Here is a 144,179-nt window from a genome sequence, read left to right as displayed (position 1 = left end):
TGGCTGCCATTTGTTGCCAGGGAAAAATGCAGACCTGGTATTACCAGGCAGTCCTGTTTTTCAAGAGAAAGCTGAAATCTGGGCTGTATGTGGTGACATGTGCATGTAGTCCCAGGTACTTGGGAGTCTGAGACAGGAGAATTGCTTGAGCCGTGGAGGTCGAGGCTGAAGTGAGCTATGATCACACCACTACACTCTAGCCTGGACAACAAAGTGAGACTCTGTCAGAAAGGAAAGAGAAAGAAAGAAAGAAAGAGAGAGAGAGAGAGAGAGGGAAAGAGAAAGAAAGAAAGAAAGAAAAAGAGAGAGAGGGAGGGAGGGAGGACAGGAGGGAGGGAGGGAAAGAGAAAGAAAGAAAGAAAGAAAGAAAGAAAGAAAGAAAGAAAGAAAGAAAGAAAGAAAGAAAGAAAGAAAGAAAGAAAGAAAGAAAGAAAGAAAGAAAGAAAGAGAAAGAAAGAAAGAGGGAAAGAGGGAAAGAAGGAAAGAAAGGAAGGAAGGAAGGGGGGAGAGAGAGAGAGAGAGAAAGAAAGAAAGAAAGAAAGAAAGAAAGAAAGAAAGAAAGAAAGAAAGAAAGAAAGAAAGAAAGAAAGAAAGAAAGAAAGAAAGAAAGAAAGGGAAAGAAGGAAAGAAAGGAAGGAAGGAAGGAAAGAGAGAGAGAAAGAAAGAAAGAAAGAGAAAGAAAGGAAGGAAGGAAGGGAGGGAGGGAAAGAGGAAAGAAGAGAAGAAAGAGAAGGAAGGAAGGAAGAGAAAGAAAGAAAAGAAAAGGAAAGAAAGAAAGAGAGAGAGGAAGGAAGGAAGAGAAGAAAAGAAAGAAAGGAAGGAGGAAAGGAAGGAAGAAAGAGAGAAAGGAAAGAAAGAAAGGAAGGAAGGAAAGAAGGAAGGAGAAAAAGAAAGCTGAAATCTAAATTTGAGTGGAAAATCTCCTTTTCCTCTTCATGTTAACTAATTTGCTTTTTTTTTTTTTTTTTTTTCTTTTTGAGACGGAGTCTCGCTCTGTCGCCCAGGCTGGAGTGCAGTGGCGCGATCTCGGCTCACTGCAAGCTCCGCCTCCCGGGTTTGCGCCATTCTCCTACCTCAGCCTCCCGGGTAGCTGGGACTACAGGCACCCGCCACCGCGCCTGGCTAGTTTTTTGTATTTTTTAGTAGAGATGGGGTTTCAGCATGTTAGCCAGGGTGGTCTCGATCTCCTGACCTTGTGATCCGCTCGTCTCAGCCTCCCAAAGTGCTGGGATTACAGGCTTGAGCCACCGCGCCTGGCCTAATTTGCATATTTTTAAAACCCTGTCTGGGAGGAGAAAATGGGAAGTGACTGTATGATAAATACAGGATTTTCTTTTGGGGTGATGAAAATGTTTTGGAACTAAATAGGGGCTATGGTTGCACCACAATGTGAATGTACTAAATGCCATTGAATGGTACTCGTTAAAATTCTTAATTTTATGTTATGTGAATTTCACCTCAATTTAAAAGAAACAAAAACAAAAAATCCTGTCTGGGATCAAATAAAATGCATGTAGGCAGATGCATCTGTAATTCCAGCACCTTGGGAGGCCAAAGTGGGAGGATTGCTGGAGCCCAGAAGTTTGAGACCAGCCTGGGCAACATAAGGAGACTGCATCTCTACAGAAAATTCAAAAATAAGCCAGGCATGGTGGTGGGTATGTGTGGTCCCAGCAACTCCAGAGGTTGAGGTGGGAGAATTGCTTGAGCCTGGGGAATGGAGGCTGCAGTGAGCTATTATCATGCCACTACAGTCCAGTGTAAGACCCTGTCTCAAAAAAGAAAAAAAAAAAAAGATGCATCTATGGATCTATGGGCCACATGCCACCTGAGGGTTGTTGAATGGGATCCCTGGACCAAGCCTCCCAGCTCTGGCTCCATGAATGGACAACAGCCTGGGCACTCCAGTACAGCATCCCATGGGAGACAGGTACATAAATAATGCCATTTGTGGTCCCTAAAAGAGGGCATATGAGGTGTGTTTCATTCCCCTGAAAGCCATGCCAGAGATAGCCAGGGCCATCCTCCCTAAGTTGTCCTGCCAATTCCAACTAGCGCTGGTGGCTTGGCCTCACCCAGCCTCTGCCTCCAGCACTTGGCATTTCTCGCGCCTGGATGCACCACGCACTGAGGAGCAGGGTGAAAAAGATCATCTGTGAACAGAAGCTCTTTCCTGCAAACTGCTCTCCACAAGTCCTGTGTCCTTGCCCATTCCTCTCTCCCACCCCATGTCTTCTGGTCTCTGAGGTTCTATTAAATCCTTTAAGATCTTTAAATCCTGGAAGATGCTCAACTCTTGCCACACCATGCCCCAGCCCACCACTGCACCCTCATGGCCTTTGTCTGGACTGTCACTTCCACAAGGACAGGCGTTTTGTCTGCTTTGTTTGCTGCTGAGGGCCCCAGGGCCTACAGTAATACCTAGTTTACCCAGCTTGGTGAATCTCTGCTGCTGGATGAATGCTGTTCCCTCTTGAAGACTCAGATCCAGGTCTCTGCCTGCCTGGTTCATGACGAGCCCTCTTGTCATTCAGGCCTCAGGTCAATGTCACCTCCTCAGAGAGGCCTTCCTTGACCACCCTATCTAACCACTGCCTACCACCGCCCCTCCACCTCCACCACCAAGTCATTCTCTAGCCTAGAGATCAGCAAGTCAAATCCTGCCCACTGCTTGCTTTTTTGTTTGTTTTTGTGTTTTGAGACAGGGTCTCACTCTGTTGCCCAGGCTGCAGTTCAGTGGCACCATCATAGCTCACTGCAGCCTCGGATTCTTGTGCTTAAGCAATCCTCCCACCTCAGCCTCCCAAGTAGCCAGGATTGTAGGCACACACCACCACATCAGCTAACTTTTTTTTATCTTGGAGAGATGGGGTCTTGTAATGTGGCCCAAGTTGGTCTCAAACTCAAGATCACTGGGCTCAAGTGATTCCTCCTGCCTTAGCTTCCCAGTGTGCTGTACCAGTCTGTTTTTGTAAATAAAGTTTTATTTGAACACAGCCATGCCCATCCATTTGCAGATCATCTGTGGCTGCTTTTGTGCTACAATGACAGAGTTGAACAGTTGTGGCAGAGATCCTAGGGCTCATGAAACCAAAATATCTAACACCCAACCCTTTACAGAAAAAAATGCGCTGACTCTGCTCGGTCCATTATCCTTCTTTATTTTCATGGCATTTCTCACTGTTTGAAATTGTCTTGTCATTTGTTAACTTGCTACTTGGGCTGTCTGCTCTCACTACTTCATGAGGATGGGAATTTTTTTTTTTTTTTTTTTTTTTTTTTTGAGACAGAGTCTTGCTCTGTCACCCAGCCTGGAGGGCAATGGTGCGATCTCGGCTCACTGCAGCCTCCGCTTCCCAGGTTCTGCCTCAGCCTCCTAAGTAGCTGGGATTACAGGCACCCACCACCACACCCAGCTAATTTTTGTTTTTTTAGTAGAGATGGGGTTTCACCATGTTGGCCAGGCTGATCTCAAACTCCTGACCTCAGATGATTCACCGCCTCGGCCACCCAAAGTGCTGGGATTACAGGCGTGAGTCTCCATGCCCAGCCAGAGTGTAGGGATTTTAGTGTGCCTTGTTCACTTGCGGTTACCCTAGGCCCAGAACAGTGCCTGGCACACAGTATACATGCTAGTTACCCTCATTCCTGTCCACTCCCCCCTTGGAGCCATCCTCCACCCTGCCTATGTCCTGGACCAGGAGCTGACCCCCAAGGACTTCTACACCCTGGTTCCAGGCAGGTCCAGCCAATAGAAACTAGTACTCATAGAGGCCAGGAGGGCAAGAGGAGGAGGAGGTCCAGGTGCTCCCTTCCCACCCGCTTCCTGATCTGGGCTGTTTCATGGCAAAAACTGCGACAATGCACCTCCCTGACAACAGTGCCTGCCAGCAGCCCCTCCTCTAGAGCACTGGCTGTCACTGGGTTCCCCCAACACTCCCTTCACCCAACAGGTGGTAACTGCTCCTCACCACGCTAGCCCCCAGCTCAGTGCCTCAACATACGCTTCAGTTCCCTTGACCTCACCCACCTCGTGATAAACAGTCTTTTTATCAGATTCACCTCAATTGAGACGCAGTTAAACTGTGCCTTCTCTTTCCTGGTGGAACCCTGACTGACAGAGCAGATGCTCAATAAATATGGGTGGAAAAAAAAATGAATGAGCAGACAAATAAATGTGTGGCTACAGAGGAGAAATGGAGGATTAGGGGAAGGATTAGGGTTCAGTGTTAGGGACCGATAAGGGTTACAGTTAAGATAAAAGTTAGGAGTAAGGGTTAAGTTTATGGCAAAGCTTAGGACGAGGGGACAGGTAAGATTAGGATTAGGATATAGATAAGGGTTAGGATACAGGTTAAAGTGAGGGTAGGTGTTGGGATGGGGTTAGGGTTAGCGTAGGATTAAGGTAAAAACTAGAATTTGGATCTGTTTACAAAGCAGAGGGAGACTGTATGACACAGAAGTCCAGGTGAAGGATGGGCACAGTGGCTCACACCTGTAATCTCAACACTTTGGGAGGCCAAGGTAGGAGGATTGCTTGAGACCAGGAGTTCCAGACCAGCTGGGCAACATAGTGAGACACCCCTCCCCCCATCTCTACAAACAAGTTTTTAAAAATGAGCCAGGTATGGTGGTGCACGCCTATAGTCCCAGTTACATAGGAGGCTGAGGCAGGAGGATGACTTGAACCCAGGAGTCCCAGGGCACAGTGAGCCGAGATTGTACCCCTGCACTCCAGCCTGGGTGACAGAGCAAGAGCCCGTCTCTTGAAAAAAAGAAAAAAGAAAAAAAAAATCCAGGTGAGCTGCCCACAGCTGTCCCTGATGTAGCATTAAGACTCCTCCATCTGTCTCTGCTGCCTGTAGAATGGGAGGTGCCTGTCCGATGCAAAAAGCCCATTAATTACCCTGGCTGGAGGTCAGCTCCCACACCCACACTCACTCCACAGACAGTACATTTTAACCACCCGCCCAATGATGGCCCTTCACGAGGCACGGGCATCATGACTAAAGGACATCAGACCCCAGCCTTGAGCAAGGTCAGATGCAAGGAGTCCAGCTCTCCCCGTCCCCTTAAATGAAGGCACCAGGCTCTGTGGCTGTGAAAGGAAGACATTTCTCCCTTCAGATAAGCGATTTTATCTCATTTTATCTTAGAGACAAGGTCTTGCTTTGTCACCCAGGCTGGAGTGCAGTGGCACAATCATAGCTCATTGCAGCCTCAAACTTCTGGTCTAAGTGATCATCCCATCACAGGTGTGAAACATCACACCCAGCCAGAGAAGCAGTGTTTTTTTAAACTACTCAGTACTGTTGTTTAGCATATACTCAGGTGCTTCCATCTGGCTTCCTCCTGTGTCCAGTGCAGGCATGTTTGTAATGTATAGAATTCTAGATACCTTGGCCAGGCACAGTGGCTCACGTCTGTAATCCCAGCACTTTGGGAGGCTGAGGCAGGTGGATCACTTGAGGTCAGGAATTCGAGACCAGCCTGGCCAACATGGCAAAACCCCATCTCTACTAAAAATACAAAAATTAGCTGGGTATGGTGGCACATGCCTGTAATCGCAGCTACACGGGAGGCTGAGGCAGGAGAATCACTTGAACCCCAGAGGCTAAGGTTGCAGTGAGCCAAAAATCACACCACTGCACTCCAGTCTGGGCAACAGAGAAAGACTCCATCTCAAAAAAATAAAAAATAGGCCAGGCGTGGTGGCTCACACCTGTAATCCCAGCCCTTTAGGAGGTCGAGGTGGCCAGATCACCTGAGGTCAGGAGTTCAAGACTAGCCTGGCCAACATGGTGAAACCCTATCTCTACTTAAAATACAAAAAAATTAGCCAGGTGTGGTGGTGCACGCATGTAATCCCAGCTACTCAGGAGACTAAGGCAGGAGAATCGCTTGAATCTGGGAGGCAGAGGTTGCAGTGAGCCGAGATCGTACCATTGCACTCCAGCCTGGACAACAGAGTGAGACACTGTGTCAAATTAATTAATTAATTAATTTTAAAAATAGGCAAGAAGATCAATTGAACCCAGGAGTTTGAGGCTGCAGTGAGCCATGATCATTCCACGGCCCTCAGCCAGGATGACAGATTGAAACCCCTGTCTCTTAAAAAATTAAAATAAAATACCAATTAAGACTTAAAGTGGCCAAGGTGTGGAGATTTGTTGTAAGGGGGTGTCACTTCTGTCCTTGACCTGTTGAGAAAACAGTAAGGGTAAATAAAAGCCAGGCACAATTTAAGAGACAGCCTAGGCCAGGCACGGTGGCTCACATCTATAATCCCAACACTTTGGGAGGATGAGATGGGTGGATCACCTGAGGCCAGTAGTTTCAGACAAGCCTGGCCAACATGGTGAAACCTCGTCTCTAATAAAAATATAAAATTTACCTGGGCATGGTGGCGCATGCCTATAATCCCAGCTGCTCGGGAGGCTGAGGCAGAAGAATCGCTTGAACCCAGGAGGCAGAGGCTACAGTGTGCTGAGATTGCACCACTGCACTCCAGCCTGGGTGACAGAGGGAGACTCTGTCTCAATAAATAAATAAATATGGCCGGGCGCGGTGGCTCATGCCTGTAACCCCAGCACTTTGGGAGGCCAAGGCGGGTGGATCACGAGGTCAGGAGATCAAGACCATCCTGGCTAACAAGGTGTAGCCCCATCTCTACCACAAATACAAAAAATTAGCCGGGGGACGTGGCGGGCGCCTGTAGTCCCAGCTACTCGGAGGCTGAGGCAGGAGAATGGCGTGAACCCGGGAGGCGGAGCTTGCAGTGAGCCGAGATTGCGCCACCGCACTCCAGCCTGGGCGACAGAAAGACTCCATCTCAAAAAAAAAAAGGTTAGTATCTTCCAGAGAAAGGTGCCTCAAGCTTTGCCTCCTTAAATCCTTGCTATATCCCATAATGGGCCTCTTTTATTTTGCTGCCCAGTATGCACTCCCCCTCATCTGGTAACAGCACCCCTGTTTTCTTTAGGAGAATTCCCCTCCCCGACTTTTAGTCCATGAGGTGTAGGAAAGGCCAATCCACGCTCTCTTCCTAGGGGTCGTCACAGGACCCAGGCCTGATCAATGAGTGCATTCCTTCCTCCTGCCCATAGGGATTGGTTCAGGAGTAGACATGGGACCTGTGGTGATCCAATTCAAGCCAATCCCATAGTCTGTATAAGAAATATCAGGAAAGAGGGGCTCTCTTTTCATAGGCGCTACAGAGAAGGTATCTCTATCTCTACCCAGTAAGCCTGGAGATACTGGCAGCCATCTTGCCACCATGAGAAGAGAAATGGCCTCCACACAGCCAACACTGAGTCAAGAGATAAATTCCCTCCAACTTTATTGGAGACTTGGGATCCAGTCATACCTGAAACTGGACCACTCCCTAGTGAGCACACAACGCAAACTGTTATCTTAGTGGAAGAATAAAAGAGGTGTGTCTCTGGCAGAAGCACTGTAAGCATATGCAAAGGCCCTGAGGCAGAAGCATTTTTGTGAAACAGAAAGCAAGGCATTGTGGCTGGGTTCAAAAAGCAGCCACAGGCAAGAGAGGAAGAAAATGAGATCTGAGAGAATGGCAAGGGCCAGGCCATCCAGGGTAGGTCACAGTAAGGATTTAGATCTTTATTCTAAGGGCAATGGGAGAAGTTTCAAGGAGAGGGTTAATCGTCTGATTTGAGCAGGGGGGTTTGTTTTCTGGTTGTTTTTGTTTTGTTTTGTTTTTTTAAGACAGTGTTGCTCTGTCATCCAAGCTGGAGTGCAGTGGCACAATCTTGGCTCACTGCAACCTCTGTCTCCTTGGTTAAGCCATTCTCCTGCCTCAGCCTCCCAAATAGGCAGGACTACAGGCATGCACCACCACACCCAGCTAACTTTTGTATTTTTAGTAGAGACGGGGTTTCACCCCGTTGGCCAGGCTGGTCTCGAACTCCTGACCTCAGGTGATCCACCCGCCTCAGCCTCCCAAAGTGTTGGAATTACAGGTGTGAGCCACCGTGCCCAGCCTGATTTAAGTTTTTGCAAAGTTCACTGAGGTTGCTTCAAGGAGAATGCACCGGGGTGAGGAGGCGAGCAGAGTGGATGTTGTGGGGGACCATGTGGGGGACAATTATAATCATCAGGTGAGAGATATGGTGGTCTGTAACAGCATGTGTCTGAGCTGCTGCCCCTGGAAAGACTGTAGAGAGGAGGGGAAGCTGGCCATGTCCTGTACTTTGGCAGCTACGTGATGTGAAAACTAATGCAACTTCTCAAGAAAGATTTGCTGCACCCCGGCAGTCATCCGAATTACCGAATCATGAAGAGTTAACACAATCAATAAATCTACACTTGCTGGGCAAGAGTGCTGTTTTGCATACATACAGCCATGGAGCAAAAAGCCATCAGCTATTTCACTGGTTGCATGCAGTCGCCCTTAAGCTCTAACAACCTGGAAGCTGGGCCAACTGTGTCTGCCAGACAGAGCCTCTTACACCTGTTTTGTCTTTTCCTGCTTTCACTTGTCAATGATTTCTTCATCTGAATGATATTTCTCCTGAGTTACAAAGTGGCAGATGTTAATTATGAATGGAAAAGATTCCTTTACAGGGGAGAAATCTGACAATATCACTTTAACCAGGTAATCAAGGCTAACATCATTGATAATGGGACAAATGACATTATGTGCCTGGTGATGGAATGCACTAAGAACACAGCATCACCCATATCATATTTTTACCAGAAATATTTAACTCCAATGCAATCACCAGGAAGCAATCAAACAAATCCACACTGAGAGACTGTAAGAAATACCTGATCCATGCTCTTCAAGTACCCATGCCATGAAAGACAAAAAGAAGCAAGGGACTGTTCTGGATTCCAAGAGACTGAATAAAAGTGACTAATAAATGCCAGCATGATTCTTAATTGGGTCCTGGGCTTTTTTAGCTGTAAAATACATTACTGGGAAAACTCAAATACTGACTGTATCTCATGTGATAGTATTGTATCAATGTTAAATTTTCTAAATATGAACAATATATTGTTATGAAAAAGGATGTCTGTGTTCTTAGGAGATGCACATTGCAGTATGGAAGGGGTGAAATGCCATGATGTCTGCCCTTCGTACCCAGGAAAAAATAATAAGAGAGAGAGAGAGAGAGAGAGAGAGAGAGAGAGAGAGAGAGAGAGAGATAGACAGATAGGATAGATAGATAGATAGATAGATAGATAGATAGATAGATAGATAGATAGATACAGAGATACAGAGATACAGAGATACAGATATATAGATACAAAATAGATGATAGATACAGATAGATGAATACAGATAGATCAGATAGATAGATAGATAGATAGATAGATAGATAGACAGACAGACAGACAGACAGACAGACAGACAGACAGACAGACAGATAGATAGATAGATAGATAGATAGATAGATAGATAGATAGATAGATAGATAGATAGATAGATAGAACAGATAGTTGGATTGATAGCTAATGATGATAGATAGATGATCGATAGCACACATGTGGCACAATGTTAAAGATGGCCACATTAGGGTGATGGGTGTGGGTGTTCATCGAATCAGTATATTATTTTTGCAGCTCTTCTGCAGACTTGAAATTTTTCAAATTTAATACATTGTGGGAGGCTGGGCGTGATGGCACTCACCTATAGTTCCAGCTACTCGGGAGGCTGAAGCAAGAGCATTGCTTGAGATTAGGAATTAGAGACTGCAGTATGCTATGATCACACTTATAAATAGCCACTGCTCTCCAACCTGGGCAAGATTGCAAGACCTTGATTTAAAAAAAAAAAAGAAAAGAAAAACTCATAATTTTGTTCAGCACTCTCAGGCATGTGTGCAAACACACACACACACCCACCCACCCACCCACACACACACACACACACACACACACACAGGGATTGGTGTCCTACTGTCATTATGGCAAAGAATCATCTTCCTGGTGAAGAACATTGGCATAGCCATGAATCCTGGTTTGCCTGAGACAGCCCCAGTGTACACCTGTAATCTGACATGATTATTAATATTGCACCAAAAAAAAAAATGCTAGGTATGTCAGAGTTGTTGTCCAAAGTAGAAAGAAACATCACCTTCACCTTCTGAGATATCAGCGTACATTTACTCATTCATTCAACAAACTTGTTCTGACCACCTGGTGGTGAGTCAGAAACTGGGCATACCACACTGAGCAGGGTCAGCAAGGTTCTAGCCCTCAGGGAACTGATGGTCTAAAGCCAGGCTTGGCAAACCACAGCCCGGCCCACAGGCCAGTTCCAGCCCCACTGCTTGTTTTCATATGACCTGTGAATTAGGAGCCATTTTACATTTTTAGATAGTTGGAAAACATTAAAAGAAAAATTAGCTGGGCATGGTGGTGTGTGCCTGTAGTCCCAGCTACTCAGGAAATTAAGGTGGGAGGATCCCTTGAGCCCAGGAGGTCAAGGCTTGCAGTAAGCTATGATCTTCCCACTGCACTCCAGCCTGGGTGACAGAGTGAGACCCTCTCTCAAAAAAAAAAAAAAAAAAAAGGAAGGAAGGAAAAATGATATTTTGTGATTGTTTTTACGTGAAAATTAAATAAAATTTAAACTTCAATGTTCCTCAATAAAGTTTTATTGGAACACAGTCGTGCTCATTCATTTATGAATCATCTCTGGCTGCTTTTGCACCACAGCAGCAGAGTTGAACAGTCTCGACAGATATCATTGTATGACTCCCAAAAGCATCAAATATTTACTATCTGGACCTTTATAGGAAAAGTTTGCCAACCCTGGTCTAAAGTTGTATTTTCAGTATAGTTTCTAAGGTTTCTGGAAGTGAAGTAAGATCATGCATCTTACTTCACTAAGATGGTGCATAGCACTTAATAAATGCTCAACCAACAGATGGCAGCTAATGGCCTTGTGTTAGTCTGTTCCCACAGTGCTATAAAGACATACCTTAGAGTGGGTGATTTATAAAGAAAAGAAGTATAATTGACTCACACGGGTGGGAAGGCCTCAGGAAACTTACAATCATGGCAGCAGGTGAAGGAGAAGCAAGGCACGTCTTACATGGCAGCAGGTGAGACAGCGAAGGGGGAGTGCCACACTTTAAACCATAAGATCTCATGAGAACTCACTCACTATGGCAAGAACAGCAAGGGGGAAATCCACCCCCATGATCCAATCACCCCCCACCGCCAGGCCCTTCCTCTGACACCTGGGGATTACAAATTTAGATTATGAGATTTGGGTGGAGCGCAGAGCCAAACCATATCAGGCCTCAATTTACACATCTGTAAAATGAAGATAACCATAGCACTACCCAGTGTGGTTGTTTTGTGGATTTAGTAAGAGAATGCATGTCAGGCACCTTAGCACAGTGCCTGTATATATAAGGGGACTTCAAAAAATCCATGTATATTGAAGTAAAAGATAAAAATATAAAACATAAATTTTATTTCTCAATGTAAGCTCCATCAAGATCATGACTTTTTTTTTTTTTTTTTTTTTTGAGACAGGGTGTCACTCTGTCACCCAGTCTGGAGTGCAGTGCCATGATCATGGCTCACTGCAGCCTCAATCTCCTAGGTTCAAACAATCCTCTCACCTTAGCCCCTAGAATAGCTGGTATTACAGTAACGTGCCACCATGCCTGTCTACTTAAAAAAAAAAAATTGTAGGGACAGAGTCTTACTATGTTGCCCAAGCTGGTCTTGAACTCCTGACTTCAGGTGATCTTTCTGCCTCAGCCTCCCAAAGTGTTGGGATTATAGGCATGAGCCACTGTGCCCAGCAAATATCATGACGCTTTTGTAAGTCATGATACCAGCCATTTAGTCCATCCCTGAAGAACTGAGCATCCTGGGAATTGAACCATGTCAATGCAGTCTTTTTTACATTATTAACTGAAGAAAAATGGGCCCTTTGAAGATTTTTTTAAGATTAAGAAACAAAAAGAAGTCAGAAGGTGCAAAATCAGAACTGTAAAGTGGACGCCTGATAATTTCCCATCAAAACTCTCACAAAATCGTCCCTGTTTGATGAGAGGAATGAGCAGGAGTGTTGTTGTCATAGTGGAGGAGGACTTTCTGGTGAAGGTTTCCCAGGTGTTTTTCTGGTTAAAGCTTTAGCTAGCTCTCTCAAAACACTCTCATAATCAGCAGATGTTATCATTCTTTGGCCCTCCAGAAAGTCAACAAGCAAAATGCCTGGAGCATACCAGAAAACTGTTGCCATGACCTTGCTCTTGACCGGTCTGCTTTTGCTTTGCCTGAACCACTTCTACCTCTTGGTAACCATGGCTTCGCCTGGGCTTAGTTTTCAGGATCATAATAGTAAAGCCATGTTCCATCTCATGTTACAGTTCTTCGAATAAATGTTCAGGATCTTGATCTCACTTGTTTAAATTTCCATTGAAAACTCTGCTTTTGTCTGCGGCTGATCTGGGTGCAATAATTTTACACTCATCGAGTGGCATTGCTCAACTGTAATTTTTCACTCAGAATGGTGTCAGCAGAAGCAATGGAGATTTCTATGATGCTGGCTATTGTTTCTGCTGTTGATCATCAGCCCTCTTCAGTTAGGACACAAATAAGATTAATTTTCTCCTCAAAAATTGATGTGGATGATCTGCCCCTGTGCCCCTCAATTTTGACATTGTGGGTTTTTGTTTGTTTGTTTGTTTTTTGTTTTGTTTTGTTTTTTTGAGATGGAGTCTCACTCTGTCGCCCAGGCTGGAGTGCAGTGGTGCAATCTTGGCTCAGTGCAACCTCTACCTCCCGGGTTCAAGCGAGTCTCCCACCTCAGCCTCCCGAGTAGCTGGAATGTCAGGCGTGTGCCACCATGCCTGGCTAGTCAATACTGTCTTGTCCATTCTTAAAATGAGATATCTTGTAAACTGCTGATTTATCTAGGGCATTGTCCCCACATGCTTTTCATAAAGCATTAGTGATTTCACCATCCTTCCACCCGAGCTTCACCATAAACCTGATGTTTGTTCTTGCTTCAGTTTTAGCAGAATTCATGTTGCTCTGACAGGAGTTCTTTTCAAACTGATGTCTTATCCTTCTTAGTGCCTCAAACTAGACCCTGTTAAGACATGTTGTAACAAGTTAGTATGAGTGCATTTTGGTGCAAAAAAAACTTGGAGAGCCATACACAGTTGTTTGTTTGTTTGTTTGTTTGTTTGTTTGAGATGGAGTCTTGCTCTGTTGCTCAGGCTGGAGTACAATGGTGCCATCTTGGCTCACTGCAATCTCCACCTCCTGGGTTCAAGTGATTCTTGTACCTCAGCCTCCCACGTAGCTGAGACTACAGGCACCTGCCATCACGCACGGCTAATTTTTGTATTTTCAGTAGAGATGGGGTTTCACCATGTTGGCCAGGCTGGTCTCAATCTCCTGACTTCAAGTGATCCACCTGCCTTGGCCACCCAAAGTGCTGGGATGACAGGCGTGAGCCCCCATGCCCAGTTGTAATTCTTTTTATGCAAACATTGCATTATTTGCTTTTGCACATTGCCGAACGTGCAAAATAAATGGTCTCATTCTGTTCATATGACTCCATGATTGGCTTGTCCCCCTCAACCCTTTGTATGATTTGTCTGTGTTGATGTGATCCACTCCTTTCCACTGATGCATCAGACTTCGGTGTATGGAAAATAACACTGACACCATAACCATTTTTCTTTAAAGGGACGTTTGCAGGGGGTGGTCTTCTGTTGTGGGCTCCTACAAATAAACAATCATTCTCGCCAGCACAGTGGCTCACACCTATAATCCCAGCACTCTGGGAGGCTGAGGCAGGTGGATTGCTTGAGCTCAGGAGTTCAAGACAAGCCTGGCAACATAGCAAGACCCTCATCTCTACAAAAAATTCAAAAGTTAGCCGGGCGTGGTGGTGCGTGCTTGTAGTTCCAGCTACTCAGGAGGCTGAGGTGGGAGGATCGCTTGAGCCCGAGAGGCAGAGATTGCAGCAAGCCAAGATCCCACCACTGCACTCTAGCCTAAGCAACAGAGCAAGACCTTGCCTCAAAAACAGGCCATGCGTGATGACTCATGCCTATAATCTCAATACTTTGGGAGGCCGAGGTGGGCAGATCACCTGAGGTCAGGAGTTCGAGACCAGCCTGGCCAACATGGTGAAACCCGTCTCTACTAAAAATATAAAAATTGGCCGAGCATGGTGGCAAGTGCCTGAAATCCCAGCTACTTGGAAGGCTGAGGCATGAGAATCACTTGAACCCGGGAGGCAGGGGTTGCAGTGAGTTGAGATCATGCCACTGCACTCCAGCCTGGGTGATAGAGCTAATCTCAGCCTCAAAACAAAACAAAAAAAACAAACCAACAATTGTTCTTATGATGTCTATTAGCTCATTTAATCCTCACAGTGGCACCGGGCAGTATGGTACAATTGTCAGCCACATTCTTCAGTGAAGAAACTGAGGCTCTGGAAGCTTAAGTTACTTACCAAAATCACACAGGCACGACTCCTAACCAGCTCTTGACTCCCAGCCTTCCCCCACTCTCAACTCTTTAAAATCACCCTCTCCAAAATGGAAGCACTTCCCCCAATTATCCAAGGCCAAGGTGATGATCTACCTATCTCTGTTCCCAAGATTAAAACCCATTAGCAAATAATAACATGTTTGCATCTCCTGTGTGTGTTTGAATTAAATTTCATTCCATACCAGGGAGAAAATCTAACTGAAGACTTCCAATACTAATAATAGACTGTAATAAAAGTAAAAGGGTTTTGCTTAACAATTACCTCTTGGAAGAGCTATCTAAACCCTAATGCAATCTGTGAATATTGTTCACTGATTCTCCCTGCTATGCATTACCAACTGGTAAATTCATACGACCCAGGAACAGGCTATGTCAAAGGCCTGAAAGACATTCCCTAGCCCCATAGGAAGAACACAGCTGTTTACTGAGCACCCACTAAGCACCAGGCCATCCATTAACATTAAACTTCTCAACAAGCCGTCCCAGCAAAGTAGACAAAGTAGCTCCATTTTTCTAAAGAGGATGGGCGGACCGAAGGCCTTTACTGACATGCCCAAGGTTGCACAGCTGGTAAATGGCAAAACCAGGACAGTAACCCAAGCCTGCAAAGTTCCAAAACTCTGATTTTCCTCCTAAATCAACATGCCTAGAACAGAATGCTCCATCTGCACCTGCAGCCTAAAACGCAGACGTATTTATCGTCGTCAACCAAAACGCCTGTTTTAACTTACCCTAAGCAGAAACCTGATGGTTGATTGTCAACTCTAAAGATAGGAATTAGATGGTCCTAAATAAGGGTTTTAGTGCATTTGCAAATGTGGAAATGGTATTCAACACAATAAATCAATGCACAATAGGACATCGCTAGAGAGTAATTTGTGTAGCTGAGGCGCTGGGAGTTTCTTCCGTCTATCACTCAAACCATTGTTAGACATTTTCTAAAGCCTTCATACAAAGCAACACTTGGGAGAATCAACACTTTAGAAAGAAAGAAAGAAATTGATTTTCCTATGAGAAAAAAAAAATAATGGTCATGAGAAAGCAACAATCAAACATGGATGAATGAAGATGAAAAAAAACAACTACTTTTTACAAGTCTAGAAATCCGTCAAGACTCAGACATCCGTCACCTCCTGAACAGATTTTAATTTTAGAGTTTGCTTCCTTTACATTTTTTTTTTCCTTTTCTCTTCCTATGGTTAGATGGATGTAACATATGCTTAGGATTTCACAAATTCAGTTTTGGTAGGTGCAATGTCTAAGAATATCTGAAGCTATTTTCAAGACATTTTGTGATAATGCTTGTCTTGTTCTTTGAAATCTAGTCTTTGGATTTCTTCTTACTCCATAGCTTAGACTTCGTGGCTTCTCTTGTGATATCAAATGATTCTCAAGAGATGAGCTGACCCAGGCATGGGCATAATTTCCAACAGCCTTTATCTCCACATGGAAATCCTCCAGTGCAGTGGCGCATGGTGGCTCATATCTGTAATCCCAGCACTTTGGGAGACCGAAGCGGGAGGATCGCTTAAGTCCATGAGTTCAAGACCAGTGTGGGCAACATAGTGAGATCATGTCTCTACATTTAAAAAAAAAAAAAATTAATTAGCTGGGTGTGGTGATGTGCACCTATGGTCCCAGCTACTCAGGAGGCCGAGGCAGGGGGATCACCCGAGCCCAGGAGTTCAAGGTTGTAGTGAGCTGTGATCACACTGCTGCACTCCAGCCTGGGAGACAGAGCAAGGTCCCGTCTCTAAGAATAAATCAATAATCCTCCAGTGCAGCTTGTCTCAAACTGCAAATGCACTTGTGAATCCCCTGAAGATCTCGTGGATAAAATGCAGATTCTGATCCAGTGGGGCTTGGGTGGGGTCCAAGACTCTGCATTTCCAACAGTTCTAGGCCAGGCTGAGGCTGCTGATGCACAGGCCATACCTTCAATGTTACTCTCTATTTGCCCCCCATCTCCACCCCAGATCCATTATCTGCCCTGCTCTGTGCCAGGGAGGCTAAGCCCTGCAGGCTGCAGCACCTGCACAGCTTGGCCACCTGGCCTGCAGATGGGCTGGGACAATGAGAGGCAGCCCTGGAGATCAAAGGGAGGCAGGAGAGAGAGGTCAGTGCATTTGGCCCTTCCCTGCTCAGTCTTTCTGGGGCTGCAGCTCCAGCAGGGGAGTCCTTCTCCATGGCTCCAGGTCTTTCCAGATTCCAGGAACACTGTTCTTCCATCCCTGTATACATTTTTTTTTTTTTTTTTTTGAGAGGTAGTCTCACTCTATCATCCAGGCTGGAGTGCAGTAGTGCTATCTCAGTTCACTGCAACCTCCACCTCCTGGGTTCCAGCGATTCTCCTGCCTCAGCCTCCCAAGTAGCTAGGATTACAGGCATGTGCCACCACGCCCAGCTAATTTCTGTATTTTTAGTAGAGATAGGGTTACACCATGTTAGTCAGGCTGATATCAAACTTCTGACCTCAGGTGATCCTCCCACCTCAGCCTCCCAAAGTGCTGGGATTACAGACATGAGCCACTATGCCCGGCCTATCATCCTTATATCCTTAAGGCCCAAGGGTACTGCGATAAGCAGAATAATGGGCCCCCAAAGATGTCCTCATCCTCATCCCTGGAATCTGTGAATATGTTACTTTACATGGCAAAAGGGAGTTTGCAGATAGGATTAGGTCAAGGATCTTGAGGTGGGGAGATTATTCTGGATTATCTGGAGGACCTGATATCATCATCAGGGTGTTAATAAGTGGGAGACGAGGCAGGAATGTCTAAAATGAGAAATGTAATGTGAGAAAGGCTTGACTGGCCATCGCCGGCTTTGAAGATGGACGAAGGTGTCACGAGCTAAGGAATGTGGGCAGCCTTGAGAAGCTGGAAAAGGCAAGAGAGCAGATTCTCCCCTAGAGCCCCCAGAAGAAAAACACCCTGCTAATGCAGGTGTACTGAGCTCCTTCCTGATGCAGGTCCCTGGTGTTTCATGGGAGGCCATGTTGCAACCCTGAACTCTGCTGACTTACACAAACAGTCCCTTCTTAAAATTCCCTTCGGTTCAACCCTTGTGAGTGAACTTCGTTTTCTTCCCAGATGCTGGCAGATATCTGGCACCTCAGATACAACTTTAAAATGTTCAAGACTGAACCCATCATTTTTTCCCCAAATCTGCTCTTCCTTTTGGCTGTCTAGTCCTCAAACGTGCCCAAGCCAATTCCTGCAGCAGGCCATTTGCACGTACACATCCTCTTTCCTGAAATGCTCTCCCTCCAGATCCTCATGTGGCCGCCTTCTCTAGAATGATGTCATTCACTCATTCACTCACCCATTCATACCTACCTTGGGCCAGGCACTGTTCTAGGCACTGGAGATACTGCAATAAACAAGGCCAAGTCCCTGTCCTCTTGGAGCTGGCATCCTCAATCAGAAGACAGACAACTCATCAACAAATAAAAAGAGCAGAATAGGCCGGGCATGGTGGCTCATGCCTGTAATCCCAGCACGCAGAGAGGCCAAGGTGGCTGGATCTCTTGAGGTCAGGATTTCGAGACCAGCCCTGCTATTGGCAAAACCCCATCTCTACTAAAAATACAAAAATTAGCCAGGCGTGGTGGCATGTGCCTGTGGTCTCAGCTACTCGGGAGGCTGAGGCACGAGAATCACTTGAACCCAGGAGGCAGAGGCTGCAGTGCGCTGAGATCCCGCCACTGCACTCCAGCTTGGGCTACAGAGTGAGACTCTGTCTCACAAAAAAAAAAAACAAGAAAAGTGTTTGAATATATTGTTGAGTGAATGACAGCATCGTGAGGCAGGAGGCTTGGAAGAGATCACAGAATCACCCAATGCTCCTCAATCAGGGGAAACACTAACGGCCTCCAGGGGAATTTGGTAATGTGTGGGACGTGTGTGGTTGTCACAGTGACTATTGACATTTACTGGGCGGAGGCCCAGGAAGCAAAAAATCCTAAAATATACCAGAGTCTGATGCAGTAAAGTTCTGCCCACTCCAAAAGGCCAGTAAAGAATTTGGCTTTTATTCTGAATGTGATGGGAGGCCACCAGGGAACAGGAGGGCAGCGGAATCCCATGTGCATGTTTAACAGACAGCTCTGCGGGGAGAATGGCAGAAGTGGGGTCTGAGTGGAGATGGGGAGGCCATATAAGATCTTAGCAGATCAGAGCTGGGTGCGGTGGCTTACACCTGTAATCCCAGCGACGCAGGAGGCCAAGGCAGGAAGGTCACTTGAGGCCAGGAGTTTGAGACCAGCCTGGCCAACACTGTAAAACCCTGTCTCTGCTAAAAATATAAAAAAATTAGCTGGGCATGGTGGCGCATACCTGTATTCTCAACTACTCCAAGAGTCTGAGGCATGAAAATTGCTTAAACCTGAGGGGCAGACTGCAGTTGAGGGGAGATCACGCCACTGCACTGCAGCCTGGGTGACAGAGTGAGACTCTGCCTCAAAAAAATAAAATAAAAAACTTAGCCAGTATAGGGGCCTGTGCCTGTAGCCCCAGCTATTAAAGAGGCTGAGGTTGGGGGGATCCCTTGAACCCAGGGGTAGGAGGCTGCAGTGAGCTATGATGGGGCCACTGCACTCCAGCCTGGGTGACAGAGCAAGACCATGTCTCTAGTGGGGGAGAAAAAAATCTCACCATGTTCCAGGAAGACTGGTGCCTACCTTCTTGTCCTTCAGAGATAACAGAGGCTCCCCATGGTGGCGGTTGCAGGGCTGGGGAGAAGCGACAAACTGTGGATATATATTTTGGAAGGACTGTGAGCAGAAGTGGCTGGGGGGCTGAAAAAGCAGGGTCTGGAATGGGAGCGGGAAGGAAGGAGTCAAAGCCAACCTCTGCGTTTTTGTTTGTTTGTTTTTGAGACAGAGTCTCGCTTTGTCACCCAGATTGGAGTGCAGTGGTGCAATCTCGGCTCACTGCAACCTCCGTCTCCCGGGTTCAAGCAATCCTCCTGCCTCAGCCTCTCAAGTACCTGGGATTACAGGTGCCCGCCACCACGCCCGGCTAATTTTCATATTTTTAGTAGAGATGGGGTTTCACTGTATTGGTCAGGCTGGTCTCAAACTCCTGACCTTAGGTCATCCACCCACCTTGGCCTCCCAAAGTGCTGGGATTGCAGGCATGAGCCACTACACCTAGCCAGTGCCACACTTTTAAACCATCTGATCTCAGGAGAACTCACTCACTATCATGAGAACAGCATGAAGGAAACCGCCTCCTTGATCCAATCACCTCCCACCACGTCCTTCTCTCAACGTGTAGGGATTACAAGTCAAGATGAGATTTGGGTGGGGACACAGAGCCAAACCATATCACTCTATAAGCCCGCTGACAGTGTTTGGCACCTAATTGTCAGTAAATTAAAGGAATTATTTCCTTCAATCCTTCGTCTTAAGGTCTTGGTCCAGGCTCCCTCCATAGCTGTTTTGTTTTTCATCTTGTATTCAGCCTGTGTGTGTCTCCTTTCCCTAAATGGGCCATAAAGTCCATTCAGACAGGGATTAAGACAAGTATTTATTTTATATTCCTCAGAGCACCTAGCCCAATGCCTGGTTCATCGTATGCATTAAAAAGTGCTTGAATGGGTGCATGCACGCATACTGCTTGGTAGTTTTGAATACGAAAGAAAATCTGAAATAATTCTCAACTCACTCACCAGGATAATTAAGACTGGTCTCACATGGTGGCTGAGACAAGGTTTCAGCATCCTGGGAGTGCTGAGAATGCATTTCCCAGGCTGTTCTCCCCATCCCCACTGAGAATTATAGTCACAGCAAGGCCAAAACTGCAACTCACACATAAAGGGTAGCTATCCCACATGCACCTATAGAAGGGCATTTGATTGAAATTGATCCTACTGATCAGTAAGTCCAGTCATGGCAGTCAGTTGTAAAGAATTAAATATCTTGGCTGGGCACAGTGACTCAAACCTATAATCCCAGCACTTTGGCGGGATTACAAGACAGGAGGTTTGCTTGAGCCCAGGAGTTCAAAACCAGCCTGGAGAATATAGTGGGACACCATCTCCACAAAAAAATTAAAAAAAAAAATAGCTGGGTTTGGTGGCACATGCCTATAGTCCCAGCTACTCAGGAGGCTGAGGTGGGAGGATCACTTGAGCCTGGCAAGCAGAGGTTGCAGTGAGCCCAGATTGCACCACTGCACTCCAGCCTAAACAACGAAGTGAGACCCTGTCTGAAATAATAATAATAATAATAATAATAAAATATCTTTATTCCTAAACTCAAAACAAGACAGAACCAGAATTCAATAGGCAAAAATGCCAAGAGACATGAAGAATTCCCAGATCACGTGAAAACCACATGGAAAGACGCTCAGCCTCACTTTAAAGAGAAATGTTGCTGGGTGCAGTGGCTCACGCCTATAATCCCAACACTTTGGGAGGCCAAGGTGGATGTATCACTTGAGCTCAGAAGTTCGAGACCAGCCTGTCCAACATGGCAAAACCCTTTCTTTACAAAATATGCAAACAAAAATAGCCAGACGTGGTGGTTTGCGCCCGCAATCTCAGCTACTCGGGAGGCTGAGGCATGAAAATTGCTTGAACCTGGGAGGCAGAGGTTGCAGAGCCAAGATAGTGCCACTGCACTCCAGCCTGGGCAACACAGCAAGACCCTGTGTCAAAAAGAGAGAGGACAGAGAGGCGGGGGGGGCGGGGCACAGGGCGCAGTGGCTCACTGGTTCACGCCTGTAATCCCAGCACTTTGGGTGGCCGAGGCAGGTGGACCACCTGAGGTGAGGAGTTTGAGACCAGCCTGGCCAACATGGTGAAACTCAATCTCTACTAAAAAATACAAAAATTAGCCTGGTGTAGTGGTGCATGCCTGTAATTCCAGCCACTGAGGAGGCTGAGGCAAGAGAATTACTTGAATCTGGGAGGGAGAGGTTGCAGCAAGTTGATATTCCACCACTGCATTCCAACCTGGGGGGCAGAGTAAGCTCAGGTTCTCTGAATTCTAACCTCACTATAATTCACTCCTGTTTGCAACCATCAATTTAAGTTAATAATCTTATCATTGTCTATTCTAATCAAATGACAAATATTTGAATATACATGTCTCCCTGACTACATTGAGCTCCTCAGATGCGTGAAATATTTTCTTCATCTGCTTCCCGGTGCCTAACCCTTATTGGGGATTTAATCTTTGCCAAATGGAAAATTTAGATCCCAAACAAACTCTGTTTAGTTCAGTGTATCTATGGTCTTACCAGGTAGAAATGACAACATGTCTGCGCATCACATATAATTCCTTTGTCTGTAAACTGCTCACAGATTTGCAGTTATTGCTTTCTTGTAACCCTTATTTCAGTAGCTATATTTTATATCATGATGGTATTTGAGGATCTAAATGGTCTGACCTCCAGTGACTTGAATATCATCAGCTCACTGCTAACTGTCACCACTGACAAAATAGCAAATCTCTATTTCTGGCTCATCCCATTTGCAAATTCAGTGTTTGGAAACTTAGCTAGTTCCTAGGGGAAAAAGAACAGCACCTGCAAAATCAAACCATTCACTTGAGGTCACAGTCCCCTTTTTGCTACTCCGTCATAGAGGCAAAGAGAAGAGAGGGATGAAAGGATACATGTCATATGAGCCAACAGTAGACCCTCACACCGGAAGCTTTTTCATTCACAAGATGATCACGTTGAATAAACCCTTATCTCTCCGCATGATTTGTTGCAGGGATTCCGGCTCTGCCTTTAATGTACTCATTTTCTTGGAAACTCTTCTTGTGAGTAGGAACTACACAAACAGAAGGTCCTTTCATGGCATGACCAAGGACAAGATATTGTCACTGCCCTCTAACATGCGATCCAGGACCTCAAGAAGTATTATGTGGAATGAGGTGTCTCCAAGCAATATTGTACACGGCACCTCTTCTGAAACCCAAGGGTAATCACCAAACAGTATTTTGAAAACCCCGCAGTAATCCTCCAGCGCGATACACACTCTTAGCCCCTCTTCATGGCTCTCATCTTGTTTGGAACTAGTTGTCTCACTTCTGTCTTTTGTCTTGGCTCTGGGCAGCTTCAGGAACTGCCTTCTGACGTGTGCAAGGTCTACCTCCCTGGTAGACAGGCATCCCATCAGGTTGTTTCGGGCAGCGTTCCTCCCCAGGGCACAGGTGTAGTGCCTGGTATTTTGAAGGCACTCTGTTATTTTTATTTATTTATTCTTTCGAGAGAGGCTCACTCTGTCACCCAGGCTGGAGTGCAGTGGTGCAATTTTGGCTCACTGCAACCTCTGCCTCCTGGGCTCAAGCAATTCTCATGCCTCAGCCTCCCAAGTAGCTGGGATTACGGGCATGCGCCACCAGGAGCAACTAATTTTAGTATCTTTAGTAGAGGTGGGGTTTCGCCATGTCGGCCAGGCTGATATCGAACCCCTGGCCTCAAGTGATCCGTCCATCTTGGCTTCCCAAAGTGCTAGGATTACAGGCGTGAGTCACTGCGCCTGGACCATGCTCTGTATTTCTGAATGGACAGGTGACAGGACTAACAAACTAAACCAGCTAGATCTGATTAGATGTATTAAACAATTCAGATGAGACTGAGAGGGGGGTCATAGTATTTTACAGTATAAATAAGTAATCCAAATCATTCCTTATATTTATAATAAAGAATAACCACTTGTTTTGCTATCTATAAAATGGCTTCTTTCTGCCCATGTCAGTGCACATTGTTGTCAGAAGAAAGTGGCTCTGTTGGTATGTAATCTAAACCTACTCTAAAGGAAGAGCTGATGTGCCATAGCAGATAATTTACTCCTCCTCCAAGCCTCCTTACCATCCCTTTACTTCTTATCCCCACCTAATACTACTTACATTCAGTTCTGTGTGTTTTCTAACAATTTCCTCTGTGTGTGTGTGTGTGTGTGTGTGTGTGTGTATGTGTGTGTGTGTGTGCGCACACATATGTATTTTTTGGGGGGATGCAGTGAGAATGGGTGAGAAAGGGTCTCACTATGTTACCCAGACTGGTCTCAAACTTCTGGGCTCCTGGGTTCAAGGAATCCTCCCATCTCAGCCTCCAAGTAGCTGAGATTACAGAGGGGCACCACCACACCCAGCATTTCTTCTATACTTTACACAGACTACACTTTTTACTCTTGATTTACTCATAAGTTCTCCCAAATAGAACTCCTTATCTCCCAATGCTATTTCTATAGGAAACTCTCAATGAATTCTTGAGGAACTCATGCCTTTATTCTGTATTCCAAGTTACTCTAGGTAAGAGCTGCTAAATGTCAGTATTTTGCCAGTGTGAGAGGTGGAGTGACCAATAATCCCATTTTTTTCCCGGACATTTCTGATGAAGCAAACGACAAATGCAATCATATAAGAAAATGGTTTTATTCCTAATTTTTAGTTCCCATACAGTTTACAAATACACTTTTACTCTGATAATACAGCTTTGCAACTAGCAAAGCAGTTGCGCTAACACCCATAAATATAGGTGGGGAGACAATTAACATCCACTAATGTTTCTCTACATAAACTATTCTTTTAATGTCATTCTTTAAAAAACAGTTGCAAATAGACTACATAATATACGTGGGCAAAAAGGCAATTAAGTGAATCTCTTGAAACACTAAATGTATAATAAACAGCATATTATCAACATTTACATGATTCACATCAAAATGATGACATCCTAAAACGTATTCCTTTTAAAGGATAGATTTATCAATAAAATATTACATATCTTTTAATACTCTGGTACAATACTTCATATACTGCAGGAAAATTAATTGTAGGTCTAGTCATCAGCTTAATCAGGGATCCTTTTCCCATTAGCTTTTATTAATAAAAGAATCACAATTAGGTCATAAATAAACAGGCAAATTATTAATTACATGATTTGAGGCTTAGGATGAAAACTTGTCAAAATTAGTTTGATATACAGCAAAGTTATACAACACACTAAAATCAACTGTTCAATAGTTTTTGCCTTGTGTGAACTGCCCATAGTGAAAAAGGAACAAATTTTTAGTGATGAAAGATACAATAAACTATCTTTTGGAACTTTTCAAGAGGAAGAAGGAAAGAAGATTTCAACAAAATTAAGGGCAAATACAGATCCTAACAAAGGCATCCTGACATCAGGGAGGCCATGTGCTTGCTATATGTAAAACCTGATTCCCCCAACAACATACAGAGAACGAAAACTGCACTGGCTTTGTAGTTATGTCTACAGTCTAAGTTTCCCTTATGGACACTAAACTACAACAAAACACTTCACAATTGCAAACCTTTCCACAGCCCCCTCAATTAAAAATAACTCAAGATGTTATTAGTTCTTAAAATCCCCAATAAAATAACCTCTAAAAATAATCTTGACCATTTTCCTGGCTGTTTCCCCGAAGCAACTGGGCTCTTTAAAGAATGCACACACACCAAGAAAGTCCTACCCACGTCTTCTCCTCCCCATTTAGCTACATTTGAAAAGACCTTGGTTTCAGTGGGAGAGATGACCGTAAGTTTCAGAAGGGCCACACACTACACATGAAGCGCCTTTTAGGTTTTTTTTTTTTTTTTAAGTTATTAAGACTGTGAAATTCAGCTTTTTTTTAAAACCCCAATACCATGTGCCAGATAACTCTTTTACCCCAAAATATAAAATCCTATGCTTATAATTTTAAAATCCTCAGTGAGCTATGGAATATTGTGCATATTTAATACCTACCGGCAACCTAGAAGTAGATGGTATCCATGTGTCTGTCACACCGACTTTCCAAATAACCTCGTTCACCCATTACTGACTGCTCTGGCCCTGGGCTCTCTGACTTCCTCAGAAACCACCTCTTTGGAACTTTCATTTCCACAACTTTTTTTTAAACCTGCACCTTGAGCTTTCTCCATCATCCCAGCCTCTCGGCCTCATTCCATCTCATGTAAAGTAAACTCGTCTGAGAACCTGCGATCATCTTTTACCAAACACATCATAAGCCTTAGCAACCTAGGGACTATGATCACTCTGGCCTTGGCCTAAGTTCACATAAGAACATGACACTCTGCTGATTTCGTGGAGGGAAATCTAAATGAAATCAATCTCTTATAACAAAGCAAGCTAGCCAAGATCAGGTATTTCCATTCTGAGTATAAAAGCAACTGGTCTTAAGCAACAGGCAGAGATGTTAATGTGGAAGATACATTTGTACAATCAAACTCTTGTGTGCTGGTGAAAGACTTTACCCCCAAAGTCTAGTCAAGACAAAACCAAAGCAAAATGGAGAATGAGTCAATGTAACAATGCAATAAAAAGAACAGGATTCAAGTGTCTTGCTGCAAATACTGAACTGGAATCTTTTTCTGTACAAGTTTGACTAGAAAACAGCAGTCACCTTTCCCTAATAAGGGAATCCCTTCAGGCCACACCTGTGTTCTGAAGCAATTCAAAATTCAATGAATATTGGGGGGCAGGGGTGGGGGCTGATATATATTTTGTCAGTGAGAATGGCAGCCAAACTACCTCAGAGTCTCAAAGGACTGAGAGACCTCAGAAAGGAACTACTACCAGGGCTGGATCTAGGCCTTCCTTTTAGGAGCCAAAGTCAGAAGAATCCAAGGAGACCATAACTTCACGGCAAAGATGCCATAGCATTATTACCGTCACAAAAGTCAACCAATGATATTTTCATTGAAATATCCACACTGAATGATGATTCAACATATGAGGCAAAGAGGGATGTCTTTGGAGAAGGCACTTAAGGTAGAACATTAGCAAATCTTACTGGTTGGCTAAAACAAAAATGAGCTCGTTCAGCCTGGCTGGAGGCCTGTTAGGGCTGTTCCTTCTTAGTGTGGCCTGACTAAAAAACAGTGGCATTAAGAAAGAGTCACATTTCCCAAGTCTGGGGATGCCCAGTGGGGTTGTGCTGCTTTCAAAAGCCCTGTGTCTCTAAACACATCCATCCTCACAAGATCAGTTTTCCCAAGTGCTGGTTCCAAAAATAAGTTCAGGGCTGGCAGAAATCATTCAGGAAGCTTCCTGAAGGCCCTCTCTTCATTTCTCAGTCTCACTTTCAGCTTGTCCCAGTTACTATAAGCAGCTTTGGCTTTCCAAGGTCACTAGCAACTTCTACTTTTGCTAATATCCTTGGTTTTCCATGGCACTGGTTGTGACCCTCTATTAGACTAGTGGCCCCCCAATTAACTGCACCTCCACTTCACACCCTTTTCTTGAATCTGAGCTGGGCTTGTGACTTGTTTAGTAAGTAGAGGGCATACCCCAGCTCTCTTCTGATTAGCAAAAATCATCATCATCATCATCATCAACAGAGGGAAGTAGAAGGGACGCTGCGACAATTCTGGACTTAAGTCTTCAGAAGGCCTGGTCACTTCTGCTTTTGAGCTCTTGGGAGCTCTGAGCTGCATGTGAGAGGTCGAGCTACGCTGCCAGCCAGGCCACTGAAAGAGACTACACGGAGAAGGAGAGACTCAGGACTGCAGGCAGAGAGAGAAGCCCAGCCATCCCAGTCTCTCCGCTGACCTGCTGACCACATGAGTGGCCACCTGCAGGCTGGCAGAAGAACAGCCCAGCTGAGCCCAGCTCAGATTAAACAACAGTTGGGGGTGGGGCTTTTTAAGCCACTAAAGTTTTGGGTAACTTTGTCAGCAACATTTGACAACCAAAAACACTGGTCATTCATAGATGCCTTTTTTCTAAGTACAAGACAATTACTCAAATGCAAAGAAAATACGGCAAACGTTTTCCCACCACAATCTTCTCAGTCAACAGCCGAACTGTAATTGGTCAATGGCTGAAAAAAAAAAAAAAAACAAAAGCCACACCTCTTATCTTAATTCATAAATATCTATGATTCTTTTTCTGTGACTCTTTAATGCCAATACAAAGGTAGACCAGTCAGCTTCTGACAGTCTCAGGCACTGGCTTAATTCTCATTTAGCCAAAAACAGAAGCCATCAAAATGAATTATCCACGACTGGATACATGATGGTAAATGCAATTGTTCTCCTTTTCTAGGATGTTGTTACTTAATTTTCCCAAATCATTTCTTCTTATCATCCCCCGCAATGAGGAAAAATTAAAATTAAACTGGTTAAGGTTATAAAAAGGAAAAAAAAAAAGCCTATTACTAGAATTTGAATCCCATAATCTGCAAAATACAGCACACAATTTAACTGCTTCCTCAATTTAAAACAAATTCTATAAAATATAATGTTGTCTACACTGTAGAGATGATTTCTTCTTATCTGAGGAAATGAGTAATTGGGAAGCAGGTATTGTGGAGTTAAAATACAGTGGTCTTCAAATGGTTTTAAATTTTGCTTATCAAAAGGTAGTCAACCACAATGCAAGCCTTCCAAATCCAAATTCTGTCTTCACATAAACTTTCTTGCATCTGTTCTTGATATTTTTAGGGAGAGGGTGAAAGTCCACATCTGGGGAAGAAATAAGTTAGAGTTTTTAAGGAACATATATCTAAAAACTTAACAAAGCATTAGGTGATTTTAAGGTAGACTTAAAGCTTTTAACTACACTACCCATTGAAGTGGAATTTCGACATGAAATACTGACACTGAGTTTCTACTTTTTTTTTTTTTTTTTTTTTTGAGATGGAGTTTCACTCTTGTGGCCCAGGTTGGAGTGCAATGGCGCGATCTTGGCTCACTATAACCTCCGCCTCTCCTGCTTCAGCCTCCCGAGTAGCTGGGATTACAGGCATGCGCCACCATGCCCAGCTAATTTTCTATTTTTAGTAGAGACGGGCTTGTCTCTACTATTTTAGTTGGTCAGGCTGGTCTCGAACTCCTGACCTCAGGTGATCCACCCACCTCAGCCTCCCAAAGTGCTGGGATTACAGGCGTTAGCCACCATGCCCAGATAAGTTTCTAATTTATCATTAAAACATGCATCACATACTTGGCTCACACTTAAAAAAGGTAATTGATAGGGAGGCGACGTATGGCAGAGATGAATTTCCAGCAGCAGAGCTGGAAGGGATGTAGGTGACCCAGTCAGAGGCCAGGTGGTCTAGCACCCCATGCCACACAGCTGGTCAGAAGCTGACTGAAATGAGAACTCAGGCTTCCTGACTTCCAGCCACCCAGTGCTGAGTCCCAGTGATTCCCAGATACCTACAGATCATCCCCCAGCACAGCCTGGGTTAACCAACTCTAATAAAAATTGCAGGAACAGTGATACCTGCACTCTACCACCAGTATCAGCCATTTCTCTGGAATAAGTGCTAGCCTTGCCTCATGCAGAATTAATTCTGTATTTGATTTTAATGTTTAATGAACTCTAAACTAAAACCATCTTGGAAAAAGAAGTATAGGGAGAGGAAAAAGGAACCTGGTTTGTAAAACTCAATTATGGTACACTTTGCTAAAACATTCCCAAATTGCTTGCCTGCTTAAAAATACTGCCAATTATATAAACAATTAACCAATAGAGCGCTTGCATTTAAATACCTATTTCTGTGCTGAAGTTTTGGCAGGTTTTCTCATCTGAAACTTTTCTGCTGTTGCATCAGGCCCACGTTTTCATAGACTCTAGCACTGTCTTCTCTCATTCTGGAGAGAAAAGAAAAAGAAAGACATTTACAAAAATGTAGACCATGCTGTTTAAGCTCACATGATATTTATAAAACACATACTACATTCTTTGGGCACCAGATATGGTACAGACACAGTTCCTGTGCCTAGGACCTGATACTCCCAGGGAGAGAAGACACAGCCATACAGCAATATAATTACAGAAGCAGAAGTGAAATAAGGTGGGGTGCGGTGGCTCACGCCTATAATCCCAGAACTTTGGGAGGCCAAGGCGGGTGGATCAAGAGGTCAGGAGTTCGAAACCAGCCTGGCCAATATGGTGAAACCCCGTCTCTACTAAAAATACAAAAATTATCCGGGTGTCGTGGTGCACACCTGTAGTCCCAGCTGCTTGGGAGGCTGAGGCAGAAGAATCTCTTGAACTTGGGAGGTGGAGGTTACAGTGAGCCAAGATCGTGCCACTGCACTCCAGCCTGGGCGACAGAGTGAGACTCCACCTCAAAAAAACAACAGAAGTATAATAAAAGCCTCGAGTCCTGATGTTCCCTGGTGTCTGGCAGAAAGCAGGTTGTTTTAAGGAGGGCTGTAGGATGAGGCATTTGAATCACACTGTAAAGAATGGTTGGAAACACACACATAGAACAAATCCTATTAATTTCCAGTAGAGGGATGTGAACAGGCAAAAGATCCAAGAAGGGAAAATACAGGAGCAGGCAGACAGTGATGACAGATCTATTTAGCCCCAGCTCAGGTTATGTGAAGGGCAATGGGTGGTTTAGGGCCTAGGACGGAGGACCAAAGCATCAAGATCCTAGACTCCTTTCTGCTGAGCAGGGAGGTGACATCAGAGCAGTCCAGGAGAGTGAGGAACCCAGCAGTTGTGGGTGCCAGGCTGAGAGGGGCCAGTGTATCCCAGATATGAACCCTACAAGGGGGATGACGGGAACGAAAGGCAGACAGGCTGTCTGTCACAGGCATGCCACTGGTACTGAGGGAATCATGACAGCTGATTCGGTCATGCCAACAGGAGGGAAAAGCTTTCCGGCAAGGACTCAGAACCCTGGCATTCCAGTTCCATTGAAAATTATTGCAGAGAGCAATTTAAAATATCAATTTTCCCAGGCAGTCCACTGGGAAAGAAAAGAAAAAAGGCAGAAAGAACTGGCAACTTGTAGGAGAAAATACCTCTGCTGTATAATTTCATTTCAATGTTAAATAGAAAGCAAATGTTAACACAAACCTCATATATGCCACCTAAAACATTTATATAGAATATTAAAATCTGCAGGGGCTTAAAAATCCACATCAGAAGCAAACAGAGAGAAGATTCTTAGGGAAAAATAAAAGGTATATGTTATGCTAACAAGTGACTTTTGAATATATAGAAAAATAATAACTTATAATTGCTATTCATATAATCAATTTAACAAATGCTTTCCTACTGTGTTTTAAATAAGGAGTCAGGAAGGTTTTTCTGCGAAGGACCTGAGAGTCAGTATTTTAGGCTCTATGTGCCATACGTCGTCTCTGTCACATATTATTCTTCGGGCTTTGTTTTGTTATTGGGTCTTTGTTTTGTGTTGTTTCATTTTACAACCCTTTAAAATCATTCACAGACTATACTGTAACAGGCCATGGCCCAGATCTGGGCTTGCGAGCTATAGTTTGCTGACCCCTGGTTTAAACATCCAAAGTAGATTTCTGTTGACTAGTGGCAAATGAGTGGATCATGGCTGGGCTGACACATTAGTGGTCAATTTATTTACTTTTATTTTGCAAAGAGCCTTAACACATCGTTAAGACATATGACCTTCCTTTGTAACAATCCCCAGCCCATCAAAAGAAAAAGTAGATTCTTCTTGGAGAACCACCACTTGATATACTTAAAATCCCATAGAATCCTAGTTAGCATAGCAATCAGCCTTCAGTTTAGGAATTTTTTTTTTTTTTTTAGACAGAGGTTCACTCTATAGCCCAGGCTGGAGTGCAGTGGCATGATCTCGGCTCACTGCAACATCCGTTTCCTGCGTTCAAGCGATTCTCCTGCGTCGGTCTCCCGAGTAGCTGGGATTACAGACATGTGCCACCATGCCCAGCTAATTTTTGTATTTTTAGTAGAGACAGACTTTCACCATGTTGGCCAGGCTGGTCTCAAACTCCTGGCTTCAAAGTGATCCACCCACCTCGGCCTCCCAAAGCGCTGGGATTACAGGCGTAAGCCACCGTACCTGGCCAGCTTAGGAAAATTAAAACATGGTTGAGATAGCATTAACACAATCCATAGATATTACCAGTCAGAGACACACTAACAGTGAGGCAACAGGAACGTGCACCAGTGAAAGGCATGTGCTACAAACTTATGTTTTTTTGTTGTTTTTGTTTTTTAAACCTTTTTAAACCGCCATGACCAGGTAAAAAGAATTTCCTTCAGTACTACTTACTCTGCACAGGGTGGCGTTGGAGTACAAGGCGGGAGGGGGCTCTGATCTCCACTCGTCTGGTCCGCTAGAGAATACTTAATATTTGTATATTCATGCCCTTTCCTCTTGCTTTTCTGAAATTTAGAAGAGTGCACATGTGAGGGACAATGGATATTTTAAGGGGATAAAAAAGCAAAAAAGGTATTTTGCCCAAAAAAAGAAAAAAGAGAGAGAAAGAAAAAAAAATTGATAGACAGGTTGAGAATACTGATAACATTGACTAAACTGTTAGGGGATTCACCTTCTCAAGGTAAATATACAGTAGGAGTGAAAAGTACTTTTGAACCACAGACTTTGAAAGCACAGCATCACTCATTAACAATTTACTGTACCGAACCAAATCTCCCTGTTTCTAAGAGAGAATTCACACTTTCTTTGCGACATTAGCATCTAATCATTTCATAGTTCATGTGAAACACATTTCATGGTTTTTCAGGTAAACAGCTGGGAAAGGAACTCCGAAAATAAAATCACCCCAACTAGAAATGGCACACAAGAATGAAAGATGGTAGCACTCTTATCAGAAACAATAACACACTTCATTGTATCTCCCCTCGCCCCTGGAAAAAACTCTGGCACCTTTTTTGTTTGTTTGGAGACAGAGTCTTGCTCTGTTGTTCAGGCTAGAGTGCAGTGGCATGATCTCGGCTCACCGCAACCTCTGCCTCCTCTGGGGTTCAAGCGATTTTCATGCCTCAGCTTCCTGAGTAGCTGGGATTACAGATGCCCACCACCATGCCCGGCTAACTTTTTGTTAAAATTTTAGTAGAGATAGGGCTTTACCATGTTAGACAGGCTGGTCTTGAACTCCTGAGCTCAGATGATCCACCTGCCTCAGCCTCCCAAAGTGCTAGGATTACAGGCATGAACCACCACACCCGACCCACCTTTAAAACTTCATTTTTGGTTCTGATGATACCCTGGGGGGAAAAAGGCAAAGAAAACCGGCAGTCATGCAGTCTCATCTCGGATGTGGAGTGAACTATATTTGGTAGGACATCTAGTTAGATGGTTTATCACCCTTTTCTACTCCTATAGGCACCGGGAAACAGCCAACTCTGGAAATCTAATCCATCAGATGAGCATCATTATCTAATGTTGACTTCACTATAGGATTGCCCTTAGGGTAGCCGTATCAAATACTAATGTGCAAGCGTTTAAGCCAGGCCTGGTGGCACAAGCCTATAGTCCCAGCTACTCAGAAGGCTGAGGCAGGAGCATTGCTTGAGCCTAGGAATTGAAGGCTGCAGTAAGCTATGATCACACCATTTCACTCCAGCCTGGGCAACAGAGCGAGACCCATCTCTAAAAAAAAAAAAATAGGGCTGGGCACAGTGGCTTATGCCTGTAATCCCAGCACTTTGGGAGGCCAAAGTAGAAGGATCACTTGAGGTCAAGAGTTCGAGACCAGCCTGGTCAACATGGCAAAACCCTGTCTCTACTAAAAATACAAAAATTAGCTGGGTGTGGTGGCACACACCTGTAATTCCAGCTACTCAGGAGGCTGAGGCATGAGAATCACTTGAACCTGGGAGGCGGAGGTTGCAGTGAGCCAGATCAGGCCACTGCACTGCAGCCTGGGTGACGGAGTGAGACTGTCTCAAAAAATAAAAATAAAAAATAATTTTTTGCCTAATACTATTTGCCTCTGTTAAAGTAGCCAAACCAATTTATTAACTGATAAAGCAGTCAGTAAGAACTTATAGTGCAGGGAAGAAGTTGCAAAACAGACATCCAAAGCAAAAATGTTTTGTTTGGTTTATATACTATTTTGATTTTTTGAACAGCCATTTTCTTAAAACAAAGACTTGCAAATAACCATTTCTGAATAGCAGTCGTAAACGTTTAGCACTGAAAAATCTTTGCTTATATAAGAAACAATTCTTAGAAAGATAAAATATAATTCAAAATTAAATATTAAATGGAAGAATTGGCAAGAACTTTTGTTTGGTTTTTTTGTTGTTGTTGTTTTTGAGATGGTCTCGCTCTGTCACCCAGGCTGGAGTACAGTGGTGTGATCTGGGCTCACTGTAGCCTCTGCCTCTCAGGTTCAAGCAATTCTTTGCCTCAGCCTCCCAAGTAGCTGGCATTACAGGTGTGCACCACAACACCTGGCTTATTTTTGTATTTTCAGTAGAGATAGGGTTTCATCATGTTGGCCAGGCTGGTCTCAAATTCCTGGCCTCAAGTGATCTGCCTGCCTCGGCCTCCCAAAGTGTTGGGGTTACAGGTGTGAGCCACCACACATGGCCCTTTTTTTTTTTAAGAGACAGGGTCTCACTCTGTCACCCAGGCTAGAGCACAGTGGTCTAATCATAGCTCACTGCAGCCTCAAACTCCTGGGCTCAAGCAATCCTCCCACCTCAGCCTCCCAATAGCTGGTACTACAGGAACATGCCACATTCAGCCAAATCTTTTTTTTACTTTTTGTGGAGAGGGGGTCTCATTATGTTGCCCAGACTGGTCTCGAACTCTTGGCCTCAAGTGATATTTCTGCCTCAGCCTCCCAAAGTGCTGGGTTTACAGGCATGAGCCACCATGCCCTGCTAGCAGAGATCATTATTTTAAAACTTACCTGCCAGGCACTGTGACTCGTACGTGTAATCTCAGCACTTTGAGAGGCCAAGGCAGGTGATCACTTGAGGTCAGGAGTTCAAGACAAGCCTGGCCAACATGGTGACACTCCATCTCTACTAAAAATACAAAACTTAGCCGGGTGTGGTGGCGCACACCTGTAGGGGCTGAAGCACCGGAATCACTTGAACCTGGGAGATGGAGATTGCAGTGAGCCAAGATACCACTGCACTCCAGCCTGGGTGACAGAGTGAGACTCCCTCTCAAAAAATAATAATAAAATATTTTTTAAAAAATAAATAAAACTTATCCTGAGGTTTAAAAATCTCAACTCACTTTTTAAAATAAAAATTTTAAATCTATAATAAATAGGAACTGAAGAGTAAAACTGCTTTTTTACTCAATTTTTTTAAAAAGTAACTTTTAAAAACACATGACATGAGATCTACCCTCTTAAGAAACTGTTAGATGTGCAGTATTGTTAACTATATACCCACTGCTGTATAGAAGATCCCTGAAGTTTTTTGTCTTATATTACTGAAACTCTATACCCATTTAACAGTTAATCCCTATTCCCCCCTCTACTCAATACTTCCTTGAAAATAAAAATCAGTATTTCTATTAATACATAAAGTGATTACAACAGAATTTTCTAGTGTGGAATAATTCGTATAAATGAAACAGGAATTACTTCAATGACTCAAAGGAATCCAAGGAAAAGCATTAAAATGTTGGAACTTGGGCCAGGCATGGTGGCTCATGCCTGTAATCCTAGCACTTTGGGAAGCCGAAGTGGGCGGATCATGAGGTCAGGAGATCGAGACCATCTGGGCTAATACGGTGAAACCCCATCTGTACTGAAAATACACAAAATTAGCCGGGCGCATGGTGGCACGCGCCTGTAGTCCCAGCTACTCGGAGGCTGAGGCAGAAGAATCCCTTGAACCTGGAAGACAGAGCTTGCAGTGAGCTGAGATTACGCCACTGCACTCCAGCCTGTGCAACAGAGCAAGACTCTGTCTCAAAAAAAAAACAAGAAAAAAAAAATGTTGGAACTTTTTAGCTTCTGTAGAAGACCAAGAAATAAAACTGACTCACAAATCAGATGGGCTCGTCTCAGTACTGTGACAGCACAGGCTGTGTGATAGATCAAGAGAAATTCTCAGGGAATAGGGATTGTTTTGTTTTGATTTGTGTTTGTGGAGTAGAGGGTAATGTGTTTCTGAGGCCTAGAAAATCATTTGAAATTGATCTATCTCCACCCAAATTCAATGTCACAGCACAGTAACCAAAGCCTTCTGCAATGTTCATAATAAATCCTATGGCCTTGCCAACTGACACACAACCAAGATTGAGAGAAGGGATCGATCACAAGACTCCGAAATCATCTGGTATTAAGTATCTTTCCATGTGAAGTAACTGATTACACTCATAAACCTTAAATTACAAAAAATCAAAGGCCAAGAGCAGGAAGAGAGGGTAAAATGAAAACACTTGCCTTGGTTACAGAGCAGCCTAGACTACTTGTCCAGTGCACTCTGGGTTCACATTTGAAGACTACAAACACCACGATTCCTTCCACTATCCAATCATGAAATCTTGCTGGTTTTACTTCGCTCTGTGCTGTCAGTCCCACCCACTCTGACCAAACCATGACGGATTCTCACGTGCAGCGCTGCAGCAGCTCCTCCCTGGCCCCTGCAGCTGCTCAAGCCTGGAGCCCACCCATTCTTCACCCTCAAGCCAGAGTCCTCTTTCAAAATGAGGGTCTCTTTTTTTTTTTTTTTTTTTTGAGACGAAGTCTCACTCTGTCACCCAGGCTGGAATGCATTGGCACAATCTTGGCTCACCGCAGTCTCTGCCTCCTGGGTTCAAGTGATTCTCATGCCTCAGCCTCTCAAGTAGCTGGGACCACAGGCATGAGCCACCATGCCCAGCTAATTTTTGTAATTTTGGTAGAGACAGGGTTTCACCATGTTGCCCAGGCTAGTCTCAAACTCTTGGTCTCAAGTGATCCACCTACTTCAGCCTCCCAAAATGCTGGGATTACAGGTGTGAGTCACCACACCTGGCCTAAAATGAGGATCTTTTTATGCCATTCTCTTGCTTCAGACTCCTCAATGACTTCCATTTCCCTCCAAATAAAGTCTAAAATCTGTAATATGCCTATAAGCCCCACCTCTCCCTCCAAACAAAAAATCTGGTCTCAGCTTACTTTTCTAATCCCCCCATCACACTCCACATTGTACCCCAACTCCTTCTATTCCAACCATGCTGGATTTATTTCCATTTCAGGAACACGACTACTTAAATATTGCCAGTGCCTGGCACAGTACAACCTACTTTAATTAATGCAGGAATGAATGAACAAGTATGAAAAAAACAAGGAAATGAAGGGAGCTGTGTGAAGAAACAATAGGGCACATGGGGGCACAGTCTCATGTTAATTCAAATTTTACATCTGGTAAAACTTCAGTTCCATGAGGCAACAACCATGGCTATCTTCTTCACTGTTACAACCTCAGCATCTAATCAATGTCTGCAACAGAAAAGGCACTCAAATACTTCTCAAAGGAATGACAGACACCAAACAAAAAGAAAGTGTTTAATAAAATACGAGCAGCTGAATATCAAGTGCCACACAAGGCCAGTTTAAATCTTGCTCATTTAATGTTGCAACAACTGAAATTCAGCCTGTGCAACCCCATTTCTATTCCAGCTCTGCTATCATGGAATTTTTTTTTTTTTTTTTTTTTTTTTTTGAGAGAGAGTCTCGCTCTGTCGCCCAGGCTGGAGTGCAGTGGCACAATCTCAGCTCACTGCAACCTCTGCCTCCCAGGTTCAAGTGATTCTCATGCCTCAGCCGCCATAGTATCTGGGATTACAGGTATATGCCACCACGCCTGGCGAATTTTTGTAATTTTGTAGAGACGGGTTTTTACCATGTTGGCCAGGCTGGTCTCAAACTCCTGACCTCAGGTGATCTGCCCGCCTCAGCCTCCCAAAATGCCAGGATTATAGGCCTGACCCATTACAGAATTTTTAAAATAATTTCCGTCCTTCAGTATGATTCACTCAGAGAGAACACTGTTCCGATCTCTGCGTGTGAAGTGTAGAGATGCTCCCTGTGTGGTGTGTATTTCATTCAAAGAAGAAGTGCCTAGTTGGCAAATACAGTTCTCACAGGGGTAGAGTTAGTAATTCTGAAACTACTTTACACCTATACCAGGGTTGAACAAATGAGTAGATAGGTTGGTGATAATGAGACTGGGGTTTTTCCCTGTTAGAGAAAGAAGTCACAAATAAGCAAAAGGAAGGCAAGAATGAGCCCTGCAGCAATGGATTAGAGTCTGAGACATCAGTATGAACTCATGTTTAGCTTAATATATATACAGATGGCCAGATACAGAAAACAATGATAGATAGATGTGAATCCATGGATTCATATACAGCCATATGTTTTCTAGCTCTATCTGCTGAGAGGGCCTAGAAGCAGCAATGAGCATACCCAACACCCAGACTAGTTTCTAAACCCCAGAGTCTAAAGTAAAAGGAACCAGGGCTCCATAGAAATGGATGATTCTAGGGCTGTGGCAGGGAACAACAGAAGAGGAGCCTGGAACATCTTTTGTAACGCCAAAGTAGAGAAGCACTCAGAAACAAGAGGGTGGGGACATGTCAAAAGACACAGGAGCCAATCTGAAGAACCTCCCAGTGACCAAAGCTGTAACAATTTGAGCAAGAAAAATAGATTATAACCCAAGGTATAAAATAAATATACATGCGTCTCTATCAATATAAATAATGGAAAAAAACAAATGGAGAGAAGGAACAAATCTTTCTTACAAAGGGACTCTAAATAAGTTATGTAGAAACCAGTCATTCCAGTTTCAATTAAGCTCCAAGAGATGGAGCTTTATTTCCTTCCTCTTGAGTATGGTCTGAACTAAACAACTTTCTTCCAAAGAATTGAACAGGGAAAGGGGAAAAGAGTATAGGCAGTCCCCAACTTCATGATGGTTTGCCTTATGGTTTTTTTTTTTACTTTATGATGGTGCAAAAGCAATACAACCCTTCTGTTTTTCATTCTGAGTACAGTACTCAACATATTACATGAGATACACAACACTTTATTATAAAATAGGCTTTACATGTAGGCTAATGTGTCCTGAGTACATTTAAGGCAGGCTAGGCTAAGCTGTGATGTTTAGTAGGTTAGGTGCATTAAATGTATTTTTGACTTATGATATTTTCAATTTATGATGCGCTTATCAGGCTGTAATCCCATCATAAGTTAAGGAGGATTTGTAATTATACAGTGAGAAAAATCTGGCAGATACTAACTAAACCAACAGACAAGTTCAACATCACCAGGCCATGTTGATAACATTTACCTCCAAGTGATGAGAACACTTAACAATATACCTCTGTGGTATTCTTCCCAAAACTCCATTACTCAAGTCTAATCATGAGAAAACATAAGATTAACACAAGTTGAGGGATATCCTACAAGATATGTGACCAGTACTCTTAAAAATCGTCAAGGTCGCCGGGCATGGTGGCTCACACCTGTAATCCCAGCACTTTGGGAAGCCAAGGCGGGCAGATCACAAGGTCAGGAGATCGAGACCATCCTGACTAACATGGTGAGACCCCCGCCTCTACTAAAAATACAAAAAATTGGCCGGGCGCGGTGGCTCAAGCCTGTAATCCCAGCACTTTGGGAGGCCGAGACGGGCGGATCACGAGGTCAGGAGATCGAGACCATCCTGGCTAACACAATGAAACCCCGTCTCCACTAAAAATACAAAAAAATTAGCCAGGCGTGGTGGCGGCGCCTGTAGTCCCAGCTACTCGGGAGGCTGAGGCAGGAGAATGGCGGGAACCCGGGAGGCGGAGCTTGCAGTGAGCCGAGATCGCACCACTGCACTCCAGCCTGGGCGACAGAGCGAGACTCCGCCTCAAAAAAAAAAAAAAAAAAAAATACAAAAAATTAGCCAGACGTGGTGGCGGGTGCCTGTAGTCCCAGCTACTCGGGAGGCTGAGGCAGGAGAACCTCGTGAACCCAGGAGGCAGGGCTTGTAGTGAGCTGAGATCATGTCACTGCACTCCAGCCTAGGCAACAGAATGAGACTCCATCTCAAAAAAAAAAAAAAAGAAATCATCAAGGTCATGAAAAACAAGGAAAGCCTAAGAAGCTGTCATAGATTGGAGAAGACTACAGAGACAAGTGTGACCAAACTCAATGTGTGATCATGAATTGGATCCTGGAATGGAAAAAGAATATTCACTGGAAAACTGGCAAAATCCAATTAAACTCTAGAGTTTAGTTAATAGCAATGTATTGATGTTAATGCTTTAGTTTTGATAAATGTATCATGGTTAGGTAAAATGTTAACTTCAGGGGAAACTGGATGAAATGTATAAGGAACTCACTCTACTATACAGAGATATGTATAACGCTCCTCGACTTTATGGGGATACATCCCAATAAACTCATCATAAGTTGAAAATATCACTAGTCAAAAATGCATTTAAGGTATCTAACCTACCAAACACCACAGCTTAGCCTAGCCTACTTTAAACGTGCTCAGAACACTTACATTAGCCCATAGGTTGGCAATATCATCTCACAATACCTATTTTAAAATAAAGTGTTGAATGAAAAGTGAAAAACAGAATGGTTATATTGCTCTCAAACCATCATAAAATCAAAAATCATAAGTCGAACCATCTTAAGTCAGGGACTGTCTGTACACATGTGTGAGGTTTTACAGAGAGGGAACTCAAACAGAGCAGTAATTGATCAGCTAATTGGCAATTCAAAGAACGTTGCAGCAGTACAAACAAGTAGATCCAGTGCCCAGATCTTGGTTTCAAACTACTACTCTTCACTAAAAGGAATCAGGTTCCTTTGAAAAACGGCTGGGAAAGGAGAAGATGAGCCTAGACCATCTTCTAAAGTCTAAAGAAGTGCTTGAAAATGGAAACGGATCAAAAGGACAGAGTACCCAATCTGAAAAGGTTCCCACTAGCCAAATTCAAGTCAATTCAAGCAATAACAACAAAAATAGTAGTAAGGTGCCCATTCTGATAGACATGAATAAATAAATAAGGGAGAAAGAAAAGCCCTTCCTTATGGTAAGCTTGCAACTAAAAACAGAAAAGGGAATGATGAACCTAAAAAGTTCTAGAAGAAAGCATATTGGGAAAGCACCATGACAGTGGTCATGGCAATGGTTTTTAGGATTTGATACCAAAAGCACAGGGAACAAAAGTAAAAATAAACAAGTGGAACAACATCAACATCCAAGTTAAAGTGCAGTGGCACCATCTTCGCTCACTGCAACCTCCGCCTCCCGGGTTCAAGAGATCCTCCTGCCTCAGCCTCCCAAGTAGCTGGGATCACAGGCGTGTGCCACCACACCCAGCTAATTTTTTAGGCTTTTGGTAGAGATGGGGTTTCACCATGTTGGCCAGGCTGGTCTCGAACTCCTGACCTCAAGTGATTCGCCCTCCTCCGCCTCCCAAAGTGCTGGGATTACGGGTGCGAGCCACCACGTCCAGCAGGAATATTATTTTTAAAAAGAAGAAAATCCTGTCATTTGCAAGAACATGGATGACATTATGCTAAGTGAAATAAACCATCACTTCCTGATCTCATTTGTATGTGGAATCTAAACCAGTCAAACTCATAAAAACTGAGATTAAAGCAGTGATTACTAGGGGTTAGGGGTGGGGAAAACAAGGAGACTTTGGTCAAAGGGTACAAACTTGAAGTTACATAAGATGAATACATTTTGGAGATCTAATGTACAGCATGGTGATTATAGTTAATAATAATGTAATGTCGCTGGGCATGGTGGCTCATGCCTGTAATCTCAGCACTTTGGGAAGCCGAGGTCGGTGGATCACCTGAGATCAGGAGTTCAAGACCAGCCTGGCTAGCATGGTGAAACCCCGTCTCTACTAAAAATACAATAATCAGCCAGGCATGGTGGCACGTGCCTGCAGTCCCAGCTACTTGGGAGGCTTAGGTGAGAGAAGCACCTGAACCCAGGAGGCAAAGGTTCTAGTGTGCCAAGATCATGCCACTGCACTCCAGCCGGGGTGACAAAGGGAGACTCCATCTCAAAAAAAAAAAAAAAAAATGTACATTTAAAATTTACTAAGAGTGGCTGGGCGCAGTGGCTCACACCTGTAATCCCAGCACTTTGGAAAGCCAAGGCAGGCAGATCATTTGAGGTCAGGAGTTCGAGACCAGCCTGGCCAACGGGGTGAAACCCCATCTCTACTAAAAATACAAAAACTAGCCGGGTGTGATGGCGGGCGCCTGTAATCCCAGCTACTGGGGAGGCTGATGCAGGAGAATCGCTTGAACCTGGGAGGTGGAGGTTGTAATGAGCCAAGATTGTGGTACTGCACTCCAGACTGGGTGACAGAGCAAGACTCCATCTCAAAAAAAAAAAAAAAGTCACTGAGATGTTGGCTGCATTATTTAACTCAATTTTGAAAATCACTTCACAAAGTATACATATATCAAAATATCATGGTATATACTTTATATACAATTTTTCTTTGCCACTTATACTTTTAAAAGCTGGGGGAAAGGCAATAGTGGAAACAGAAAATTGCTACTTGGCAAATACCATGGTAATAATTTTTTAGGCAAGAATTTAATCAATGAATATAAAATTAGTAGGCAAAAAGTATTATGAGAAATAGGTAATTTACACAGTCTCTAGTATCTACCAACAAGATATTAACTTAAAAGGGAAAAATAATAACTTTATGGTCAAGAGATTAACTTAAAAGGGAAAAATACTTTTTTTGCTTAAAAAAATGTAGCAAAAATACTACTTTTTGCTACATTTTTTGCTATGCCTGTAGTCCCAGCTACATTTTGCTCAAGTAACTTTATGGTGGACAAATTTGACAGACACCACCTTATTCAAGTGATCAAAGTTAACACCACTAGTAATGAATCAGATCAACAGTGTGTACCTGATGTGATGTACCAAGAAGACTACAATAACATTTCTGTGACAGTCCTGCCAAAAATGCATGACTAGAATATAGTCAAGAGAAAACACTGGACAAAACCAAATCGAGAGGCATTCTACTAAATAGCTGGCCTAAACTCTTCAAAAACATCCAGGTCATGAAAAATAAGAATGACTGAGAAACTGTTCCAGATTAAAGAGACTAAACTGGCCAGGTGTGGTGGCTCACACCTGTAATCCCCCTTTGGGAGGCCAAGGCGGGAGGGTCACTTGAGCCCAGGAGTTCAAGGTCAACCGGGGCAACACGGTGAAGCTCTATCTCTACAAAAAATACAAAACTTAGCCAGGCATGGTGGTGCATGCCTGTGGTGCCAGCTACTCAAAAGGCTGAGGTGGGAGGATCCCCTGAGCCCAAGGAGGTCAAGGCTGCCGTGAGCCATAGTCTCAACACTGCACTCCAACCTGGGCAACAAAGTGAGACCCTGTCTCAAAAAAGAGAAAAAAGATACATTATAACCAAATGCACTGTGTGACCCTGAACTCATAAAAGATACTAGCAGGACAAACTGGCAAAATTTGAGGATGGTCTGTAGGTTAGATGATAGTATTATATCAGTGTTTGTTTTCTGATTTTGATCACTGTATCAAATAATTGTGACATTGGTTATGTAAGAGAAAGTCCTTATTTTTAGAAAATATACACATTTTAGAATGTGTAGGCTTAGATTATTTATTTTTTAAAATGAAATGATATTTAGAGACAAAGCGGTATAAACGTTTGTAAGCAACAAACATTTTACCTTTTACAATTCACACTTTTAATTTTAAACAGACAGAATAAATGAATGATTTAAAGTTAAGTATGCTAAAAAGTTAAGTCAGGAAAGTTAGGTAAAGAAAATTCCACAGACTACTTTTGCAAATTTGAGGGGTTTTTTTTTTCCACTACTGTAATTGGAAGTTAACAAAAAAGTCTACGTCCAAGGAACTGGCAGAGCGTGAGAACTGTTTATAAAAACTTGAGAATTTTCTCAATCTTGCTTCGTTTGCACTTTCCCCTGGATTCCCACATCTGATTTTATATTCTTCCTTCCTTGTGCTGTTTCTTCTCTTCCTTCCCCACAGTTCTTTACCCATCATTACTTTTTTTCACTGATCCTTTTTTAGCAAATTCTTTCACTCCCAAAGGTCATGAACACTTCATAATTTTAGAAGTGACTGTATTTTAGAATAACCAATTATCCTGAATGAGTTTTTGTTCTTTTGCTTCATTTATAAATCAGTTGGGTTTAATGTTGTGTCTGTCATTTAAACTTTCTACTAAATTAAGTACTTCTTACTTTACCACAATCAGCCAGGCAGCCAGTTCCCAGATAAATTCAAACCACACAATGCAGAAAACTATACATTGCAGGATTTCATTTTTAAAAATAAATAATCGAAGCCTACATATTTTTAAAACCCAGAGGTCACTAGCTCAGTGGCTCACACTTGTAATCACAACACTTTGGAAACCCAAAGTGGGAGGGTTGTTTGAGCCCAGGAATTCAAGACTAGCCTGGGCAACGCAGTAAGACCTTGTCTCTACAAAATAAAGATAAAAAAATTAGTCGGGCATGGTGCCACAAACTTGTAGTCCTAACTACTCAGAGAGGCTAAGGCAGGAGCACTGGTTGAGCCTAGGAGTTCAAGACCAGCCTGGGCAACATGGCAAAACCGTGACACTACAAAAAATGCAAAAATTAGCTGGGTGTGGTGGCACATGCCTGTAGTACCAGCTACTTGGGAGGCTGAGGTGGGAGGATCGCTTAACTCTGGGAGACTGAGGCTGCATTGAGCCATGATTGCACCACTGCACTCCAGCCTGGTCAACAGAGAGAGACCTCTCTCATTAAAAAAAAAAAAAAAAAAAAGACATTCCTGAACATGCTCCAAATTGTAGTAACTATGCTACATTTGCTTTGTATTTACTAGGAAATCCTCCTCTTTGGGCAACTTTTTGCCTAACTATTCTTGGGCCAAATTAAGTATAATGGAAGACATATATAAAATAACTTATAGTAACCATCTAAATATTTCATATCACTTAATACAAATTCAGATTTAAAGCACTGAAGTTGGCCAGGTGCAGTAGCTCACGCCTGTAATCCCAGCACTTTGGGAGGCCGAGGCGGGTGGATCACGAGGTCAGGAGATCAAGACCATCCTGGCTAATACGGTAAAACCCCATCTCTACTATAAATACAAAAAATTAGCCGGGTGCGGTGGTGGGTGCCTGTAGTCCCAGCTACTCGGGAGGCTGAGGCAGGAGAATGGTGTGAACCTGGGAGGCGGAGTTTGCAGTGAGCCGAGATCGTGCCACTGCACTCCAGCCTGGGCAACAGAGCAAGACTCCGTCTCAAAAAATAATAACAATAATAAATAAAAAATTTAAAAAAATAAAGCACTGAAGTTCAAATTTTGACCTTACATTTCTATACATACAGTTTCTGAAGATGTCTATGTATAATAAAACAATTCCGTATGTCTGTGTGGACTGAAAACCTACTAAACGAATTAGCAGTTACCTTACTTTGGCCCACCAAACTTTGATAACGTGGCTGCTATTCTGCTAGTCTAGAAATCTTTCAAATATTGGTGGCAGGTCCCATTCTGAAAAGAGCTCAGCATTTGGAGAAGCTGAGTTCTCTGGAAGGCAATGAGCAGAGTAATGCAGGCAATTGTCACTGATGTTTAGACACTACCCCATCTGCAGCATGGCAATGGGGTTGAGGGGTGGGGGAGAGAAGCACAGCCCCCAAAAGAGCAGTTCTCCTCATTTCCTTCATCTCAGCATATTCCTAATTAACTCAGCTTTGTGCCTGTTATGAATAGCTTCAGATGGAAAGGCTCCAATTCCACATTCCTCTTCATTATGCACAGCTTATTAAAATTGAAATTTCACTGTTTCCAACTCGACCAAATTAGTGGTTCAAACTGCTGTGCGCTATTAAGAGTGAGGCATTCGTTTTAAAGGATGGAATCAGGATAAACATGGCCTGGATCAAGGCTGGAACAGGCTAGAAACTTCAAGGCTTTGAGTTTTACGCTTGCCACGTGAGCCTGGGAACATCAGAACCTTTCTGCATGGCAGTTCTTCAATCTGGCAGGCCAGGCTGATAGGATGGTGCCCTTCCCTAAGCTCCTCTGCAGTGAAAAATCAGAGCTGAGAAGTAGAGAATAATTAACAGTTTCCAGAAGCCCTTTTAGATGGGAGTTTGTTTCCCATTCCCAAATCAAACAGTTGTCTATCAGAGCCTCTCCTCCTGCTCAAAAGGAGAGCGTATCCAAGAGGCCTAGAAAGAGAATGCGAATCTGCATGCCAGCCCTCAGGCTGGTACCTGCTCTTCTTCAATCCTGCGCTGTAGTGTTTCAATATAATGCTGGACCGCCATATAGATAAATCGGTACTGTGCTTCTGTCTGGACCATCCCTGACCTCTGAGACCGCACCATCTGGATGGTTTTGGGAACGTCAATGTCGCAGTCAACACCTACGAAGGAAACATCAAGAAGAATAAAGAGAAACTGCAGAACCAGGATGAAGTTGTTTACACACAACTTTTAGTGAACTCACAGACAATGCTGATTTAGTCTTTGTTGTTTTAATTGAGCATGTTGCAATGGCTACAGTGTTGAACTTCTGACCAATACCAAAGATCCCAGAAGACTACATAAATAATAAAGTGGCAGAGGTCAGGATTCCCTCACTTTCCAACAAATCACCCCATACTGTAAACAAGGTTCAGGTGGCTGGATAGAGACCACCACTGTGTATGCAACAAAAGGCCATGGCAGTGGGTTCAGCAGCTCCTAGACTTCATTTTATGCCAAAAGCTCAAATAGTGTCACTTCTGTTCTCAAGCAGACACACTGAAGTCTTCAGCCCAGATTTTTGTGAAAAATTTTTCCCATTCAACCTCTCTTCCCTAGGCTGTTTTCACGAGCACTTTCCTTCCATAAACTAAAAACAGAAACTGTCACTTCTTGCCCGCCAGATGACCCACCTTTCTCTCTGATGATGTCAATAAGAATATCAATCACAATGAATGTCCCTGTCCGGCCAATTCCAGCACTGCGGGCAGAAGGACAAAAAGCAGGGACAACAGAATCATTCATGGGGGTTTCAGACTCAAAACCAAGCCATTAGTATTAACAGAAACAATGTCTACTCTTGGGAGCTATTTATAAAATTGTCTCTTTATGTTTGAAAATATGTTGGCAAAAAGCACAGGGCTTTGGAGTCAGCCCCAACCTGCTCTTGGAGTTCAGCTTCTCCAGTACAACGTGCCTGAGTTAAGTCCCTTAACCTCTCTGACCCTCAGTTTCCGCATCTGTGAAATGGGGACAACAGCACATACCATACAGAGTGCTGGTTGGACAGAATGAAACAGGAATCGTATACAAAAAAAATACATCAAAATTACTGAAAGAGGGCCAGGTACAGTGGTTCTTGCCTATAATCCCAGCACTTTGGGAGGCCGAAGCAAGACGATCACTTAAGACCAGGAGTTCCAGACCAGCCTGGTCAACATAGCAATACCTCGTCTCTACTAAAAACACAAAAATTAGCCAGGCATGTTGTCATGCACCTGTAATCCCAGCTACTCAGGAGGCTGAGACATGAGAATTGCTTGAACCTAGAAAGCAGAGGTTGCAGTGAGCTGAGATCGCACCACTGCACTCCAGCCTGGGTGACAGAGTGAGACTCTGTCTCAAAAAATAATAATAATAAAGTTACTGAAATAGAAGAAATAAATAATTTTAAAAATTAAAAACAAAAAACATTGTGCTCAGAGGCTGGCTCAATAAATGGTAGCTTCTTTAACAACTGGACAAATAAAAAAGTTTCACATATATCTACCTGCCCAAGAAATGAATGAGATTTAGGAGACCCAATGTTCCCCAGTATAATCATGAAGCCCAAACTGGAGAATCAGCAGCCCACAGACTCATTACAAAGGTCACAGCACAGCTTCCTTCAAAGGCGTTGGTAGAAAGCAGCTGGAAGCTTGTGAGGCAAACAAATATAGTGTTGGGGAAGAAATATATTTATGGTAGAAGAGAACAGAATGGGCCAGGTGTGGTGGCTCACACTTACAATCCCAGCACTTTGGGAGGACAAGGCAGGTGGGTCACTTGAGGTCAAGCATTCGAGACCAGTCTGGCCAACATGACAAAACCTTGTCTCTATCAAAATACAAAAAATTAGCCAGGCGTGGTGTCAGACACCTGTAATCTCAGCTACTTGGGAGACTGAGGCAGAAGAATGGCCTGAACCCAGGAGGCGGAAGTTGCAGTGAGCGAAGATGGTGCCACTGCACTCCAGCCTGGGCAATAGAGCAAGACTCCATCTCAAAAACGAAAAAAAAAAAGAGAGAGAGAGGACAGAACCACAGGGAGGTGAATCATAGAAGAAAAGAAGACAAAAGGGAACCAAGCAAAAATGACTTAAGGGATCCTCAAGAATCAGGTCTATTTCCACTACATCCCCATCACCTCAATACCTACAAAGCAGTCAACAGCTACAAAGCAAACATCACAAAGAATAAGGAGAAACTGCAGAGCGAGGATGAAGTTGTTTAATGCACAACTTCTAGTGGACTCAGAGAGCATGCTGACTTAGTCTTTGCTGTTTTAACTGAGCATGTTACAATGGCCATGGCCAATGGCAGTGCTGTAGGGTCTAGGAGAAATATGCCTTGGGATCAAAATGTCCCCTAATGCAGTTGCTCTATGCCTCAAACAGATATTAAATTCTTTCTACAGTTAAAAAGCTAGGGGTAGATAGGTAAAAGCAAGCCTTGGGCACTAAGAGACAGGGACAGGCTGTGGCCTAGAAGGGCAGCAGGAGCTGTCACCTGCAGTGCACCACGACCGGCCCTGCATCCATGATGCTCTCCTGCTTATGGTGCACCTCCTCCAGGAAGTCCAGCACGCCCCCGGGGTCGCTGGGCACTCCGTGGTCCGGCCAGGTCCGAAAGTGGTATTGCCAGACCGTTCTCTCCGTATTCCCCTGGAGTAGAGCCAAGAAAAACCAGAAAAGAATTAAATAAATCAAGAGGTTGAGGAATCACCCAGTTCCGAGCTTTCCTAAATCCAATGTGAGCCAATGGAGAAGAAAAGAATCTCCCCAGGTTCCACTGAGAGGTCCTCTTCATGAGGCTCCCAGAACTAGTCTCCTTTTCGGCAATCCTGCAGGCAACTCTTTGCCTCTGTCATATGAACCAAGAGGTCTGGTATGGCAATTTGTTCTTTCAGGTAACTACACCCTGAATCATCTCTCTGAATTACCAGCAACAGGTAACATCCCCGTTCCTCTGCATCCCTGTGGCACTCAGCTCTGGAGGCAACTGAGACCTCAAGGGACCCAGGTCTCTCCTCCCAGCAGAAGAGGAAGCAGATGAGGAAACAGGCATTCACTTAAGACATTCATTCCTCTTTGTTTTTTTGATACCCAACCTTCCCCACCATATAAACACAGACTTCTATTGTAGTATTGTTCTTTTTTCTTTTCCCCTCCAAGACAGAGTCTTACTCTGTCGCCCAGCCTGGAGTGCAGAGGCGTGATCTCAGCTCACTGCAACCTCTGCCTCCCGGGTTCAAGCGATTCTCCTGACTCAGCCTCCCAAGTAGCTGGGATTACAGGCATGCACCACCATGCCCAGCTAATTTTTGTATTTTTAGTAGAGATGGGGTTTTGCCATGTTGGCCAGGCTGGTTTCAAACTCCTGACCTCAGGTGATCTGCCTGGTACAGGCGTGAGCCACCCAGCCTGGTCAGTATTTTTCTATTTTAAACTTGTATTTAATGCAAAGCAGATAAGAACACAGGCTTTGCTATCAGATAACTAGATTTAGGCTCCAATTCCAGGCACTCACACTCACGTGGCCCTTGGGTATCTCTAAACCTCAATTTCTTCATTTGCAAAGTGGGAATAATAATCTCTCTCTCTCATAATGCAATTGTAAGGACTCGACAAGCTCATTGAAACACTCAGTCTCTGCCCAGCAAATAGGAAGAGACTCAGCACATTACGGCTATTTTGAGGATAATGATAATTTATAAAGATCAACAATGGCACCAAGACTACAGAAGACCAAAAAGTATCACGTTTCTTGCTACATCTTCTTCCTATATAAGTGGAGACAATATAAGCTAAGTGACTTTTTTTTTTGAGACAGTCTCACTCTGTCATCCAAGCTGGTGTGCAGTGGCTTGATCTCAGCTCACAGGAACCTCCACCTCCTGGGTTCAAGCAATTCTTGTGCCTCAGACTCGACTCCTGAGTAGCTGGGACTACAGGCGTGTGCCACCATATCCAGCTAATTTTTAGTATTTTTAGTAGAGACAGGGTTTCGCCATGTTGGCCAGGCTGGTCTTGTACTTCTGACCTCAAGTAATCCACTGGCCTCGGCCTCCCAAATGGCAGGGATTATAGGTGTGAGCCACTTTGCCCAGCCTTAAGTGACATTTTCAAAAGGGATTTAAAAAGATACTTTTCTCTTTTTTCTTCTTCTCTTCTTTTTTTTTATTTATTTTTAAGAGACAGGGTCTCGCTCTGTTGCCAAGGCTGGAGTGTAGTGGCATAATCACAGCTCACTGCAGCCCTGAACTCCTAAGCTAATGCAATCCTCTTGCCTCAGCCTCCCAAAGTACTGGGATTACAGGCGTGAGCCACCGTGCCCAGCCCTCTCTCCCATTTCTACTTGACAGCTACATTGTTCCAGTTCCTCTCACTATCTCTACCATAGATTCAACCTCCATCCCTCCCCATCATCAGAATGACTGGACCCTCTCTGACATCAGAAATCTAAACATCCCACCCTGGGCCACAACCACACTGGCTTCCAGATCCTTCTGGTCCCCTTGTCACTTCAAGTAGCCTCCAGACCACTGACCCCTCCCTCCACTTTGCCAACTGCATCCTCCTGCCCCCGTCCCCCTCATCCAGCCAGGAGTCCCCATGCTCTGGGGACAGTCTCTGTCTACCATGTGCCTCCACTCCTTGACCTCCTCTCCATCCACTGCACCTGTGCAAAGCCCCGGGCCTGGATGAACCATGTACTTTCTGTTTTGTGCCCTAGAAGCCAAGTGTCCTTCGAGAAAAACCAGGCGATGGGTATCAGTATATTTTCATGTTCATCACCTCAACTGGGCACTTGGCACAGCACAGACTTCTGGACTTCTTGCCCTGCTACACAATTACGATTTCATCTTTTCTCCCTTTCTTCAAATATTCTCTCTCTTCTTATTCCCTCTGACTGTCTGTTGATGGCCTTGCCTCAAGCTTCCAAGAGGATGGGGAAAGTAATCACTCTCAGTTCACCTACCAGCATCTGTGGCCACCTTCTCCTTCTGCCCTCCTGTTGCCACAGAAAAAAATGTCCCTCTATTGAGCAAAACTGATCCATCCACGACGCTCTGCATCCCACCTCCCCTCCGCATCCCACCTCCACCCTTGCCTCCCTGACCGCTCCACTTCAATGTGTCCAAGGCATCTCAAACTTTGTGTGTCCACAAAGAAGTCCTTGATCCTCTCAGCTTCCTCAGGTCCACTGCCAACCCCCCGCCAACCCTTCTCAAGCTAGAAAACTGCCAGTCACCCTGCACACCACCCTCGCCCTTGGTACACTCCTCCACTGAATCCCTGCACGTCTGCCTCCAGTCAGCTCTACTGGGTCCTCTTCTTTCGGGCACCCTGGCCACTAGCCTAGTTCAAGCCCTATTAGTTTTTACTCTGACAACTGCAGTACCTCCAAATTGGTCCTAATCCCTAGAACAACTCCTGCCCCCTCCAGTCTCTACGGGGTGGAAGGGACTCTCTTAAAAGCTTAAATCCAACTCTGGCTGCTTACTACACTTAGGACAAACCTCCACAACCTCCTTTGCTGACTCAAACACATTGTTCCCTATGCCTTAAGAAACCTCCCTTCCCTTGGCCAGATGCGCTAGCTCACGCCTGTAATCCCAGCACCTTGGGAGGCTGCATGTGGCAGCAGGATCACTTAAGTCCAGGAGTTCAAGACCACCCTGGGCAACATAATGAGACACCTGTCTCTATAAAAAATTTAACAATTGGGTGGGCATGGTGGCACACGCCTGTAGTCCCAAGCTACATGGGAGGCTGAGGCGAGAGGATCACCTGAGCTTAGGAGGTTGAGGCTGCAGTGAGCCGTGAACGCACCAGTGCACTCCAGTCTGGGTGACAGAACAAAATTCCGTTTCAAAAAAAACAAACAAAAGTCCCTTCCCCTTCTTCCCCCTCCAAATGAACCCTAAACTCCTGCATTTTTTCTTTGTAGCCCTGATTACGGTTTATAATGATATATTTATATGTGCGATTACTGGGCTGGTAGATTACTGGCCAGTACAGCGTACACTTGGGAGTGCAGGGATTCCATCTGTTTTGTTTCCCAGCTCTATCTTCAGCAAGCAGCATGGTGCCAGGAACCAAGAGGTCATTGAACAAATATCTCTGAATGAATAGATGAATGTCCACATGACTGTTCAGATGCCCAGCTGAACATATCCAGAAGAAAACAAATCACTGCCCACATCAGACCTCCTTCCAGCTTTTGTGGTGTCTGCTACAGCACCACTGTCCACTCAGACTCAGACTTCTACAATGTGTCTTGAATCCCTCTTCCTCATCCAAAAGCCAAACAATCCCCATGCCCTGCAGACTTCACCCCCCAGCACCTCTCACATCTACTGCTTCTCTCCCAGTTTATTCTGGCATTTTATATAATATTCCATTCCAAAGGAAGGAACAAAAAAGAACAACTGCGGAAGTCTGTGGATACTTGGAGAGGAGGCCATCAACCTAGGCCCCTGCAGAGGACTCCTAACAGGCCTTGCAGCCACTCAGGTCACCCTATCCCAATCTCCCACCCAGGGCTAGTCTCGAACTCCTGGGCTCAAGCGATCCACCCGCCTCAGCCTCCCAAAGTGCTGGGATTACAGGCGTGAGCCACGGCGCCTGGCCAGTTATTTGTTTTTAAATCATCCATCTCCCTAGGCTTGATGAGTGCAGGAACACCAACTGCCTTGTTCACAATGTACCAGTACTGCCTAAACTGTACCTGGCACATAGAAGGAACCCAATAAATGGCTACTGAATCAATGAGTGAGCGAATGCATGCATGTATGCAAACATGAGTAACGGCAAGACCCTGAATTCCTACGCACCATCAATAATTCCCAAAGTCTCTAGAATACGACAATATACTTACTTGTCCAACCTTTGAAAGTTTAAGTTCTCTTAGCGTATAGTCATGAGCGGCACTTTCTTTGACGTTCCTAACACGCATGACGCCATATTCTTTTAGAGCATACTCATCAGGCCAGTATTTGACACATTTACTCTGGAAGGGATCAGAAAAAAAGAAAGTTAATTCTGAGAACTCTGAAATAAAAGCCTAAACCAGCAACAAACAAATGTTCAAGTCTTGCTTAATAACCACCAACATGGAAAATGGCCGGTTTAGCATCTGTCAGGTTTTCAAGGAAAAGGAAAGAAGAGTTCAAATAAGAAAAGCAGGCCGGGCGCGGTGGCTCAAGCCTGTAATCCCAGCACTTTGGGAGGCCGAGACGGGCGGATCACGAGGTCAGGAGTTCGAGACCATCCTGGCTAACACGGTGAAACCCCGTCTCTACTAAAAAATACAAAAAACTAGCCGGGCGAGGTGGTGGGCGCCTGTAGTCCCGGCTACTCGGGAGGCTGAGGCAGGAGAATGGCGTAAAAACCCGGGAGGCGGAGCTTGCAGTGAGCTGAGATCCGGCCACTGCACTCCACCCTGGGCGACATAGCGAGACTCCGTCTCAAAAAAAAAAAAAAAAAAAGAAAAGCAGGCGTTCACAGGACCAGGCAGCAGTGGGAGGAGAAAGGCGGCTGGTACAGTTACCTGATGCAAGCACATGTCAAAGCAGAGTCAATGTTTGTTTATCTGTAAAGAATCAGGCCAGGTGCAGTGGGTCATGCCTGTAATCCTACCACTTTGGGTGGCTGAGGTGGGCAGATCACTTAAGACCAGGGGTTCGAGACCAGCCTGGCCAACATGGTGAAACCCCATCTCTACTAAAAATACAAAAATTAGCCAGGCATGGTAGCAGGCATCTGTAATCCCAGCTACTTGGGAGGCTGAGGCAGGAGAATTATTTGAACCTGGGAGGCGGAGGTTGCAGTGAGCTGAGATCATGCCACTGCACTTCGGCCTGGGCGACAGAGAGAGGTTCTGTCTCAAAAAAAAAAAAAAAAAAAAAGGAAGAGTTCAAACAAGAAAAGCAGGTGCTGGGAGAACCAAGCAGAAGTGGGAGGAGAAAGGCGGCTCGTGCAGTTGTCTGATCCAAGCACATGTCAAAGGAGAGTCAATGCTTGCTTATTTATCGCTAAAGAATCAAAGATGCAGAGAGAAGGACTAACCAATGTGAGAGTGCTGGCTAGCAACCACTGAGGTCTGAATTCTAAGATCTGCCAGTCACTCCATAGGGAAGGCAAGCACAGATTCTGGAGGAGTCTAGGCTGCCCAACGAGCCAGACTGTCTGCTTCATTTCCGCACCAGTGTAGGAGGACTCTGTGCCTTATCTAACCCAAGTGTGAATAACTCTATCACAGAAAGGCAGCCCATGGGGTTTTGAACCAGCTGCTTTTTCTATATCCAGACCCATCTGATACCTCCTCTACACGTCACTTTCCCTTAACTGGGTGCCTGGGAATGCCAAGTCTGCAGTAGCTGCTGGCTTCAAGAGCAGGCGGATTGAAAAATATGGCACCAGGAAAACCATTCTTGCTGCCAAAAAGGAAGCTACTTCACTCAGTGAGATGAGTTTGTATCTATTTGGTGATATGTTCTGGGCAGAGAATGCTTCTGTGTTCTGTTGTTTTCTGGGCAGTCATCCACACCACTCACTTTCCAAAACCACCAAGACACAAATATCAGCAAGAGAAATTTACCTTGTATCTTAGGAAGACAGAGAAATTTACAGACATAAAACTGGAAATAAGAGAGCAGCTACAGACATCAACAGTCAGAGTCAATGATTAATTGAAAGAAAAAAAGAAAACATGGTAGGAGGAACGTTCAATAAAAGGATGTGGTCTTGGTCAGGCACAGTGGCTCACACCTGTAATCCCAGCACTATGGGAAGCCGAGTGGATCACTCGAGGCCAGGAGTTCCAGACCAGCCTGGCCAACATGGTGAAACTCTGTCTCTACTAAAATTACAAAAATTAGCCAGGTGTAGTGCACAGCCTGTAATCCCAGCTACTCAGGAGGCTGAGGCAGGAGAATCGCTTGAATCCAGGAGGTGGAGACTGCAGTGATCCAAGATCGTGCCACTGCATTGCAGCCTGAGTGACAGAGTAAGACACAGTCTCAAAACAAAAAAAAAAAAAAAAGAAGGATGTGGTCTTTTATTTATTACGATTCTCAATTCAGCTTTCCCTCCAGTATTTTGTAGATTCAAATACCTCAGACAAATTTGATGCAAGGCCGGGCGCGGTGGCTCAAGCCTGTAATCCCAGCACTTTGGGAGGCCGAGGCGGGCGGATCACAAGGTCAGGAGATCGAGACCACAGTGAAACCCCGTCTCTACTAAAAATACAAAAAATTAGCCGGGCGCGGTGGCGGGCGCCTGTAGTCCCAGCTACTCAGGAGGCTGAGGCAGGAGAATGGCGGGAACCCGGGAGGCGGAGCTTGCAGTGAGCCGAGATCGCGCCACTGCACTCCAGCCTGGGCAACAGCGTGAGACTCCGTCTCAAAAAAAAAAAAAAAAAAACTTGATGCAAATTTTAGTTTCCCCAAATAAACACTCCTAATATTAATTGTACTCTATGCTGTCACTGGCCAATCAAGGCTGAGGACTGCTCCCAGTCATTACACGGAACTCACCAGAGAATATAAAATTAAATCATGACCCTGAAAAGAACATTTTAGCTAACTTTAAACATCAGCAAACTGCTGCAGCCCTCCCCCTAGTTTCTAAACTCTTGTGGAAACCTTGGCAAACAAATTCTAAAATGTGAGAACTAATACATTGTCTTTTAAAATAGAGCCCAGGAATCAAACACAGTCCACAGTCTGGTTTGTCTTCTGCGCACTGGGGGGATACTGAGAGTAGGTTGTCAGAAAGGTCTGTGGAGAGAATCAACGCCCATCATGTCATCCTCTTGGCACCACCAAAGTAAAGAGGAAGAATGAGACAGGGAGCAGAGACTAGGACACGGTGGTGAGGGGTGGGGCAGGATGATTTGGCCCTAATGCCTGTCTATCCAGGAGAGCTTCTGAAAGGGACTGATACTGACTCCTCTAAAGCAACACAAGACCCCTCTCTTCACAATCTTCATGTCTTCTGAGAACAGGTGAACATCCTACAGCTATAATCAGGCAAAAAGGAGGATGAAGGGCTTCATTCTTCCTATCCACATTTAGGGCAAAAAACACTTGCCTGAAGCAGAAACTACAAAGATGTTTTAATCAGTCTATTATTTCAAGAACACTGCAGGCAGTTGCTGAAGGAAACCTTTGTTTCACGATGGCCAGATCTGGCCTCAAAAGTATTCAGAAGTATACCAACTAGGAGTACAACAATGAAAGTCTTATGAAAATCACACTGCCCTTCACATCCAATATGAAAATTACAGTAGGAAGGCTCAACTCCAAAGTTCTCCATCTGCCTTAGGTTTAATTTATAGGTATGACTGCTACATTCCACACAAAATCTTAAATAAACCAATTAAAGGATATCTAAAAAAGAACTTTCACCAGAACACAAACAAAAACACAGAACTTTTCCATATTTAAAAAAAAAACCACCATGGTGGGCTCACTTCGAGATAACACAGAGGGCTGTCACTCGATAAGATTTGTCTGCTTTTCTGTAGGTGTGGGATGCTACAATTTATTTTTTTAATCTGAAGTGTCTTGAAGAGTATGGAGTAATGCGTCCTAGGCAGGTGCTGCTGGTGGGAGTGAGCACTGGGGCAGCCATTTGGGAGGACAGTTAGGCAGAGTTAATTAAAATGGACAACATGGCCAGGCATAGTGGCTCACACCTGTAATCCCAGCACTTTGGGAGGTCGAGGCAGGAGGATCACCTAAGGTCAGGGGTTCCGAGACCAGCCTGGCCAACACGGCGAAACCCCGTCTCTACTAAAAATACAAAAATTAGCCAGGCTTGGTGGCACGCACCTGTAGTCCCAGCTACCTGGGAGGCTGAGGCAACCAGAATCATTTGAACTGGGAGGTAGAGGCTGCAGTGAGCTGAGATCGTGCCACTGCACTCCGGCCTGGGCAACAGACCGAGATCCTCTCTCTAAAAACAAAAAACAACAACAGAAATACTCCATACGTTCAAAAGGTAAGGAAAATGCTACACATGTTAACAGGAAAGATACAGATGATATTAACACTTCTAGAGATGAAAAATACAATGTCTGCGGTGAAAAATACTCTGGATAGGATTAAGAGCAGATGACATACTGCAGAAGATTAACTTAGAGACATAGCAAAAGAAGCTATTCAAAATGAAACATCGGGGGAAGAAACTGAATAAAATAAACCAAGTGTCAGTGGGCTACAAGACAACTTCAAGTAGCCTAATACATGTATGACTTGTGTCCTAGGACAAGGTTGGACAGGGTACTTTTTTTTTTTTTTTTTAGAGATGCGGTCTTACTACATTGCCCAGGCTGCTCTCAAACTCCGGACCTCAAGTGATCCACCCGCCTCGACACCCCACAGTGCTGGGACTATAGGCATTAGCCACCATGCCCAGCCCAGGGTATGTATCTGAAGAAACTAAGACTGAACATTATCCAAATTTAAGGAAAACTACAAATCCGTGGAGCCAAGAAGCTTAACAAACCCCAAGCAGAAGAAACATAAAGAAAACTACACCAAGGAATAACATAATCAAATTTCTCCTAGTCCCTTTTTTTCAGAGAATCAGTTAGAGTAAGCTTAATTCATTTATTCAATTCCTAAACATGGCCAGTCTGACACATGTGATACTTTAAAAACAGTTTAGCAGAAAAGAAGTTTCTGTGATTTACCTTTCCTCTCTCCACTTCTTTCGTTGTCATGACAATCACTCGGGAGTTTTCTTGGAACACCATCCGCCAAAAGTCGTTCACTGTGTTCTGCAGGCAGCCTTGTGTGGCAATGTAACTCTTTTTGGGCTTTGAATTGTTGCACTTGGTTTCAAATTCAGGCTAGAAATTTAGGAAGAAAATTCTTCAAACATCTTAAAGTTGCTTTCAGGACATGAGGAAGGATTTAAAATACAAAAATAGGCTAGCAATGTATGGTCAGAAAACACTGTGAAAAGCAAAGCTTACCATGATGATATTTGCATTGATGTAATCTGAAACAGGCTCATTGGGATCACCATCATGTAGGACAACCCTGGTATGATCAACTAGAAGAAAAAGAGACCACAGTCATGCAAGTCCTCGGACTGCTTCAGGAAAAACCAGTTCAAATCAGTTAATCCCCAGCCTAGTCCAAGTTTTGTCCATTTAATGATTAAAAAAAAAAAGAAAAATTAAAGCCCAGGTAAGCACGACAGTAACATGAACACTGCCTGATGCCTCTCATAATGCTATCTTCACAATTTCCTAGTTTTGATCATATGCTATGGGTATATAGGATGTTATCACTGGGTATATGGGAAGCTGAGAGAAGGTACAAGAAAACTCTCTCTACTATTTGTGTAACTTCTTATGAGTTCCAAAATTGTTTCAAACCAAGAAATTTTGGACTGGGCACAGTAGCTCAGGCCTGTAATTTCAGCATTTTGGGAGGCCAAGGCAGGTGGATCATATGAGGTCAGGAGTTCGAGACCAGCCTGGCCAACATGTCGAAACCCTGTCTCTATTAAAAATGAAAAAATTAGCCAGGCATGTTGGTACACATCTGTAATCCTAGCTACTCGGGAGTCTAAGGAGCAAAATCGCTTGAACCCGAGAGGCGGACATTGCAGTGAGCAGAGATCACACCACTGCACTCCAGCCTGGACGACAGAGTGAGACTCGGTCTCAAAAAAAAAAAGAAAAGGGGAGGGGGAGTTTTAAAAAAAAGAAGACTGAAGTATAGATATATGACATGATGTCTGAGATGTGCTTCAACATAATTCAAGGAGAGAGAAGATATGGATCAGAGTATAGATGAAACCGAGACTGTGCATGAGTTGATAATTGTTGAAGCTGGGTGATGGGCACATGGGGTTCTATCTGCTCTTGAATATATTTGAAAACTTCCATAATAAAGAAGGTTTTTGTTGTTGTTGTTGTTGTTTCTAATTTCTTTTTTGAGACAGGGTTTTCCTCTGTCACCCAGGCTGGAGTGCAACAGCACTATCTCAGCTGTCTGCAACCTCTGCCTCCTGGGCTCAAGCAATTCTTGTGCCTTAGCCTCCTGAGTAACTGGGATTACAGGTGCGTGCCACCACACCTGGCCAATTTTTGTATTTTTAGTAGAGATGGAGCTTCGCCATGTTGGCCAGGCTGGTCTTGAACTCCTGACCTCAGGTGATCTGCCCACCTTGGCCTCCCAAAGTGCTGGGATTACACGTGTGAGCCACTGCACCCAGCCAGGTATCTTTTAGTGAAGCATAATGCAGTGGACTATCACAAGGCTCCGATAGTATCAACTGTCCAAATTGTGTACAAAAATCCATTATTGGTATAAAAATCTGAGTGCTCTACCTACACGACATATTTTGCAATGGGAATTAGTAAGACAGTCATGTGTCTTAAAAGAAGAATGTCCTTTCTGCTTCAGACTCCTCATCTTTAAGGAAATGAGATGTTCATCAGAGGAAACATCTAAACAAGACCTTTAAGGGAGGGCAAAGCAATGTTCTATTTAGATACTGCATACCATTGGTCCCTTCACTTTCCCATACACTTTATACCATATAAATACCACTAGACCCCTGAGCAGACGTCAAAACTTAGACATAGAAAGGACAAGGTGGCCAGGCACAGTGGTCCACACCTGTAATCCCGGCACTTTAAGAGGCCAAGGCAGGAGGATAGTTTGGGCCCAGGAGGTCAAGACCAGCCTGGGCAACATAGTGAAACTCTATTTCTAAAAATTGAAAAAATAAATTCCAAAAAAAAAGGATAAGGCTTCCTCAAGGTCACTAGTACCATGCTGCAGCTCAAACTGCTTCTGTGCAAATTCCTCACTGCCTTTTCTCAGTATTACGAATGCCTCCACTTTCCCCCATCCTCACATACACACATTACAATATCCATGTAGATATGATATACATATATACCATGTATATGTACATATGCATGCAGAAAGAGAACAACTATATTTCATGCATAGACACACACAAAGGACGGTTTACAAGATTTGACAAAATGGTTCTGACCTGATAAGACATGAGAGCAATGCTCTCGAAATTTGATCATGGCTCCCAATCACACAGTTTTTCAATGCTGAAATATATACACATATGCACTATATGCAAGCAAGCCTTATTTGTAAGTTGGATAAATACAGTATGCATAGCCAGGTACAGTCGCTCATGCCTGTAATCCCAGCACTTTGGGAAGCCAAAGCAGGAGGATTGCTTGAGCCTAGGAGTTCCAGATCAGCCTGGGCAATACAGTGAGACCCCCATCTCTATATACAATCAATCAATTAATAAAACATTATGCACTCACTGCAATCAATGTAGGCCTCAGATAAATTTTTCTTTTCCATTTTTTTTTTTTAGGGAAAGGATATAAATAAAGAGAAGTTGTAAATGTTCCTTCCTTTCTCCTCAGTGCACTGCCTTGCACAGCACATCAATGGAGAACCCCCTGCATTAGAGTGTGATGCTAAGAACAGTGACTTTGGGGGCTCTAGTGCCAGTTCTCCCACCCACTCCCCTTCACTTATAACCTGCTAAAATGGTCTAGGAAACTAGGATACTAAGAATGCCTCCTTCCTGTGCATGTGATATGGATTAAGTGAGATAAAAATGCAAAAGTTCAGCATAGAGTTAGACCTCAGGAGAGAGGAATTGTGACTGGTTTAGTGCAGTTTCTGAGATCCTCATGCAAGGCCTACATCCTTCCAGGGCTTTTTCCCTCCTGGTTCAACTTGGGCTTTGCCTGGTGGCATTTGGGTGTTACAGAAGGTACAGCCGGGCACAGTGGCTCACACCTGTAATCCCAACAATTTGGGAGGCCAATGAAGGCAGATCGTTTGAGCCCAGGAATTCGAGACCAGCCTGGACAACATAACGAAACCCTGTCTCTACAAAAAAAAATTACAAAAAATATGTACATATACATGGTATATATGTATATCATATCTACATGGATATTGTAGAGTGCAGTAGCTGGGCATGGTAGCACGTGCCTCTAATCCCAGCTACATTGGAGGCTGCAGTAGGAAGGACCACTCGTGCATGGGAGGTTGAGGCTGCAGTGATCCATGATCATACCACTGCACTCCAGTCTGGGTAACAGAGTAAGACCCTGTCTCAAAAATAAATAAATAAATAAGTAGAAAAAAAGAAGGTCTACATCCTTCCAGGCCTTTTTTCCTCATGATTCAACTTGGGTTTTGCCAGGTGGCATTTGGGTGTTACAGAAGGTACAGCCAGGCACAATGGCTTACGCTGGTAATCCCAACTGTTTGGGAGGCTGAGGCAGGAGGACCACTTGAACCCAGGAGTTCAAGACCAGCTTGGGCAACATAGGGAGACCCTGCTCTGCTAAAAAATTTATTATTTTTTTAAATTATTTTTTGTTTTGAGACAGAGTCTCACTCTGTCGCCCAGCCTGGAGTGCAGTGGTTTTCACTGCACCTCCAGCTCACTGCAACCTCTGCGTCCCAGGTTCAAGTGATTCTCCTGCCTCAGCCTCAGTCTCCCAGGTAGCTAGGATTACAGGCATCCACCACCACGCTGGCTAATTTTTGCAATTTTTAGTAGAGATGGGGTTTTACCATGTCGGCCAGGCTACTCTCAAACTCCTAAACACAGGTGATCCACCCACCTCCGCCTCCCAAAGTGCTGGGATTACAGGCGTGAGCCACTGTACCCGGCCTACAAAGAAAAATTGTAAAATCAGCCGGGTTTTTTTTGAGACAGAGTTTTACTCTTATCGCCCAGGCTGGAGTGCAATGGCGCGATCTCGGCTCACTGCAACCTCCCTCTCCTGGGTTCAACCAATTTCCCACCTCAGCCTCCCGAGTAGCTGGGATTACAGGCACCCACCACCACATCCGGCTAATTTTTCTATTTTTAGTAGAGACAGGGTTTCACCATGTTGGCCAGGTTGGTCTTGAACTCCTGATCAGAGGTGATCTGCCCGCCTTGGCCTCCCAAAGTGCTGGGATTACAGGAGTGAGCCACCACGCCCGGCCCACGAAGTCTTCTTCTGAGCAAAGTTTAGGTATATACCCTTTCTCCAGTAACTTGAGCTCAGGGGATCAGCAAGCAGAACGGTTCTAAGAGCCCTCAGGAGGTATTTGTCTGTTTCCCACATAAGGGAACTGAGTCCCAGAAAGGAGACAGGCCTTACCCAGGACTCACAGGCCCAGTGAGGAGGAGTCAAGACACAAATCTGGCACCCTGAGGTCCCTGACACTGAGAGATCTTAAGCCTTGAGATGATCTATCTTGGGCAGACAGAAAATTAATTAACAGAAGGAATCAGTCGCAGACAAAGCCACCTAGTGGCAACTTTACTCAGTAATCAGCATCACAGGAGCTCAGTGAATGAAGCCATCAACCCCCACCATGGTTGATTATTTTGGAAACTGCTTGCAATTAAAGAAGCTAAGGTCTCAGATGTGCTAACAAGAGCACATGACCCTGAGGAAAAGTACAGAGGTGCTAGGAATCAAAATCTCTAAGAGTGACTATTACTGAGAGGAATATTGATACTTACAGGGCAGGATGTTTTTATATCTATTTTTGTTTTTGTTTTCTTGCCTTTGACCCTCTTTTCGGCTGTACAGAAGTTTGCACTCCTGTTGTTGTAGTGTCTGGAAAGAAAGAAAAGTCAATATTATCACGTGTCAAAGAGTCACAGTAAAAGAAAAAAGTCTGGCTCAGCATTCTTTCTTTAAGGAATTCATTCTAGGAAATGTTCACAGTTGTATGCAATAGCTACAAGAATGTTCAACTGAGTCGGGCACGGTGGCTCACACCTGTAATCCCCACACTTTGGGAGGCTGAGGTGGGCAGATCACTTCAGGCCAGGAGTTCAAAACCAGCCTGGCCCACATGGTAAAAACCACATCTCCACCAAAAATACAAAAATTAGCCAGGCATGGGCACCTGTAATCCCAACTACATGGGAGGGTGACACAGGAATCACTTGAGCAGAGATCATGCCACTGCACTCCAGCCTGGGCAACAGAGCAAGACTCTTATCTCAAAAAAAAAAAAAAAAAAAGGTTCATCTGAACGCTGCAACAACAGTGGAGAAATGCTGAAAATAATATAAATGTCTAACAGGAGAGAACCGCCTAAATAAAACCATTGTTCATTCACACAAAAGAATGTTCTATGTCCATTTAAAAAGATGTACTAGGAAAATAACACCTTGGAAAGATGATCAAAGTGAAAAGAAAGTCAAACCTTCAAAATAGTATATGATGTAATCATATGCTTGCATTCACCTATGTACAAAAGAAATGGCATAAGGACACCGTGATGTGCATCTGTAGTCCCAGCTACTCGGGAGGCTGAGGCTGGAGGATCGCTTGAGCCCAGAAGTTCAAGACCAGCCTGGGCAACAAAATGAGATGCTATCTCAAAAAGAAAAACAATTTTTTAATTTTTTTTCCTTAAAAAAAAAGGCAGAAGGCCAGGTGCAGTGGCTCACACCTGTAATCCTAGTACTTTGGGAGGCCAAGGCGGGAGCATCACCTGAGGTCAGGAGTTCAAAACCAGCCTGGCCAACATGACGAAACCTCGTCTCCACTAAAAATACAAAAATTAGCCAGGCGTGATGGCACACCCCTGTAATCCCAGGTACTCGGGAGGCTGAGGCATGAGAATCGCTTGAACCCAGGAGGCAGAGGTTGCAGAGAGCCGAGATCATATCCCTGCACTCCAGCCTGGGTAACAGAGGGGGACTCCATCTCAGGAAAAAAAAAAAAAAAAAAAAAGTGGGAGAAGAACCAAATAGGTAATGGTGATTTCTTTTCCCCCAAGGTAGCAGGATTATGAAGTTCTTTTCTTGTTTTTTTTCCCACTGTGTTCTCCCTTAAATTTTCTACAATGAAAAAATAGAATATTTATAAGAAGAATATTAAAAATAACAATTATAAAGAATGAAACCCAGCAAGGATTGGCGTAGCAAATACAAATAACAGCTGTGATCTATATTCTTTTTTTCTTCTTTTTTTGTTTTAAATAAGACAAGTTCTCTCTCTCTCTCTCTCTTTCTTTCTTTCTTTCTTTCTGTTTATTGTATGATGGAGCCACTGCACTCCAGCCTGTGTGGCAAAACAAGATCCTGTCTCAAAAAAAAAAGTCAATTTCAAGGGCTAATCAGTTTACAAAAAGCCTAGTGTTTAATGGGAAATCACAAATAGGCAAATCAAGAAAGTAAAAGGTAGGCTAAGAAAAGAAAATTTATATATAAAATGCCAAAACGGCTACCCTTAAAAGAGTCCTACAAGGAAAAACAGAGTCATATTTCACAAACAGCAGCCCTGTTTTATTTCCATTTCATTTATCTGAATTTCACAAATAAGTATAAAAGTCTGGACTTTAAATTGGTATTTGACTCTCAGTTTCAAAATGCAACCTTCAGCCTGGACATAAGCTCATCACAAAAGCGTTTAATTAGCTGAAACCTGGACAAAAATAAAACCTAATGTAGGCAGAACTGTGACAAGAAATCAGTCATTTGATTTTTTTTTAATGAGCTCAGGGGTAAGGAGTCAAAGCAGTTTGCCCTCTCTGGGCAAGCATTTCTTTGGACTGTGAGCCAGTCTTACCAAGCAATACTGCTGTGTTAGGAAGAAAGTTTAACCTTGATTTTTAGACAGGTTATTAAGGTGAGGTTCAAAAAGAAATTCAAACACTGAACTGAATCAGTCACTTCAACTAAATGAAGTGAAACGACATCAACAAAAAATACAATACCGGGGGAGGGAGACTGGGACTAATTAGCAGCTTGATTTAAAACAAACTTGGCAGGAAAGCATTCAGGTCTTCATTTATGAACCCAACTTCACATGACACTTCACTGAGGTGGGGGGGGTGGCAGGGTGCACGTGGCCAAAGCAATCACTATGCAAGGTGAATTTCCTCCAGTTCCTGTTTAATTACCCTTCAACTTCTGCCTCCACTTTCAAGATCAAGTCCAAGCTGTTCAGGATGATGCACGAAGCCTTCTAATCTCTGAGCTAATCAGGGCCTGCCTCTTAAGTTCCCTTCTGTTTTGCCAAGCTACTTTGCCTGTCTGTGCCTCAGTTTCCTCCAGTGTGAAATGAGCGCAATCCTTTCCACCCCAAAGGGCTGGGGTGAGGGTCAAATGAGATGCATGTACATCACTATACCGTGTGTGAAATACAACAAAGCAAGTACATAGATACTGGCTCTTGCTATGAAATCAATATTGCTACATGAACTCTACACTGGCTACTCCACATGTGGTCTGTAGACCAGCAGCATTAGCACCACCTGGGAGCTAGTTAGAAACCCAGGCCCAGGTCCTACCCAGACTTAATCAAAATATGTATTTTTGCTTGAGGACAGGAGGTCAAGAACAGCCTGGGCAATATGGTGAGAGCTGGCCTGTACAAAAAATTTAAAGATTAGCCAGGCATAGTGGCATGCACCTGTAGTCCCAGCTACTCAAGAGTCTGAGGTAGGAGGATTACTTGAGCCCAGAAGGTCAAGGCTGCAGGGAGCCGTGACTGCAGCACTGCAGGCCAGCCTAGGCAACAAAGCAAGAATCTGTTCCAAAAAAAAAAGGCATCTTCAAGATGCTTTGGCATCTCTGCATACCACCTCTTACACTATTTGTTTCCTTTAACTGACCTCCACTTTTTCTCCTTCACAAAATATATTTCAAAAAGAAACTGCCTCAGCCAGGCCCGGTAGCTCACACCTATAATCCCAGAGCACTTTGGGAGGCCAAGGCAGGCGGATCACCTGAGGTCAGGAGTTCGAAACCAGCCCAGCCAACATGGCGAAACCTAGTCTCTACTAAAAACACAAAAATTAGCCGGGAGTGGGGGTGGGCTCCTGTAATCTCAGCTACTTGGGAGGCTGAGGCAGGAGAATCACTTAAACCCAGGAAGCAGAGGTTGCAGCGAGCCGAGATTGTGCCACTGTACTCTAGCCTAGGTGACAGAGCGAGATCCTGTCTCCAAAAAAAAAAAAAAGAAAAAAGAAATTGCTCTTACTTGCACATATTTTTTTAAAAATTTCACTCTATATATATAGAAGGTAAGCAGAAAAGGGAATGTAACAAAAATGAAATATTACCAAATTCTACTTAGATACTGGGGCATTCCTGAGGCTTTGTTAAAAGAAAAAAAAAAGACATAGGCAAACGTTAGAGGTAGATGTTAAAGACTTACTACTACCATATGGAGACCTTCTTCAGGCTTCATCTAAGGACCAGATAAGGATGAAAAAGAGAAAGCCTTTCTCGTTTGCTACTTTATCTTACCTACTGTGATGGGGTAACACCAAGAATCATCTCACAACACAAATGGAACACTTTGCCAGACTAAATTCAGAGTTCCAGACCAGGGAAATCCTCATCAATATTCATTTTGGCTGGGCCACCCATCATCAGGTCTGCCAGAGGCTTCCCTTATTCCTTTTTTTTCCTTGAGACAGGGTCATGCTCTGTCGCCCAGGCTGGAATGCAGTGATGCAATCACAGCTCACTGTAACCTCATACTCCTGGGTTCAAGTGATCCTCATACCTCAGTCTCTTGAGTAGCTGGGTCTTCAGGCACACACCACCACACCTGGCTAATTATTTTACTTTTTGGAAATACAGGATCTCACTATGTTGCCCAGGCTGGTCTCACACTCGAGGACTCCAGCCCTCCTCTGGCCTCAGCCTCCCAAAGCACTGAGATTACAGGCGTGAGCCACTGCGCCTGTCCTGCGCTTTCCTTATCGTGCAGTAAGTTCCCAATCACCTCTTCCAGGCAGACTTGGGGTTTGAACAGTGCACAGTCAAGATGGCTGCTGGGTCCAGAGACTTCCACAGAGGACAGGACAGGCACCGCTGCATCCCAGGCACAGGTGGGTGCTAATTGCCAGCAGCTGACAGCTGTCACAGATTGATAGTAGCTAACAGCGCATCTCTCTCCCAGCTCCTTCCCTAGTGCACCCATTAGCCCAGCCTCATCTGCACCTGGGGCTCAAGTTGCCTAAACATATTTCATTTCCCATAGCAGAAGATGCCATCCATCTAGAGATTGCAAATACAAACAACTCAGAAGTTGTGACTTTCCATGCTCTGCTCACAGAGGCTCCCAAATGCCATCTGCTAAGGGCGCTTCCTCCCCAGTACCAGGCTTATGGCTCTAAGCTCCAGAAGAATATCAAATAAACCCTGCTCTCCAGGAGAATACATTCCTGTCAGGGTTTATCTTCCACAAGCTCCCTCCCACCAGTAGTCCCCGGGGCACAAAAGCTACTAATGACCTGTCAAGCTGAATGTCACCGCATCTCCATCCTTCTCCACTGGCCTTGGCAGGGATGCTAATGAGGAGACTTAGGGCAGGCAGCAAAAAGGACAATGTAAAGCAGGGACACAGGCTGCCAGACACCCCATTTTCCCAAATAATACATCCAAAGGGTTTGCACCAAACTGTGAACTCTCAAAAAGGACCAGAGGCTAGTTACAGTCACCTGACTGCAGGAGTCTAAACAGATCAAGAGCCAAAGTGCATAAAACTATTAAATCTAATGATATGGTTTGGATGTCTGTCCCCTCCAAATCTCATGTGGAAATGTGACCTCCAGTGTTGGAGATGGGGCCTAAAGGAAGGTAGTGGATCCTTCATGAATGTTTTGGTGCCAGTGAGTGAGTTCTTGCTCTAAGTTCACATGCAATCTGGTTGTTTAAAAGAGTGTGGTGGCCGCGCACAGTGGCTCACGCCTGTAATCTCAGCACTTTGGGAGGCCGAGGTGGGCGGATTACTTGAGATCAGGAGTCCAAGACCAGCCTGGCCAACATGGTGAAACCCCGTCTGTACTAAAAATACAAAAATCTGCTGGGCATTGTGATGCGCGCCTGTAGTCCCAGCTACTCAGGAGGCTGAGGCAGGAGAATTACTTGAATCTGGGAGGCAGAGGCTGCAGTGAGCTGAGATCACGTCACTGCACTCCAACCTGGGCAAAAGAGTGAGACACTGTCTCAAATTAAAAAAAAAAAAAAAAAAAAGGCCGGACGCGGTGGCTCAAGCCTGTAATCCCAGCACTTTGGGAGGCCAAGACGAGCAGATCACGAGGTCAGGAGATCAAGACCATCCTGGCTAACACGGTTAAAACGCTTCTCTACTAAAAAATATAAAAAACTAGCCGGGCAAGGTGGCGGACGCCTGTAGTCTCAGCTACTCGGGAGGCTGAGGCAGGAAAATGGCGTAAACCCGGGAGGCGGAGCTTGCAGTGAGCTGAGATCCGGCCACTGCACTCCAGCCTGGGCGACAGAGCCAGACTGTGTCTCAAAAAGAAAAAGAAAAAAAGAGTGTGACACCCACCCCACCCTCGCCACCGCTCCGGCCATGTGATCGTCTGCTCTCCCTTTGCCTTCCTCTATGACAGGAAGTTTCCTGAGACCCTCACCAGAAGCAGATGCTGGAGTCATGCTTGTACAGCCTGTAGAACCATAAGCCAATTAAACTTCTTGTCTTTATAAATTACCTAGCCTCAGATATTCCTTTAGAGCAGTGCAAAACGGCCTAACACACCTAATAAACTATTAAAACGTATCCACAGAAAGTCAATGTCCTAATCCATGTTGTACAAGTGAGTGCCCAACAGCACTACTGACTCTGGAGGAGGTAAGTTTTCATTGTCTCCCTTATGTAAATGTAAGACCATCCCTTACATTTGTGGCCACTGAACATTCTTGCTCCCCAGCCCAGACCCCTGCCAACTTAAATGCCAGGAGTAGCAACCCAGTGACTGCAATAACCAAAATAGAGCCCAGAGGCTTCCAAAGCCCTTGGATTGAAAACCACTGGACCTGGCTCTTGACTAGAATTTCAAGAATGAAAGTGGAGGAAAAGGACCAAGGAGAGAGGCAGACAGAAAACAAACTGGCTGAGTCAGGCATCCCCAGGCACCATGACGATGCCCTAATGACCATTTCGCCTGTACTGCTCTGAGCAACAGAGCCAAATACCTAGGGAAGAAAAATAATGACACTCATATTATGGCCAGACCAACCTGTATGGTTACTTTACTTACTTTTTTTCTTTCTTAAATATTTTATATTTTTAATTATTGGCCCACCAAGTAGAGAGATTACTTTTTAAAACAAAGATACGGCCAGAGGCCATGGCTCACGCCTGTAATCCTAACACTTTGGGAGGCTGAGGCGGGCGGATCACCTGAGGTCAGGAGTTTGAGACCAGCCTGGCCAACATGGTGAAACCCCATCTCTACTAAAAATACAAAAATTAGCTGGGTGTGGTGGCGCACACCTGGAATGCCAGCTACTTGGGAGGCTGAGGCAGGATAATCCTTTGAGGCCAGGAGTTCAAAACCAGCCTGGGCGACATAGTGAGACCCCCATCTCTGCAAAAATTGAAAAATTTGCCAGGCATGGTGGCACATGCCTGTAGTCCCAGCTACTCTGGAGGCTGACGCAGGACGATCCCTTGAACCCAAGAGTTCAAGGCTGTAGTGAGCTGATTGTGCTACTGCACTCAAGCCTGGGAGACAGAGCAAGACCCTATCTCAAAAATGAATAAATAAATAAAAAGGCATGGTCCTTGGAGGAAAACAGGTCTGACACATGAAACAGCAGCAAATAGTACAAGGCAAATCTATAACTGTGTGATTTTTAATTATGCACTGTGGAATTTAAGGAATGAGATCCATGAAATTAACTGAAGAAGGTTTCTGGGAGGAGCTGAAGCTGAAAACAGGTAAAAAATTTAGATGAGTATAGGCAAGAAAGGGAAGCAACCTGGCAAGTTGGGGGTGGGGGGGCGAGTGCAAAGGTGGCATGAAGCCAGCGAGCACGCAGGAGAGTGAAGGAGACCAGGCAGCAAGTCTGGAAGCTGTGAACTAGGAAGTAGGGGGAAAGGAGAAGAGATGGCGAGAGTGAGAAAAACAGTGGGGGCCTTAAGAACTGGGCAGGAGAATCTCAATGGCTGAGTGAAAGAAAGCATGGCATGGTAGACATGGAGTCAGAAGTCCTCAGGTTCAAACCTCAGCCAACCATTTGCCAATCACATCCCTGGGGGCAACTTTCTCACTTCTGGAAGTCACTTTCTTCATCTTCAAAACAAAATAGGTGACCAGGCGTAGAGGCTCACACATGTAATCTCAGCACTTTGGGAGACTAAGGTGGGCAGACTGCTTGAGCCTAGGAGTTCAAGACCAGCCTGGGCAACATGGTGAAACCCCGTCCCTACTAAAAATAGAAAAAATTAGCCAGGCGTGTTGGCGCGCACCAGTAGTCCTAGCTATTTGGGAGTCTGAGGTGGGAGGGTCACCTGAGCCCAGGAAGTTGTGAGCCAAGATCATGCCACTGCACTCTGGCCCAGGCAACAGAGTGAGACTCTACCACAAAAACAACGACACAAAAAAAGCCATGGGGGACGTGGGGAGATAAGGAACAAAAGAGAAAGAAATACTCCAACAGATAGAAAGGAATTTCTCCAGAATATAACATTTAGCTTATGGAATAAAACCTCTAACTACTGAAATGTTCTAACCACAGGAAGGTAGGAGCTCCTCTACTAAGTCTGGGAACTCAGGCGTAGATAGAAAACCCTAGTTAAAGGGCAAGCCTGCCACCCTGGAGCATTTTTAAGCATGAGGTTGGAGCCCTGCTTGAGGGTTTTGTTCCCTGCGGTGTTGCTTAGTCACCAATGGGAAGATTTCCACTAGAGATCACCGACAAGAATTATTATTCTAGACACGGCTCTGGGGTGCAGTTAAAGTCCTGTTTCCATAAAACCTAACCATCTCAAAGTAGAATTTATAGCTCCCCTAAGCAGGATGTAATCACTTTAAAGAAATCAAACTGGACTGTGGACGTGAAGACACACTAGCTTCTCCTGGAGAACATCAGTTAGCAGAGCGGCTGGTGGAATCCGGGACATCTATGAAGCTGTCAGTGAAATGACCACAATGCTAGTGCAAGCTGAAAACAGCTTTGGACCACCACAGAGAAGACAGGCTAGCATGACAGCAGGCTGGGCTTTAAAACAAGAAATAAATGAATTACTAAGGTAAACAAGTGTTAAAGCCCTAGGAAAAAATAACCCCAGGTAATAAGGTGTTGTATGGGGGTTTCTTGTTTGGGGCTTTTGAGGGGTTTTTTGGTATTGCAGTATTTTTTAAATCTAAAAATGGTTTAAAAACTAAAATCTTTCTGAAATTCAGCACTACCAATTCTTGGGCACGTGGGTACAGGGATCTCAAAGACTAAAACGCACATCCTACATCCATCCACTTGGCTAGCTTAGTTGGTAGAGATGAGACTTAAACTGTGGTTTCACCACACCTCAAACAGGGGCTCCACACGAACACAAATTGTTGGATAACAAAGCAGAACATCTCAAAGCAAAGCCCAGAACATTCCTTCATATGTTGTAAGCATCAGATAGCTATTCTTTGAACAGACACAGAGGGTCTGAGTCCAATACTACTCTCTTGATACAGGAAATAGCTCAGATCCAACATGCCACAGATACTTATTTTGTTCCTACTGTGTGCCAGGCTTTCAGCTGGATTCTGGGGCTACAGGGAACAAAATAGGACTGCCTGTCTTTGTGGGGTCTGTGGACTGATCTGGGTTATTTTCCTAGAAAATATGCACATAGGCCAGGCACAGTGGCACGTGCCTGAAATCCCAGCACTTTGGGAGGCTAAGGCAGGAAGATTGCTTGAGGCCAGGAGTTCAAGACTAGCCTGGCTGCACATGTACCTGGGAACTTAAAATAAAATAAAGACCAGCCTGGGCAACATAGCGAGACACCGTCTCTTAAAAAAAGGTAAAATTTAAAAAAGGAAATTTGCAAATAGCAGACATAGAACAGTAGGATCAAACTGTGCCTCTTTATTGTTCCCTATCAGTTTCATCTGAGCAAAAACCTCTTTTTAATTTTTTTTTTTTTTTTTTTGAGACGGAGTCTCACTCTGTCGCCCAGGCTGGAGTGCAGTGGCCGGATCTCAGCTCACTGCAAGCTCTGCCTCCCGGGTTTACACCATTCTCCTGCCTCAGCCTCCTGAGTAGCTGGGACTACAGGCGTCTGCCACTTCGCCTGGCTAGTTTTTTGTACTTTTTAGTAGAGAAGGGGTTTCACCGTGTTAGCCAGGATGGTCTCAATCTCCTGACCTCGTGATCCGCCCGTCTCGGCCTCCCAAAGTGCTGGGATTACAGGCATGAGCCACTGCACCCGGCCCGTTTTTGTTTTGTTTTGTTTTGTTTTGTTTTTTGGGACAGAGTCTCACTCTGTCGCCCAGGCTGAAATGCAGTAGTGCAATCTCGACCCACTACAAACTCCATCTCCTGGGTCCAAGTGCTTCTACTGCCTCAGCCTCCCGAATAGCTGATATTACAGGTGCTTACCACCACGCCTGGCTAATTTTTATATTTTTAGTAGAGACAGGATTTCACCATGTTGGTAAAACCATTTCACCACCAGGCTGGTCTCGAATTCCTGGCCTCAAGCAATCAGCCTGCATCGGCCTCTCAAATGCTGGGATTACAGGCATGAGCCACCACACCCAGCCATAAAACCTCTCTTTATTCCAACAGACCTTCCTATGTTATCTGCTTCTGTGGACTCATAGCACATTACACCAATACCCACACAAATTATTTATGAACTTCAAGGATGGTAAGTACTATAAAGGAATGGATGTGTTGCTATGCACACACATATAACAGGAAGAATGCCCAAGCATGGGGATGGGAATCAAGGAAGGTTTCTTTGCAAAAATGCCCTTGATGCTGGGGACTGAAGAATGAAGAGATGTTAGCCAAATGAAGAAGTGAGGCAAGAAGAACATTCTAGCACAATCCCAACTGTAATATCATAAAATTCATTGAAGAATCATCTTCCAATTGAATGTCTCACAGGCAACTGAAACTTCAACATATCCAAAATAAAAGCCGATCACCTCCCCCAAAGACCGTTCCTTCCAGTCCTCCATGCCTAAGAAAATGGCAACTCCATCCTACCCAGTTGCTCAAGTCAAAAGTGTTCATCTTATTCTTGACTCAGTTCTGTCATGCTATACGATCTATCAAATCCACCTTCAAATATTGGCAATTCTACCTTCAAAATAGCTCTAGAACCCAACCACCTCTACTGCTGCTGTCCTGAGCCAAGCACCATCACTTTTCTGCTCAGATGATTACAACAGCCTCCTTCCTGGTCTCCCTACCTCCACCTACCCCTCATAGACTGTCCTCCACGCAGCAGCCAGAGTGATCCCCTTGCTTCTGTATTTAAAACTTTTCACAAGCTTTCCATCTTCCTCCAAGTAAAAGCAAAAGGCCTTCTAGTGACCCACAATGCCCTTCATGATGGGACCCATCCACCATTGCTCTACCTCTATCTCCCTCTTGAGAGAGGGTCTCACTGTGTCACCCACGGTGGAGTGCAGTGGCATAATCAGGGCTCACTGCAGCCTCAAACTCCTGGGTTCAAGTGATCCTCCTGCCTCAGCCTCCCTACAGGTGTGCACCACCATGCCCAGCTCTTTTTTTTCTTTTTTTCTTTTTTTTTTTTTTCTGTAGATAACCCGAGGTCTGGCTCCGTTGCCCAGGCTGATTTCAAACTCCTCCCACTTCAGCCTCCCAAAATGCTGGGATTGTAGGAATGAGCCACCGCACCTGGCCTTTTCAACTTCTGTCTTGTACATTTCCCATCCACTCCAATTGTACTGGCCCGTGTGCAGATTGTGCAACATGGTAAACAAACCCCCACTTCAGGGCTTTTGCACTTGCTGTTCCCTCTACCTGGAATGTTCTCCCTGAGGTTATATGCATGGTTGACTCCATTATTTCCCTCAGAGCTTTGCTCAAATGCCACTTTATCAAAGAGACCTAAACAGTAAAGGCCTATCAAAACACCCTTTTAATCTTACACTACTTTGTTTTCTCTGTAGCACTTAACACCATCTCACAGATTGAACATTGAACTGTTTCTTTGTTTACTGCCTGTCTCTCCCACTTCACTGTACACTCCATAAAGACTGATTTGTTCACTGCTCCATCCCCAAAACCTAGAATAGAACCAGACATAGAGTTGGTGTTCAATCAATATTTGCTGAATGAAGCAAGGAATAAGTCACTGCCACCAGCAGTGTCTACAGTTTTTGGTAGATATTTTTGGGACATCTGCCCAACTCGCTACAACCCTCATCACTGAAAACTATTTCTCCCCAAATGTGTCCACAGCAGACACTTTTGTTCTACATGATCATGTCATTGACATTGTTCTTTGGACTAGAGATGGATGGCATCTGAGTCAATGAGAATCTCTGAGACTTTGGTACAAAGACTGAAAGTTGCTAGTTTCAGTATCTGAAAGGGGCTAGAAGTAGGGTTTGTAAGTCAAGAGGCAGAAAAATCTACTGAAGGAAAAAGAATGAAGCAGGTGTATGGAGAGCAGGGATACTGGATACAGAGGGGGGTTAAAGGAGGAAGACAAATGGAAAGAAGAAAGCCCGAGGGACTGTCCATCCACAACCTGGCTCCTGCAGTGCCTTGCAGTCGGTTGCAATGTCCAGTCTCAGCCCACAGTGCCACCTGGCAGCTCAGGCCTATAGGACTCAACAGGGAGCAGTAGGCACAGAGAGAGGGCAAAAACCTTTTCTTTTTTTTTTTTTTCTTTTTTTTTTTTGATACAGAGTTTTGCTCTGTCACCCAGGCTGGAGTGCAGTGACACATCAAACTGGACTGTGGCACAATCTCAGCTTACTGCAACCTCTGCCTCTCAGGTTTAAGCAATTCCCCCTGCCTTAGCCTCCCTAGTAGCTGGTATTACAGGTGGCTGCCACCATGCCCGGTTAATTTTTTGTATTTTTTAGTAGAGATGGGGTTTCGCCATGCTGGCCAGGCTGGTCTTGAACTCCTGACCTCAGGTAATCCGCCCGCCTCAGCCTCCCAAATTGCTGGGATTACAGTCATGAGCCACCATGCCTGGCCCAAAAACCTTTTCAATACAACCATGCAAATATGCACTTCACCACAATGCACACGGCCGATTCAAGTGTACAATAACGCATACACTGCAGACACAAAATTGCAGAATTATAACTGGCCTTTTCATTTAGTTAGTGTCAGTCTCATTTGAGCAGAACTTTACTTTATTTCAACAAATCTAAAAATATTATCCATCTCTTTACATTCTTGAGCAGAGATACTGCAGGAAGTGAGAGATATTTACACAGATCACAAATGGACAATCTGTTGGACACAGTGGCGTATGTCTGTAATTCCAGCCTCTCAGGAGGATCACTTGAGCCCAGGAGTTCAAGGCTACAGTGCACTATGACAGTGCCTGTAAAGAGACACTGCACTCTAGCCTGGGCAGGATAGTGAGACCCCATCTCTTTAAAAGAACTTAATAATTGGCCAGACATGGTGGCTCATGCCTGTAATCCCAACACTTCGGGAGCCCAAGGCAGCCAGATCACTTGAGATCAGGAGTTTGAGACCAGCCTGGCCAACATGGAGAAATCCCATCCCTACTAAAAATACAAAAAAATTGGCTGGGAGTGGCAGTGCGTGCCTGTAATCCCAGCTACTTGGGTGGCTGAGGCACAAGAATCACTTGAACCTGGGAGGTGGAGGTTGCAGTGAGCTGAGATCACACCTCTGCACTCAAGCCCGGGCGACAGAGTGAGACTCCATCTCAAAAATAATAATAATAATAACTAATAAAAATTAAAATAAAAAAGAAATAGGCAATCTGTAGGGAAAAAAAATCAAAGACTTGGGTTTGCAATGTCTAGATCATATAACATATCCTAGAAGAAAATCATCAACCTGAATTTATTTCAGCAGCAAAGGAAAAAAGAACCAAAGAGCTTCACAAGAGACTTCACATTTTAAAGTGCATCAAAGGCAAAAGTAATGTCTTCTGGATAAAGATACCTGAAATGACATGTAGAATTTTACAGAACACCAGGAGCCGGGCATAGAAACAAATCAGAGTTAAATTACCAATGGCATTGCAATTTAGAGCTCTGGTTTGTTCTAAAGACTATCAGAGCACGCTGTAAGAAGAAAGTGATTCCAAATTTATCATCTTCCAGGAAACAACTAAGGTACAATCACTAAAATGATAATGCTTTGCTATTGTGGATCAACTTTAGCTTCAGAGGATTTAGATTATGAGTATCTGCTTTCAAGTTTCTAATTTTTTCGATAATGGCTTATTCTGTTCTCAGCCTTATTTCCCTGGTTCCAACCTCAAAGAGCAATTTTTTAAAACAGACTGAATTTGAGAAGCAAGTACATAGGAGATCTAGAAAGCAGGCCATCAGCTATTTAGATATAGCTTCAATTTCCATGAAACGTTAATGCCCTAATTTAGTGCACAACAATTTTACCACCTCAGTCTGACCTCTATGGAGAGCCTGTAGAGTATAGATATGCTCTCGTTATTTTCCACTTCCTCCTAAAGTCAACTCAATTTTTCCCTTTTGTTGTTAATAATGTATAAAAGATGACCACAATTTGAGATGTGACAGTGTGAAATCATCAGGTCAGCATTTAGAACCAACCATCTTTTTCCATGGCCAGAAGAGTCAGGCTAAGAGTTCCTTCTAAACTCACATCTTGACCCCACCGATGGAATTTGCAAAAAATACCCCATTGCCACACAAGCCCTTCATCAAAGTCTGACTTTGTTCCTAAGCTTCGTTCTAAGTGACCTTAGTATTAAAGAAGCTCCCATGGTACCAGATAACCTGTAATGTTTTTGTTTTAAAGAAATTAATTTTTGCCAGATGTGGTGACTCACACTTTAGGAGGCCAAAGCAGGAGGATCATTTGAGCCCAGGAGTTTGAGACCAGCCTGGGCAACATAGCGAGACCCTCTTTTCTTCTTCTTCTTTTTTTACTTTGTGTGTCTATTATTTTAAATAATTTTAAAATGTTAAAAAATTTATTTTGAAAAATGCTGTAATTTTTAAGTTCACGGTCATTTACACAAATGATCAACTCAGGTATCATTTGTAAAGGAAGTATAAGAGTCTATTGAATCTAGATTACAAAATAGCTCACTATTTTTTACATTTAACCAAAATTTTAATTAAAACAAGTAGTTTGCAAATGTTATACTAAAAAGTTAAAGCATGCTAACCAAAGTCATGTATAATAAAAGTTATAGATGAATAATAACCACCATTTTATAATACAGAACATAAAAAATGTTAATATTACCAGTAGTCAGCAAAAGTAAAACAGGATGCATACACAAGGCTATTCACTGTAATCCTCTTTGGAATATATTTGGCAACTACCCAAATGCCCATCAATAGGTTGAATAAACTATGGTACAACTACACAATGGATTACTATACAGTAAAAAAATGAATGAAGACTATCTCTAGACACTACTATGGAGTGATGTCCAGGATATTTAAAAAAGCAAGGTTAGAAAAAAGTATGTAAAGTTATGCTATTGCTTAAGAAAAAAATGGGATATGGGAATATCTTCTTATATTTTTGAAATGTAATGATAAACCATAACTTTTCATACTATGGCTAAAATGTAGACAGGAAAGGACAAGGATAGAAGGTAGACTTCTTTGAATATACTTTGTTTTTTCAATTTGACTATCAAATCCAGTATTTGTGTAATTATAAATAAAACTTAACAGAAAGAGATTTTTTAAATGAAACAAATAAACTAACCATGTACCCAGTTAGCATACAGCCACACAGACAGAAGGACGATTACAAATGAGTCTAAGGCACAGGAAGTTTTTTTTATATATATTTGTTAAAAACAGAGTCCCTGCTCTGTCACCCTGGAGTACAGTATCACAATCATATCTCACTGCAGCTTCAAACTCCTGGGCTTAAGCCTACTCTCGCCACAGCCTCTCAATAGCTGGGACTACAGGTACGTGCCACCATGTCTGGTTAATTTTTAATTTTCTTTTGTAGAGACAGGGTCTCACTGTATTGCCCCGGCTGGTCTCAAACTCCTGAGCTCCAGCGATCCTCCCTTCTTGGCCTCCCAAAGTGCTGGGATTATAGGAGTGAGCCACTGTGCCCAGCAGCATACAGTAACCTGACTACACATTTCTGAAGGATTTTTTTTGAAAACTGCAAAAAATATTAAACTGTTTTCAATAATCATATTATTGGGAAGTGATTATTCTGAGACTGCTGTGTGTAATGTGGGATAAAACAAATGAATAATCTTATTATGGCTTCAAGAAGTAGGATTTTTGGCACTAGAGAAAGGAGATACATGGGTAAGATCAACGAGGTTAGTAGAAATCTGGAAGCCCTGAGTTTGATTTGGAAGTATCAATTGAACCCATAATAGATTTCAAATCAGGAAAAAAAATCTGGCCAGGCTTGTTGGCTCACGCCTGTTGTATACCTATAATCCCAGCACACTGGGAGGCTGAGGCAGGAGGATCACTTGAGCTCTGGAGTTCGAGACCAACCTGAGCAACATAATAAGACCATATCTCTACTAAAAATAAAAATAAAACAATTAGCTGGGCATGGTGGTATGTGCCTGTAGTCCCAGCTACTCAGGAGGCTGAGGTAGAAAGATTGCTTGAGCCCAAACACTCAAGACCAGCCTGGGCAACAAAGTGAGACCTCATCATCTCTACAAAAAAATCGCCAGGTGTGGTGGCATGCACCTGTGGTCCCAACTACACAGGAAGCTGAGGCAGGAGGATCCCCCGAGCCCAAGAGTTCGCGACTGTGTATTTGCACCATTGCACACCAGCCTGAGCAACACAGCGAGACCTGCCTCAGAAAAAAAAAAAAAAGAAAAAGGAAACTGCTTAGTAAGAAGGAAGAAATCAACAATGATTTCTCGGCAGTGAAAAGCTTTTTATAGAAATATTCCAACCTAACAAATGAAGAGGAATGATAAAATCACAATATCACTACCATACAGTCCCTTTTGAATTAATGGATCTAAGTAATAATGATTAGGAGCTGCTAAGAAAATCAGAGAAGAAACAACAGGACATAAGCACCTCCTGAAACACCACCATGCATGCTGTCTTGCCAAAGAAAACTTATATCCAATAAAGTATCTAGATATATCAACTTCCAAGAAATATAAGGGATGGATACATGGTTAAGTCCACCACAGAGAGGCACTCAGCAAAATCCAGACTATAAGTAATTCTCAGGACTAAGGATCTGCTTTCTTCAACAGCAGAAAAGACAGGGAGATGGGGAAGGAAGACAGAGCAAGAGAGATGGAAGGGGCATCAAAGTATTCAAAGGGACTTAAGATTTTTTTTTCTTTTTTGAGATGGAGTCTTACTCTGTCTCCAGGCTGGAGTGCAGTGGTGTGATCTCGGCTCACTGCAACTGCTGCCTCCCGGGTTCAGGCGATTCTCCTGCCTCAGCCTTCCGAGTAGCTGGGACTACAGGCATGCACCACCATGCCCAACTAATTTTTGTATTTTTAATAGAGACGGGTTTTCACCATGTTGGCCAGGATGGTCTCGATCTCTTGACCTCATGATCCACCCACCTCGGCCTCCCAAAGTGCTGGGATTACAGTCGTGTGCCACCATGCCCAGCCTTAAGATTTTTAAAACAGAAATACTATGAGACTTAGTCAACCACAGTGTGTGAAGCTTATCTGAAAAATTATTGAACAAAATATTTTTTAATTATAAGACAACTGGTATAATATGAACAATGTTGGGTTATGGGGTGCATTTTTAAGGATTCCACAAATATTGAAATATTTATAAATAAAAAATATGTCGGGGATAATTGATAAAGCTGATAATGGCATATCAGGATCCTTTATATGAATCTGTTTTATACACATTTGAAATTTTTTCATAATCAGGGTGGAAGAAAGCACTCCCAATTCAAACAAATTGCTGCCGGGCACAGTGGCTCATGCCTGTAATCCCAGCACTTTGGGAAGCCGAGGTGGGTGGATTACCTGAGGTCGGAAGTTTGAGACCAGCGTGGCCAACATGGTGAAACCCCATCTCTACTAAAAATACAAAAACTAGCCAGGCGAGGTGGCGGGCACCCATAGTCCCAGCTACTTGGGAGGCTGAGACAAGAGAATCACTTGAGCCCAGGGGGTGGAGGTTGCAGTGAGCTGAGAACGCACCACTGCACTCCAGCCTGGGCAACAGAGCGAGACTGTCTAAAAAGGGAAAAAAAACAAATTGCAAGTGTGTGTGTGTGTGTGTGTGTGTGTGTGTGTGGCAATCAGGAAAATGTGAATAGTGACTGATATATGTTAATATTAAGGAATTACCGCTAATAGTTTTAGATATGATAATGCTATTCAGGTTATAATTTTTTGAAATAAAATAGTTACAGATGAAAGATGTGTAAGATTTGCTTCAAGGCCGGGAACAGTGGCTCACACCTATAATCCCAGCACTTTGGGAGGCCAAGGCAGGCGGATCACCTGAGATCAGGAGTTTGAGACCATCCTGGCCAACACAGTGAAAATGCCGTCCCTACTAAAAATACAAAAATTAGCTGGGCGTGGTGGTGCTCGCCTGTAATCCCAGTTACTCAGGAGGCTGGGGCACAAGAATCGCTTGAACCCGGGAGGCGGAGGTTGTGGTGAGCCAAGATCAAGCCACTGTACTCCAGCCTGGGGGACAGAGACTCTATCTCAAAAAAAAAAAAAAAAGAATTATTTGCTTCAAGACAAGTCAGGGCTGGGGGAGTGAGTGGGGCATAGTCGAAAAAGATTGGCCATAATTGGCCGGGCGCAGTGGCTCAAGCCTGTAATCCCAGCACTTTGGGAGGCCGAGACAGGCGGATCACGAGGTCAGGAGATAGAGACCATCCTGGCTAACACGGTGAAACCCCGTCTCTACTAAAAAAATATATATATATATACAAAAAACTAGCCGGGCGAGGTGGCGGGTGCCTGCAGTCCCAGCTACTTGGGAGGCTGAGGCAGGAGAACCGCTAAACCTGGGAGGCGGAGCTTGCAGTGAGCTGAGATCAGGCCACTGCACTCCAGCCTGGGCGACAGAGCGAGACTCCGTCTCAAAAAAAAAAAAAAAAAAGATTGGCCATAATGTCAACAGTTGTTAATGCTGGGTGTCAGGTATACTGCTATAACTATCCCGTTCTCTCTACTTTTGATTATAACTGAAATTTTCCGCACTAAAAAATTTTGGAAAAATCGGTTTTCCATTCAATTTTGATGAGTGATTTCTAAAACTTCTGTATCTCCCCATCTTACCTCATGAGGCTTTATGAAGGTGAAATGAAGTGAACATAATGTAATGAATGACTGCTGAAATGCTGCCTTTTATTATCTAGGCAGGTGGAGGACAAGGAAGGCAACAGTGAGGCTGAGACTTCAAAATTCTGACTCATTATGTTTATCATCATTTTTTTTTTCTTTTGGGACAGGTTCTGGCTGTTGCTCAGGCTGAAGTGCACCGGCGTGATCTCAGCTCACTGCAGCCTCAACCTCCCAGGCTCAAGCAATCCTCCCACCTCAACCCCCAGAGTAGCTGGGACTGCGGGTGTGCACCACCACACCCAGCTACTTTCTGTATTTTTTGTAGAGATGGGGTTTTACCATGTTGCCCAGCCTGGTCTCAAACTCCTGGAATCAAGTGATCTGCCTGCCTCTCCCTCTCAAAGTGCTGAGATTACAGGAGTGAGCCACCATGCCCAGCCTATCATCACTTTTTCATTGATGCTTTTCATCACTATTTTCCTTCTCTCAACTAGAAGCTCCCTTTAAAGGCAGTAACCCTATCTGTCTTGTTCACCAGTGTCTTCAGAGCCTAACCCAATGCCTGGGATGAGAGAATAAACTCAAATTCAAGTCTCTGTTCAGCAATGTTGAGCAAGGACTGAGCATGTTCTATTCTACACCCCTCCCCGGTGCTGGAATTCAATCAATATCTGTGGTACGGGCCAGGCACAGTGGCTCACGCATGTAATTTCAACACTTTGAGAGGCCAAGACAGGAGAATTGTTTGAGCTCAGAAGTTCAAGACCAACCTGAGTAACATAGTGAGATCCCATATCTACAAAAAATGAAAAATTAGCTGGGTATAGTGGTGCACACCTGTAGTCCCAGCTACTCAGGAGGCTAAAGTGGAAGGATGGCATGAGCCCAGAAGCTGGAAGCTGCAGTGAGCTATAACTGCACCACTATACTCCAGTCTGGGCAGCAAAGTGAGACCCTGTCTCAGAAGGAAAAAAAGAAAACAAAACAAACAAAAAAAAAAAAACTGTGGTATGAAGGTTGAACAATTTACTTAACCTCCCTTAGGTCCCTCAAGCTGGAAAATGGGAAATCATATCTATCTCAGCAAGTTGTTCACACATACTGTGGCTAAAAGGACTTTATTTGCCCAGTCATTCACTTATTCATTCATTCCACAAATACTTATAAATTGTAGTCCTACAAAAAGCGTAGAATAATCATTCCCATAAAACAGAACAGGAAAATAAAATGATGTAAACATGAGTTAAATGTAAATACTCATTCAACAAACATTTACGGAGTTTGTGCCATGTTCCAGGCACTGTGCTATGTGCTGGGGACAACTGCAAAGGTAAATATGCCAGAATCCTTGTTTTTGAAGTTTTCTGTCAAATGGATGAGGAGAAAACGAAAGAGATCACATTGTCAATAGGTAAGTGACATAGAAGAGTGCAATGGGAACACATCACATTCCCATCAGGGACATTCTCCAACCCAAGTTAGTTTCAGGAAAGAGATCAGTTCACTTACAGTCAGGAAACAACAGATGCTGGAGAGGATGTAGAGAAATAGGAACACTTTTACATTGTTGGTGGGAGTGTAAATTAGTTGAACCATTGTGCATGACAGTATGGTGATTCCTTAAGGATCTAGAACCAGAAATACCATTTGACCCAGCAATCCCATTACTGAGTATATACCCAAAGGATTATAAATCATTCTACTATAAAGACATATATGCACATGTATGTTTATTGCAGCACTATTTAAAATAGCAAAGACTTGGAACCAACCCAAACGCCCATCAATGATAGACTGGATAAAGAAAATGGGGGCACATATACACCATGGAATACTATGCAGCCATAAAAAAGAATGAGTTCATGTCTTTGCAGGGTCATGGATGAAGCTAGAAACCATCATTCTCAGCAAACTAACACAGGAACAGAAAACCAAACAATGAGAACACGTGGACACAGGGAGGGGAACATCACACACACTATCTGGGGATGGGGGGGAACTCCTGGACTCAAGTGGTCCGCCTGCCTCACCCTCTCAAAGTGCTGAGATTACAGGAGTGAGCCACCACACCCAGCCTATCATCACTTTTTCACTGATGCATTAAAGGGGAGGGAGAGCATCAGGACAAATACCTAATGCATGCAGGGCTTAAAACCTAGATGATGGGTTGTTGTGTGCAGCAAACCACCATGGCACATGTATACCTATGTAACAAACCTGTACGTTCTGCACATATATCCCAGAACTTAAAGTATAATAAACAAAAATAATTTAAAAAAAAAAAAATCAGTTCACTTAACTTACCAGAGTCATCAATTTGAACTCTGAAATTAAAGCCACCACATTTCGCATGTCAAGGTGGGTGGATCACTTGAGCCCAAGAGTTCAAGACCAGCCTGGGCAACATTGCAAAACCCCATCTCTACAAAAAAATACAAAAATTAGATGGGCGTGGTGGCGTGTGCCTGTAGTCCCAGCTACTCAGGAAGCTGAAGTAGGAGGATCACTTGAGCCCAAGAGTTCAAGACCAGCCTGGGCAATGCTGCAAAACCTCACAAAACCTCACCTCTACCAAAACTACAAAAATTAGCCAGGCATGGTGGCATGTGCCTGTAGTATCACCTACTCAGGAGGCTGAGATGGGAGGATCACTTGAGCCCAGGGAGGTCGGGGCTGCAGTGAACCAAGATCACGCCACTACACTCCAGCCTTGGTGACAGAGCAAGACCCTGTCTCAAAAAAAAAAAAAAAAAAAAAAAAAAAAAGCCACCACAAGGTGTTTCTCTTTTATTCATACCCATTTGCTGCACTAAGGCTACAGATTCTTTCTAAAGACCCCAGTGCATGTTGGAAATCTTTCAAAGAAATTAGATCCTTTTGTTTCTCTGAGATTTTGCCACCAGTCCAAACCAAAAGAGCCAAATGGAGCGGCTGGCACATCCATTGACTACTCACTGCCAACTCCCTTCCCTCAGAACACAATGCTCTTCTATTTCGAAGAAGCCCTCGTAGCAACTTGTTCCACGTCAATCAATGGCTGAATTAAAAAAGGACGTCAATTTCAACTCTCTCAGGTTCAATTCCAAACACAAGACCAACTTCTCCTCCACTAAAAATAGGATATAACAACTCACAAAAAAACAGTTTTTTAATAACTTACCTCAAATTCTTCCCAAAAGCCTTGTTTGACTTTATCTGTGGTCTCAGCTAATTTGCTTAGTTCTCGAACTCTGCTTTCTATTTCAGCAGCATTTATACGAGTCGTGTTAAGGGGCTGATCGAGTACGGCAGTTGATGTAAAATAAAGAAAATATTACAGAAAAGGTTGTTAATGCAAAAATAAACAAAAAACAAAAAACACTTCTATGTTGATACTCATAAAGGCACGGACAGAGAGTTCGTAGGACCCTGTAATTCACAATAAAGGTTTTCAAATAGTTTCACCACCTTTTCTGTTCAGCCAGAAAATGTGTCTGTCTTCAGTCTCCACATACACTTTATTTTGCTGATATAAATTCAAGTCTATTTTTTTTTTTTTTTTTTTTTTGAGACGGAGTATTGCTCTGTCGCCCAGGCTAGAGTGCAGTGGCGCGATCTTGGCTCACTGCAAACTCCGTCTCCCAGGTTCACGCCATTCACCTGCCTCAGCCTCCCGAGTAGCTGGGACTACAGGCGCCCGCCACCTCGCCCGGCTAGTTTTTTGTATTTTCGGTAGAGACAGGGTTTCACCGTGTTAACCAGGATGGTCTCAATCTCCTGACCTTGTGATCCGCCAGCCTTGGCCTCCCAAAGTGCTGGGATTACAGGCGTGAGACACCACGCCCGGCCAAGTCTATTTTTCCTTATGAATAGACTACAACATTATTTAGAGAGATTATATCATTTTCCACTATCATAAAGGTGAACTTTGAAATAGCAACAATGCCAAAGTGAATAAGTGAGGTTACCTAAAGGTAACCAGAAGTGGATCTAGAATGAAAATTTTCTTTAAAACTGTGTACGGCCTTAGGCCAGGCACAGTGGCTCACGCCTATAATCCCAGCAGTTTGAGAGGCTGAGGCGGGCAGATCACTTGAGGTCAGGAGTTCAAGACCAGCCTGGCTACATGGTGAAACCCCATCTCTACTAAAAACACAAAACTTAGCTGGGTGTAGTGGCACCACCTGTAATCCCAGCTACTCAGGAGACTGAGGCAGGAGAAGCTCTTGGAGCCGGGACACAGAGGTTACAGTGAGCCAAGAACACGCCACTACATTCCAGCCTGGCTGACAGAGCAAAACTCTGTCTCAAAACAAAACAAAAAACAAAAAACCTCTGTAAGGCCTTTCACAGATAAATATGGGAATAATATAAATCTGGAATATGTTTCCAAGTACTATAGGAGGCAGTCGGTGAGTAGAGTAATAAGAAGAAAAGATTTAGGGCTGGGTGTGGTGGCTCACGCCTATAATCCCAAAACTTTGGGAGGCTGAGGCAGGCGGATCACCTAAGATCGGGAATTCGAGACCAGCCTGGCCAACATTGTGAAACCCCGTCTCTATTAAAAATACAAAAATTAGCCGGGCATGGTGGCAGGCACCTGTAGTCCCAGCTAATCAGGAGCCTGAGACAGGAGAATCACTTGAACCCAGGAAGCAGAGGTTGCAGTGAGCCGAGATTGCACCACTGCACTCCAGACTGGGTGACAGAGTAAGACTGTCTCAAAAAAAAAAAGATTTGATGAGTTGAAGCTGGGATGGGTACACAGAGGCTGATGACACTATTCTGTCTACCTCTGTATGTTTGCAAAATTCTCTATTAGGACTTTTTTAAGGTTTTTTTTTTTTGAGACAGAGTTTTGCTCTTGTTGCCCAGGCTAGAGTGCAATGGCGCAGTCTCAGCTCACCACAACCTCCACCTCCCAGGTTCAAGCGATTCTCCTGCCTCAGCCTTCCCAAGTAGCTGGGATCATAGGCATGCACCACCAAGCCTGGCTAATTTTGTATTTTTAGTAGAGATGGGGTTTCTCTGTGTGGGTCAGGCTGGTCTTGAACTCCCAAACTCAGGTGATCCACCCACCTCAGCCTCCCAAAGTGCTGGGATTACAGGGGTGAGCCACCACGCTCGGCTTTTTTAAGTTTTTAAGGAGAAAGCTTGAGCTTTCCAATCCGCTCACCTGCTTGAGTTGTAGTACTGTACCCAATGTTTCCACCATAGGATTCTTCTTGTAATGTTCCACAAGATCTGTCAAAGAATCAAACCGTTCTCCTCCGCCAACGTCATATTTCAGTTCCTTTCAAAATAAACAGATGACGTTTATTATTTGTTACCTTTATGTTACATTGGTGTTTTCAAGCACTCTCATATTCACTACAGCATTATTCACAATAGCTAGTATATGGAGAAAACTTAAATGTCCATCAAAAGATAGATAATAGGCTGGGTGCAGTGGCTCACGCCTAAATTCCAGCACTTTGGGAGGCCAAGACAGGCGGATCACTTGAAGTCAGGAGTTCGAGACCAGTCTGGCCAACATGGTGAAATCCTGTACCCACTAAAAATACAAAAATTAGCCAGGTTTGGTGGTGAATGCCTGTAATCCCTGCTACTCAGGACGGTGAGGCACGAGAATCACTTGAGCCCAAGAGGCAGAGGTTGCAGTGAGCCAACTGCACTTTAGCCTGGGTGACAGAGGGAGACTCTGTCTCAAAAAAAAAGATAAATAATAAAAATGTGGTGTGTGTATACAAATATACTAAAAGCGTAAATATACTCAGTATACTCAAGTATAATAATATAGTAAATATGCTAATATACTAATATACTAACCATACTAATACATTAAGTATAATAAAAGCATATATGACCTTGACTAAGTGAGCAAAGAAAATCTGCCTTTGGATCAGGCACAGTAGTTCACATCTGTAATCCTAACACTTTGGTAGGTTGAAGCAGGCAAGCCTCTTGAGCCCTAGTTCAAGACCACCCTGGGCAATGTGGCGAAACACCATCTCTACAAAAAATACAAACACTAGCTGGGCATGGTGGCACACACCTGTAGTCCCAGCTACTCAAGAGGGTGAGTGAAGGAAGATCAACTGAGCCCAGGGAGGTTGAGGCTGCAGTGAGCCATGACAGAGCAAGATCCAGTCTCAAATGAATAAATAAATAAATATTTAAAAATAAATAAATAAACAGAAGGCTAGGCACAGTGGCTCACGCCTGTAATCCCAGCACTTTGGGAGGCCAAGGCGAGTGGATCACGAGGTCAAGAGATTGAGACTATCCTGGCCAACATGGTGAAACCCCATCTCTACTAAAAAAAATACAAAAAATTAGCCGGGCATGGTGGCAGCCGCCTGTAATCCCAGCTACTTGGGATTACAGAAGAAGAATCACTTGAACCCAAGAGGCGGAGGTTGCAGTGAGCCGAGATCACGCCATTGCACTCCAGCCTGGGCGAAAAGAGCAAAACTGTCTCACCAAAAAAAAAAAAAAAAAAAAAAAACAGAAAGACAATCTGACTTTGAATGTAACAGTGTTTGTCTTCTTCCAGCAGAAAAATCACTCAAAGATTTGGGTCACCAGACCCAATGTGGTGAAACTCCATCTCTAGGTGACAGGGCAAGACTCTGTCTAAAAAACATTAATTAATTAATTAATTAGAATAAAATAATTAATTAATTAATTAATTTTTTAAAAAAGACAATCTGACTTTGAATGTAATGGTGTCTGTCTTTTTCCAGCAGAAAAATCACCCAAAGACAACATCTTGCCAGGCCCATAGTTCAACTGGAGATTTACCTGACAGCGAATCATAACATGGGTCACTTTAGACTTGCCGTCATTGCTCTCCCCTTTGTCATCACCAGTGCGCACAGAGAGAACAAAATCTCCAGGGTGGCTCTGGCTCTCTCGTACAAGAAAACTACCATGTTTTCCTTTTTCAGTTAATAATTTCTCTGCTTCTTTCCCAGAGAGGTGTCCATGAAACCACCTAAAGTTTTTAAAAAATAAAAAAGAATTTAGCTCTACTATGGGTGCATGTTGTTCTTTCACAAAACTACTACATACAGTCAGCTCTCCTAAACACAATTAAAAAACAGACACATTCCTCCAAGGGATTGATCAATCCCACCTGAGACAGAAAATTTGCATCCCATGCAGGCAGGAAAAACCGCAAAGATGGTAAGAATGACCACTAAACTTCTTAATTGAGCCCAGTCGTTTAGAGACAAATGCCCCCAATCTTTCCTGTTTTTTTTTAATCCCTCCTCTTTTAAAAATGCAATTTGCCGTTCATCCACTGCCCAATCTTAAAAGGAACAACTATTTAATTATAGCCATTTAAATAAGTTACAGGCCAGGTATAGTGGCTAATGCCTGTAATCCCAACACTTTGGAAGGCCAAGGCAGGAAGATCACTCGAGGTCAGGAGTTCAAGACCAGTCTGGGAAACACAGTGAAATCTATCTTTACAAAACAATTAAAAATTAGCATGGTGGCATCTGCCTGTAATTCCAGCTACAATATGAGGCCGAGGCAGGAGGATCACTTGAGTCCAGGAGGTTGAGACTGCAGTGAGCTATGATCATGCCACCACACTCTAGCTTGGGTGACAGAGCAAGACCCTGTCTCAAAAATAAATAAAGTTGGCCAGACACGGTGGCTCACGCCTGTAATCCCAACACTTTGGGAGACTGAAGCAGGTGGATCACCTGAGGTCAAGAGTTCGAGACCAGCCTGACCAACATGGTGAAACCCTGTCTCTGCTAAAAATAAAAAATTAGCCGGGCGTGGTGGCGAGTGCCTGTAATCCCAGCTACTCAGGAGGCTGAGGCAGGAGAATCACTTGAACCCAGGAGGTGGAGGTTGCAGTGAGCCGAGATCGCACCACTGCACTCCAGCCTGGGTGACAAGAGCGAAACTCTATCTCAAAATAAGTAAATAAATAAATAATTTAAAAAATAAAGTCGTAATAAAAAGTTGTAATAGAGACAGGCGCGGTGGCTCATGCCTATAATCCCAGCACTTTGAGAGGCCGAGGTGGGCAGATCACCTGAGGTCAGGAGTTCGAGACCAGCCTGACAAACAGGACAAAACCCTGTCTCTACTAACAATACAAAAATTAACTGGGCATGGTGGCACATGCCTGTAGTCCCAGCTACTTGGGAGGCTGAGGCAAGAGAATTATTTGAATCTGGGAGGCGGAAGTTGTAGTGAGCCAAGATCACGCCACTTGACTCCAGCCTGGGTGACAGAGTGAGACTCCATCTCAAAGAAAGAAAGAAAAAGTTGTAATAGAGACAGAAAATCATTTTGAATGTTTGTCCTTGCTTTGGCATGTAAACACTCAATTAAAAAGGATCTTCATTATAAATTAATTCAAACATTTCAACCTTTTCCATATATACAACCTATAATTCAACAGCCTCCAGTGTCTTTGGACTATATCCTGAGTGATCATCTCAAACTGTGTAATGCACGTAAGACTTGGAGTAAAAATGAGGGATTTTGCTAAAAATATGAATTCCCAGGCTCCACAGCCAGCAATATCAATACACTTAAGTCTGAATGAGGCGCAGGAATCTGCATTTAAACCAGCACATCAGACAGTCCTGATGCAGGCATCCAAGGCCATCCAAGGACAGACTTTGAGACAATACTGCTCCATGTTACTATGGGAAGCATTTTAACCTAGTTCTATTAATAAAGTGGCTTTTTCCCTCAGGATCTTGGTCAGAAAGCAAGCACTATCATGGCAGGTGGTGTTAATGGCTCATCATCAAACGAATAAACTTTGAGTTATTTTTCATCCACACTCAACTGAAAACAGTAAAATTTAGAAATAAACTGTACAGAGTTGGCTGACAGTCTTTTGCCTGAAGCTATAGTGGTAGCTAGAGAAACAAATTATCAGCACATAATAGCACTGACATAAAGGTATAAGCTAATAAAATCATACCTGAAGACACAAAATATACAAACTAAGAGATCCTGAATTTGCACCAAGTCAGAGAGGAGACTGGGAGTGTACAAAACAAATACAATCAATAAATAAGTCAAGCCCATGCTTTCATCAGGCTAGTTCCAATACAGGGGGACAGATCTTGAAAATAACACAATTCTCTCTAAGTAAGGTCACTCTCACATAATTGTGGAGATAACATTAAAAGAATTGATGAAAAAGCTGACCCTCTGAGCTCTCTGCTTTTCCACTTCTGAGCTTAAACTGACATCTGTTGGTGGCACTGCTGAATAACTGGTCGAGAGCCACCATAGAAAACTGCTGCTATTTTGGTGTCTCCATTATCATTTGTTTTCTTCTAATAACTCTCAAAGATTATCCGCCAAAGTTCAATAAGTCTTAAAACTAATACATGTAACCAAGTATATGCAGGAATGCTATGCAATCCCCATAGGATGAGTGTAAGTAACACTGATTAAAACTTTTGCAAGAAAAAGGTACTCTGAAAATAATTTGATGCTATTAGTCTCACTTTAATAATTCTTTAAAGATTACAGCTCAAAAAACAGTCACAAGCCTTTGGAGTCAGAAAGTCATACACAGACCTCAGTCATGCATTTCTGACACATAGGGCACAAGGGAGCAGCAGACTTTGTGGTCACTAAAATGTTACTGACCTTTCAGAGGTAGGATCTGCACAGTTCAGAGGATATTTAAGCTCAATAACATCTCCATTCTTCTCTTTTAATTGCCCGTGATGTTCCATGTAATACTGGACCAACTCTGCCAAAGTGGCAAATTTCTCCCCTCCATACAGGTCATAGTAATCACCAGTGTTCTGAATCTTGATGTGGGTGACAGCTCCATTTCTTCTAAAATAGTCCATTGGAAAGGGAGGCAAGGGGACAAATAACGAGTTACACCAGTAAAATCAGATCTCATGTTCCACGTCAGACTTCATCTAAATGTTGAAAGAAACCCAAGAAACGAATTTACCCATTCCCTATAAGAAATATGATGGGTGAAATAACCACATAATCAACCAACTCAACACAAAGGTCTTTTTGTTTACCTTGCATATGTTTGCTCTTGTTGCCCAGGCTGGAGTGCAATGGCGTGATCTTGCCTCACTGCAACCTTCGCCTCCCAGGTTCAAGCAATTCTCCTGCCTCAGCCTCCTGAGAAGCTGGGATTACAGGAATGCGCCACCACGCTCGGCTAATTTTGTATTTTTAGTAGAGATGGGGCTTCTCCATTTTGGTCAGGCTGGTTTCAAATTCCTAACCTCAGGTGATCCACCCACCTCAGGTGATCCTCCCAAAGTGCTGGGATTACAGGCGTGAGCCACCACGCCCGACCTATCTGGTATATCTTCTATTTTGAAAGACTGGCCTATCGAATTGCATATATTAAGTAACAATAACTGAATAGCTACCAAAAACCATTTTGCTTTTTAATCATAAAAATGTATAAACAAATTGTGTTACATACTATTCATACAATGGAATACTATGCATTGCAAAAACTGCTGTTACTATTCATGCAATGGGATACCATGCAGCAATTTGTTTGTTTTGTTTGTTTGCTTTTTTGTTTTTGAGACAGAGTCTCACTCTGTCGCCCAGGCTGGAGTACAGTGGCACAATCTCGGCTCACTGCAAGCTCCACGTCCCAGGTTCACGCCATTCTCCTGCTTCAGCCTCTCAAGTAGCTGGGACTACAGGTGCCCGCCACCATGCCAGGCTAATTTTTTTTGTATTTTTAGTAGAGACAGGGTTTCACCCTGTTCGCCAGGATGGTATCCGTCTCCTGACCTCGTGATCTGCCCACCTCTGCCTCCCAAAGTGCTGGGATTACAGGCATGAGCCACCGTGCCGGGCTACTATGCAGCAATTAAAAAAAAAAAAAAAAAAAAGATAGCCAGGCACAGTGGCTCACGTCTGTAATCCCAACATTTTGGGAGGCTGAGGTGAGAGGATCACCTGAGGTCAGGAGTTCGAGACCAGCCTGGCCAACACGGTGAAACCCCGTCCCTACTAAAAATACAAAAATTAGCCAGGCGTGGTGGCGGGCACCTATAATCCCACCTACTGGGGAGGCTGAGGCAGGAGAATTGCTTTAACCTGGGAGGCAGAGGTTGCGGTGAGCCGAGATCACGCCACTGCACTCCAGCCTGGGCAACAAGAGTGAAACTCTGACTCAAAAAAAATAAAAATAAAAAGACACATGTAATTTTAAAGACACATGTAATGACACAGTTTTGAATATGAGGTAGTGTTATCCCAAAGCACAAAACAATATATGCAAAAGGTTACTACATTCATAGAGGCATTATGTATCATTTTAAAATACTGGACACAACTAAATCGCTACCTGCTGGTGACAGTATATAGAAGTTATGAAATATTCACATGATAGAATGCTATCCAGCTGATTAAAAAGATGAGAGAGATCACTAAAAGATTTAGGTAAGTGAAAAAAAATTACAAAGAAATATATTTAATGTTCTACTTGATGTGTAAAAATAAAAGGAAAATAGTAATAAAAATATAAATTTGCTTATTTTTGTAAAAAGAAACATAGGGCTGGGCATAGTGGCTCATGCCTATAATCCCAGCACTTTGGGAGGCCAAGGCAGGCAGATCCCTTGAGGTCAAGAGTTTGAGATTAGCCTGGACAACATGGTGAAACCCCATCCCTACTAAAAATACAAAAATTAGCTGGGCACGGTGGTGTAATCCCAACTACTTAGGTGGCTGCGTCATCAAAATCACTTGAACCCAGGAGGCGGAGGTTGCAGTGAGCTAAGATTGTGCCACTACACTCCGGTCTGGGCAACAGAGCAAGATTGTCTCAAAAAAAAAAAAAAGAAAGAAAGAAAAAGAATGAAAGAAACACATAAGAATAAACAAGAAATTAATAGAAATGGCTACCTATAGGATGGAGATAGTGTGGTACAAAGGAGTAGGAGTAAGAATGAGATTTCTCAGGCCAGGCGCGATAGCTCACGCCTGTTACCCCAGCACTTTGGGAGGCCAGGCAGGTGGATCACTTTAAGTCAGGAGGTCAGGACCAGCCTGGCCAACATGGTAAAACCTAGTCTCTACAAAAAAATACAAAAATTAACCGGGCATGGTGGCACACGCCTGTAATCCTAGCTACTCAGGAGGCAGAGGCAGGAGAACTGCTTGAACCCAGGAGGCTGAGGTTGCAGTGACCCAAGATTGTGGCCACTGCACTCCAGCCTAGGCGAAAGAGCGAGACTTTGTCTCAAAAAAAAAAAAAGTCAGGCATGGTAGCTCATGCCTGTAATTCCAGCACTTTGGGAGGCCAAGACAGGTGGATTACCTGAGGTCAGGAGTTTGAGACCAGCCTGGTCAACACGGTGAAACCCCATCTCTACTAAAAATACAAAAATTAGCTGGGCATGGTGGAACACACCTGTAATCCCAGCTACTCTGGAGGCTGAGGCGGGAGAATGGCTTGAACCCAGGAGGCAGAGGTTGCAGTGAGCTGAGATCATGCCATTGCACTTCAGCCTGGGCAATAAGAGTGAAACTCCTTCTCAAAAAAAAAAAAAAATTAGATCTTTATCAATCAGCATAGAGCTCAAAAAAAAATTTTAAGTTGCAAAATGATACATACATTATAAATCCATGTATGTGAATTTTTAAAACACAAAAACCAACTTTGTATTGTTCATACACAGTACAAATGCAGTACAACTATAAAAATATGTTCAGGAAGAATATATGCCAACCTCTTGGTGGTTTCCTCTGGGCAAAGAGGGAGGGAAACGAGCCTGGGCAGGGGAACAAAGGGGACCACAACTTCCTCAGTCATGTTTTACTTGTTGATAAAGGAAAGCGAGCTGAAGAAACTCTTAACAAGTATTTTTCTTGTTAAGAAATCAACAGAGTCTGAGTGTGGTGGCTCATGTCTGTAATCCCAACATTTGGGAGGCTGAGGCAGGAGGATCACTTGAGGCTAAGAGTTAAAGATCAGCCTTGGTAATACAGTGAGACCTCATCTCTACAAAAAATATTTTTGAAAAGTGCTGAGCATGGTGGCACAAGCCTGGAGTCCCAGATACCCAGGAGGCTGAGGCAGGAGGATCACTTGAGCCCAGGAGTTCAAGGCTGCTGTAAGCTGTGATCGCACCACTGCACTCCAGCCTGGACAAGAGAGCAAGAGCTTGTCTCAAAAAAAGAAGGCCAGGCATGGTGGCTCACACCTGTAATCCTAACACTTTGGGAGGCTGAGGCAGAAGGATTGCGTGAGGCCAGGAGTTCAAGGCCAACCTGGCCAACATTGGAAGATCCCACCTCTATAAAAAAAAATTGAAAAGAAATAAAATTTTTAAATAAATCAACAGGAAGGAAAAGAAAAATGCAGAAACCAGGTTCAAGATGCATGGAACAAGGCTTAAGCACTGGAGGGCTTAAGAACTTCTATGACCTGCTCCAACTCACCTTCCATGAGGTCTCAGGGGGAGAAGAAGGGCCCTTCTTATTCCCCTTCTGCTAAATGTCCAGGAGGCCACTCCATAAACCCTGAAGGCAGCCCAGGGCTCAGGGAAGGCCTTCAAGCTGGAAATGCAGGCAGCAAGCTGTCCAAGCATGGTTTTACCACCTCCTAACCTGGAAAACACTCTCAGGATTCTCTCTCTTCATTCCAACTTACCTAACGGAAAGTGTGAAGTCTCCAGGGTTACTTTTACTAGGCCTTGCCAAAAAACTGCCATCAACTCCTCTTGTCAACAGTAGGTTTTCCGCCTCCACACCAGTGATATTTGGGTGAAACCATCTTAAAAAGAGAGAGAGAGTAAGTAATAAAAAAAAAAAAAAAAAAAAAAACCACACTGTCAGCACTACTTTCCACAACAACACAGCTAAGATGCATTATGAGCAGAGTAGTTTTAGAAAATACAAATCAAGACCTTCCCTGTCCCTTCCCCCTCTTCTCCTTAGTCAATGCCTCCTCCTTGCCTTTCCTTTGGTAGAGACCTGGGATTCAGTAGGCGGGGCTGGGGATACGATCAGAGGGACTGGGACTAGGGTATTAAGACTGTGCACTGATGGGGCCAGGCCCAAGAAAACAGACCATGTGGTCGCAAGACTGAGCACATGGAATAAATATCCATAAACTAGAGGCAGGGCACAGTGGCTCACGCCTGTAATCTCAACATGTTGGGAGGCCGAAGCAGGTGGATCACCTGAGGTTGGGAGTTTGGAAGCAGCCTGACCAACATGGAGAAACCTGTCTCTAGTAAAAATACAAAATTAGCTGGGCGTGGTGGTGCATGCGTGTAACCCCAGCTACTTCAGAGGCTAAGGCAGGAGAATCGCTTGAACCCAAGAGGTGGAGGTTGCAGTGAGCCAAGATTGCACCACTGCACTCCAGCCTGGGCAACAAGAGCGAAACTCTATCTCAAAAAAAATAAATAAATAAATAAATAAATAAATAAATAAACTACTTAATAAATAAGTTACCATGTTAAGGATAGCAAGCCAGGTTTCTCACTGTTGGGAAGGGAGACACATATATGAGAAGGGAGAAAGCCAGAATAAATTCCATGATGTTAGACTGTAATTGGAGGTATTAGTGCAAACTCTAATTTTTTATATATATATATGTAAAGACAGATATGTAGATACAGAAATATATATGTATATGTATGATTCTGAATGGGAGCAGTGGCTCACGCCTATAATCCCAGCACTTTGGGAAGCCAAGGTGGGCAGATCACTTGAGGTCAGGAGCTGGAGACCATCCTGGCCAACATGGTGAAACCCCATCTCTACTAAAAATACAAAAATTAGCCGGGCGTGGTGGTGGGCACCTGTAATCCCAGCTACTCAGGAGGCTGAGACAGGAGAATTGCTTGAACCCAGGAGGCAGAGGTTGCAGTGAGCCATGATTGTGCCACTGCACTCCAGCCTGGGTGACAGAGCAAGACTCCATCTCAAAATAATAATAATAATAAAGAAATATAGTCTGGGCACGGTGGCTCACTCCAGTAATTCCAGCACTTTGGGAGGCTGAGGCAGGTGGATCACAAGGTCAGGAGATCGAGACCATCCTGGCTAACACGGGGAAAACCAGTCTCTACTAAAAATACAAAAAATTAGCTGGGCGTGTAGTCCCAGCTACTCGGGAGGCTAAGGTAGGAGAATGGTGTGAATCCGGGAGGTGGAGCTTGCAGTGAGCCGAGATTGTGCCACTGCACTCCAGCCTGGGCGACAGAGATTCCATCTCAAAAAAAAAAGAAATATATGCTTTGGTGTATGTATACATGTTTTTATGATTACACACACACACACACACACACACACACACACACACAATTTCCTAGGTCTCTTCTGAAAGGGTTTGGAAGTAATGACACTCCAGTAGCAATCACACCTAACACCTCTATCTTGGTTTCTACATATTGGGTTTTTCATTCTCCAATGAAAGGAACTGGCCTCTTTGAAGAAATGGCTGATCCCAGGGTTGGGGCAGTAAAAGTAAGAAGATGAAATTGGAACATCCTATTGTGGGCCAGTAAGAAAGAGTTCCAACAAGGAGCTATGAAAAGGACACAAGAGACAAATTGCAGGATCCTCCACTGGCCAAAGAAGGGACAATTTGTACCTCAAAATAAGCAATGACAGTAACAGATTATAACCCATGGAATAAAATAGTAAATAGTTCATTCTCTTGGTTTCCTATTTTTTTAACTAATTGTTTGCTTAAAAATTGAAACATGGAGGCTGGGTGCGGTGTCTCACGCCTGTAATCCCAGAATTTTGGGAGGCCGAGGTGGGCAGATCACTTGAGGTCAGGAGTTCAAGACCAGCCTGACCAACATGGTGAAACCCCATCTCTACTAAAAATACAAAACTTAGCCGGGCGTGGTGGCACGCATCTGTAATCCCACCTACTCGGGAAGCTGAGGCAAGAGAATCACTTGAACCCAGGGAGCTGAAGTTGCAGTAAGCTGAGATCATGCCACTACACTCCAGCCTGGGTGACAGAGTGAAGACCTTGCCTCAAAAAAGAAAAAAAAAAAAAAGTGGAAGTACCATATGATCCAAGAAAAAAAAAAAATGGAAGTACCGTATAATCCAGAAATTCCACTTCCAGGTATATACTCAAAGTAATTGAAAACAGGGATTCAAATCGGTATATTTCTATAACTCATATTCATAGCAGCATTATTTGCAAAAGCCAAAAGGTGAAAGGAAACAGCATATATAGATGGATGAATAGATAAACATTCTACAGCGTATATAGATGGAAGAATAGATAAACATTCTAAGTGAACTAAGCCAGTGACTAAAGGACAATGTTATAGTCTGAATGCCTGTCCCCTCAGGTTGAAACTTAATCCTCAGCCAGGCACAGTGGTTCATGCCTATAATCCCAACACTTTGCGGGGCTGAGATGGGAAGATCGCTTGAGCCCAGGAGTTCAAGACCAGCCCGGGCAACATAGTGAAACCCCATCTCTACAAAAATTGCAAAAATTAGGGCCAGGTGCAGTGGCTCACACCTGTAATCCTAGCATGTTGGGAGGCCAAGGCAGGTGGTTCACTCGAGCCCAGGAGTTCAAGACCAGCTTGGGCAACATGGTGAAACCCAGTCTCTACAAAAAATATAAAAATTAGTCAGGAATGGTGGTGTATGCCTATAGTCCCAGCTACTAAGGAGGCTGAGGTGGGAGGATCACCTGAGCCCAGGAGGTCAAGGTTGCAGTGAACCAAGATCATACCACTACACTCCAAGCCAGGCAACAGAATAAGACCCTGTCTCAAAAAAAAAAAAAAAAAAAAAAAGGCCAGGCACGGTGGCTCACGCCTGTAATCCCAACAGTTTGGGAGGCTGAGGCGGGCAGATCATGAGGTCAGGAGTTCGAGACCAGTCTGACCAACAGGGCAAAATCCTGTCTCAACTAAAAATACAAAATTAGGCAGGCAAGGTGGCGCAGGTCTGTAATCCCAGTTACTCTAGAGGCTGAAGCAGAAGAATCACTTAAATCCGGGAGACGGAGGTTGCAGTGAGCCGAGATCGCGCCATTGCACTCCAGCCTGGGCAACAAAAGCAAAATTCTGTCTCCCCAAAAAAAAAAAAAAAAAGATATAACCATGAAGAGGAGTCAGGCGGGATGCAAAGAAATATCCAAATTAAAGGCCAGTAACAAGACTTAGCAAGTAATGCAATGCATTAATGCATAACCTGGAAATATAATGAACCAAAACAAACAAAATAAAAGGGAAGAAGAGTTTTTATGGTTGTTTTGTCTTTTGCTATAAGGATATTACTGAAACAATTTGAAAGAGGTACAAAGATTTGATAGTAGTCTTGTTATAATATACATTTTGGTGATATACTGTGGTTATGTAACCAAGTATCCTTGATTTTTAGGACATATACACTGAAGTATTTCGGAGCAATGAGATGCCATGTCTGCATTTTACCCTCAAGTGGTTCCAACAAAACTTAAATACAGAGACACATATATATACTCATGTATATATACATGTGTATTTTATATGTAGATGTGCATTTTATATATAAAATACATACATATACATGCAATACATATATATGTGTAGTGTATATATAATTTATATATATAGATATATTACACAGAAAGAAAGAGAGAGAGAAGGCAAACATGGTACAGGTTGAGTATCCCAAATCTAAAATGCTCCAAAATCCACGGCCAGGCGCAGTGGTTCACTCCTGTAATCCCAGCACTTTGGGAGGCCAAGGCAGGTGGATCACCTAAGGTCAGGGGTTCAAGACCAGCCTAGCCAACATGGTGAAACCCTGTCTCTACTAAAAATACAAAAATTAACTGGGCATGGTGTCACGTGCCTGTAATCCTAGCTACTCAGGAGGCTGAGGCAGGGAGAATTGCCTGAACCTGGGAGGCAGAGGTTGCAGTAAGCCGAGATTGTGCCACTTGCACTGTAGCCTGGGCAACAAAGCGAGACTCTGTCTCAAAAAAAAAATGGGCCGGGCTTGGTGGCTCAGCCTGGTCACTTTGGGAGGCTGAGGCGGGCAGATCACCTGAGGTCAAGAGTTCAAGACCAGCCTGGCCAACATGGTGAAACCCATCTCTACTAAAAATACAAAAATCACCCGGCATGATGGCAGACGCCTATAGTCCCAACCACTCAGGGGGCTGAGGCAGGAGAATCACTTGAACCCAGAAGGTGGAGTTTCCAGTGAGCCAAGATCGCTCACTGCACTCCATCCTGGGTGATGGAGCAAGACTCCATCTCAAAAAATAAATTAATTAAATAAATAAATAAAGTGCCCATATGACACTCAAAGGAAATGCTCACCACAGCATTTCAGGTATTTCAGATTTGAGATTTGGGGATTAGAGATGCTTAAGTATATAATAAAAATATTCCAAAATTTGAAAAAATCTGAAATCGAAAACACTTCTGGTCCCAAGCATTTTGGATAAGGGATACTCAAGCTGTATAAGGTTGACTTGTAAATCTGGATGAAAAGTAAACATGAATTATTTGTACTATTTTGCAACTTTTATTTAAATTTGAAATTATTTCAAACTAAATGTTTTTTAAAACCCACAAATGATGGAATCCATCATGAATGGCATCTGCTTCAGAGGAGACCTCTCTAGTTTCCAGCAAAAAGATATTCCTCACAGATTCCAAAAGTCACTGAGATTCATGGCAACAGTAACTTCTAACGTCAAATTATCCTGGATCTTTCTAGGCTAACAGAATGCTCTGAAATGCTCCCAGGAATATAAGTCAATACTAAATGCAGAGTTCTGGTATTGACAATCAAGTGAACTTTTAAGAGACTTCTCCACAAATATTGACCCAATTCAAGTATCTTACAATAGAGAAAGAGACCAGGCACAGTGGCTCACACCTGTAATCCCAACACTTTGGGAGGCCAAGGTGGGCAGATCACCTGAGGTCAGGAGTTCAAGACCAGCCTGGGCAAAATGGCAAAACCCTGTCTCTACAAAAAATACAAACATTAGCCAGGTGTGGTGCCATATGCCTGCAGTCCCAGTTACTCAGGAGGCTAAGGTGGGAGGATGACTTGAGTCTGGGAGGCAGAAACTGCAGTGAGCAGAGATCGCACCACTGTACTCCAGCCTGGGCAACAGAGCGAGACCTTCTCTCAGATTTAAAAAAAAAAAAAAGGCTGGGCGAGGTGGCTCACACCTGTAATCCCAGCACTTTGGGAGGCCGAGGGGGGTAGGTCACCTGAGGTTGGGAGCTCGAGACCAGCCTGACCAACATGGAGAAATTCTGTCCCTACTAAAAATACAAAATTAGCCGGGCATGGTGGTGCATGCCTGTAATCTCAGCTACTCGGGAGGCTGAGGCAGGAGAATCGCTTGAAACCGGGAAGCAGAGGTTGCGGTAAGCTGAGATCGCCACCACTGCACTCCAACCTGGGCAACAACACAAAACTCCATCTCAAAAAAAAAGAAAAGAAAAATCATAAAGCTCAGATCAAAATAATGAAATACTCATTTGCTTTTTTTTTTTTTTTTTTTTTGAGACAGAGTCTCACTCTATTGCCCAGGCTGGAGTGCAGTGGCATGATCTCGGCTCACTGCAAGCTCCGCTTCCTGGGTTCATGCCATTCTCCTGCCTCAGCCTCCTGAGTAGCTGGGACTACAGGCACCCGCCACCGCGCCCGGCTAATTTTTTGTATTTTTAATAGAGACGGAGTTTCACCGTGTTAGCCAGGATGGTCTCGATCTCCTGACCTTGTGATCCGCCCGCCTCGGCCTCCTAAAGTGCTGGGATTACAGGCGTGAGCCACCGCGCCCGGCCCTCATTTGCTTTTTACTCCCTCTGAGAGCTTGTCAGATTGAGTCTTGGCCCGGTGACTCATACCTATAATCCCAGCACTTTGGGAGGCCGAGGCAGGCGAATCACCTGAAGTCAGGAGTTTGAGACCAGCCTGGCCAACATGGTGAAACCCCATCTGTACTAAAAATACAAAAATTAGCCGAAAGTAGTGGCAGGCAGCTGTAATCCCAGATACTCGGGAGGCTGAGGCAGAAGAATCACTTGAACCCGGGAAGCAAAGGTTGCAATGAGCTGAAATCGCGCCACTGTGCTCCAGACTAGGCGACAGAGCAAGACTCTGTCTTAAAAAAAAAAAAAAAAAAAGGCCAGGGGCACGGTGGTTCACGCCTGTAATCCCAGCACTTTGGGGAGGCCAAGGCGGGCGGATCATGAGGTCAGGAGATCGAGACCCGCCTGGCTAACACGGTGAAACCCCATCTCTACTAAAAATACAAAAAAATTAGCTGGGTGTGGTGGTGGGCACCTGTAGTCCCAGCTACCTGGGAGGCTGAGGCAGGAGAATAGCATGAACCCAGGAGGCGGAGCTTGCAGTGAGCCAAGATCTCACCACTGCACTCCAGCCTGGGTGACAGAGTGAGACTCCATCTGAAAAAAAAAAAGAAGACTGAGACAGAATAGAATTTCACCCAGGAAAATGTCAACCTCAATTTATGTGACACCTATTATTCTAGCACCCAATACTTTTGCATTCAGAATGGTTAAACTATTCTGTTAAGAAAAAAAAACCCCTTACTTGCAGCTTCTTTCATCTGTGGTTCCCACATAGACGCCCAGAGCTCTAAGGGATCAAAAAGTAATGACAACTGGCTTCTAGCTATTTATAATTTTTCAAAAAGGTATAATGAAACTCTTACATTAAGCCTCAGTTTGTCTACGTACATAAGCTAATTAAAATGTCAACTCTCTTTTGCTTTTGGCTGCAAAACAATTATGCTAATTAGGTGTGGCAGCTGGAAACTGAGTGGCATATGTGCCTTCTACCAAGAGGAAAAAAAAGGAAAAACTAATTATTATATAATACAGGTGTGGCGACCAAATCTTTCAGAATATTGGGTTTATGGTTTGGGTTTAAAAAAAAAAAAAGATAATCCAGCCATGCACGGTGGCTCATGCCTGTAATCCCAGCACTTTGGGAGGCCAAGGCGGGTAGATCACCTGAGGTCAGGAGTTTGAGACTAGCCTGGCCAACACAGTGAAACCCCCGTCTCTACTAAAAATACAAAAAATCAGCCAGGTATGGTGGCATACGCCTGTAGTCCCAGCTACTCGGGAGGCTGAGACAGGCGAATCATCTGAACCTGGGAGGCAAAGGTTACAGTGAGCCGAGATCACAGCACTGCACTCCAGCCTGAGCGAAAGAGTGAGACTCCGTCTCAAAAAATAATAATAATAATAATAATACAAAAATTAGCTGGGCATGGTGGCTGGAGCCTGGCGCCTGTAATCCCAGCTACTTGGAAGGCTGAGGCATGAGAATCACTTGAACCCCGGAGGCAGAGGTTACAGTGAGCTGAAATCACACCACTCCACTCTAGCCTCGGCAACAGGGGCAGACTCCATCTCAAAAATATAATAAAATAAACATAAATTTAAAAATTTTTTTTAAAAAAAGGCAGTCCCTTCCCCAAATGACGGGCTGAGAATCACTAACACATGGTGGCAAAGCCTTAGCGGTAGCCACATAGACTCTGGTGCCAGATTGTCTTGGTCTGAAGCCCACCTCTCTGTGACCCTGGGCTAAGTTAAGTCCTCTGTTAAGTCCTATAAAATGGAAGGTGTAATAGTACCCATGTCATAGTGTTGTTGAGAGGATAAAATGAGTTAATATTTATAAAGTATCTAGAAGAGTGCCTGGACTTTCAGGTAGCCAAGGACAACAATGATTGCCTAAATCCATCTCTACCCACACATCCTTCAAAACCAACATAGAATTAAAAACAAAACAAGTCAGGCACAATGGTTCATGCCTGTAAATCCCAGTGTTTTGGGAGGCTGAGGTGGGAGGATTGCTTAAGGCCAGGTGTTCAAGACCAGCTTGGGCAACATAGCAAGATCCTATCTCTACAAAAAATTTAAAAAGTAGCCAGGGGCCAGGCGCAGTGGCTCAAGTCTGTGATCCCAGCACTTTGGGAGGCCAAGGCGGGTGGATCACTTGAGGTCAAGAGTTCAAGACCAGCGGGGCCAACATGGTGAAACCCTGTTTCTACAAAAAATTACAAAAATTAGCTGGGTATGGTGGCATGCACCTGCAGTCTCAGCTACTCGGGAGGCTGAGGTGAGAGAATTGCTTGAACCTGGGAGGCAGAAGTTGCAGAGAGCCGAGATTGCACCACTACTCTCCAGTCTGGTGGACAGAGCAAGACTTCGTCTCAAAAAAAAAAAAAAAAATTAGTCAGGGATGGTGGTGTGCTCCTGTAGTCCCAGATACTCAGGAGGCTGAGGTGGGACACCTAAGCCCAGCAGCTTGAGGATGCAGTAAGCTATGATCAAGATGCCACTGCACTCCAGCCAGAGCAAGCAGGGGACCCTGTCTCTAAGAAATACACACAAGAAAACAATAAACAAATAAAATGACATGAAAACCACACCCTCAGCTTAAGAGAATGCCCAAACTTCCAGATTACCTGTAAGCAAAAAAAGAAAATATACCAAACGTCAGTGAGTGACTGCTCATCCTCCTACTCCAAGCCTTTGTGCAAAAGAAGAGCATTCTGAGAAAAAAAGCATGGTGTAGAGAACAGGGGAGCTAGTGGCAGGCCTAAAATTGCTCTAAAACCACCCCCAGAAACAGAAAGTCCACCCGAAGTGTGAAAATACTGCTGGTACATCAGAGCCCTGTTTATGGAAAGGGGCATGATTCCAGGGGGAAAGACTAAAAAGTTGTGGAAATAAGTCAGAAAACCTAGAACAAATGCGTAATTTTTCAGGGAAATGCAGTCTACAAAAATTAACCCATTAGAGTAAGAAAACTTAGGCAGACCAATTTGTATTAAAAAAAAATAGAGGGAGCCTCTCTGAACCTATTCTGGTTCAGAGGCTACCTGATTAAAAATAAGAAAAAAATAGAGAAAACAATTAAGGAACTACCGCACAGAAAATCACCAGGTCCAGATGGATTCCCAGTGGAATTCTACCAAACCTTCAAAGACCAAATAGTCTCAATTCTTAAAATTATTCCTGAGTACTAAAAAGAAAGGAAAACTTCCAACTTCCTTTTACAAAGTAAATATAACACTGATACCTATACCAGATAAAGACGGCACAAAGAAAAACAACAACTAGAGACCAATGGTACTCATGAATATTGATACAGAACTTCTAAACAAAATATAAAAAGAATCCAATACCACATTTAGAAAATAATGCACCATAACCAAGTGGTTAGAACTAGATATCATACCACATATCAGAATAAATTTTAGGCTGGACACGGTGGCTAACACCTGTAATCCCAGCACTTTGGGAGGCAAAGGCGGGTGGATCACTTGAGATCAGTAGTTCAAGACCAGCCTGGCCAACATAGCAAAACCCCATCTGTACTAAAAAAAATACAAAAATTGGCCAGGTGTGGCAGCAGGTGCCTGTAATACCAGTTACTCAGGAGGCCAAGGCAGGAGAATCGCTTGAACCCGGGAGGCAGGAGGCAGAGGCTGCAGAGAGCCAAGATCATTCCACTGCACTCCAGCCTAAGTGACACAGTGAGACCCTGTCTCAAAAAAATAAAATAAAATAAATAATAAACATAAAAGATGAAACAATGCAATACTAGAGGAAAACATGGGTGAATTTCTTGTTAACCTTAGAATAAGGAAAGGCTTTCCACGACTCAAAATCCAGGGGCAATAAAAAAAAGATTAATAAATCTGGGATAATTTTAACATTACCTTGCTTTTTAAGAAAAATTCACTAAATGGTAAAACCTCAAAGACTGAAGTCAGTTCTAACTTGCAATTTGAGAGTCTTTAAACAAACCATTCTTTGGAAACCAAGAAACTTAAATTCAACTCCATTCAGAGGCGGACAACTTACAACCCACAGTCCCTCCCACTGAGTTCAGTGCTATTCTCAGCCAAAAAAAACAAAAAACCTTCATGTCAATTATAAAAGCAATGACGGCCGGGCGCGGTGGCTCAAGCCTGTAATCCCAGCACTTTGGGAGGCCGAGGCGGGCGGATCACAAGGTCAGGAGATCGAGACCACAGTGAAACCCCGTCTCTACTAAAAATACAAAAAATTAGCCGGGCGCGGTGGCGGGCGCCTGTAGTCCTAGCTACTCAGGAGGCTGAGGCAGGAGAATGGCGTGAACCCAGGAGGCGGAGCTTGCAGTGAGCCAAGATCGCGCCACTGCACTCCAGCCTGGGCAACAGCGTGAGACTCCGTCTCAAAAAAAATAATAATAATAATAAATAAATAAATAAATAAAATAAAAAATAAAAGCAATGACATGCCAAGGCTCAGAAAAACAGCCATACTATTAAAGCTGGATGCATATTTTGCTCTTCTAGCACTTACTCATGTTTTTCAACCCAAAAGACTAATACCCATGTAAGGGGAGAAGTATCAGGAAAATGCTTCTGAAAAACATATTTTAAAAATTTGATTTGAAGCATCTCTTGGTTATTGAAGCAACCTACACAGCCAAACCACTGTCTCAAATCCCAGAATGTCACATCTCTTGGGCAAGCTAATTAATCTCTCTGCTTTGGTTTTTACATCAACAAAATGTGGATAATAATAGTGCTTGCCTCATAAGAAATGAGAATTAATGCACATAAAAAAATTATAAAGCATATAAAACTATTAAAGCTTGTTTGCTTGTTGTTACCTTAATGAATACATAAAACTATTATTGACTATAATTTCTCTACCATGGATTGTAGGTTTCATTAATATGCAATTACTCTAGTATTAAATAACTTATTATTTAATAATCTTTATCTTGAATGCTACTTAGCCCAATATTATTGGTACCACCTGACTCTCTTTTGCCCATGTTTGTTTTATTTATTCTTTGCCATTCTGGGCCAATTTGTCTTTTTAAAGCAGAACACAATTAAATTTTTTTTCATTTTTCAAAATATTTTTATAAAATAGAGATGGGGTCCCACTATGTTGTCCAGGCTGGTCTCGAACTCCTGGGCTCAAGTGAGCCTCCCACCTCAGCCTCCCAAAGTTATGGGATTATGGGTGTAAGCCACCATGCCCAGCCTGGATTTTTTCTTTTAATTCCATCTGGGTCAGCCATTAATTGAAGGACTTAATCCATTGTCACTGACAGCTCATGTTTGGTATCGTATCTGCTGATTGTTTCCTACTTTCAATTTTTTGTTTTCTGTCTTCTGCCACTTAGTGACTTCAGTGACTGTCTACTTCAGGCAGATACCTGTTTCTTATTCTAACAGGATCCTAATTATTTTAAATTATACTGGTAGCTATATTGTAGCATTTAAAAAAAACACCTTAATCCTACAGTTCCCAGGTTATTATTGAAGGGAAAATAACTTTTGCCTCTCTTGGATGGGAAGTGAAGAATTTCTGGCTGTTGCTCTACTAGTCCCCATTAAATGAAATACAGCAGGCTCAGCAGTTGCTTCATTTTAACCACCAGTTAAATAGCCCAGGCCCACACAATCTACCTGCTTATCTGTTCCCTGTCACCACTGTCATCTCTTCTTTTTTAAAAATAGATTCTAAAAGAATTTATCATATTTGTCCTTGACCTCACCCCTGTGATGGCAGCCTCAAACATACTATTATTAACTGCTTTTATGAAGATCTTTGTACAGGGCGGGGCAAGGTGGCTCACACCTGTAATCCCAGCAGTTTGGGATGCTGAGGTGGAAGGATTGCTTGAGGCCAGGAGTTCACGATCAGCCTGGGTAACGTAAGGAGACCCTGTCTCTACAAAAAATTTAAAAATTGGTGGGGCATTGATGGCACACACTTGCAGTCCCAGTTACTTGGGAAGCTGAGATGGAAGGATTGCCTGAGCCTGGGATGTCGGGTTGCAATGAGCTGTGATTGTGCCACTGAGCTCCAGCCTGGGCAACAGCACTTTAGGAGGCCAAGGCGGGCAGATCACTTGAGGCCAGGAGTTCCAGATCAGCCTGGGCAACATGATGAAACCCCATCTCTACCAAAAATACAAAAATTAACTGGGCATGGTGGTGCGTGCCTGTAGTCCCAGCTACTTGGGAGGCTGAGGCACAAGAATCACTTGAACCTAGCAGGTGAAGGTTGCAGTGAGCCAAGATCACGCCACTGCACTCCAGCCTGGGCAACAGAGACTGTCTCAAAAAAAACAAACAAACCAACCCACAGCCTTGTATGTATACATATATACACTGACATAAATGTGCATGTGCATATACACACTCCCTCTGTGTCTGACTGTGTGAGACACACTTGACACACACAGAAATGGGATTCTCTTGTTTTACACTCTGATTTTTTCACATACTACAACTTGAAAATCTTTCTTTTTTTTTTTTTTTGTTTCTTTTTTTTGAAATGGAGTCTTGCTCTCTTGCCAGGCTGGAATGCAGTGGCGGGATCTTGGCTCACTGCAACCTCTACCTCCCAGGTTCAAGCAACTCTCCTACCTCAGCCTCCTGAGTAGCTGGCACTACAGGTGCATGCCACCATGCCCAGCTAATTTTTGTATTTTTAGTAGAGACCAGGTTTCACCATGTTGGCCAGGATGGTCTTGATCTCTTGATCTTGTGATCTGCCCGCCTCAGCCTCCTAAAGTACTGGGATTACAGGCGTGAGCCACCGCACCTGACTGTAGATCTTTCTATATCATTACTGTGTTGGGGTTTTTTTGTTGTTGTTTTTAGACAGGTTGCACAGGTTGGAATGCAGAGGTGTGATCATGGCTCACTGCTGCCTCAACCTCCCAGCCTCAAGCAATCCTCCCACCTCAGCCTCCTGAGTAGCTGGGACTACAGGAATGCACCACTATGCCCAAATAATTTTTTTATTTTTTGTAGAAATGGAGTCTTGCTATCTTGCTCTGCCTGGTCTCGAACTCCTGGCCTCAGTCCTCCTGGCAATGCCTCCCAAAGTGTTGGGATTACACGTGTGAGCCACCATACCTGGCCCACATCCAGGACTTCTTAACATTTTATGGGGGGGTATTTTTTTTTTTTGAGATAGGGTCTCACTCTATCTCCCAGCCTGGAGTGCAGTGGCACAATCATGGCTCACTACGGCCTCAACCTGCCAGGCACAAGCGATCCCTCCGATCTCAGCCTCCTCAGTAGCTGAGACCAAACCTGGCTAATTTTTTTATTTTTCCTTTGTAGAGATAGGGTCTTGCTATGTTGCCCAGGCTGGCCCCAAGCTCCTGGCTTCAAGCAATCCTCCTTCTTTGGCCACCCAAAGAGTTGAGATTATAGGCATGAGCCACTGCGCCCAGCCAGTACCCTTTTTTTCAATGGCTACATAATACCCCGTTGTATGAATGTGCCATCCATAATCTGACCCTTCTTATAGGACATTTATGTTATCCTCTGGTTTTTTGTTATTACAAATAATGCAGCAGAACATATCCTTCACAATCATTTTTACATACTTTTACAAATAAATCTGTAACATTAAAGTTTTAGAAATAAAATGGCTTTCTCAAGATACGATCATGTATTGCTTAATATCAGGAATATGTTCTGAGAAATGCATCATTAGGTGAGTTCGTCATTGTGCAAACATCATGAAACGTACTTACACAAACTAGATGGCAGAGCCTACTGCACACCTGGGCTATATGGTATAACCTATTGCTCCTAGGCTACACACCTGTACGGCATGCTACTGTACTGAATACTGTAGTTAACTGTAACACAATGGTATTTGTGTATCTGAACACATCCATACATAGAAAAGGTACAGTTTAAATATGATATAAAAGGTTAAAAATGGTGGCCAGGTGCAGTGGCTCACACCTGTAATCCCAGCACTTTGGGAGGCTGAGGCAGGTGGATCACTCGAGGTCAGGAGTTCAAGACCAGCCTGGCCAACATGGTGAAACCCCATCTCTACTAAATATACAAAAATTAGCCAGGCTTGGTGGCGTGCACCTGCAGTCCTAGCTACCCAGGAAGCTGAGGTAGGAGAATCACTTGAACCCAGGAGATGGAGGTTTCAGTGAACCCAGATCACGCCACTATACCCCAGCCTAGGTGACACAGCAAGATTCCATCTCCAAAAAAAAAAGGTTAAAAATGGTATGTCTATACAGGACAGCTCCATTATAATCTTTTCTTTTTTTTTTTTGAGATGGGGTTTTGCTATGTTGTCCCCACTGGTCTCAAACTCCTAAGTTCAAAAGATTCTCCTGCCTGGCCTACCAAAGTGCTGCGATTACAGATGTGAGCCACCATGGCCCGGTCCATTATATTCCTTTTTTTTTTTTTTTTTTTTTGAGATGGAGTCTTGCCTTGTCGTCTAGACTGTAGTGCAGTGGCCCGATCTCACCTCACTGCAACCTCCGCCTCCCAGGTTCAAGCAATTCTCCTGCCTCAGCCTCCTGAGTAGCTGGGATTACAGGTACCTGCCACCACACCCGGCTAATTTTTTTGTATGTTTTTAGTTGAGATAGGGTTTTACCATGTTGGCCACGCTGGCCTCAAACTCCTGACTTCAGACAATCCGCCCACCTCGGCCTCCCAAAGTGCTGGGATTACAGGCGAGAGCCACCGCGCCCAGCCCATTATATTCTTATGGGACCACCATTATGTATGCCGTCCATCATCAACTGAACCATCATTATGTGGCACATGACTGTATATAATTTTTTTATTTTGACAAATATTGTCAGACCACCCTCAAAATAAGGTACTGGTCTGAATGGGCATACAGTGTGAAATCTGCTGTTTTCCCTCACTTGTGCCAATACTGCATATATTACCAGACTCTTTCATCTTTGTCTATCTGATCAATGGAAAATGATGCCATGTTAGTTTGCATTTCTTTGTAAGACTGAGCACTTTTTCATGTTTTCAGACCACTTGTTTTTCCTTTTCTATGAGTTGTCAGTTTGTTGTTGCTCATTTCCTATTAGATTTTTTTCTTATTGATTTGTAGTTCTTGATATAACTAGAATATTACCCTTTACTGTATGTGTTGCAAATATTTGTCTCCGTTTTTTTTGGGTTTTTCTTTTGCCCCCCTTTTTAGTCTGTGGCATTTTTTTTTCCTACAGAGGTTCATGTTGGCATAGTTAAATTTATCAGATTTTTCCATTATGATTTCTGGGTTTCTTGCCATGCTTAGAAACTGTCTTAATTCACAGCAGTGTTGTGTGGTAGAAATTAATTAATACATGGAAAATGCTTAGCACAGAACCCGCCCTTGGAGTTTCACCTTTGCAACTAGAAATTTAGATGTTATCCGGAAGAAAACATTTAGAATAAAGTCACAGACCTTAATGGGACCCTGCACAGCATGGCCCCTGGTTGACTCTGGTTCTCTGATCACGTCTCCGATTTCCTCCAATTGCCACATGTGACTTTTACATGTGCTTTTCCCTCTGGTGGTCCCACCATCAGATCCCCCATCCTACCTTCTCAACAAACTCCCTGCTTCTCAGGGGTGATACTCAACATAGCAACATAGCATCTAATCACACATTTCTACAGCCTCCAGGTTGAAGGCTAGACTGGCAGTTCCATGAGGGCAAAGGACATGTCTATTTCTTTTATTGTTTTTTAGAGATAAGGTCTCGTTCTGCCCCCAGGCTGGAGCGCAGTGGCGTGATCATGGCTCACTGCAGCTCCAACTCCTGGGCTCAAGCAATCCTCCCACCTCAGCCTCCCGAGTAGGAACATGTCTATTTCTTCACCACCGTAACCGCAGCCCCTAGCAAATGGTTAATACAGAGCAGTTCCTTACTAAACATTTGTGGCCAGAAGGGAAGGAAGAGCAATCTTGGGGTGAGCCCCATCACTACCCTCTCCTACATCCACACAGTTTCACATCTGTGACCTGGGTGGTGTCAACAGGAGGCTGTCAAGGATGACTCCAACTTCCACGTACTCAAGAGGAAGAGGCAGAAGGTAGCTGACAAAGCCCTCTTCAAACTGGTCCCACCAGCTCTTTATGTGGCAAAAAGATGGTCATTGTTTTTAATACACAGTCTCTTCTCACCCAATCGGTGGTGATGACAAGGATATTTTTCCCTATCTGAATGCTACTGTAGTCATTTTAATAAGAATTTCCAAAGTGAATGTCTAGGGCACCTATGCATATGAGCCAAAAACTTGCCCCAAAGCCTCCCCATGCATTTGGAAACACCAAATGTTGATATCTGAAACTAACTTGCAGTCTGGGTAACAAAGTAAGACCTCATCTCCAGAAAAAAAAAAAAAAAATTTAATTAGCTGGGTGATGGCACATGCCTATAGTCATAGCTACTCTAAAGGCTGAGGCAGAGGCCAAAGGTTTGAGACCAGCCTGGGCAACATAGTGAGACCTCGTCTCTAGAAAAAAAAAAAATGTTTTTTAATTACCCAGGCATGGTGGCCCACATCTGTGGTCCCATTTACTTTAGAGGCTGAGATGGAAGGATTGCTTGAGCCCAAGCATCTGAGGCTGCAGTAAGCCATGACTGTGCCATTACACTCCAGGCTGGGTGATAGACCAAGACCCTGTCTCAAGATAAAAACAAAACAACAACAACAACAACAAACCTATACGAATCACAAAATAAAAAAGATGATTTATCCATACTTATATTGTTACAAACACTAATTTTTCCACAATTATGAACTGGCTCTGATAATAAGAAAAAAGCAATATATGGCCAGGCATGGTGGCTCACACCTTTAATCCCAGCACTTTGGGAGGCTGAGGCAGGCAGATCACCTGAAGTCAGGAATTCAAGACCAGCCTGACCAACATGGTGAAACCCCATCTCTACTAAAAATGCAAAAATTAGCTGGGTGTGGTGGCATGTAACTGTAATCCCAGCTACTTGAGAGGCTGAGGCACAAGAATCACTTGAACTCAGGAGACGGAGGTTTCAGTGAGCTGAGATGGTACCACTGCACTCCAGCCCGGGCAACACAGCAAGACTCTGTCTCAAAAAAGATAAATGTAATATGTTGGCTATGATACATTACAGCAGTTAAAATTACAGCTATACTTACTGAATGTTTGCCACGTGACTGTGTGCAAAGCAGACTTGAGAAATCAAACTTTTCACTACTACATTCTGCTATTTATTTCTAAAAATTTCTTTTTTTAAATACCCTTGTGCTTGCTCTTATCTCATATTTCTAAAAATTTCTTTTTTGTTTTTTTGTTGTTTTTTTTTTTGAGATGGAGTCTCGCTCTGGCACCCAGGCTGGAGCACAGTAGCACAATCTCAGCTCACTGCAACCTCCACTCCCGGGTTCAAGCGATTCTCCTGCCTCAGCCTCCCAAGTAGCTGGAATTACAGGCATGTACCACTACACCCAGCTAATCTTCCTGTATTTTCAGTAGAGACAGGGTTTCACCATGTTGGCCATGGTCTCAAACTCCTGACCTCAAGTGATCTGCCCGCCTCGGCCTCCCAAAGTGCTGGGATTACAGGAGGCATGAGCCACTGCACCTGGCCCACCCTGTCTCTTAAAAAAAAAAAGTAGTTTCGGCCGGGCGCGGTGGCTCAAGCCTGTAATTCCAGCACTTTGGGAGGCCGAGACGGGCGGATCATGAGGTCAGGAGATCGAGACCATCCTGGCTAAAACGGTGAAACCCCGTCTCTACTAAAAAAAAAATACAAAAAACTAGCTGGGCGCGGTGGCGGGCGCCTGTAGTCCCAGCTACTCGGGAGGCTGAGGCAGGAGAATGGCGTGAACCCGGGAGGCAGAGCTTGCAGTGAGCTGAGATCCGGCCAGTGCACTCCAGCCTGGGCGACAGAGCAAGACTCCGTCTCAAAAAAAAAAAAAAAAAAAAAAAGTAGTTTCAACTGCCAAAGGTGAAACTAGGTAAACACCACCTACATCCATCAGCTAGATCAGCAACAGAAGATAAGGTAGGTGGTCTTCTCCTTTACCCTTTTATTAAATAAACTGTATTATTTCATTTACAACTTATAATTATGCTATCCTGTTATTAAGAACAAACAGATGAGAATAGTATTTTCAGGGAAACTTAGTAACCAGTATTTAGCACAGAGGCTGGAGACAGTAAGGACTTAATAAACATTAGTTTTCACTATTATTATCATTATTATTATTAGTGGATGTTATGCAGGATAGATACTTCTCATGCATAATTTTGTTAGTTTCACATAGGCAATTGTGACATGTATATCATTTAAGTTAACACTGCTTTTTCATATACTTCTTCATGGCTCTGGAACTGTCTCTACATTATTTCAAGCAATAGTTAGAGGCTGGACATGGTGGCTCACACTTGTAATCCCAGCACTTTGGGAAGTCAAGGAGGGCAGATCACCTGTGGTCAGGAGTTCAAGACCAGCCTGACCAACGTGGAGAAACCCCATCTCTATACAAAATTAGCCTGGTGTGGTGGCACATGCCTATAATCCCAACTACTCGAGAGGCTGAGGCAGGATAATAGCTTGAACCCAGGAGGCAGAGGTTGCAGTGAGCTGAGATCACACCATTGCACTCCAGCCTGGAAACAGGAGCAAAACTCCATCTCAAAAATAAATAAATAAAAAATATATAGTTAGAAATTGAAATGGCTATTCCATGACCATCTACTTGAGCTTTAGTAGATTTTAAACTTCCTTCCATAGCTTTTTTTTTTTTTCCAAAAAGTATTCATAATTACCAAAATGCTTCCTGGTTACAGGTTTAATACGTGTATTCAATCACTGACAATTTTGTGATTTGCAACTTGCTTATCACTAGAGTAAGGAGCAGTTAGAGTTAATTCGACCCTGAGAACTTAGTAAGGGAAGATAAAGAACAGTGGAATTAATAAAAATCTTTATGTAGGGCCAGCCTCAAACGTTATAAGCACTTGTAATATTAGTAAGTGAGGCAAAAAAAAAAAAAAAAGACAACACATATCTTGACCATCTCACACCTAGCATAATTTGACACAATAGGATTTAGTTTACAAACCGAACTAATAAATGAAAACTGCAATGTAAGTACATCCATATAACCTGGGAGGAGGGGAAATGACAAATCAGTATGGCCTCATTTGAGTTTATCAACTTTATTACAATTAATACAGAATGATTACAGTTAATTACAATTGACACAGAGGGTCCAGATAAGATGAGAAGAGACAAATAAATGTTCAGTCCTCACCATTTATATAGTAGGCACTTGATCAATGGCTGCTGAGTGAATGAATTTTGATAGGAGTAAAGGATGAAAAGACACTGATGGGCTAGGCACAGTGGCTTATGCCTACAATGCCAACACTTTGGGAAACTGAGGCATGAGAATCACTTGAGCTAGGAGCGCAAGACCAGCCTGGGCAACATAGCAAGACCCCATCTCTATAAAAAATGAAAAACTTAGCTGGGCATAGTTGTATGCACCTGTGGCCCCAGTTACTCGGGAGGCTGAGGCAAGAGGATCACTTGAGCCCAGGAGTTTGAGCTTTGATGAGCTATGCTTGCATCATTGCAATCCAGTGTGGGTGACAGAGCAAGACCTTGTCTCAAAAAAAATAAATAAATAAATATAAAAATAAAAAAACACTGAAGGGAGGGGGTAGAGAAAGAGTTACGAGGAGAGGGAAGTAAGCATCCTTCTCCTCATCTTGCTCATTCTAACACCTGCAAAACCTGCCAGCTCCCGACAATCCCTTCTAACCAGCCATCATCTAGCATTATCTATATCTATATCTATATATTTTTTTGAGACAAGGTCTCACTCTGTCACCCAGGCTGGAGTTCAATGACATGATCTCGGCTCACTGCAACCTCTACCTCCCAGGTTCAAGCAATTCTGTCTCAACCTCCCAAGTGGCTGGAACTACAGGCATGCACCACCATGCCTGGCTAATTTTTGTATTTTCTGTAGAGACAGGGTTTCGCCCATGTTGCCCAGGCTGGTCTTGAACTCCTCAGCTCAGGTGACCTGCCAGCCTCAGCCCCCCAAAGTACTGGTATTACAGGTATGAGCCACCGCGCCTGACCATTGTCTATATTTATTAAGGATCACTGGCCAGGTGCAGTGGCTCACACCTGTAATCTCAGCACTCTGGGAGTCCAAGGAGGGAGGATTGGTTGAGCCCCAGAGTTCAAGCCCAGCCTGAGCAACATAGTGAGACCTCGTATCTACAAAAATAAAATAAAATAAATTTTAAAAGATAATAAGGTCATAATACAGCCCAGGTAGGTACCACTCATTTCACAGAAAGACACACACACACACACACACACACACACACACACACACCAGCAATTGGGGAAAAGAGCCTCAAATCAATGTCTAAAATAAGCTCCAGGGCCTATTACACATGACCCCTGTGTTAAGTGGGTTTTAAAAAATGGAAGACGGCCGGGCGCGGTGGCTCAAGCCTGTAATCCCAGCACTTTGGGAGGCCAAGACGGGTGGATCACGAGGTCAGGAGATCAAGACCATCCTGGCTAACACAGTGAAACCCCGTCTCTACTAAAAAATACAAAAAAAAACTAGCCGGGCGAGGTGGCGGGCGCCTATAGTCCCAGCTACACAGGAGGCTGAGGCAGGAGAATGGCGTAAACCCGGGAGGCGGAGCTTGCAGTGAGCTGAGATCTGGCCACTGCACTCCAGCCCGGGCGACAGAGCGAGACTCCGTCTCAAAAAAAAAAAAAAAAAAAAAAAAAAAAAGGAAGACATAATTCCATAATTCCTGTCTGTAAGAGTTTACATTTCTCAGCAACAAAAAGAGAAAAAAAAAAAAAAAGTTTTGGCCAGGTGTGGCGGCTCACGCCCGTAATCCCATCACTTTGGGAGGCCAAGGCAGGTAGATCACCTGAAGTCAGGAGTTCAAGACCAGCCTGGCCAACATGGCGAAACCCTGTCTCTACTAAAAATACAAAAATTACCCAGGTGTGGTGGCACATGCCTGTAATCCCAGCTATTCAGGAGGCTGAAGCAGGAGAATCAGGTTAATCAGTGGGGCAGAGGTTGCAGTGAGGCAAGACGGTGCCACTGCACTCTAGCCTGCCCTACAAGAGTGAAACTCTGTATCAAAAAAAAAAAAAAAAGAGTTTACAAACCTGAACTATTTGCCAGGAAATCACACCCGAAATCTGAATGCAGATCTGCAAAGGCTCGGGACTTATGTCAAGTGAGTTTTTAAAAAAGATGCTGATGAAACAAAAAGAAAATACAATGATGCTGAATATTTTATCTATGCATCCCCCTCCCCCAGTGATGTGGGGAAACAGTCAAGCTGGCCAGTAATTTCAGGAACTTCATCTCAAGGCTGCTATACTGAGAAAGGAGGTTTAGGCGGGGGGCGGCAGCCCACACCTGTAATCCCAGCACTTGGGGAGAATCGCTTGAGCCCAGGAGTTCAGACCTCATCTCTACAAAAAATCAAAAAAATTAGCCGAATGTGGTGGTGCACGCCTGCAGTTCCAGCTATTCAGGAGGCTGAGGAGGGTGTATCCCTTGAGCCCAGGAGGTTGAGGCTACAGTAAGCTATGATTGCAACATCACCCTCTAACCTGGGTGACAGAGTGAGACCTTGTCTCAAAAAAAAGAGGGGTGAAATTTAAACTAGGGATCCAAAGTCTAATTTCAGGGTGGGAGTGGTTTGAGGGATGAGAAATTACTTAATGGGTATAATTTAGACCTTGTCTCAAAAAAAAGAGGGGTGAAATTTAAACTAGGGATCCAAAGTCTAATTTCAGGGTGGGAGCGGTTTGAGGGATGAGAAATTACTTAATGGGTATAATTTACATTATTCAGGTGATGGTACACTAAAAGCCCAGACTTCAATGCTGGACAATAGATTCACGTAACAAAACTGCATTTGTAACCTTTAAATGTATAAAGTCTAATTTCAGTTTCTTATATGCATATAAATTTATATCTTTCTTACCTGCTACTCCAAAAAAATTATTTTATTTGTTCTTGGGGAGTAAGTTTATAGTTTGTTACTTTCTACAGATTAGAAGAATATTCCTCATTTCTAATCTAATTAAATTTTAATATTCTATAGTAAGAGAGTAAGTTATGCAGAAAAAAAAAGGGGTCAATAGGGACAAGTATCATAAGTAAAAGGCTACAAAAAAGTTAAATTCTTGAAAAGTGTTCTAATGCATGCTACACTGTATTTCATTTAACTAGCCCACCATTGATGAACATTTCAGCTGTCTCCAACATTTTGCCATCACCAACAATAATGCAATAAATATCCTACTGAATGTAAAAATTTTTTTGAAGTTGTTAGGCAGGGCGCAGTGGCTCACGTCTGTAATCTCCAACACTTTGGAGGCCGAGGCGGGTGGATCGCCTGAGCTCAGGAGTTTGAGACCAGCCTGGGCAACATGGCAAAACCCCACCTCTACACACACATACACACACACACACACACACACACAATTAGCCAGACATGGTGGCATGTGCCTGCAGTCCCAGCCACTTGGGAGACTGAGGCGGGAGAATCACTTGAGCCTGGCAGGCAGAGGTTGCAGTGAGCTGAGGTCGTGAGCCTGGGTGACAGAGTAAGACCCCATCTCAAAAAAAAAAAAGCCGGGCGCGGTGGCTCACGCCTGTAATCCCAGCACTTTGGGAGGCCGAGGCGGGCGGATCACGAGGTCAGGAGATCAAGACCATCCTGGCTAACACAGTGAAACCCCGTCTCTACTAAAAATACAAAAAATTAGCCAGGCGTGGTGGCAGCCACCTGTAGTCCCAGCTACTTGGGAGGCTGAGACAGGAGAATGGCATGAACCTGGGAGGCGGAGCTTGCAGTGAGCCAAGATTGGGCCACTGCACTCCAGCCTGGGTGACAGAGTAAGACTCCGTCTAAAAAAAAAAAAAAAAAAAATTGTTAAAGCAGCTTTTTATCTTTTTTTTTTTTTTTAAAGCAGCTTTTTAATGGTAGTGCATAGCTATGTCTTTATAAATCACTATTTTCTCATGGAGTTTCATTGGTCAGCATCTCTGCTTTGATGACAAGACAATAAACAAAAACTACCTCCAAAAAAGACTTTCCACAAACTACTTCTACCCAAGTTCAAAGCCTCTCTCATCACTTGTCTCATCTCCCTGAATCTACTCCTACCTCCTACAATCCTTCCTTCACAGCAGCCAGAGAAATATTTTAAAATAGATCAGCTCATGCCACTCCCCTGATCACATCCTTCTATGATTTTGCATTGCTCTAAAAATACAATCTGCACTCCTCTCCATGGTCCACATGACACTAAAGACATTAAGAATCCCTGTGTGGTCTGCTCCCACCTACCTCCCATCTTCCCAGCCTCACAGTTCCCACATGTGCTCTCTCCCAGTCTTCAATCACTCCAAGATCTTCTCCCACTTCAGCACTTTTGCATTTGCTGTTTCCTAAAACCTGGAATACTCAATACCTAGCACGGTACCTGGCACAGAGTTACCCCATGATAAATAGTTCTTCAATGGATGGATAGATATTCCATTAGAGTGGGCCAGTGAGATGATAAAAACTTGAACCATTTTCTTTAAAATAGACATTGTAAAGGCCAAGTACAGTGGTTCACATCTGTAATGCTAGCACTCTGGAAGGCCAAGGCAGGCAGATAGCTTGAGCCCAGGAGTTTGAGACCAGCCTGGGCAACATAGCAAGACCCTATTTCTACAAAAGAAATAGAAAAATTGGACAAGTTTGATGCCATGTGCCTGTAGTCAGTCCCAGCTACTCAGGAGGCTGAGATGGGAGGATCACTTGAGCCCAGGAGGTCGAGGCTGCAGTGAACCAAGATTATGCCATGGCACTCTCCAGCCTGGGCAACAGGGTAAGACCCTGTCTCAAAAAAAAAAAAAAAAAAAACACATTGTGCATGTGTATATACATGTGTAGACAGATATACACATTACAGAAACACATACAATGTGTCTTTGTGTTTATATGAGTATACAAATATACATATATACACATACATTCTAAACAGTATAATCTATACCAATAAATTTCCAATTTCAGGCTGGTGTGGTAGCTCATGTCTATAATCCCAGCCCTTTGGAAGGCCAAGGTGGGCAGATTACTTGAGGCCAGGAGTTCGAGACCAGCCTGGCCAACATGGTAAAACCCCATCTCTACTAAAAATATAAAAATTAGCCAGACTTGGTGGCATGCACCTGTAATCCCAGCTACTTGGGAGGCTGAGGCACAAGAATTGTTTGAACCAAAGAGGTGCAGGTTGCAGTGGGCCAAGATTATATCACTGCACTTGAGCCTGGATGATGGAGTGAGATTCTATTTAAAAAAAAAAAATTCAAATTTCATTTTGGTACTAGCTTTATCAAATTAATTTGATGCTGGCATAAAAGTCTGTCTCCCTCCCTAAATTCAGTGCTCCTCACGAACATGGATAGTATTTTTCCTATTTCAGTGTTGTCAAAGAGCATCAGATATACACATTTGCTCAAGGCACAAAGTCCTCCAAAATTCACAGTAAGAACTGGGCTGCATTTTAGGGCATCTGAATCCATTTCAGGGTCTCCAATCCTTGGTTGGGGTCCATAACACCCAGAGACCTTGCCAACATCACTTTTTGCCTCTTTCTTCCTTAAAAACGTTGGCGTTGGATGGCAAGTGCTGTCTGTTTCCCAGAGGGAAGGGGAATAAACTGAGTGTCTCTATTGTTCTGTGGCTGCCTAACAAAGTACACCACGGCCTGCTAGGAACAATTACAAACATGAGTTGGCTCTGCTTTTCCAGCATCATGTGCCACTCATAACAGTCTCCACATTAACCATGGACATGAGGGATAAGTCATCTTAGCAGCGGCCCCTGCACTTGAGCAACTCTAACCAAAAACTTGGCCTTACATCGAGACCTAACGTTAATAAAGACATCCCAGTTTCAACTGGAAAGACACAGAACTGTTAGTTTTCAGCAAGGCAAGTTTATTTACTCCTGCAGGAGATAAACAAACGTGGCCACCAGAGAGAGCCCAGGACAAAATGTACTTGACCTGCAAGAGATAAACCAAAAGCCTCCAGTCTCAGAACAAGCTCAATTTTCTGCCCCTCTCAGCTCATCGTCGCGTATGGATTTCAGAGGAACAAAAACAGATGTAAAGGAGGTACCACATGCTGAAGGAAGAGTTGGAAAATACAGGCAGTTGGTTTCACAAAGGCAGAGAAGGGCAGAGAAGCAACCTCAAAATCTAAACCCAGTACTATCACTGCTACATGATCAAGGAAGGAGTCACTTAATTGCTCAATGCCTTAGTTTCCCTACCTATGATGCTGAGAGATATCAGTACATTGAGTATACTTACATTTTAATTACTGGATGCATATAAAAGTCTAACCCAAAAGGAGTTATTTTGATAATTAAGCAAAACAAAATTCAGACCACTAATCGTCATTCAGGTCACCTATCAAAACTAACTGCATTCTCCCATTCTCACATTTCTGTAGGATTTTTTTCCCTCCTAGAATTTATTACTACCTGAAATTATCCTATTTAGTCATGTGTTTGTCTGCTCTCTCTCAGCCATGAAAATAGCAATATTGGCTGGGCGCGATGGCTCATGCCTGTAATCCCAGCACTTTGGGAGGCTGAGGCGGGTGGATCACCTGAGGTCAGGAGTTCGAGACCAGCCTGACCAACATGGAGAAACCCTGTCTCTACTAAAAATACAAAATTAGCCAGACGTGGTGGCGCATGCCTGTAATCCCAGCTACTCGGGAGGCTGAGGCAGGAGAATCGCTTGAATTTGGGAGGCAGAGGTTGTGGTGAGCCGAAATCGTGCCATTGCACTCCAGCCTGGGTAACAAGAGTGAAACTCCGTCTCAAAAAAAAAAAAAGAGAAAAGAAAGAAAGAAAGAAAGAAACTAGCAATATTTTCCTATCTTACTGCTTTATCCTGCCTGGCTCATTAACTTCCTGTTGAATGAATTAATACTAGGTTAAAGTAATTTGAAGGCCAGACACAGTGGATCATGCCTGTAATCCCAGCACTTTGGGAGGCCAAGGCAGGAAGATCGTTTGAGCCCAGGAGTTTGAGACCAGTCTAGCCAACCTGGCAAAACTCTGTCTCTACAAAAAAATTCAAAAATTAGCCGAGTGTGGTGGTGCACACTTGTAGTCCCAGTAATCGGCAAGCTGAGGAGGAAGGATGGATTGAGCCTAGGAAAACAAGGCTGCAGTGATCGCACCACTGCACTCCAGCCTGGGCAACAAAGCGAGACTCTATCTCAAAAAAACATAATAATAACAATAATAATAAAATTCTAGGGCTGGGCAGGGTGTCTCACGCCTATAATCCCAACACTGCAGTAGGCCAAGGTGAGAGGATCGCTTGAACCCAGGGGTTTGAGACTGCCCTGGGCAACACAGTGAGACCCCATCTCTATTCAAACAATTTAAAAATTTTAAAAAAACAAAAAAATTTTAGGAGATATAAACTAATATATAGTGACAGAAAGCAGAACAGTGGCTAAGAACAAACGAGGGATTACAAAAAACATGAGGCAAAATTACGAGGGACAATAGATGTGTTCATTATCTTGACTGTGGTGGTGGTTTCCCAAGTGTATATGTATGTCAAAACTGATCAAATTGTACATTTAAATATATGCATTTAATTGCATGTCATTTATAGCTCAGTAAGGCTGGTTAATAAAACAGACTTATAATCTAAAAAATGATAAATCATTCAAAATTCTGTGTATTATGTTCATAATCTGGCTTTTTGGGTGGTACACAATACCAGGGCTGGAGGGGAAAAGGAACAACTCCATTTCAAACTGTCATCTTTACCACTTGCTGCTTTGACTATGCCCACACTTCCATGCTTCTAAACTAACAAACTGGACAATGTAGGGTCTAATACTACACAGATCTTTTCCCAACCCTCAGCCCCCTAAAGCAGCAAATCCTTACTTGTCTGGAAGAGCAGACACCAGGAACAAAAGGCTCAATGACTATTAGACAGATTAAAGAATAGACAACTGTTTATTTAAAAGCTCCCTAAAGAATTAGAACATTTGAGGCTATACACTGTTCCGTTGAAATGCAGTTATATATTACCCAGATCCGCAAGCACTTGCCAACAGACCTGTCCAAGTCACTCACTTCCTACGAGTTCTGTTTTCTTTTTTCTCCCCTTTTTAAATTCCAGATCCATGTAAGAATAACATGCCAGGTCTGTTTGGAGGAGACATTCCTAATATTTTGAAAAATCTCATTCAGGCCGGGTGCGGTGGCTCACGCCTGTAATTCCAGCACTTTGGGAGGCCGAGGCAGGCGGATCTCGAGGTCAGGAGTTTAAGACCAATCTGGCCAACATAGTGAAACCCCGTCTCTACTAAAAATACAAAACTCGGCCGGGCACGGTGGCTCATGCTTGTAATTCCAGCACTTTGGGAGGCCGAGGCGGGCGGATCACAAGGTCAGGAGATCGAGACCATCCCGGCTAACATGGTGAAACCCCGTCTCTACTAAAAATACAAAACATTCGCCAGACGTCGTGGCGGGCACCTGTAGTCCCAGCTACTTGAGAGGCTGAGGCAGGAGGATGGCTTGAACCCAGAAGGCGGAGCTTGTAGTGAGCCGAGATTGCGCCACGGCACTCCAGCCTGGGCAAGAGAGCGAGACTCTGTTTCAAAAAAAAAAATTAGGCCGGGCGCAGTGGCTCAAGCCTGTAATCCCAGCACTTTGGGAGGCCGAGACGGGCGAATCACGAGGTCAGGAGATGGAGACCATCCTGGCTAACACGGTGAAACCCCGTCTCTACTAAAAAATACAAAAAACTAGCAGGGCGAAGTGGCGGGCGCCTGTAGTCCCAGCTACTTGGGAGGCTGAGGCAGGAGAATGGCGTGAACCCGGGAGGCGGAGCTTGCAGTGAGCTGAGATCCGGCCACTGCACTCCAGCCTGGGCGACAGAGCATGACTCCGTCTCAAAAAAAAAAAAAAAAAAAAAAAAAAAAAAAAAAAAAAAAAAATTAGCCAGGCATAGTGGCATGCCGATAGTCCCAGCTACTTGGGAGGTTGAGGCAGGAGAATCGCTTGAACCTAGGAGGCGGAGGTTGTGGTGAGCCGAGATCGTGCCACTGCACTCCAGCCTGGGCTGTTAACAGAGTGAGACTCCGTCTCAAAAAAAGAGAAAAAAAAAGAAAGAAAAAAAAATCTCATTCAAATAGCCTCAATAGCTTGAATCGTTTTTTAAATGTCTGAGACAGTGACCATAATTGAACAACCATGGAAAAGAATAGACAATGGGTCTTAAGTGTGAGTGGTATATAGAGTGATTATATAAAATAGCAGGATCATTATCTGAAAACAAGTCACACTACTGTTTGACAACAAAATTAAGGCTTACAAGTGGTTAGCAATAGTTACAAAATAATAGAAGCAACATAGTGATTAAAAGTAGGGATTCTGTCTCCACCACCTACTAGCTGTGAGGTTAAGCAATCTACTTAACCTCTCCGAAACTCGGTTTACTCATCTTTACAATGGGGATAATAGTAGCCATCTGAGAGGGCTGTCGTCAGAACTAAGCAAATGTTAGCTATTAGTAGTAATATTACCCTGATCTTTCAAAGGATCTCATTAACTCACTAATTCTCCTTAGTTTCAAATCTTGTCATTTACTAGCATGTTGCTTCTGGGCCTCGGTTTCCTCATCCATAAAACGGGTACCAGTAAAGTGACCTGACTGTTAAGGTTGCAGTGAAGGATTAAATAACGAGATGCGGCTCCCTTCCTTTCCATCTCCCAAAGCGAATATCGCAGAGGAAGGAAATACTTCTAGTGGCTGCAGATACAGTCAGTTTTTCCATTTCTGGCACGTGAGGGGTGGGAGAAAAAGAAGACACAAAGGGGCACATAAAAGGGTCAGGGGTCCTTCGTTAAGACCCCAAATGCACGCAAGTGGCACAGTGACCCAGAACGACTAGACCACTGGGGGCCCGGCCCCGCGCAACTCCCATCTCGTGTCCCAAGGAGCCTCCCCAAGTGAGCAGGGTTATTTCGGAATCACCATGAGGCAATTCTCATGAGGCAATGGGTCAGGAATGCGGCGCTGAGCCGGGCCGCTGGCGCCCGTGGTTCCCTAGGCGGCTCTACCTGCCCCAGGCCTGACGGGCATCCCCCGGGCTGCCGCAGCCGGAACTCAGGGAGGCAGGAAATGAATGGGGACCCAAGGGGTGGGGGCGCGGTGGGGCCGGCCCCCGGGCCGAGGAGGGACAGGGGACGAGGAGGGAACTGGCCCCCAATCCCGATCCGGGGCGGGAGCCCGAAGCCCGGCCGGGGCGCCCCCTTCCGGACGGGGCTGACCGAATGCGGCGGGGGCCGGGCCGAGGCCCGGGCCGGGCCCCTCGGGGCTCCTCACCTCCGCGATGTCATGTTCCTCCCGCCCTCCGGCTCCGCGACGGACCCGCTCCTTGCTCAAGCTCCACTAGGCTCGGTCACATCGGGCTGGCCCGAGGGAGGCCCGCTCGGGACCGGACGCGGGGCAGAGCCAGCCGGCCGCGCACAGACCCCCCTCCAGGCCTGGGGATCCCGGAGACTGTGCAGCCGCCCCCCGGCCCGGCTCGCTCCTCCTCCGCCCCCGCCCTTCGCCGCCGTCGCCCCCGTGATGTCACCGCTAGCGACGCCCGCCGCCACTTCCTGCTTCCCGTTAGCCGAGGACGGAGCCACGGCCGGGAATGGCAGCGCGGGGGTTCCGCGGAGGCGCTAAGCGCAGCGTCCAAAGCATCCTTGCTTCCTCCCGGAAATCGCGGCCGCCGGGTGTGAGCTGCGCGCTCGGCGGCTACGCCACTCCACCGACCGGGCGCGTCCGGGCCCACTGCCACATCGATTTCATTCATTTCGTTCCACAAATCGCCACTCGACTCATTAGCTGTGGAACCTTGGGGAATTACCTACTGTCTCCGAGCCTCAGTTTCCTCCATTAGGCTGGGCGCGGTGGCTCACGCCCGTAACCCCAACAATTTAGGAGGCTGCAGCAAGAGTGTCGCTTAAGCCTAGGAGCTAGAGGCCAGCCTGGGCAAAAAAGACCTCATCTCTACAAAAAATGCAAAACCCTAGCCAGGCGTGGAGGCTGCGGCGGGAGGATAACTTAAGCCCGGGAAGTCGGTGCTGCAGTGAGTCGTGATCACGCCACTGCCCTCCAGCCTGGGCGACAGCAAGACACTGCCTAAAAAAACTAGTAATAGACCGGGCGCGGTGGCTCACGCCCGTAATCCCAGCACTTTGGGAGGCCGAGGCGGGCGGATCACGAGGTCAAGAGATCGAGACCATCCTGGCCAACATGGTCTCCACTAAAAATTCAAAAATGAGCTGGACGTGGTGGCGTTCGCCTGTAATCTCAGCTACTTGGGAGGCTGAGGCAGGAGAATCGCTTGAACCTGGGAGGCAGAGGTTGCGGTGAGCCGAGGTCGCACCACTGCGCTCCAGCCTGCAATAGAGCCAAACTCCGTCTCGATAATAATAATAACAAATACTACTTTGGGGTGGGAGCAGTGGCACACGCCTGAAATCCCAGCACTTCCCTTTGGGAGGCTGAGGCGGGCGAATCGCTTGAGTCCAGGAGTTGGGAACCAGCCCCGGCAAAATAGTGAAATCCCATCTCTACAAAAAATACAAAAATTAGCCGGGCGTGGTGGCACGCGCCTGTAGTCCCAGCTACTCGGGAGGCTGAGGTGAGAGAATTGCTTGAGCCTGGAGGGTCGAGGCTGCTGTGAGCCGAGATCAGGCCACTGCACTCAGGCCAGGTATGGTGGCTCACACCTTCATCCCAGCACTTTGGGAGGCCGAGGCAGGAGGATTGCTTGAGCCTAGGAGTTCAAGATCAGCCGGGGCAACATGGCACGACCCTGTCTCTAAAACAAAAAACAAACAAACGAAAAAGCTGGGTGGTGGGGAAGTATTATTTTGGACACTGTGAAGCTCGAGGAAGAGGGCAAGGCCAGAAACGGAGAAGCCAGTCAAAATACGGGAATACTGTAGTATTCTGGTCTGGGAATAATGGTGACTCAGACCAGATTGAGAAGAGTAGAGTTTTTTTACTTGATTGATGCCCATATAACTCATTGAAGGCTACAGATCTAGCTGGGTGTGGTGGCTCACACCTGTAATCCCAGGACTTTGGGAGGCCAAGGTGGGTGGATCATCTGAGGTCAGGAGTTCAAGACCAGCCTGGCCAACATGGTGAAACCCCATCTCAACTAAAAATACAAAGATTAGTCGGGGTTGGTGGCGCACACCTGTAGTCCCAGCTACTCCGGAGGCTGAGGAGGGAGAATTGCTTGAACCAGGCAGACAGAGGTTGCAGTGAGCCCAGATCGCACCACTGCACTCCAGCCTGGGCGACAGGACAAGACTCTCAAAATAAATAAATAAAGGCTACAGATCTAGTGAATGGCAGAGCCATAAATTTAACCCATATCTATATAGCTCCAGCATCCTCATTGTTTTAATGCTTGCCCATTTCATTCATATACAAATGACTTTCATACTGTGTGCTAACTGCTTCAGCACTCATGTGCTCCTTACAGAGATCACCTTTAATATATGTCAATTTAATTCACATAATAGCCATTCAACAAGCATTTGTCCCTCTCCCTAAACCTGGCCACCTAGATGACAAGCAACATTTTAACTGATCTCAGGCCTGCAGGCCTAAACTTCCTAATCCAATCTCCACATAGTAGCCAGAGGAATCTAAACTACAAAACTAGGTGGGGCACCGTAGCTCATGCCTGTAATCCCAGCACATTGAGAGGCCAAGGCAGGTGGCTCACCTGAGGTCAGGAGTTCGAGGCCAGTCTGGCCAACATGGTGAAACCTCGTCTCTACTAAAAATACAATTAATTGTGGCCAGGCACAGTGGCTCACACCTATAATCCCAGCACTTTGGGAGGCCGAGGCAGGTGGATCACCTGAGGTCAGGAGTTTGAGACCAGCCTGGCCAACATGGTGAAACCCAATCTCTACTAAAAATACAAAATTTAGCTGGGTGCAGTGGTAGGCACCTGTAGTCCCAGCTACTTGGGAGACTGAAGCGAGAGAATTGCTTGAACCCAGGAAGTGGAGGTTGCAGTGAGCCAAGATTGCGCCACTGCACTCCAGCCTGGGCGACAGAGCGAGACTCCATCTCAAAAAAAAAAAAAAAAACTGCAAAACTAGTCACTCCCTACATTGAATTCGTCAATGGCTTCTCCTTGTTTTTAGGATGAAATCCAAAAAAAAGAAAAGGTTTATCCCCCCGGGTGTGGTGGCTCACGTCTGTAATCCCAGTGTTTTGGGACTCCTAGGTGGGAGGATTGCTTGAGCCCGAAGAGTTCAAGAACAGCCTGGGCAACAGATTAAGACCCCTGTCCCTACAAAAAAAAAAGTTTTTTGTTTTGTTTGAGGCGGACTCTCACTCTGTCACCCAGGCTGGAGTGCAGTGGCGCAATCCCGGCTCACTGCAACCTCCACCTCCCGGATTCAAGTGATTCTCCTGCTTCAGCCTCCCAAGTAGCTGGGATTACAGGCACGAACAACCATTACCAGCAAATTTTTTTTTTTTTTTTTTTGTATCTTTAGTAGAGACAGGGTTTCATCATGCTGCCCAGGCTGCTTTCCAACTCCTGACCTCAAGTGATCCACCCACCTCAGCCTCCCAAAGTGCTGAATTACAGGCGTGAGCCAGCATGCCCGGCCCAAAAAAAAGTTTAAAAAAATTTTTTCAGACACAAGGTCTTGCTATGTTGCCCAGGCTGGCCTTGAACTCCTGGCCTCAAGCAGTCCTCCCACTTTGACCTCCTAAGGCCTTGGATTTACAGGTGTGAACCAATGCACCAGAGTTTTTTAACTCTGATCCCCAATCACTTCATCAGCCCGTCTCCCCACTACTCACTTCATTTTCTATGATCCAGCTATGCTGAATGACTTTCAGCTCCCCTCAATATGCCATATTCTTTCCCAACTTAGAGCCTTTTAACAGTTTGCTTTCTTTCCCCAGAGGGTTCTTCCTGACTCTCCTCCACATCAACTCTATGCCTCTGATCTCAGACTAGGAGCCACTTCCTCTGGAATACAAGCCTCACCTGATTCTCTAGTCCAGGTCAGCTGGTCACCAAGACACCTATCCTTAGAACCTAACACACTACACTATAAATCTAAGAGCCTGTATCATATAAGAAGCATCCAATTAAGTTCTTTCTTTTTTTTTTTGAGACGGAGTCTCACTTTGTCTCCCAGGCTGGAGTGCAGTGGCGCCATCTCGGCTCACTGCAAGCTCCCCCTCCTGGGTTCAAGCCATTCTCCTGCCTCAGCCTCCCAAGTAGCTGGGACTACAGGTGCTCGCCACCACGCTCGGCTAATGTTTTGTAATTTTTTTAGTAGAGATGGGGTTTCACCACATTAGCCAGGATGGTCTTGATCTCCTGACCTCATGATCCGCCTGCCTCGGCCTCCCAAAGTGCTAGGATTACAGGTGTGAGCCACTGCACCCGGCCACTTGATCTGGCAGCCTGGGTGTCTATAAGCAAGTCATTTGACTCCTCTGTGTCTGTTTCCTTCTCTGTAAAATAGGAATCAAAATCCTACCATAGGGTAGGTTTGTGAAGTCCTTGGAACAGTGTCTGGCAAAGTCAGCACTTGATAAAAGCTGGCTATCATTTGTCTCTTTTCCAAAGTAAACTATTAGCTCTTTGAGTGCAGGAACTACTACCTCCCTAGTGTTTCCTATATTCTGCATACTCTGCAACTAGAATGAATGATCTTTCTAAAATACAAATTTAATCACGTCACTCCCCTGTTGTATGAAGGAGGTTCAAACCCTCTAGCATTAAGTTGAACTCCTTCCCTTAGTACATCAGTCCCTTCTAGATATGGCCTGTGCCAACACCCTCACATAATCTGGCTGTTTCTAAAAGCTTCTAGCTGTTTCTTGCATCCCTGCCTTCCAAAATTTAGTTCCTACTGCCCGGAATACTCTTCAAACCCTTCTCCATCTGGAAAACAGTCATGCAAGGTTCAGCTCCAAGTTAAGCAGCTCCTCCAGAAAACATTCTTTCACTTTTTGAGAATAAAAGAGAGACTCCCTTCCTATGCTCCTGAGGTTGCCTTTTCATGCCGCTATCAGCACCTAACACATTTCAACATCATTGTGGGTTCTGTCATCGTTGTTCTGTGTCTTCCTCTAAATTATGAGCTCCTTTTAAGACAAAGTCATTGTCTTTTTTTTTTTTTTTTTTTTTTTTTTTTAATACAGACAGGGTTTTGCCATGTTACCCAGATTGGTCTAAAACCCCTGGGCTCAAACAATCATCCTGCCTCCGCCTCCCAAAGTGCTAGGATTACAGGCATGAGCCACCGGCTGGTCTTCCCATCTTTATGTGCCTGGAGTAGTGTCTGGCATATTAATTTATATGGCCAGGCATGGTAGCTAACAGGAGGATCTCTTGAGACCAGGAGTTTGAGACCAACCTGGGCAACATAGCAAAAAAAAAAAAAAAAAAAAAAAAAACAACTCCATCTGAATTTTATTTTACTTTATTTTATTTTATTTGTTGAGACGGAGTCTTTGCTCTGTTGCCCAGGCAGGAGTGCAGTGGCACGATCTCGGCTCACTGCAAGCTCCACCTCCCAGGTTGACACCATTCTCCTGCCTCAGCCTCCCAGTAGCTGGGACTACAGGCGCCTGCCACCAAGCCTGGCTAATTTTTGTATTTTTAGCAGAGACAGGGTTTCACCATGTTGCCAGGCTTTAAAAGATTTACTGTCTAACAAAAAACACAAAATACAGCTGAGGCAACATTGTGAGACCCCGTGTCTACAAAAAATGTAAAAAAATTAGCCAGGTATGGTGGTGTGCACTGTACTCCCAGCTACTCAGGGGGCTGAGGTGGGAGGATTGCTTGAACCCAGGAGGTTAAGGCTGCAGTGAGCCATGATCTCACCTTGCATCCCATCCTGGGCGACAGAGTGAGACTCCGTCTCAAAAAAAAAAAAAAAAAAAAATTAGGCTGGGTGAGGTGGCTCAGGCCTGTAATCCCAGCACTTTAGGAGGCCGAGGTGGACAGATCACCTGAGGTTAGGAGTTTGAAACCAGCCTGGCCAACATGGTGAAATCCCATCTCTAATAAAAATGCAAAAAAATTGCCAGGCTCACGCCTGTAATCCCAGCACTTTGGGAGGCCGAGGCAGGCAGATCACAAGGTCAGGAGATCAAGACCATCCTGGCTAACACGGTGAAACCCGGGCTCTACTAAAAACACAAAAAATTAGCCGGGCATGGTGGTGGGCGCCTGTAGTCCCAACTACTCGGGAGGCTGAGACAGGAGAATGGCTTGAACCCAGGAGGCAGAAGTTGCGGTGAGCCAAGATCACGCCACTGCACTCCAGCCTGGGCAACAGAACAAGACTCCAACTCAGGAAAAAAAAAAAAAAAAGGTTAAGTGTCTGCAAAAATGTCTGCTTTGTGATTAAAGTGCTGCACAAATTTCAGAGAATTTTATACATGCAAAACTAAGCTTAATAAAAATATTTACTTTATAACTAACATGTTATTTTGTCCAACTAATGAATTGTAAATTTTGCAATACCGCAACAAAACACAAGAGGGGGTTCATCTACGTTTTTATTTTATTGACAGGTCATTCAACAACTATTTTGGGGTGTTTACTAGGTGAAATTCTCTGAGATTGCCAGAAATTTTGAGGGGCCCACGTAAGCAGCTGTGCATTTCATTCATTCATTGTAGTATATTTACTGCAGTTGAAGTTTCTAAGAGGTGCTTTGCTGAGGAAATTTGCTAAACAAATAAAGCTGCTGACATTCCCATTCTCAAAAAAAAGGGCAGTGTTCATCTGATCATTGTATTTGTATCTTCAGTCAATCAGAATCAGAAAAAGGCTAAATGATTCCCAGAGACACAGCCATGAAGCAGGTGGTTTCGATCTGAAAAAAAATCAAGGTGAAAAGCTCTAGCAACCAGAAAAAAACAAATGGAGGAAAATGGAAAACGCAAGATAGAAGGTATTACAAATGTGTACATGTTGGCTCAAGGGCTTTGAAGCAGTAAAGAACTATCACATATACTGTGTTATTTTGCAAAAGATAACAAGTATTCTTATTTTTAATTCTAACATGAGCAAAACTCTCATGCATCTTCATTAATCATCTCTTTAATCTTGCAGCCTAATGGTCAAGAGTGCAATCTTTGGAATCAGATCTATGCTGTGAGCAAGTTACTTAATGTCCTGGACTTACCTCAGTTTCCTCATAATAGTATCGTTCACAGGTTGTTGGGAGAATTAAATGAGATAAAGCAAGGCACATTGCATGCAATATTGCTTATTATATCCGGCGCATAAACTTTAGCAGAATACTTAACAACAACTAGGATGTTGATGATCAGATGATAGTGGTGATGATGGTGACAATAACAAGACCTAACAGTTGGCCAGGCATGGTGGCTCACGCCTGTAATCCTAGCACTTTGGGAGGCTGAGGTGGGTGGATCACTTGAGGTCAGGAGTTCAAAACTAGCTTGGCCATCATGGTGAAACCCTGTCTCTACTAAAAATACAAAAAATTAGCTGGGCATGGTGGTGTGCGCCTGTTCTCCCTGCTACTCGGGAGGCTGAGGCAGGAGAATCACTTGAACCCGGGAGACAGAGGTTACCTTGAGCCAAGATCACGCCACGGCACTCCAGCCTGGGTGACAGAGCGAGACTCCATCTCAAAAGAAAAAAAAAAAAAGAGCTAACACTTTTGTAGCATTTACCATCCATCAAATATGCTTCTCAGTACTGCTGTGTATATTATTTAATGTTCCCAACAACCTTATGAAGTAAGTTACTATTGTTATCCTCACTTTATATTTTTTTACTTTTTTTGAGACAGAGTCTCATTCTGTAGGCCAGACAGGAATGAGAAAGGCCATGTACAAGAGGAAGTACTCAGCTGCTAAATCCAAGGTAAGGGAGAGGGGACCACTGACTTTATCTCAAGTGACAAGATTAGGGCTCACTGCACTGCAGCCCAGACCTCCAGGACTCAAGTGATCCTCCCGCCTTAGCCTCCCAAGTAGCTGGGACTACAGGCACTAACCACCACACTCAGCTAATTTTGTTGTTGTTGTTGTTTTTGTTTTGAGACTGAGTCTGGATATTGTTTTGAGACTGAGTCTGTTATTGTTTTGAGACTGAGTCTTTGAGGCTGGAGTGCGGTGGGACGCAGTGGCAGGATCTCAGCTCACTGCAACCTCCGCCTCCTGGGTTTAAGCGATTCTCCCGCCTCAGCCTCCCGAGTAGCTGGGATTACAGGCGCCCACCACCACGACCGGCTAATTTTTGTATTTTTAGTAGAGATGGAGTTTCACCATGTTGGCCAGGCTGGTCTCAAACCCTTGACCTCAAGCGATCTACCCGCCTCGGCCTCCCAAAGTGCTGGGATTACGGGCGTGAGCCACCGCGCCCCGCCATTCCCCCCCGCCTTTTTTGAGACGGAATCTTGCTCTGTTGCCCAGAGCAGTGTTGCGATCTCGGCTTACTACAACCTCCACCTTCAGATTCAAGTGATTCTCCTGCCTCCGCGCCTCGAGTAGCTGACATTACAGGCACTCACCACCACGCCCGGCTAACTTTTGTATTTTTAGTACAGACGGGATTTCGCCATATTGGCCAGGCTGGTCTCGAACTGCCAACCTCACGTGATCCGCCTGCCTAGGCCTCCCAAAGCGCTGGGATTACAGCCGTGAGCCACCCCACCCGGCCTAGGATTTACTAGTTTTTTCTCATTAGCGAAATACTACATTCCCCATGATGCCCCAGATCCGGAAGGAAGTGAGACTCGCACTTCCCATGATTGCTTATAGACCGGAAGCCGAGACCTTAGTTCTCTTTCCCATCTTGCAAGGTAAGAATGGCGGGGTTCTCTGCAAGACTCGAGTTCAGGACTTCAATCCTTCGCCATCCGAACCTGGAGGGCATCCAGTCGACACCTGCAGGGGTCGGACATGCCCAGGGCTAACTGAGAGGCCTTCCAGACGCTTCATTTTTGCCGTTTGGGTTTGCGGCGGGGCACGAAGAGGGTGAGGTAGAATGCCGTAGTGGCTTCCTCCGGCTGTTGGCCACGCTCTTGGACTAGGGGAACGAGGCCCTTTCGGGGACCCGTAGCGTACTGGTGGGTGTTAGAGGAAGCGGGGCGACGGCGCGTGCATTGAGTTCCCGGTCCTGGGTTCCAGAGGATGACAGTGAGCGTGTCGCAGCCACGTTGGGCTTCCGCACTGAAGCCAAAACGTTTCGCGTCTCTCAGCATCCGCGACCGGAAGTCGCCTCTTGGTCTTTGCGATCTTTTTCTGTTTGGGCTCAGTTTGGACTGATTGTTTGTGTTCGCAATTCCTAAATCGAGTTTCTTGAAAAAAGACACTGCTTTTAAGGGTTAAGACGAAAGGTACTAAAAGGAATTTCAAGTTCTGGTCCTGGTGCTTCCAACCTGTGGGCACATTTTGCATCTAAGTTTTCTAATTCGCAAAACAGTGATAAAAAAATAATGGTTGTACGGACTTCTGACTGCTCAGTATTTGGCAAAAACCTAATAGGTGTGAGATAGTTTCAAATCCTCAAGAGAATAGTTTATAGTGTGTTGGGGAGACAACCCCCAAATGAGACATAGTGAAGGTTGGAGTAGAATGGGTAGAGTTGAAGGCCTGTATCTTACCGGGGAAGGGATTGTAGTCTGGGGAGCTCAGCCCATTCATGTACAGGTTCGTCGTTGTCTTGTTAAGAGATGAAATGCCTTACTAGCTGGGCGAGGTGGCGGGCGCCTGTAGTCCCAGCTACAGGGGAGGCTGAGGCAGGAGAATGGCGTAAACCTGGGAGGCGGAGCTGGCAGTGAGCTGAGATCCGGCCACTGCACTCCAGCCCGAGCGACAGAGCAAGACTTCGTCTCAAAAAAAAAAAAAAAAAAAAAGAGATGAAATGCCTTTTTTGTCTACAAAAAATATTTGTAGATGGCGGGTGAAAAAGTTGAGAAGCCAGATACTAAAGAGAAGAAACCCGAAGCCAAGAAGGCTGATGCTGGTGGCAAGGTGAAAAAGGGTAACCTCAAGGCTAAGAAGCCCAAGAAGGGGAAGCCCCATTGCAGCCGCAACCCTGTCCTTGTCAGAGGAATTGGCAGGTATTCCCGATCTGCCATGTATTCCAGAAAGGCCATGTACAAGAGGAAGTACTCAGCCGCTAAATCCAAGGTAAGGGAAGAGGGAACCACTGACCATTATGTCTTACCCTTTATTGGCATTCTCTTATTGTTGATGCATTTGTGTCCTTGCAGGTTGAAAAGAAAAAGAAGGAGAAGGTTCTTGCAACTCTTACAAAACCAGTTGGTGGTGACAAGAACGGCGGTACCCGGGTGGTTAAACTTCGCAAAATGGTAAGATATGGGGACACTGTAAATTGGATTTTCGGTTTATGCTTGAATGCTGAAGGTGTTTTTGAATACTTTGATACTGTAAGTTTCTGCATACCAGAGAATTTCTGGTAGAAAATAAAGGGCTCTGGGTTTGCAATTTGGCTTCAACATTCACTGTTAATCTTAAATAATTTAAGTTAGTCTTCTGTGCTTTGTTCCTTTGCATATAAAATGGGAATGAGGCTGGGCATGGTGGCTCATGCCTGTAATCCCAGCACTTTGGGAGGCTGAGGTGAGCAGATCACCTGAGGTCAGGAGTTCAAGACCAGCCTGGCCAACATGGTGAAACCACATGTCTACTAAAAATACACAAATTAGCCGGTTGCGTGCCTGTAGTCCCAGCTACTCTGGAGGCTGAGGCAGGAGAATCGCTTGAACCCGGGAGGCAGAGGTTGCACTACTGCACTCCAACCTGGGCGACAGAGGGAGACTCCATCTCAAAAAAAAGATGGGAATGAGGGTTTACCTCCAAGAGTTACTATGGAGATTAAATGAAATAATACAGAGCCTGTTGTATAGAACATTTCCCACTAGAGCAGTGTTTCTTGGCCCCCTTTACCACACACAAGACCCAATGTAGTCTCAGGATTTGCTCTGTGATTTTCGTTATGAGAACGTTCCCAAGTAAGTTACACCAAACAGTTTCACAGTTGAAGATTACTGCATGAGAGGGAAGTTGACAGTTGTCTTGTGAACTCGTTTTCCTATTAGGTGACAATAACTCCAAATAGGTTATTGTGAGTTATTTGTAGTTACGTCTTTAATGGCCCTTGCATGGTGTCTAACTTTTGCAACAAATGATCTGCCAGTTCTACTGTCTGGTTTTATGCAATTTGTTTTCCTTTGTGCATGAAGTGGGAGTAAGACTTGTTGCTGTGAGGATCAGATGAAGTGGCTAGGATATTAACACACTTTACTTGAAATGGAAAACAAGCCATGTATCCCTAATCTGCAAAATATGGCATGTCACACGTGTAATCTCTGGGGTTTAGTTTTTGCTCAAGATTACAAAGGTGACTTGCTTGATGCTTTATTTGCTTGAACACACAGCTCATTCATTAAATGGTTTCTATCCTGTTTTGCACACAGGATGCAGAACCATAATTGACCTTTTCCAAGTTTAAAATCTACTTAGCAGAAATGAAAATGGAATCGTGTAAATGTTATACTTCAAAATAAATAAAAAGACTATAGCAAAAGTTTGGCTGACATAGCTCGCTTCTACCAATCTGAATGGCTTATTTAAATAAGTTGGATCTATGGACTCTCCCCAGCCTAGATATTATCCTACTGAAGATGTGCCTCGAAAGCTGTTGAGCCACGGCAAAAAACCCTTCAGTCAGCACGTGAGAAAACTGCGAGCCAGCATTACCCCCGGGACCATTCTGATCATCCTCACTGGACGCCACAGGGGCAAGGTGAGAGTTTCTGTGCTTGAGGAGCTTCACTGCAGCTGCCTGGGGTTCCTGGTGGCAATGCGTTTGCATGCTAGGTGTAGTTTTCCTTTATTTACCTGTGTTTGGGGCAAGGGGAAATGATCTGCAAGATACAACTTATTTGTGGCAAATAACAAGTTTAATCCATGGTGATTTATTAGCCATTTCCTGCTGTTGATTATGTTACACATGTTCATTTGCTCAAAAATGTATTTATGCCTGGAGTGTACTACCTTAGTAGCTTGCTGTGGTTGCTTCCAGAACTGCTGAGCTATATACATATACATGTAGAAATTTCCTTTACCCAAATTTAGATGCTTGTGATTTTATGAATTTAGAAGTCAGTTTTTAATTGCAGAAAACTAATTATTTTCTTTTTTAACTTACAGAGGGTGGTTTTCCTGAAGCAGCTGGCTAGTGGCTTGTTACTTGTGACTGGTAAGAAAATCCTTGGATTGTGATGTTCTGTGAAACTTCCATTTTTAAATGCTTGCAGTATACACATTTGTTTGCTACTGCCTACATGGTAGACACTTTTTAATGCCACAAGTGTCTGAGGCCCATTTCATTGCCTTGTGTGCATGTGGGTTAGACAGGTGGTCTTTCTTGTGTAGCAGCATAACAAGTAATGGTCACCTAAATTGCCGGATGACGATTGTTCCCCCTTTTCCTTGCTAAATTACTTTTTCCCCCTTAGGACCTCTGGTCCTCAATCGAGTTCCTCTACGAAGAACACACCAGAAATTTGTCATTGCCACCTCAACCAAAATCGATATCAGCAGTGTCAAAATCCCAAAACATCTTACCGATGCTTACTTCAAGAAGAAGAAGCTGCGGAAGCCCAGACACCAGGAAGGTGAGATCTTCGACACAGAAAAAGAGGTAAGTTTCTACTTGTCTCTCCTGTGTTAGCACTGGCCCTTCTTGTGAAAAGAAACAGGCCTCAGCATTGTTGCACAAAAAGAAGAAAAATGAAAGGTTAAATAATGAGGAATACCAGGAGATACTTAGTATTCCAGATTCTTCTAAATTGAGTAGTTCTTTTAGCAGTTTGGGAGCTCAACTTAGAATTCTGAAGTTTGGTGGAATTGTGTGGGAATTAACTGCTATTGGGAATGTGCCCTTACTTATCCTTGGTGTGTACTACAATATACAAAAGCTTAAGAGCTGTTTTTATTACGTAAAAAATGGGTTGTATTTCACAGCATTCCAAGGAAAGGATTGTCAAAATTGTCTTTAATGTTTTCTAAGTATTCTTGGACATTAGTACTTGTGAGACAGGACTCCTTAGTTGACCTCTACAAGTAATTTGATATGTGCCTGTTTTAAAATGTTTAACTTTCTCTTTATTTAGAAATACGAGATTACAGAGCAGCGCAAGATTGATCAGAAAGCTGTGGACTCACAAATTCTACCAAAAATCAAAGCTGTTCCTCAGCTCCAGGGCTACCTGCGATCTGTGTTTGCCCTGACGAATGGAATTTATCCTCACAAATTGGTGTTCTAAATGTCTTAAGAACCTCATTAAATAGCTAAGTACATTTTGCTTGTGTCTCTTGTAAATTTTTGGTTTTTTAAAAAAATTCTTACTGCCTAAAGGTGTAGTTTGACCATGCCAGGTCACCTGGGGATTTCCTTTGTAGAGAATGGGATTGGAAGGGAGTGGTGTCTACAGGAGAGCTTGCTTGTTGGCTTTGCATTGGTGTTCTTGGCTTCAGATTCATTCTTGGTGCCTGGCTAATAACTTTGTCATCCACCTTCTACCAAGGTAAGGTGGTGGCATTTTCCCACTCGGCCCTGAAGAAGTCAGTGCTAAACTACATGGATGAGAGAAGAGAATAACTGCTGACTACTCAGACAACAAACTCCCATTTCTCCCTCGTGTGCTCAATTCACAACTCCTCCCCAATAATTATGAGGCCGTGTTCTGTTTCCCAGGCCAGTGCAGTGGAAGTTCATGGGCACATTTATCACGTATTACGGCCCCAATTCCTATTGCCTGGGCTAGTTCAACTCTTGGTCTTTAGCTTATTCTTCTGCCTAGACCTCTCAAGGTATTGGGATTATAGGCATAAGCCACCGCACCCTGCCAGGTTTGTGCATTTTAATTTTGGCAGTTTCTCCCACTCTCCCAAGTGTTAGACCAGTTTATTTGTTCTGATAATGTACAAGAGTACCCGTCTTCTCATAGGTGGGTTATCAAACTTGGATTTCTGCCGATGGGAAAGTGAAAAATGGGCTGGGTGTGCTGACTTCCACCTGTAACCTCCACATTTTGGGAGGTGGGACCAGGAGGATCGCTTGAGCCTAGGAGGTCCAGGCTGTGGTGACCTGTGATTTCACCGCTGCACGGCATCCTGGGCAACAGTGACACTGTCCAGAAAAAGTGAAAAAAGGCCAGGTGCCATGGCTCAACCTGTAGTCTCAGCACTTTGGGAAGCTGAAGAGGGCTGATCAGCTGAGGTCAGGATTTTGAGACCAGCCTGGCCAACATGGTGAAACCCCGTCTCTACTAAAAATACAAAAAAAAAAAAAAATTTTAGCTGGACGTGGTGGCAGGTGTCTGTAATCCCAGCTACTTGGGAGGCAGAGGTTGCGGTAAGCTGACATCACACCACTGCACTCCAGCCTGGGTGACAGAGCAAGACTGTCTCAAAAAAAAGCTGTTAATGTTACTAGAATATTTTTAAATGACATGTTATGTTTATATAAACATTTTTATTAAAAACTTGGGCCAGGCACAGTGGCTCACTCCTGTAATGTGTGCACTCCAGCCTGGGCAACAAGAGCAAAACTCCATCTCAAAAACACAAAAAAGCCCAACCTGGTGGCATGTACCTGTGGTTCTGGCTACTTGGGAGGCTGAGGTGGGAGAATGGCTTGAGCCTGGGAGTTCGAGTCTTCAGTGAGCTATGATTGCACCACTGCAGTCCAGCCTGGGCAACAGAGCAAGACCCTGTCTAAAAACATTCTCCAAAGCAAAAAAGTATGAGGACAATGGTTTTACATTTCTGCAAATGTCTTTCATGTCTGGCTTCATAGGAGGCAGATTTTCATATCTGCTTCTTCAATCTATTGCAGTATCACATTATATATTACACCTTGGGAAAACTCCATTCTACACTGGAGTTGAAAGGACAGTAGTATGACAAATCGTTTTAACTTCACAGGTCCCTTTTCGAGGATCTCAGGAACACCTAAGAATCCCTAGATCCTACTTTGAGAATCATTGCATTAGCCTCTGCATTGTTTCAGAGGTTTGGAATCAGATTCCATGCCTTTTGTTTTGACCAATAGAATGTGGCATAAGTGATGTGGATCATCCAGGCCTAGGCCTTGTGCAGCTGCCTTTCTTTCCCTCCTGGGACACTGCTGCAGCCATGCATAGAAGCCAGGGCTAGCCTCCCTGAGGGTAGATGAGACCATAGGGAGAGAAAGCCAGCCAAGAGCCAGCTTCAACCACCAGCCATGCAAGTGAGGCCAGCCAGCCACAGTCAAACTTCCAGATGCCTGCAGTCACATGAATGACCCCAGGCAGGACCAGCAGAACTACCCAGCAGAGCCTAACCCAAAATGCTGACCCACAGAATTATAAGCACATAAAATAGTTGTTCTAAGCCAGTGTTTTTTGCTTTTTGTTTTGTTTTTTTTGAGACGGAGTCTTGCTCTGTTGCCCAGGCAGTGGTGCCATCTCAGCTCACTGCAACCTCAACCTCTGCCTCCCAAATTCAAGTGATTCTTCTGCCTCAGCCTCCTGCATAGTTGGGACTACAGGCACCTGTCACTGTGCCCAGCTAATTTTTTTTTTTTTAAAGTAGAAACAGGGTTTCACCAAGCTGGCCAGGCTGGTCTGGAACGCCTGACCTCAAGTGTTCCTCCTGCCTCGGCCTCCCAAAGTGCTGGGATTACAGGCGTGAGCCACCATGCCTGGCAAGTGTCTTTATTTTCTTTTACTTATCCAGATGAGCTAACTTTCTAAAAGTTACCACATGTACTGCTTTTATAACAAAAGACTATTGTTATTTTAAAAAGCAAATTGCAGAAAATTATGTGAAATACCACTTTTTTTTTTTTTTTTTTGAGACGGAGTCTCGCTCTGTCGCCCAGGCTGGAGTGCAGTGGCCAGATTTCCGCTCACTGCAAGCTCCGCCTCCCGGGTTCGCGCAATTCTCCTGCCTCAGCCTCCCGAGCAGCTGGGACTACAGGTGCCCGCCACCTCGCCCGGCTAGTTTTTTTTGTATTTTTTTAGTAGAGACGGGGTTTCACCGTGTTAGCCAGGATGGTCTCAATCTCCTGACCTCGTGATCCGCCCGTCTCGGCCTCCCAAAGTGCTGGGATTACAGGCTTGAGCCACCGCGCCCGGCCAAAATACCACTTTTTAAAAAGTATATGTGGGAGGGTATATTCATGGCAACTTGAATCTATGCTCCCAGAGAGAATAAAGAAAAGAAGAAAATATATAAGCTTAGTTTTACAACTATGTAAATGTGTGCATAAATACAAAAGTTAAAAAGGAATACGATTTACACATGAATTGAAAACATGTCTACACAAAACCTGTACATAATTGTTTATAGCAGCTTTATTCATAATTACCAAAACCTGGGAGCAATTAAGATGTCCTTCAACGAGTGAATGGATAACTTTGTGGTACATCCATACAATGGGACATAATTTAGTGATAAAAAGAAATGAGCTATCAAGCAACAACAGACATAGAGGAACTTTAAATACATATTGCTAAGGGAAAGAAGCCCATCTGAAAAGGGCTTCTTTCATATACTGTGTCATATTATATACTCTATGATTCCAGCTATATGACATTGTGGAAAAGGCAAGACTAAGGAGACAGCAAAGAGATCAAAGGTTGCACATAGTGGTGGGTGGAGAGGGAGAGATAGATGAGTGGACCACAGGGGATTTCTAGGACCAGGAACCTATTCTGTGTGGTGCTAGAATGGTGGATATTTGTCATTATCCATTTGTCAAAACCCATAGAATGTACAACACAAAGAGTGAACCCTGACCGGGTGTAGTGGCTCATGACAAAAACGACGACAAAAAAAAGTGAACCTGAATGTGAACTATAGACTTTGGTTAATAATATGTCAATATTGGCTCATCACTTTTAACATATATACCATACTCATGCAAGATTTTATTTTATTTTATTTTATTTTATTTTATTTTATTTTATCTTATCTTATTTTATTTTATTTTTTGAGACAGTCTCACTCTGTCGCCCAGGCTGGAGTGCAGTGGTGCGATCTCTGCTTACTGCAAGCTCCGCCTCCCAGGTTCATGCCATTCTCCTCCCTCAGCCTCCGGAGTAGCTGGGACTACAGGCGCCCGCCACCACGCCTGGCTAATATTTTGTATTTTTAGTAGAGACGGGGTTTCACTGTGTTACCCAGGATAGTCTCAATCTCTTGACCTCATGATCCACCCGCCTTGGCCTCTCAAAGTACTACAATTACAGGCGTGAGCCACTGCGTCCGGCCTGCAATATATTAATAGGGGAAAATGGGGGATTATGAAAGAGGTATATAGGAAGTCTGTACTTTTCACTCGATTTTTCTATAAACGTGAAACTGCTCAAAATTTAAAGCCTATTTTTTAAGTGTATGTAGAGACTTATATGTGCACTAATTTCCAGAAGAACACACACAAAAAAAAACTTTTACAGAAATTACATATGGAAAATTGAACTGAGAATTAGAAACTTTTTTTTTTTTTTTTTTTTTTTTTTTTTGAGATGGAGTCTCGCTCTGTCGCCCAGGCTGGAGTGCAGTGGCCGGATCTCAGCTCACTGCAAGCTCCGCCTCCCGGGTTTATGCCATTCTCCTGCCTCAGCCTCCCGAGTAGCTGGGACTACAGGCGCCCGCCACCTCGCCCGGCTAGTTTTTTGTATTTTTTTAGTAGAGACGGGGTTTCACCGGGTTAGCCAGGATGGTCTCGATCTCCTGACCTTGTGATCCGCCCGTCTCGGCCTCCCAAAGTGCTGGGATTACAGGCTTGAGCCACCGCGCCCGGCCGAAACTTTTTTTTTTTTAAGAGAAGAGGCCTCACTGTGTTGCCAGGCTGGAGTGCAGGGGCTATTCATAGGGACAATCATTGTGCACTAAAGGCTCAAACTCCTGGGCTTAAGCAATCTGCCTGCATCAAGCTCTCCCGTAGCTGGGACTGTAAGTGCGTACCACCACACTCAGCAATAAGAACTTTTACTTTCAGGCTATACCCTTATATACTGTTTGAATTTTTTTTTTTTTTTTTTTTTTTTTTGAGGCAGGGTCTTGCTCTATTGCCCAGGTTGGAGTGCAGTGATGATATCACAGCTCACTGCAGCTTCAACTTCCTAAACTCAAGCAGTCCTCCTGCCTCAGCCTCCCATGTAGCTAAGACTATAGACACAAACCACCATAGCTGGCTAATTGTTTCTACTTTTTACAGTAGACAGAGTCTCACTAGGTTGCCTAGGCTGGTCTTGAACTCCTGAGCTCAAGCGATCCTCTTGCCTGAGCCTCCCAAAGTGCAGGGATTACAGGTGTGAGCCACTGCGCCCAGCCTACTTTAATACTTTTTTTTTTTTTTTTTTCCAAACAGTTTTGCTCTTGTTGCTAGCCTGGAGTGCAATGGCACGATCTCAGCTCATTGCCACATCTGCCTCCTGGGTTCAAGCGATTCTCCTGCCTCAGCCTCCCAAGTAACTGGGATTACAGGCGCCCGCCACCATGCTGGGCTAATTTTTTTGGAGGAGTTTTTTTTTGTATTTTTAGTAGAGACGGGGTTTCACCATGTTGGCCAGGCTGGTCTCGAACTCCTGACCTCAAGTGATCCACCCGCCTTGGCCTCCTGAAGTGCTAGGATTATAGGCATGAGCCACCACACCTGACTTTTTTTTTTTTTTTTTTTTTTGAGACGGAGTCTCACTCTGTAGCCCAGGCTGGAGTGCAGTGGCTGGATCTCAGCTCACTGCAAGCTCCGCCTCCCGGGTTTACACCATTCTCCTGCCTCAGCCTCCGGAGTAGCTGGGACTACAGGCGCCCGCCACCTCAACCGGCTAGTTTTTTGTATTTTTTAGTAGAGACGGGGTTTCACCGGATTAGCCAGGATGGTCTTGATCTCCTGACCTTGTGATCCGCCCGTCTCGGCCTCCCAAAGTGCTGGGATTACAGGCTTGAGCCACTGTGCCCGGCCTTTTTTGAGACGGAGTCTCAACCTGTCACCCAGACTGGAGTGCAGTGGTGCGATCTCACGTCACTGAAACCTCTGCTGCCCGGGTTCAAGTGATTCTCCTGCCTCAGCCTCCTGAGTAGGTGGGATTATAGGCACCTGCCACCACGTCTGGCTAATTGTTGTATTTTTAGTAGAGATGGGATTTCACCATCTTGGTAAGGTTGGTCTTGAACTCCTGACCTCATGATCCACCCACCTCGGCCTCCCAAAGTGCTGGAATTACAGGTGTGAGCTACCGGGCCTGGTTTTTTTTTTATTTTTTTTTTATTTTTATTTTTTGAGATGGAGTGAGATCACTCTGTTGCCCAGGCCGAAGTGCAGTGCCCAGCCTGTTATGGTGTCTTAAAGGATCAAATAATATTAGCTAATATTGACTGGGTACAGTGGCTCATGCCTGTAATCCCAGACCTTTGGGAGGCAAAGACAGGAAGATCACTTGAACCCAGGAGTTCAAGACCAGCCCAGGAAACATGGTGAGATCCTGTCTATACAAAAAAAAAAAAAGGAGAAATTAGCTGGGCACCTGTGGTCCCAGCTACTCAGGAGGCTGAGGTTGGAGAACCGCTTGAGCCCAGGAGGCAGAGGTTGCAGTGAGGCATGATCATGCCACTGCACTCCAGCCTGGGCAACAGAGCAAGACTCTGTCTCAAAAAAAAGAAAAAGATGAAGAGTAGTAGCAACTATGAGTTTCAGTCTGTTAAATTCAAGACGTGCCAGAAATAGTGAATTTTTCAGTTTTTATTTATTTTTTAGTTTTTCAGACTGGATCTCGGCTCTGTTGCCCAGGCTGGAGTGCAGTGGCATCATCACTGCTGCTCGCTGCATCCTTGACTGCCCTGGCTCATGTGATCCTTCAGCTTTAGCCTCCTGAGTAGCTGGGACTACAGGTGCTTGCCACCATGCCCAGCTTGTTTTTGTTGTTGTTGTTTCTTTGTCTTTCTGGGTTTTTGTTTGTTTATTTTTGTAAAGGCAGGATCTCACCATGTTGCCCAGGCTGGTCTCAAACTTCTGGACTCAAGCATTCCTCCCATCTCGGCTTCCCAAAGTGCTGGAATTACAGGCATGAACCACTGCACCTGCCCCGGTTTTTAGAAGTCAACTTGCTTCTGACTTTTAAAATCCTGTAGATTAAACTTCAGGTATTCTTAATTTATTTTTATCTTTTGGAGACAGAGTCTCACTCTGTTACCCAGGCTGGAGTGAAGTGGTACCATCTCAGCTCACAGCAACCTCCCCCTCCCAGGTTCAAATGATTCTTTTGCCTTAGCCTCCCAAGTAGCTGGGATCACAGGCGCCAGCCACCAAGTCTGTCTAATATATATATATATTTTTTGAGACGCAGTCTCGCTCTGTTGCCCAGGCTGGAGTGGAGTGGTGCAATCTCAGCTCACCACAACCT

The 144,179-nt window shown here is 44.2% G+C and overlaps 2 protein-coding genes across 6 annotated transcripts; one reads left to right on the top strand and one right to left on the bottom strand.

The window, feature by feature from the left end:
- Positions 1–23,877: 23,877 nt before the first annotated feature.
- On the bottom strand, positions 23,878–124,253 carry PTPN11 (protein tyrosine phosphatase non-receptor type 11). Of its 2 annotated transcripts, none has more exons than XM_015431574.3 (16): positions 124,033–124,253; positions 94,391–94,513; positions 90,385–90,579; positions 87,544–87,736; positions 85,916–86,032; positions 83,921–84,034; positions 62,064–62,160; positions 57,502–57,581; positions 57,217–57,375; positions 52,396–52,527; positions 48,022–48,188; positions 46,168–46,235; positions 45,503–45,654; positions 31,507–31,619; positions 28,982–29,083; positions 23,878–27,949 (listed from the first exon to the last, which is right to left on the bottom strand). In XM_015431574.3, the coding sequence occupies exons 1-15, from the start codon at positions 124,044–124,046 to the stop codon at positions 29,014–29,016; spliced, it is 1,794 nt and encodes a 597-aa protein (XP_015287060.1). In that variant the 5' UTR covers positions 124,047–124,253; the 3' UTR covers positions 23,878–27,949; positions 28,982–29,013. The 2 variants fall into 2 exon arrangements, with proteins under 2 accessions (XP_015287060.1, XP_005572356.1); XM_005572299.4 differs by having other exon boundaries at positions 48,022–48,176.
- Positions 124,254–132,523: 8,270 nt separating this feature from the next.
- RPL6 (ribosomal protein L6) lies at positions 132,524–137,085 on the top strand. 4 transcript variants are annotated; one of them, XM_005572297.5, is made up of 7 exons: positions 132,524–132,554; positions 133,651–133,887; positions 133,971–134,069; positions 135,383–135,526; positions 135,934–135,982; positions 136,242–136,426; positions 136,899–137,085. In XM_005572297.5, the coding sequence occupies exons 2-7, from the start codon at positions 133,651–133,653 to the stop codon at positions 137,049–137,051; spliced, it is 867 nt and encodes a 288-aa protein (XP_005572354.1). In that variant the 5' UTR covers positions 132,524–132,554; the 3' UTR covers positions 137,052–137,085. The 4 variants fall into 4 exon arrangements, with proteins under 4 accessions (XP_005572354.1, XP_005572355.1, XP_015287059.1 ...); XM_005572298.5 differs by having other exon boundaries at positions 132,524–132,729; XM_015431573.4 differs by having other exon boundaries at positions 132,524–132,734.
- Positions 137,086–144,179: the final 7,094 nt, after the last annotated feature.

Source organism: Macaca fascicularis, chromosome 11 (assembly GCF_037993035.2).
Source record: "Macaca fascicularis isolate 582-1 chromosome 11, T2T-MFA8v1.1".
Taxonomy (NCBI): domain Eukaryota; kingdom Metazoa; phylum Chordata; class Mammalia; order Primates; family Cercopithecidae; genus Macaca; species Macaca fascicularis.
Note: the sequence above shows the minus strand (reverse complement) of the source record. Positions and strands in the feature narration are given on the sequence as shown.

Bases quoted from the DNA above. Each gene is read 5' to 3' on its own strand.
- PTPN11 (XM_015431574.3), bottom strand. The intron at 57,376-57,501 runs GTAAGCTTTGCT...CTAAATTTCTAG, and splicing joins TCAATGCAAATATCATCATG to CCTGAATTTGAAACCAAGTG. The intron at 48,189-52,395 runs GTAAGTATATTG...TGGTTTTTCTTG, and splicing joins AACTTTCAAAGGTTGGACAA to GCTCTACTCCAGGGGAATAC.
- RPL6 (XM_005572297.5), top strand. From the start codon at position 133,651: ATGGCGGGTGAAAAAGTTGAGAAGCCAGATACTAAAGAGAAGAAACCC. The intron at 133,888-133,970 runs GTAAGGGAAGAG...GTGTCCTTGCAG, and splicing joins ACTCAGCCGCTAAATCCAAG to GTTGAAAAGAAAAAGAAGGA. The intron at 136,427-136,898 runs GTAAGTTTCTAC...CTCTTTATTTAG, and splicing joins TCTTCGACACAGAAAAAGAG to AAATACGAGATTACAGAGCA.